Below are 144,179 nucleotides of genomic sequence, written 5' to 3' on the forward strand. Positions count from 1 at the left end.
CTATCAGGATGACAATAACAGGTTAAAATGTAAAACAAAAAAAAAAGATAAAGGATGGGGCAGAGAGGGGGAAGGGGGAGAAGAAAACAAATGCTGGACGGTGTCACTTGTACAAACTTAGGAGAACAGGTAACAAAGCAACCCAGGTGGATACCTAGGCTGTAACGAGCTAAATCCACACTATACCATAGTTATAATAAGACTGCTCATACAGTGACAGTGAACATCCAACACCAGATTCGCCTCAGGTCTTTAAACAATAACTAGTGGATGGAGGGATCAGTCAGGTATCGGCCTCGTAGTGAGAAAGCCAAGGACCCCACACAGCATTAAATTTAACAAGACAATTATTTATAATGCCTGTGATATATTCCCATCTGCTAGTCTGCCATATTCTGTTGATCACTGCCACTAAGGCAGGGGGGTCAGGCTGCTTCCAGGAAGCTGCAATTGCACACTTGGTAGCATTAAGAATGTGGGCCATTAGCACCATTGTACACTTGTCAGTATCTGCAACAGGACGGTGTAAGAAGGAGTAGGACAAGCAGGGTGGAAGCATTAGAGAGGTAATAGTATGCACTAGATCATGAACACGTCGTCAGAAGCTTACAATCTTCGGACAGGGCCACCAAACGTGAAAAAGAGCCATCCTGATTATAGAGTCTCAAACAAGACTTTGAAGAATCGGGGTATATTGTATGGAGGCAGGTAGGAACCAAGTACCATCTATAGAGAAATTTATAAGCATTATCTTTAGTGCACACACAAATGGAGCTCTTAGAAACCTTCAATCTGATTTTGGCCCATTCCTCTACAGCAAGCGTCTCACCTATGTCCTCTTCGCAGTTCAGTTCATAGCAATCTCTATCAGGTTGACGATACCCTATAAACCGGCGCTAAAAGGTGGAAAATAAGACCACCGGGAGGGGACATACTGCTAAAAAAATGACTCAATAGGGGTAAATTGGGGGTGTTATTTAAATTCAGGGATAGAGTGGTAGAGGTGTCGCAATTAGGAACTGGTAGAAATGCTCATAAGGGATATCAAAGCGACATTGAAGTTCCGCAACAGGGAAGAGCCGCATAGGGACAATATCCAACAAAAATTTTATGTTTTGGCCAGACCATATTCTAAAAGAGTTATGGGACATGCCAGGAAGGAAAGCAGGGTTATCCCATAGTGCAGTGGTTTCGCAAACCAATTCCTCAGGACCCTTAACAGTACATTTTCCAGGTGACAAGGGAAATCATACCACCTGTGGACCCTGTGGACAATGTGTCAGTCAGTAATGAATACACCTGTGCTAAAGCAAGGAGATAAGGAAAACATGCACTGTTAGGGGTCCTGAGGACCAGGGTTAAGAAACACTGCCATAGTATAGTAATAATAGAGAGGTTGCTAATTAAACAGTAGGTGCGGGTGCTATCATCCCAAATATCTAGGGAGAATCGTGGAGTGGGAGGCAGCAGCGAGAGGGGTGGGCCATGCTTGTTAGAGATCAAGGGGTAAATGTATCAGGCTGAGAGTTTTCCGGCGGGTTTGAAAATTGGAGATGTTGCCTATAGCAACCAATCAGATTCTAGCTTTCATTTTGTAAAATGTACTAAATAAAAGATAGCTATAATCTAATTGGCTTTTCAAACCCGCCGGAAAACTCTCAGCTTGATACATTTACCCCCAAGAGTACATGAGGTCTAATCGTAGAGAAAGTGAAGGCGGTTAGCTTCAATATTCACTCATAATTTCAAGCCGGGAGGGGAATGGAAAAGGACCACTTGAGTGAGGTGGGTATCAACATAGTAATTTTGAATATTCGGTAATGCACAGGCTCATACTCTAGGGTGTATTAAAAGTAATTTCATCGGTTTCCAATAAGCATTGTCTATGCGATTTTGTGCGGTTCCAAAGCACAAGCAATTATTTAGCAAAAGAAAAAGTTTAGCAGTTCAATAAACAAGTATAATACAGCCGATACAAAACACATATACATACGCTGCGCTCTCTGCTGGATCCAGCTAGACAGTCCTTCAGTCCAGAAGACTGTGGTCAGTGTTTAGCTGGTCCCAGGGAGCTGTATATATACACTCAGTGATACAGAGAAAACAATACAGATGATGTTGCTTGCTTCTATAGGTCCAGGCTTCAGGAGGGTCCAGTGTAATGCAGGTCATAGGCCAGTTCAAACGAAAATATCCAAAAGGTGGGGGTCAGCTCTCCATGGGATGCACTCCGATTTTCCCGCCCAGAATCCACTTTAAACTAGTCTATTTACACTACACAACCAATATCATTTTAATCATTTATTCCCTATCATCGATAACTAGCGAACGCAATGTGCGATCCTTTCGGCGAATGAACCGGACAACTACAGATAAATAGGGGATTAGAATGACACCAAACTTGACATACTTCCCGTGACCTGAACTTAAATTATCACTAAAGTGTACATATAACCTTATAATATATAAATATAAACCAAATAACAGATGCTCATAAACGACTGTGGAATGGAACCATTATAAATATGAAATATATATATAAAATTAATGTGAAAGTGCGAGTGTATGCGTACGTGCTTTATCGTGCGATTGCGCCATGACACGTAACACGTGGCGTACTGATCTCAATCGCACGATAAAACAATATTAATCAATATACTTTCTTTCATCCAATTATACAACTTCGACAGGCATCTACTCAACCAGACAAAGCAAGCATTTGTTTTTGTAAGGTCTGCAAGGCCAGGGATGGGACCATTACTGGTAGAGTTTGAAATAGGTATAAATAATAGGTAACAAGAAATAGGCAAGATCTGTGGTAATAAATGATTTTTTATTACCATAATGTGAACTAGCCAGGAAATATAGAGTTTGTTCCACCCTAGCAGATTAAGTTTGAAGGAGTTCAACAGTCTCCATGTTTCCAGAGTTCAGCCTGAAGAGCGGACAGGGAAGGGAGGGGATCTTTAGGATTGAGGATATATGGATACATTGAGATCTTGTACTCTCCAGGGCAGGGCCACCTTAACTACATTATGGGCCCCCGGGCAATGCAGTGCACCGGGGCCCCTAAAAAATAAATATATATATATATATATATATATATATATATATATATATATATATATATAGTGTGTGTGTGTGTGTGTGTGTGTGTGTAAAATAAAATATATGTATGTAAAAAAAATTATATATATATATATATATATATATATAAATAATCACTTTTTTTTTTACAAATATCTAATATATATAAGCCTGGCGGCGTGTGTTAGAGTGTGTGTGTGTGTGTGTGTGTGTGTGTAAAAAACTATTTTCTCAGAAAGGGCTCATCCAATTGACCTGAAATTTGGTATACTGACATTATTTGACAAAAAAATTATAATAGTGAAGTCAGTTAACTTCCATCACCCCCCCCCGTTCCCCCGTGGAAGGGGTAGTAAAGGCTAAATTTATCAGTTGAGGGCTCAAACTCTTGACCGTGTGGGTATTTATTTACCAGAGCCTGTGTTTGGTCATGGACAATTGTATGTCGCATTTTCACGAGTACGGAGAAGCAGTGATGTGAAAGTGCAGGTTATGAATACTGCTCTTCAAGGAAGACTGATTGAGCACAGCGATAAGGTGTTTAGCAGAAACGTTGTGTATCGAGAGGTTTTAGAACAGTAAGACGATGGAGATTAAGGATGTGGCGATGAAGATGAAGGATGAGGTGATGGAGAAGAATGATGAGGTGGTGACATGTGGACAAAACCACGTTAAAAAAGGGCGCTTACGTCGGGAAGTAACGCTCTTCCCCTGAGGAGGCCTGGCCTAGCCCCAAATGCATGACAAGAACCTTTGTAACACCCTAAGTAGCTTGATTTGACTAGAATGCATGAGTATCATGCACGGGTTAACATATATATATATATATATATATATGGGCCCCCTTAACTTACCTTAAGTCCGATCTCCTCTTCTTTTTTCCACGCTGAGTCTCTCTGTTCTGCGCTCCTCCATGCTGTGCTTGCAGTGAATGTTGCCCAATGGAAGAGATGGCCCTGCTCCAGGGCCTGCATGGTTCCACTTCCCAGCTATATCCGGACTATTGCGGATAAGAGGCTTGACAATTCGGGATAAAGCCCACTTGGTCCAGAGCGGGAATTACACAGATAAGCTTGTTCACTAAAATCTTATCAAAAAGCTTCAAGTCAATGTTAAAAACGAAGATGGGACGACAGCTGTCACAGAGACTGGGATTTCGTCCCTCCAAAGGGAAGACAATAACATCCACTCTAGTTTTTCTCAAACTTCTTACCGCTTACAACAGCATTGACCAGAGGCAGGAGCAGACACATAAGAGCGGAAGCAAATTTGTATAATACACTGCGGTAAGTCCGTCAGGTCTGGAAGCCACTGTATTTCTATGGGTCTTGATATATGTAGACTCTCTTTAGAACTGATATCACTATTCAGAGCGGTCAATTGAGCTGGTGTAAAATGAGTCAATGAACAAGTTCAGACACAGTCGTCAATCTGGTGGTGGAGCAGTTCAGGAGATGAGGATGTCAATTTGAGATTATAGTGAGAGTTATAATAGGATCGAAATCTGTCAGCTATGGCCTGAGGATCGTAAAGAGAACGCTGGGAGGAATCCTTGATTGAAATAATTCAGTTACGGGTGTGTTTAGTTCGTAATCTCCAGGCCAATATATTATCAGCCTTATCACCTTTCTTATAGAAACGCTGACGCTGTTGGAGCCACTGGAGTGTCTTTGCCACCTTAGTGGCAAGAAGTTTTCCAAGCTGACCCCGAAGAGACAGAAGTCTAATGTAGGTTTTACGTTTCAGATATTTCTAATGGAGTAGTAAGAGTTTGGATTTGAGTCTCTAGATCCCGAACAGATTGATGAAAGAGCCGCTTCTCAAGGCTGATCAAATGACCTCTATTTGTGACTTTATGGGCTTCCCATGTGATAGTGGGGGAGCCATCACCCTGAGTATTGTCAGTCCAAAAATCTAAGAAAGCTTGACAAATCAAGGTAATATTGCCTGGTTTCAAAAAACAGGTGACTGTTCTCCATCTGCGATAGTGAGAAAAGTGAGGTAGAATATCTAGTTGTAAAAGTACAGCCGAGTGGTCGGACCAAGGAACAGAGGTAGTATCAGCCAAAATCAGCAAATGGGTTGTAAGAGTATTGGTGAATATCATGTCCAATCTGGAGTATGTGTTATGGGGCATTGAATAATGTGTGTGTAGGTTCTATCGTTAGAATGGAGAGCTCACCAGGAGTCATACAGATTATTCTGGGAGAGGAGAGATTGGAGGTCACAGGTAATCTGGCAAGGTGACTGAATGGGGGAGTGGCAAAGTTTCAAGATGGTGTTAAAGTCCACGCCAACCAAAACTCGTCCCATTGGAGATTGTGAAAGTCTGGCAAAGAAAGCACCTTGTGAAGTGTTAGGGGCATAGATTGTAGCACAAGGGTTATAAGCGCCCGTGTTAGGGAGCCGGTCAAGATAATAAACCATGGCGGTAAACAGTTTTTATTTTACCATATTGTAATATAGTGCAAAGTTCAGTATGTGTGGCCATTTCACATACTGGTATAAACTGTTTAACACACACAAAAAACACTGTGGTTAACTGTAACTTGTGCGATTTCTTTTTTTCTTGATGAGTTTTTAGACTGCTCTCTCATTTTACACTTCCTGGTACTGGTTAAAACAAAACACTTGAAAAAACATTTTGGGGCATAACAAGTTGTTTTCCGTTCAGCCAATTATTTCAAATGCTGGTCTGTGTTCCATCATGTTCCTGCCTTGCCATGCTGTCCATCACTACTACAATAATGGCTGGTTACCCTTTGTATTAAGGTTTTTCTGATGTCTCAGTGTTTATCCCATGCTTACCAAGGGAGCATCGCTTCTGCTTATCGTTTCATTGTAACTTCTAATAACTGCATACATTTCTGACATCTGTGTTAATATAGTAACCAGTGGTGCAATATATATCTATGCATATAGATGTATATAATCTGATCTTATTAAACACTTTATGTATGAATTAATATTGTATCTGTGTGTTTGATTCCATGTATTGTAATACTCTACCATTCAGCCACCAGGGAGATATGGTGAGTGCAAATCCTTAGACAATGGCATACTGAACACAGATTCTACAAAACCATTTAGAAATAAACAGTGTATTATTTTTTTCTAGAATATAAGCAATATATCTTTATAATGTAAGCCTTGGAATGCAACTGCCACCTGCTGTTATATATATTATTAAATATCTTATATTTAAGTAGAGTGCTACTGCCATCTATTGTCTAAAAATAGTATTGGGTTACAAATATCTCATACGTGAGACGCTGTATAAGAGAATGCAGGGTGGGGAATTATTTGGAATCTATCTGGTGGACAAGATGCCGCAATCTCCTTGATGTGAAGATTGTCTTTAAAGTGAAGTGAGTTCCAGACTTATGGAAGTTTTTATTTGGATCAGTTGCACTCAAATAATTCTCAATAATCTACTGTTTATATTACATAAAACATGTTACAATAAATATACCACAACAAGCAGAGTAGTGACAATATATGCACACTTTTAAATATTTATCTTCCTACAATAAATAAAAATAGCAAAAATAGATAAAAAAATAAAAAAAAGCCTTTTCTATTACGCCTTCTAGATCACACTTCCAATGTAGAAGGTAGCTACATAGTCACTCTGAAGTATAAATGTAAATGTTTAAAATCGTCTTTACGGATTGTAGAAAAGAATGTGCAGCGAATTTTAGGTTTAAGCTCCTGTGAGAAACTTAACTTTATAAAGACAGTCTTTATGATGACATAACAAGCAAATGACGAGTACAAGTCATGGTTTATTGAGTACAGTGAAGTATTTGAAGATTTAGGATGTTTGCCTGGTGAGCATAAGATAAACACAAATGAACAGGTTGCTCCTTTTGTAGAAAAGTTCCATTTGCAATGAGAAAAAAAAGAAACTAAACCGCATGGCAGCCCTAGGTGTCGTAGAGAAAATTGACGAGCCTACAGATTGGATGAGCTCATTAGTAATAATGGAAAAGAAAAATGGACAGCTCAGAATATGTCTGAATCCTAGAAACTTAAACAAAACCATTAAAACAGAACATTTCAAACTGCCAACCAGAGTTGAGATCATGTCGCAGTTTGCTGGAGCAAATTTTTCAGCAAATTAGACGCATCATCAGAGTTCTGGCAAATGAAGCTAGATAAAGCCAGTTCAAAGCTGTGTTCATTCAATACACCAGAAGGTCGATATACATTCCTTATATGGAATATAGGTCGATACACATTCCTTATATGGAATATAGGTTGATACACGTTCCTTATATGGAATATAGGTCGATACACATTCCTTATATGGAATATTGTCTGCTCCTGAAGTGTACCACAAAATAATACACATGATTGATAAACATATTCCAGGTGTTGAAACAATCATAGATGACATCATCATTTGGGGTTCTACAAAAGAAGAACATGACTTCAGAGTAAAACAAGTGATGAAACTCACTAGGAAAGTGAATTTAAAGCTAAACAAAGAAAAATGTTAGTTTGCAGTGAAAACACTTACTTTTATGGGCGATGTTGTCTCCGATCAAGGTGTGAAACAATATCAACCATTGTGAATCTAGAGCATCCCAATTACAAAGAGGATATCAGAAGATTCCTAGGGATGATCACTTATTTAGGAAAGTTTATCTCTCAACTCAAAACAGTCAGCTCCACTGAGACGGTTGTTAGACAAAGATAATGAGTGGATATGGTCTCAAACAAGAAGAGAGTTAACAGAAATGAAAACAAGCTATTACAGAACAACATCGACAGGTGCTTCACAGTTTGGACTAGGTTCAGTGTTGTTGCAAGAATTTAATGAGATATGGCAGCTTGTTACAAATAGAGATGCCCAAATAGAGAAAGAGTTTTTTGCAATCACATAGGCTGAGTACACACTACATCATTTCTAACCAATGTGTTATCTACAATGATTGAACCAATGAGTGAAAAAAAACCAAAAGTCACGATCAGCATACCAATTCATGTTTTAAAAGATTTGCCCTCAGAGCTGTGCTGTTAAACTATCATAACAGTCGGCTGAAAAGATCATGACTCTGTAAATTCTATGGAGATCCTGATCGTGAGTACATACACACTGCAGAAATGGAACGAGATTTATAGTTCTGCTGAAAAATCAAATGAAACGACGATTAGTACTTTTCGTTTAAGTATACCCACTAATGCGATATTGGCCCGAATGGTCGTTTATCACTCAATTGACCCAATAGTCACCTGGAAAACCTGTAATGTGTACCCAGCCTTATGCATGTGAAAGACATCAACGATTTGTGTAATGCAGGGTTTCCCAAACCCAGTCCTCAGGGCTCCCCAACAGTGCAGGTTTTCCATATCTCCTTGCTGGAGCACAGGTGTATTCATTACTGACTGACACATTGTAACAGATCCACAGGTGGTCCTAATTATGTCACATGTGATCCTGAAAACCTGCACTGTTAGGGAGCCCTGAGGACTGGGTTTGGGAAACCCTGGTGTAATGTGTATATTACTATAGGAAATATCTCCACTTTTTCAAACTGATAAATTTACCCCATGGTGTTCCTGTAGAAGTGTTCACAGACAATGGTCCTCGGTTTTCCATTGCTGAATTTAAGCAATTTGCTGTAGATTGGGAGTTTGTTCACAATATATCAAGTTACAAATATCCCAGATCAAATGGACTGGCAGAAAGGTGAGTAAAAACTGTAAAGAACCTTATGAAGAAAGCACATGATGGTAAAGAAGATTTCTATAAAAGTTTCTCAATTTATCGGAGTGCACCTTTGCAGAATAGACTTTCTCCAGCACAAATGTTAATGGGAAGAAGGATTAGAGCAAATCTTACAATACATAAAGAACTGCTTAAAACGCATGATTCAACATTAGTTAAACTCAGCAAGGAAAGACCAAAGGTGAAACAGAAGATATTCTATGATAGAAGGGCAAAGAGTCTGTCTGGTCTTAGACCAGGAAACCAAGTCTGTCTCAGAGATTATAAAAACATTTGGATGCAGAAAGGCATAGTGCAGAAGTAGCAACAAGATCATCATACTGTACAGACAGAGCAAGGAACTAAAGTTAGAAGGATTCAGAAAGATTTCAGACCTCCCCCAAGTCATTAATCGACAACGTCTGAATATCCTTCAACTGATATGGATACTAGTCTTAACAGCAAATAAACTGTTTCCCAGGAAAGGTCTGTCTTGTTTTATGAAAGAGAGAGAGACAAACAGTTAAAAATAAAAATAAAAAAATAGTGTTCTAAAATTGATGTATATAGGGTTTATTTTAAAGTAAAGAGGATGTGATGTTATTGCAGAATTCATATATGCATTGTATTTGTTGACATTACCTTACTAGTTAAATAAGCATGAGTTTTTACTGATTGTCCCAGGACCAGGGGGTGGCTGTGAAATAGGGTGTGGTTTTGATAGATGATGTTGTAGTTCTGTAATGGCTAACTAAAGAAGCACATAGTTTTATTTCCCCAATTCCTATTTCTGTTTTCCGCTTCTTCCATTTTCTTTTTCTTTGTTTATGTGCACACTTCATTATGCATTTTTTTTTTCTGTAAATAGATGTCACTGTTTTACTAATCATACTAATCGTTATGTGTCAGGATGAAAGCATAAATCTCATATGATTAAATAGAATATTGAATGTCTGGACCCAAATAAGACATTGTATTGATACATAAATGAACCTGATTTTCAACTCAGATAAATGTTTGACCAAAAGTTTTTAGAAAGAAAACAATTAGCCCAGTAGGAGGTAATTAGGTTGAGAACTGCTTAAGATATGCAGATCACAGACATCCATTGTTTTGATCATGTATTCCACTTCCTAATTGACTTCCTTTCAATAGGTAGTGTAAACACAACTAACCAGTAAATGTAAACGACAGAGCCATATGCCTAGGTGAGATCCTTATAGACAAAGATAGCATTTGAAGACTGCCTATAAAGATATATAGAAATATGAGCTTTAAAGAAAAATGTCTTCATAGTTCATATTTTGGGAAATCTGGGTCCCACTCCATACTGAGGAGCAGAAATCACACCAGGGTTGTGAATGTCAGGTACTGGCGGTATCCGGGAACAGTTATAATCGCAAATCTTAAGTCTATCATGTTTGGTATCAAAAGATGGACAAATTCATAAGGGATTTATTAATAATGAAATTAGGTCTGTGTAACGTTAAACAGAAAAGTAAGGTCACATAGTAGAATTGGGTATTAAATCAGGCAACATGCAAATGGTGATTGAATAAAGTATCACAGACACAAACCCTGGGGGCGGGGACAGGTGTGAAACTGGCTTTAAAAACTGAGACCAGTTACAACAAAATGTCAGACTTTGGGAAATCAATTCACGTTGATAAGCTGTCCATCTTCCAAGCCAATTTCCCTTGGGCAGAATATACCACTTCGATGTAAGTTGTACTCTGAATCTAGTCCTTTTTATTTTAAACTGTTTTGCTTGTGTATGTCAATCTATTAATTGTTTATTATTTTTCTTTATATCTGAATGCCCTGTACTTTTGTATATTAAATCTATAATCTAATATGTGGCGTCCTTAAAACTCTAACGAATCCATTAGCCTGTTAAGAAGAATATAGCTCAACCAAGTTAACCCTTTGAATGCCAGTGTGTGATTTGTTGATACATTTCAGTAACAAGCTCTGTGTGCTTGCATTTACATTTGTGTAACAGTCTGGAGGTGTGAAGAGCTAACCTTTTGCTTGCTGGTGTGGGTCTAGCTAACAGCCTTGTGTGCCAGTGGGGGACAGCATATTGCGCTTATTCAATAGGTGGTGGCAAAGCTGAAGTGTGTGCGGGTGTGAGCGCTGTTTGGGGCGATTCAGTAGGTCTATAACCTGTGTAATAGGTAAAGAGAGACTGCGGGCTGGAATCGTGTGACCTCATATAGCAAACACCTCAAAGTCACGGCAGCTGGGAGTGTGTTCGTGACATTATGGTTATTGTTAATTACCAACACCTTTACACAAACAAGTTTTACAAAGTTTTAATAACCACTTTTAATACTCACTTTTTTTTAATATTCCTTTGTATTCCTTTCAACTTTTGTTGCTCCTTTTTTTCTAATCTGTATCTGGAACTTGCTTCTTCTGTTTCCAGGTTTTTCGCGTAGCATAATAATCAGCTTATGCATGATTAATTCCTTTCTGTAATTAACTTTTCAGTATTTGTTCTTGTGACAGTCGCAGTCATGTTGGTCCAGCAGTCTCACCATCATCTCCATCTACCTTGGACTCATTGGCTTGGCTCTTTTCACCTCTTACAATGGCATCAATTCTCCTTCCCCTCACTTTTATCTTTCCCTTGCTCATTAGCCATGAAGTGACGTACCACTGGTGACAGCCTAGCTCCTCTCTGTTTACATAGATGCTTCTAGTCCATATGTGGCCGTTAAAAGTTGGTATGGACCATTCACAGCGGCTCTAGCTGCACAGTGGAGTATTGTGGGTGAATTTTGTAAAAAAAAATTAAGATGGCATGTGACAAAAATGTAGAGCTCATGAAGGATTTCATTAAGACCTACAGGTCCCATCCCTGCTTCTGGCAAATAAAGTCAAAGGAGTATTCCAACAGGCAGAAAATGAGCTTGACTTTGGAGGACAGGGCTAGAAGGAGCCTTTCCCATGATCCAGGGGCAACTGTAGATTGGGTCAAAGGGAAGACCCAGAACATGAGGACTGTCTTCAAAAAGGAACTGAACAAGTTGGAGGCCTCAAAAAGATCAGGGGCAGTGGCTGAAGATATATATGTGCCCAGGTTGTGAAACTTTGACCTCCGGCGTTTCACATGTGACCAGGAAATAGCCAGAACATCTACTAGCAAAGTCCCACAGATGGACCATAGTATGTCAACTGACCCTCCTGAGACAGAAGACATACCAGCAAGTAGCATAGTAAGTAAACATACAAAATATTTAATGTATATTTATTTACATATAATTGACAATTAGTTCTTCAATAGAACATACATTGTGAATGTACATACATTACATATTGTCATTCTGCCAGAACACAGCACCTTCATCATTAAAATATTCCAAATAAGCCACCCTGTTAACTTTGTCATGTTGCTGGCATTTCTCATCTGGGAAGACTCCTGTGGTATCAACACTACCACCTCCTCAACTTCTAGAGCATTCTCCATAATACTAGGTGTGCTGCGCACACTGGGGCTTTTCCGCCTAAGAAAGTTGTGTAGGACACATCAAGCCATCACTCCCTTGTCTATTTTGTCTAGGCGCAGATTTATGGCGGAATGGAAAATCCTAAATCCGTTACTCAATATACCAAAAACATCCACAACTCGCCTTGCTCTTGACAATCAATAATTAAAGATTCTCCTTTCTGGTGTGAGACTTTTTTTGGGGATAAGATTTTAAAATGCGACTGTGCAGTGCAAAAACTTCATCAGCTACAAAAACAAATTTGAGTCCTAATTGTGTTGCGTTGTGTGGAGGCAAATTAGTGTTTTTAAGTTTATCATGGAAGAAAGTTTGCTCCAATGCTGCACCATCTCACACTTTTTGATTTTTGCTAATGTCCATGAATATAAATTCCTATTTGGCATCCACTATGGCCATCAGGTTAATGCTGAAGAATCCCTTGTAGTTGTAGAACTAGGATCTACTTTTAGAGGGTGGCATCTATGGCCCTGCCACAATTTGGGAAATTCCACAATTTGTCAAATTCTTCGGCAATAAGTTGCCATTTCTCAACCATCACTGGGAACTGCAAGAGAAAGATTGTTTTAATTCTAAATCAATACATGCATCTATCATACTATTTGAAATTCTGTTTTCATTACACAGCCTGGCAAGAGGGGAAAGAAACTGGGACGTGACCAGGAACAAACTGATATGCTGACTTGCAAAATGATCGAATCAGCAATCCGGTTAACGAGATAGAAGCCAGACGAATGTGACTGTTGGATGCAACAGTCTCGCAAAAATTGAAAAAGCTGTCAATTGAAACGAGACTGGAGGTAGACTGTTTGATCAATTATGCGCTTTATTGTCACAATTCCCCCACACACAGAAGCAAGTTAATTTCCAGCATGCCCAATCGCATACATTTCATCCACTCCTTCCCCACAGGCAGCATCCCATCTTGAAAAACAACCAAAATATGCACAGGTGATCAAATAACTACCACTGAAACTGTGAGCTGCCGGAATAAATATATATTGTCAATTTATTACATCTAACATATAAAACCTCATATGATAAAAATCACATAATGAAAGTGGCAAAGAGGCGACGTGTTTGAGAAGACTAGGTGGATATTAGAGATTTGAAGAATGTTTGTTTGGCAATTGAAAGGGCAGTGCTGTAAGTTGAATGATTTTTTTTAGTGGAGGAAACCTGGATAGAATGAGAATTCGTCCAGTGGCTTTTTGCAGTGCGGGAGCACTTTTGCAGGTAATGGGTCTGTTTGGTGTGCCATTGTTGGGGTTTGGATCGTCCGAGGCTGCATGTGGTAGTTGTAGCTGCATTACCTAGGGCTGAAGTGAGTGTTATAGAAAGAGACAGCCCATTTAGGGCAGGACAATGCAGCCAATACTCAATTGCCCCAGGACTTAAGCTCGGGTAGTAGTAGCTGTTAACTTACAATTGCTTGGTGGAGTGGACAGAACATGGTAGGAGGTAGCAAGCAACCTAGATGGGATAGTGCTGTAGAGAGATATATGCAGATCCGTTAACAAGCAGAGGTCAGGAGTAGAAGACAGCAGCCCCTATAAAAAAAAAAAAAGGCAGAGGATCAGGTAAGGAAAAGATATATATTCAGATCCATTAAACAAGCCGAGGTCAGGAGTAGAAGACAGAGTCCTTAGAGCAATCTGGGTCAAACAAAGAGATCAGAAAAAAGTCAGGCTTTCAGGCACACTAGATCAAGCAGGAACTATCACTAGCATTGGTATGATGACAGGAAGATATTTATAAGGCAGCAACACCAAATCAGAAACTGCAGAATGATTAGCTGCATGAGTGCAGCAGTAATTGCACAGCTGACGCTACCAGACTGGGAGCTGAAGAGAAGCGGATTGCTATTTACCTATCAACCAGCTGAATCACTGAGGCGTCAGCTGCATGAGCGGAGAAGACACCAATGTGGTTGTTAGGCAAGAGTTCAGAGCACAGCGACTGACATCCTGCAGGTACACAGAACTTAGAACAAACATTGCCACTTACAAAGGAAATGCCGGTATTTGTTTGGACATGCAGCGGAGACCACTGCCTGCTGGGACATATGAGGGCACACTCCATCACTGGTTGCCAGGGAAGAAGTGCTGGTTACAGATCTGACAGGTGGCGGTGAACATATGGTTCTTGGATACATGGGAGTGTAGACCACTGTCACCTGACAGGTACACATCAGATATGCAGCACATGTTTCTTAACAGCATGTACAGATAATATCTAATTTGCTTTCTGTTTGATATGCGCCTGCTCCTCATCTATCCATCTACCATTCTTACTAAACATACTTTCTTTAGGTACCTCATTACATAATTTGGACTCAATCATCATCTTTTAACTACACTAATTTCCCTGTAAATAAAAAAAGAATATAACTTCAGCAATCCAGTTAAAAAGCTATGATTTTTATTTTATATTGGTATATAAACTATGCCTATCAGGGTCTGTATTTCTTTCCCCGTGGTATCGTTTTATCTACCTGGAAACACTGTAATAATAGATTATATGGTGTTACTGGAGATGGCAACTACTATGATCAACTCTATAACATTTACTATACATTGAAGCAAACCTCCAATTTCAGCATCTGTCTTCACAACTGTCACATAGTGAGCTGATAAGCGGAGGTTCTGTGCCCGCCCACTTCACTATAGCTGCTTTTTAGAATGGGCACCATAAGCGTTTGTGGCTGGTATGTTCTTCCTCCACATAATAGAAATAAAAATTTTGTATTTATTTATATTGATGACGCAGTGCTGCTTGTACATATTGTGCATGCAAAAATGTATAAATATACTGATGTATTTCTTATGTATGATGCCCACAGCAAGTTTGGATGATGTTTTGATGCAGTATATGGCTTTTTCATCGAGTATCTGTTCTGGTAGGAGGATGGCGTTACATTGACCACCATATTCTTTTGATAGACTGCACATTTGGGAGACTTATTGTGTGAGGAAAGGCTAATCAGAGAAATTATTTCAGAGGTAAACCACACCATAGCAGTTATTAAGTAATCAAAATACTATAAACCAGATTTTAGACAGGCCGTTGTTTCTTTCCCAGCGCTAGTGTTATACCCAGATAGAACTCAGTGGAACAGGACTGTCTCACAACATGATACAGGAAAGACTCTAGGACCAAGAAAAAGTCCAGTCTGTAAGACTGCTGGAAAGTTCCAGGGTTTTGTGACAGAGACTGTTGAGAGGAGCCTCAGAGTGAGTAAATACTGTGGAGACATTTTTTGAAAAGAGACATGTTTTTCTGCTATGCTGTTGTGAGGAAAAGTGAGGCAAGTATTGTTGAGAGACAGACTGCCAGCCAGCCAGAATACTGCATGTAAAAAGACTTGAAGACAGGGCGAGTCAGATTGGAGCTGACAACCTATCTACACAACAGGAAACAGGTCTGTGTAATCAAGCTGTGTATTCTCACTCACTATACAGTATATCCTACATTTTAAGAGCTGAGCTAGATTTACAAAAGACACTCAATAAACAAGTGGAGTACCTCACCCATCCTTCCAGTGCATACCTGCAGCATATCACCCCAGTTATAACTAAATTACAGATTTAATCACAAGTCCCCATTCTGATAGTAACCTGGTATCTGTAGCATCCTGTAACCCGTCATAACCTGAATATGCTAGCAAAGAAACAGCTCATCATTCCTGACTTTTCTCTTGCAAGATCAGATTAAAGCACAGTGAGAATAGTCCCAACGCACTGCATTTTGTTAGACAGTAATTGCTGCACTGAAGTTACAGGACTACCATTATAAATGTGTGCCTCAATTATAATAAAAGGGCCACCTGTCTGGTTCTAATGGGTACACGTACATAAAGTCTGGCCAGTGAATATATTTATGCTAATTAGCTCTGCTGAGGATGGACTTCTTTTAAAGGGGATTCATTAACTGTGACATTATTTGCTTGTGTTGTATTGTTTGAAATGAATGTTCTCTTTGATATTAGGGACTAGAACTGTATTATTGTATTCAGATTTTACTTCTTGCAAATCATTCTCTGTTCAGAAACATTTTAGTGACACATTGTTCCTGCATAATAAATCTGACGTCACTTCATTAATTTGGTGTCCTACTTGTATTGGGAACTCGGGGGTGGGGAGTCCCTGTCCCACTGCCGTGTCATGACAGAGAGAAGAGCCTGGTACGATCCGCACTACATCCTATCAACATCTACCTGTGGGAGTGTTAAACTAGATCTTGATGCCAACTAGTATTGGGTTTGCTATGTTGAAATATTTCCTGTTTGCCAGAGGAGCTTTTTATCCTCATAATTAGCCAGGGGAGACACGAACGAGACATGAACATAAACACACTGCCTATTATCATTGTTTGTGTAAGTGGCTTGATACCCATACAACTTTACACAAATAATTGATTGTAATCTCATGCCTATTTATATTCATGTTTATTTTGCATTGCATGCTGGTAATAATTAAAGTCAGTCGTACAGAGCCTAGGCAGTACTGGCCGCCTAGAGCGGCTGTCAGTCATCTTCAAGGTGGTGTAGAGGTGACCTTCTATTCACTCCCCAGTACAAACTGGCACGCTTACCTGTTATCCTGCCAAGGAGCCATTGCTAGTCCAGTCAAATAAGAACAATGTAAAATGCTTCCCTTGAATTTTAACCGAAATCCATGTATCCACTGCTGTTGTGTTAGCATTTTTAACACCACTTTTTATTACTAATGTTTGGTGCTCACTGTAGGCCCACGATAAACACATGTAGATGAAACAAGATGATTTAGGAAAACAAAACAGAACATTACCATAAAGCTAGTAACAGAGACAGTGGGTATGGTGACACTGCAGACAATGGTTTCTGAAAACGCACACACACTTTAAATAAATGGTTGGTTGTGTCATAAACATTTAAAATACTTCAAAAGCTAGCAAAATGCATATAATTAACATCAGTAGGTACAAGGCCTAACTAGCAGGTTCCCCAATGTATTTAAATTTATGTTGATAGAGCAAGCAGCGTTTCAATTTCTGGAAAGCAAAAGGAACGCTACTGCTATGATAGCAGACACTAGTGGTAGTGGGTATGGTGATGCTAGAAACAATGCTTTTTGGCGTCACCCATTTTACATGGGTTTTACATTTAAAAAAAAACAAAAAACAAGTACAACTCATGTAATTAATACAGGCATTTCTTAAATGTATTTTACAAGCTTTAAAAAGCATGTAAAAAAAATCTACAACTAGAAATCACAGGTGTTTTACTAGTGTGTTCTACTTTTCAGAATGCATCTTAATATTTTGCCCAACAAGTAGTATTCTTTAAAATGCTACCAGAACGTAACAAAAAAGTAAATAAAAAAAATGTCTGTAAGTAAAAATATATTACATCAAGTCTATGATTAAATTTCTTATGTTTCGGTAGTACAACCACGTCCCCTTTTTTTGAAGTGCAAGCTGTTTGCTGCATACTTGTTGCTAACAGGTTGCTGCTCTGTAAATATGTGTGATTTGAACTCAGGGCACCTTGTTAGACACACTTTCCATGCGTTCGCATTGCATTATTAATTTTAGCATAATACAGAGAAAGGGCCTGGAAGAACCTGAAATGAACCGTTGCTATGTATATGACACCATTCATGTTAGGCTATTAATATAATTGCGCTATTTTATTATTTTGAACACTGCTTTGTTGTATTTTTGAAAACTGACTTTTCTTCTGCCTCATGTCTGTCTACCAGAGACCTGGCTTACTCCTGCTGTCAAACATTACACTCCTCACACATATGTACTGAACATGTATACAGTTTGGAATCCAGGCTGGGTTATACAAAATGATTATACACAGAGAATAAAATAGGTAGCACTTACACTGAAATAAATTTCAATATGTTTATATTACTTTCACAATTTAACAAATGTGTGGTATGAATGCTAAATGTTAGATTATGTGATGTGACTAGTGTCTCCCAAAGTCTAGACAATACTTCTCCGTTTACATTCCACAACCTTTGTATAGGGTGCATATTCACATAAAAGCAGCCTATGAATTCACTAGGGACCAATGTCATCACTCAGTCACTTAATTCAGTAAATAGAAAGTTTGCCTCCACTAACAGGTAATTGCTGTTCAGTATAATAAGTGTAAGCTAGCATCTTGCTTGCTTTGTGTAAATTAGCATATACTGTCTTGACTGAACCATGGCCAAATGATCACATAAAATGTCAACAATTTCACATTACAAAGAAATAACTATTGAATGACGAAATCGTACAATAGTTTTACATAAATGTACGCTGCTTTCAAAACAAGTAATTTCTTGTGTAACGCTCCTTTCTAATCTCTAATTTGCTTAATACATTAAATACACTGTCGATCACGCACCTGCAAACCAAATCAATCATGACTTCACAAACTGAAAGACAAATAAGCACGCTTTCATATAAAATATTTATTTATTGTTTCTGAAAACATTAAAAAAACAATTTGAGCACTTTCCATAAAAAAACATAACTGAAAATCTACTGCAATTTTAAACTACTGTAGTTTCAGCAGTACAACAGACAACAAAACAAGGGGTCATTTTTTTCGCTTTTTTTTACTTGAGGAATATTAAAAGATGAAAGGTGATTGTTTCCGTCATGTGCTGCAGATAATGCACATTATGTTGTGTCTGTACAGTGACTCAGATGCAACGCATACGATAATCTCCCTTTCATAGTCCAAAGGTCTGAATATTGCAGCCTTTTGCAATATGATCATTTCATGATGCTGTATCATGATACAAAGATCATTTAGTATTTAGTTTTAAAACACTAAAACAGTAAAAAATAAAATAAAATAAAAACACAAAGAAAAACCTCAGAAAACATATTTAACAATAACTAAGCCGAGTTAGTAAACATAAAAAGGAAATAACCTGTGAATAACTATGCTTGCCTGGTCAACACAGAACAAGTATTTAATACAGCAAAAAGTGGTTACAGGAATATACTGAGACTGTACAAGGTAATACACACATGCACATTTTGTGATCATGTATTAACACGGTGAAGCAACTAAAACTTAATTTCTTCCTGCTGTAATATTCTCATGTAAGAGAATAAGAAATAGAAATATCTCACTGAGATTAATGCACATTGCTACATAAGACAATTGTATGTCATTTTTATGACATTCCGCATTTTCTTCTTAACAGAATTAAATTCATAACTATTTTTTTATGCTTTTTTTTTTCTCTTTTTTTTGTCTAACTCTGGGGCAAAATAGTTGCATTTATCCAAAAAGAGGTGCCGTGCCACAGGTTCAACAGAAGTTTAGTGCAATAAGTGAACCTGAGAACTTGTTTGTGATTCTTTGTTTCTGTTCAAGAACTGCCCCTATAAACAGGAAGTATTAACCCCTTTTTAATTATTTTCCAGGCAGTAGAAAGAGGCACTGCTCCAAGAAAATGCCTCCCATCAAATATTGAAGTGTTTGCATTGCCAATTTGACTTTTAACATCTTGACTATTTTTCAATGCTAGCAAAATGAAGATAATCCTTTCACCGCAAGAACAGCCTACATCACACATTCAGTAAATATTTCAAACTAATCTAGCGGTAGATTGATCAAGGAGTCTATAATATTTTCAACTACTATAGGATAAACAGTGAATTACTAGCTATGGTCCAAATACCCTTGACATATTATTTTCACAGGTTGCCTTACAAATGCCTGCTTAGACCAAAATATATCAAATTGTCCTTTGGGTTTCTTTCCTTTAAATACTTTGGTACGCAATAGTGCTCCATCTCAATGTACAATAGTAACAAGTACTAAGAGCAGGTATTAAAAAAATAAAAAATAAATTTAAAATACCAGCAAACACATAGAACAGCCAAGTAAACTCACTATCACAATCAGGTTTACAGAGCTCTGAGTTGGCCATAGCACCTTTTGGTAAGATGATATACAATGTTAATCGTCTGGTTTTGCATTTTTATTTCTTTTTTTCCTTTTTTTTTTTTTGGTAACAACAAAAGCTGGCAGAGATAAAAACACAATCATATTTAATATGCTATACAACTATAAACTTCCATTAGATTATGGACTGGGCCAACACTGCAGTTGGTGGGTGTTCTGTAAGGTTACTCTGCAGAAGTAATTTGTGAAGTGCTGCCAAAGACAGAACAATGGTTTAGGAAGTTTGAGCATATCCAAGCTTGTACACATAGCTAAAATTGTTTAACGTGCATTAAAATAACTTTTAGTGACGGCTTCTTAATTCTGAATGGCATGTTTGGTTGTAAAAGTCATAGAAGTATGCTGTCCTACCCAACAGCCATCTTGGATACGTGAGATAAGAAAGTGACTTATGCAAAAAACAAAATAAAAACAAAATCAAAATAAAAAATAATAATGATCTATTCAAAGGGAACACTTTTTCCTACGTTCTATATTTGTTGTCCCAAAATAATGCATTTACTCCCTAATAATAAAAAGAGGGTAGCCACCGCTCGGCATGCAAGCATCTTAGGTAAAATGAGTAAGAGTGGCATTTGTAGTCCATTTGGAACTTTTCTGGGAAAATAAACACATGCAACAAAGACACACTTTCTAATATGTACAGATATTAGAAATCTCAGAGCTTATCATCAGTTGCTGTTCAGGTGGGCTGGCACCAAGGCAGCAAGCTCTGGAAAAAGACCAGATTGCTTCCACAGATACCTATTGACCCCCTTTGTCAAATCCACTCCATCCTTACCCTCACTGAAGAATAACTCTCTCTTTAGCCAATGTGGACAAATCTATTAAATAATAATAAAAAAAACCTTGTAAAATGTCATATGAGGTCATATGTGTTAAAATAATCATTTAAAAAACGCAAAATATTAGTGCATTTATATAAATTTTTGTCCTTAACAAGATAAATTTTCCTTTTTGTCTTTACTTAAAAATGGTAACATATGCCACAAACGATATGGTAATTCAGATGGGTACCCAAGTCACCATATACTTAACAAAATGAAGAGGGCAGTTGTTCATTGCTTACAACCGAAATGTATATAGGGCATTTAAGCAGTAGCATGTTTTAGATTTACCTAAAATTAATAGAATAAAACAATGTTTCAATTAGTGTAGCAGGATATAAATCTTCTGTCAGCTAAAGTAAAATCATACCAGATGGGACAAAACAAACACAGAAATGGACTTAATACTGGCTCGTCAACTGCCCATGTACTGCAGATTAGATGATTATCATGTTGAGAACAGATGAAATATAGAGAACCTGTGCAGCAAATCTTTTGAAAAGCTCATAATTATAAATGTTTCTGCTGCGGGAGGCACTTCCATTAAGACAAATACAACGTCTGCCTTGTTTTGATACAGTGTGCTACATTATAGTACAAGTTTAACCCAACATTTCAACTGTAGGATGGTCCTTGCTCTCTATCCAATCAAATCCAGATGAGGTCATGGAGTTAATAGATTCATTACAGATCTGCTGGAACAAAGGATCATTGTTCAGCTCCTCCAGTGTAGCTTCATCATCCTGTACATGCTGTCGACCTGGATCAAACAACAGGTTCGGATCTAAAGTGTTCAGATCATTGATGCTGCCTGAGAGTTCAGAAGACAACCGGATGTCGGTGGAGAAATCAGAGGCATTGTTCAAATCTGAAGCCACTTGAACGACAAGTTGCTGGTTAGTTTGGAGGTTTTCTCCATCTAGCAGATCTTTAACAGTGCTACTGAAATCAAGTTGCTGCTCTCCAATTTCAGATTGTGCTTGGTTGTCCCCAGTAGTAAAACCAATTGGATCAGTACTGCTGTTTTTCGTGAGGTAAGCTGGCGTTTGGAATTCATAAGCTGAAGTGCTGGAATTCATCATGTTTTGTTGATTGGCACCAGAAAACATGGGAGATGTTTCCAATATCTGAGTGAGATTCATTCTTGCAGTATAGTTAGAAGGCATATTGTTTATTCCCAACCCTCGCACTGCATCATCACGGTCAGAATCCAGTTTGTTTAATAAAACATGGGTGATATTCTGTGTGTTATTCTGCTTCTGCAGTGACGGGAAAACAGTTTGCATCATTAAGGTTAAAGGGACAGACTGACTTCTTTGCGCTATGCTATTGGCACTGGTGTCTGGTTGGACATTTGTAAGTATATTATGTACTTCTGGAGTTAGCACAGATCCAAAAGCGGTCACATTAGATCGAGCAGAATTATTAGGAGCAGGGCAATTTGTATTTCCACTTAAATTACGTTGGCGAACAGCCGGACTTACACTACGACACCTGAAATTGTTGTTTCCTGATGTACCTGTTCCTTTGTTATCTAAAGGAGCAGGAACAGCAAAACCCTCCTGCTTGCTGGTACTGCTTAACTGATGCTGAACTGGAGACACAGGGGTCAAGCGTCCAAAGTGATTGTCATGATGTCTCGACTGAGACTGATATGACTGACCAGGCACTGCAAAAGCATGTGGCTTTCTGAAACTGTCCTCTACCAGCTCCTTATAGGTTGAAAGAATACCATGACTTGAAACGGAAGAATTGCCAACTGAGCTATATCCATTATTCATCCACTCTAGCTTAGTTTTGTCTGGGTGAGTTGCCATGGGCCTCTGCATTGGTTTAACAGGACTACTCGAAACAATGCTAGCATCATGATAAGAGATGCTGGAGTTTATAGGGGTAAATGCAAAAGGGTTCCTGCATTCAACTGGACTTGGAGGAACACTGCTACTGCAGTTAGAATGTGGAGTCCCAACTGGTGTATGTCGGCTGCTTCCTAAAGCACTATCTACAGGTGTAGTTTGAGCTAGTCGAGAGCATGGGCTCTCTCTTGACATCTGTGAGCCAGAAATCATCTCTGATGTGGGTGTTGGGGTTAAAGTTGGAGTGGGTGTTGGAGTAGGTGTATGAACTGGAGTACCACTGCTATGTACTGAATGGTAGAAGTGGGCACTGTTTGAATGTGATGGTACGGGTGTACCATGGGCAGCTGTTGCTTGGTTTTGGAGCACCATGCTTAAACTACCATAGTTCTGAGAATTGTTGTTCATTGACATTTGCTCCTCCATAAGCACCAGTTCCTCAACAATGCTGTCCTGTGTGAGATCATCATCAAATGAAAAGAAATTGTCATTTGTAGGAGGATCTGTCAGGTCAGAGCGCCGAGGTAACTGGTTAGAAGAATGTGCTTGTAGCTGATTCAAAGATGAATCCTCAAGTTGCTGGCTGTAAGGATTCTGTTGTAGTCCTTCAAAGTCTACTGGTTCCCATACAGTTTTTTGTATGTTATTAGCACCAGAATTTCCTGGAATATCCATAATGCCAATCCGTTGAGGCTGCTCACAGTTTCCAGATGCGAAATCTGAACTTTCAGCAATCTCTTGCCATGTATTTTGATTAAATGTGTTATCTGGCTTTGAATCACTCACAAACTTAAACACACTACCTTCTAGTTTAACCTTAATGTCCTGTGATGTGGCCATGAGTTCTTCAGGAGTATCAGTGGCCTTTTCAATAACACAGTTCAAGGAATAATTTGCTACCATTTCGGTATTATTTCCTTGTTGAGTGGCTATGCTAGGTACTAAAGCAACATTTACTGCATTATCACTTTTTGCTGTCGGTACTTTTTGAACTTTCTTAACACTAATCGCTGCTCCCGGCCTCTGACTTTCTGCAGCGACTATAGACAACTGACCAATAAGTGATTTTTTTGCTGGTGGTATCTGCAAGTCCTGTTGTGTAGCGGTCAAGCGTTTTCTTGGACTTTTATTAGACAATCTAATGTCTTTTCCAGCTGGGTCACCATTAGTGTTTGGACTGGGGCTATTGTTAAACAGACTCTGGGGCGCAACACAGATAGTCACAGTACCTTGACTGCTGCTGGCTGAAAAAATAGGAGCACCTTCAACTGAGCGGCTTTTGCATTTGGTCCTTGTTCCTTCTGCTCTCTGATCAAGGGCTTTGACAGTCTGAGTGTCACGGGCAGCATCTTGAGACAGTTTCTCCTGAATGACTTTGGGTATAAAAGACATAACAGGGGTAGCTTTCCTAGATTTGGAACCATCTAAGTTATCTTGGAACTGTACTTGGTTTTCTCCTGCCGGTATTTCAAGTTCTGTTTTCACCTCTACTAAAGATGCCACAGGTGTGCCTATCCTTGGGACAGGGGACTGCAATGAGACCACAGAGCCATTTTTAATTTGTGGCACAGTCCTATTATCATCTACTGATCCTCCACTGCTATTTAAATGTTGTGTTTGTTTCACTGAAGTGCTAGCATTGCTAGGGGCAAGTGATATTGTTGTCATCTTTACAACGTTCAGAGAGCTGACATGTGGTGCTGGCACAACGGTCTTAATTGGGCTACTGGTGAAAACCACAGTGGTGGGTGAGCGGATCGTCAAAGCATTGGAACTGGCTGGCTTAGGCAAAATTTGAGGGTAGCGATGTCTAGCTGATCGATCACCAACAGGGCTTGCTGGAATATTTTGGGGAGTCTTTGGCGACTGCTTTACAGACTGCATGTGCTGAGTAACTACTTGAACGTTGAGTGGCAGGACCTTCCCCTCAGAGGATCCAATGGGACTAGGCGAGGTTACAAGTGGCCGGGATCTTTGTACCTGTTTGAAAAAAAAAAAAAAATGTTTTTAAGAAAATCAAACAATTCTAGTAATTTGCAGCTCACATCTGCGTCTAAACGGTACAGAGGCTGACAGATAAATTTACCTTTACACGCAGGTATTTTATCGTCACACCCTGCTCCAATATGTTGCACTCCACTCACACTATCTTGATAACGTAATATGTAATAGGTATTGCTGGCCCAAATGTAACATATACATACACAGTGACTTTTTAGAAATTGGATGACTAAGCCAGAAAAGAGCAACATGAAGCATTAGCTGATCTGTCATCTGCTCTTTAAAAAGTCAGCGTGTGTACATAATCTGTTTTCAGGCATGCAAAAAGTAGCAGAAAAAACGATATTGACATCATTTTTCACACTTGAAAAAAAAGTATCCGAGTAGTAGTAGTAGCCTAAGAGAACAGTTGAATTATGAACAGTTTGGTAAAGGTTATTCATTTCATTCTGCTAAAATAAATTGCATGATCCTATAAATTACGCAAAGGAAGACACTGCATAAAGAAAGGAGCTAATAGTTTTACTTTCTTGTTAGCTTGTATTCATAGACAGTCTATTCCAGTGACTTACCGGGATTGGGCTGGGGACAGCCGCCACAACAATTCCAATAGGCTGTGGAGAGAGGATTGCAGGGCTTCCGTTACAGATACTAGCGATTCCATTGGGAGCAGGTCCATCTTGTTTCTTCATTTGCAATTCTCCTGGTAAAGGCGACTGAAGTTTTTGCTCCTGCTGTTTCTTCTGGATTTTCCGTTGTAATTGTTGTTTAGCATCTACAGGGGAAGCTAGTGTCTTCACTTGAGGGTGAAAGGCATTGCTTTCAGACATGGGTACAAATGCAGATGCCTGTGTTATTCCTTTTAATCCTGCAAAAAGACAAAAACAGCTGGTTAGTTGACTCTCATTAAACAGGTGTAAATTCATGTGTAAAACATTTAGGTAACCATGGGCTCTTTGAGTCTGTAGAGGTGGCAAGGATGTAAGTAAAGCAGAGTATAACAAATGTGCTACAAACAATTCACCCCTGCATTCAATTGCTAGACTGCAACGAAGGATACAAATTACATTTATGAAAAACATACAAAGCAAACCAATCCACAACTTTCAAGTTGATTCTGTAAGAAACAAATCAATAGTACGAACATGTTTACAAACAAAGGGCTTTTTTTGAAATATATATCATCTTCAGCAATCTTTAATTTACATGATCATCTGCTATTACTTATGTTAAATACAATCTAGAGCTTAGGTTCTTAACATGTGGTACGTGCACTGTGAGATATAGTACTTCAGTCTGTTAAATACAATTGAAAAGACTATTAAATGTATTAATAAAAATAAAAAAAACACAAAACACAAATGAGAATGGGTCATTTTTTTTTTACAACATTTAAATGCATAAAGTGTGGCTTGGTATACATGGACTCAGGTTAGAGGGCACTTTGAATAACCGGAAACACACTGGGGCATATTCAGTTAGCTTCCGGGATTGCGACCGTGCACATGAAGTGCAATTATGGTACCGCACATCGCAGATTTCCATTCGCAACCTTATGGGATGCAAAGGGAAATCTGCAGTGTAGCGGTACCGGGAAGGAGGTGGGCGCGCGTAGCCGCAAGCCCAGAAGCTAATTGAATTTGCCCCTTTAAGTTGGTATATTTTATACTATCATGATAGAACAACATTTTACAATTTTGTGGTTGGTCTTGATGCAGTTAAACAAACGTTTTAGATATTTGGTGTACCCATGTAAAGATCATAATGATAATGGTGTTTATTTGCATACATACAGGGCTTTCTTTTGGTAGCATAAAGAAACAATTTTTTTTTTACTAAAGTGCCGGAAAAACTGAAATTAATAGGGTTAAGAGCTGTGCAACATGTGTAAAAACAAATGATAAGAGACTTTAATATAGTTGCAGACCCTAGGTTAGATAGGTCCTCCCCTTCCTCATCTTCTCCCCATGCCCTCACTCCCTCTGCTGTAACTGGACCTTCTTTAGCTTTCTATAAATTACTGGCAGAATATAACTTGTACGATGTTTGGAGAACCTCAGAACCACCAAGTGGTAGAGATTATACTTACTTTTCCTCAGTACATAATTTATATTCCCGTATAGACCTTACCCTCACTGATAAGTGGACACTACAAGCCACTAAACAAATTAAAATTTTACCAATGCCATTGTCTAACCATGCACCACTACTGTGGACATGGCAAGGAGAAAGGGCATATGAACCTCCTAGGCCCTGGCGTATGCAGTCTTATCTATTGACACTCCTGGAAGCCAAACTAGATCTTAAGAATGCTCTCCATAAATATTGTCAAAATAATTCTCCAGGAGACACCAATATTTTTAATTTTTGGTGCGCTCTGAAGGCGGTTTTAAGGGGAGTGGCGATTCAGATGGGGTCCCGTTTAAAAAGAGCCAATGCTCATTTTCAAAATGAAATGGAGTTGAAACTTTAAACCTTAGAATATCAAAATAAAAATTGCCCCTGTAATAAATTGAAGAATGGAATCGCATAGGTCAGAGGTCAACTCCAGGAACTTTTGATGTCACACACAACAGGCTCTGACCAATCTTAGGCAAAAATTTTGTCGCAGGGAAACTCCTGGCTAGAAAGTGCAGGGGTCAATGCGCCAAGCACAGAATTAAACATCTGGTGGATGATGTGGGACAAAAAGTCTTGAATCCTAAAATCATTTTTAATATGTTTGCTCAGTACTACGCTAAACAATATAATTTGAAAGGTGATAACCTCCCACATCAACCAAACCCATCAGATATAGATGGTTTTCTGAGTAGCTTACATATCCCCACAATAGACTCAGACTGCGAAAACCCTATCTGCCCCCTGGTCTCAGGCAGAAATCCAAACAGTAATTAAAAACCTTCCAAGGGATAAAGCCCCAGGCCCTGATGGCTATATCCACGGCTTTTATGTTACATGCCAGGAAGATCTCCTCCCAATACTAGAACAACTCTTTAATGCAGGGACAGCACAAGGGTCATTTCCCTCCGAAATGTTGGAATATCAAATCGTTACCACACCCAAGCCGGAAAATGACCCTGCACCATGCCTCAATTATAGGCCAATTGCTCTTCTGAATTCTGATAATAAAATATATGCTAAACTGATCGCAAATAGGCTCAACGGACTCCTCCCGAACCTGGTCCACCCGGATCAGGTGGGATTTGTTCGTGGGCGTCAAGCTTCGGACAATACGCAAGTTCTTAATGTTATAGAATGGCTTTCAGAAGCCCAATCTGAACTCTTAGTTCTCTCTCTCTTGATGCCAAGAAGGCATATGATAGATTACACTGGGGCTACATGGAAGAGGTTCTTCTCCGGATTGGGTTCCAGGGGGAATTTTGAAAGCAATTTTGGCCTTATACTCCAACCAATCAGCTAGAGTGTTTATCAACGGATTTCGGAAAAATTTGGGATCACAAATGGAACTCGACAGGGATGCCCATTGTCCCCACTGATATTTATCCTGGCAATGGAGCCCCTTGCCATATCCATTAGAGCTTCATAGTTGTTTCCTGGTGTCACTATTAAGAATACCTTGCATAAGTTATGTATGTTTGCTGACAATGTTTTTCTCTTTGTATCCGGCCCGGAGACTTCGCTGCAGACTCTACATAGCATCCTTGATACTTATAGCCATGCTTCATATTATAAGTTAAACCCCTCTAAATCAGAGGCACTTCCGATAAACATCCCCCCTATGAAGGTTCAAAGTCTCAAAACAAATGTTCACTATTAATTAATACAATTAATCTAAGACTCTAACCCTTCAACTTTCAACCCTAAGTTAGCATTCCTAAATCCCTGTTAGATAAACTACACTCAGTGATGACCACATATGTTTGGAGGCATAAACCTCCACGTATAGCTAGCTCTCGGATGTGCTTGCCCAAACAACAGGAGGGGTCCCTACCGGACTTGAATAAATATCATGAGGCCTGCCTACTTTCTCAACTTCGGGATTGGTCCCTTCCGATGTATCAAAATCCATGGGTTGATCTGGAGAAAGCTCTTAACCCACATTTCCCTTTAGCAGACTTAATCTGGGTTCCCAAAGCTTGGCGTCCTGTTAATGCTGGGTTACCAAAGACAACTAGAGACTCCCTAGCAGTGTGGGACAAGGTATTGGAGGCTAGCCCTATATCTATAGTTCCAACTAAAAATCTCTCTTTATCCGCAGTCGCTAAACTAATCCCTGACTTAAACCTTAGTCTATGGATATCGAATGGTATAGCCTCACTCACTGACTTATTAGAAGGACAGGGCTTACTCTCTTTTACGCAAATAAGGGAAATATTTCACCTCCCTTCCCAGGAATTCTATAAATACCTACAATTAAGACCCTGGTTTAACTCTCTCCCTATTATTATTATTAATTTTTATTTATAGGGCGCCACAAGGTATCCGTAGCGCCGTACAAGGACAGACAATGGCACAGTACAAGTAACAGTAAGCACTATAACTCTGGGGGCTCAAGGCACAGCTAGAAAGAGAGGGAGGAGAAAATTCAGTACAGGCAGGTAACTTGGGCCCAAGAGGGTGGGCACGGATGACAGGTTAAGATCCACTGAGGGGAGCGGAGAGAAGCGAGAGGAGACAGAGGGCAGAGGGATCGAGAGGAGGTGAGCTGAGTAGCTGGAGAGAGCAGTTAAAAGTGATAGAAACAGGAGGTAGGAGAGCCCTGCTCAAAGGAGCGAACAATCTAAAGGCTGCCTAGGCTGGGTTTAACCATTATTTCACCACCACTCTTGTTGTATATAAAGTTAACAAACGGGGATAATAAAGCCAGCATCTCCTTCTGGTATCGTCATTCCTCCCCCCCCCCCCCCCCTCCTCGTCAGAAAATAAAACTAGAATACAATTGCAGTGGGAATCTGACCTCCATCTTGAACTGGACAGGGAACAATGGGAAAACATTTTCATCAATTCGGTTCGAATGTCAAAATGTATAAACCATACAGAAATGATGATAAAATTAATCAGCAGATTATACCTCACTCCAACTAGACTCCACAAACTGTGGCCCACTCATTCGAAACTCTGTTGGAGGCAATGTAATATCTCAGGCGACTTGAGACATATATTTTGAAATTGTCCCCTCATACAGCCGTTTTGGGTACAAGTCCTCCAATTAGCCAATAAGATGACTGCGCAGACTCTTTCTCCTACCCCAGAGGTTGCGTTGTTACATCATTACCCCCCCCCCCCCCCCATTTCCACAACATGCTAAGTATGTATTTTGCTGGAAGCCTTTACAGCCACCTCCGATACAAAAAGTAGTGGTAAAGGTGCAATACAGATTTGATATGGAGACAGCGGTGATGCCTTATTCCACGGCCCCCTCATCCCCATTAACGAAATGGTTCGATTGACAGGTATGTACGTAATTTACCTCCCGTGCCACTTTCACTTAATGAATCTCCTCAACAGTCTCCTTAGAAGCTTTCTCGTGATCGATAGGGTAACTCTTGCAAAATATGAGGGAACTAACTTTGTATTTCCTCCTCTTGTCTACAATGGAAAATGGATACAATATTGTTTAATGTGTTCCTCCCCCTTTTTATTTTGTCCTTTCCTACCCACCCCCTTTTTTTTTATTTCTGTACCGCATAATTCTTGAAAGTAAAGTAAAAAAAAAAACCAAATGATAAAAGGTGTTGTATTTAAAAATGTATTTTATAATAAAAAGTGTTTAACTTACTCTGGTAGTTCACTGGCAGCGCTGTGGGGCCAGAGGAGGCACCGCATCCATGGTGGTCCTGTGGAGTGGCGGCAGGAATGGAACTGTAGCAAGTGGCGGCATGTAGCCGCCACAATGTACCTCAGCCTGCAGCAGCATAGCAGCGGCGCTGGGGGGTTAGTAATGGCACCTCCTGGATTCAGATGTATCCAGGAGATGCATCACCTACTGGGAATGCTGAATTGCAAGCTCCATTGGGAAGTCTGGGATTTGGCCTTGTTAACTATATTCTTATACTTCTAGGTGTATCATCAGTACCACATAGTGATAATTAGCTTCCTTTTAAAGGCTATGTATGAGCAATAAACCTTACTTTTCCTACAAGATCTCATGTTTGTGTTTAGGAAGAGACCGGAAATTCTCCTCACTAACCCACTAATTCATAGTGTCTAACCATGAATAAAAGCACAGAGAGGATGTAAAATCTGTGGCCCACTGGAAGTAGAGTGCTGCAGACTTACATTCTACATCTATAGCAGTAAGAATGTTAAAATACACCAGTCGACTGCACACTGAGGCAGCACACATAAGTATTAGATTTTTTTTCTATTTCTCTCACGTAAAGCTCTATTTTGCACTACTTAGACATTTCTTTTTGTGCCCAGGTTACATAAACAATTCAAACACCTATAGGACTGAAAATCCTCGTCTAGTAGGCAGCGTTAATAAATCTATCTTACTTTCATTTGAGAAGCACATACTAGATTTCTATGTTCATCTATTTTGAGAAAACCGCTGAATAATTCACTAGGAAACCAACAGTTTTCTTGACTCACAAAGAATTAAACTAACTTAAATATGTGTATTAACCAAATTTGTAAAATTTGCTGTATGGACATATAAATGTATTCTGCAAACACTGAGCACCTGCATTTGTCTTCCACTTGCAAAATTGAGGATAGGGTAGTTGTGCTTCATGCCTTTGCCACCAGAGGGTTTTACTGCAATTTAAACAAGAGCCTCTCCGATCCCTATTTTTTATGATATATGTAGGCTTGTTGTTTTTTTTCTATTAATTATTATTCTAGTCTATAATCTTTTTTTTTTTTTTTTTCAATATATATGTGTTATATGCAAAGAGTCTTTTTGTCAGCAGCGTAACAATGATTGCCTCAGCTAGCGAGGACAAGTGCTGATGTTCTCTAGCGAGACTAGTAGCATTTGCGTGAGGCGACAGGAAAGAGGAAGGGAACCGATGTTTACCAGAACAACAAGCAGGGACAAGAGTTCGTCGGCAGAAGTTAGGGCTTGCAGTGCTTGGTGGGCTGGAAAAACAGAAAACTTCATTTCCAGCAATTACATATTTAAAATGGAAGATTGCTACAAATGTGCTCTAAAAAGTAAAGTAAATTGCAGTTTATTTTATTGGGACAGAAAGTTTGATTTACTTAGACAGTGGGTTTTATTAAGGGGGGGAATTCAAAATAATAGGTCATTTTTCAATCGCTTTCTCTCGTTCTGACTGAGCACGCTTTTATCATCATCATCATTTATTTATATAGCGCCAGCAAATTCTGTGGTGCCTTACAATTTATGGTCTAGTTGTTATGCATTTTCAGGGACAGAGTGTATCAGAAGACAAATACTGTAGAGGCAATGTGACTTGTTTCTGTGGCGATCATTACCGCAATAGTCTAAATACAATTAAGTAAGATAGTATCAAAATGAAATTACTGGCTAGGCCATACTCAAGCAGAAAGTGTTCAACTCTAGAAATTCCACAACAGCAGTTGCTATGACAATAATTCTCATGAAAGAAGCAATATGTCACAATTGAAAATAACAATTATAATACTTCCAGGCTTCCACACAGAGCTTGAATGATGGTTTACTTATCTTTTTGTTTTGTCAAATCTATTAAAAAGCTTCCTGTGGAAATGAAGTTGTGAGTGGTCTTGTTGCAATATATATACTGCGGCTCCTTCATCAATGGCCTCCAGGGCGATGCAAAAATATTACTGCTTTTTCAATACATTTTGTTTTGCATACACTGAAAGTGCACTGCACTCTACAAGTAACGCAAAGCATAGAAATGGAATACACCATACTTTTTTTTTCTCCTGCACCTCTTCCTTATTAAATGGAAAATGCACAATAATTGTCCTAAAAGCACATTTTGTTCAAGCAAGGCTAAATGCTTTGATTAAAAAAAATATATATATATAATACGTTTACTGCTGTAAACGTATTAGCAAAAGATAATTGCTAATTTAATAAATTCACTGAACTTAAAATGGACATGCATGGTAGGTCATTTTAATGATTAACTCGTCCCCACCAACAAAGAAAAGATGTGGGTAGAGCCATTTCAGAATAAGCAGCAGTACCTGTGAAATATGCAAATAATGTAGAAATCATGATTTGTATTTTAAATTCATAAACAAAACATTTCACATGCATTTACTTTTACATACTTCGAAGCTAATTCTTGAAAAAGTAGTGTATTTATAAAAACTCTAAGCACACTTTAAAGTTCAAAGCCATGATTATGAGATTACCTGCTGAATCGCCAGCCATTACAGTTAAAGCTGCCATTGATTTAGTGCCAATGTAGTGACTTTTAACTAGAAAGCGTGCCAAATCCAAAACTGAATCAAATGGCTGACTTAGGACCTTCTGCGCCCACTCACAAACAAGGCGACAGGCTGCAGACACAACCTCTTCATCAGCATTCTGCAGCTGAGCTGATACTTCCATTCCGTCCAGCTAAAAACAAGGACAACCACAGGTCAGCATACTATAAATATGCAGTAATAGGAACATTCAATAAAAAACTAGCATTGGCCATAAATACAGTAACCATAGTGTAGTATTTTTAAACTAACTAAAAAGGGGTACAAGAAAGCAAATCTTTTTAGTATGCTAGAGAATAGAGCAAAACACCAAGCAAAAGGGGATTCTCTGCTTTATTTTTTATTTTATTTAAGTAATTGTACTGTGCTAATGCAAATGACTTAATATTTTCAGTCTGGATAATGCACTGGATCTGATACAGGATGTGTCTCAGATTCATTAACTGGACCTAGAATGAAATGCAGCCACAGCTCAGGCTGTGCTGACAGTGACAGAAAAGAGCTGTCCTAGCTGCTTGAACAAGGGTGTGTGATGTAAATGTACCTCCTCAATGGACTGGCTGTAGATTCCAAGAGGAACAACATTTGCTCTATGCATACTCAGTGGGAGCTTGCGCATTTGCTCCTTGTCTACTCCCAAAGAATCAAGTCTATGGAGACAGCATAGTAAGTCCCTACGACCTTGATTTCGCACAAGGCATGATAATTAATATATATATATATATATATATATATATATATATATATATATATTAATAGTAAGGAGGAAGAAATAGTTCTATAGTGCTATAGTTACATAGTAGCAAATGTTAAATTTCCAGGGAAAAACAGTCTGGAAGTCCTGGAACTGGTGCAATAAGCAAGGCAACTTGTGATTTAGGCATGAGGCCATCTATGAGAAAACATCTGACTGATGAGCACTGTAATAATGGACAAATATACAAGCAGGAGTTAGGCCCTTAAGAGACCATTTTTAATTCAGCTTAAGTGGTTGTTGGAACTGCTTTGGGCAACTAAAGTACAAGAAACATCATGGCCATGGAAGGCACCTGAGAAAACTTGATACCTAAACTGTAAGCCTGGAGAGAAATCTAAACAAGAAGACATAGCTTTAACAGATTTTCTAGGTGGTGAAAATCAGGCAACTCATTTGAGTCAGACATGAATCACTAAAACCATTCCACTTAATGGAGACAAGCATCTTTTATGTGCACAGATGACATGAAATACCAAGATCATGGATCTGATGATCTATCGCAAGGATTCCATCTCAAACAATCTAACTTAAAGAAAACCACCAGTGCATAAAATGAACAGTGACAAAAGTGCAAAATGTGTGATTAAAATCGGCAGCTGCTGCTGCCTCGCCTCGCTATGTTGGGTATATATTAATGGTGAATTAATAATCACAATAGTAAATTGTTATAGCATCCTAAATTGTTAATCTCTCAATATAGAGGATATAATCTCTTTTAGTGTCCTAATTGGTATAATATAACAAAAGCTATTTCAAATTTTACAGAGAAAGAAATATTATATCTGAGAATTAGCTAGGTGCAAGAGAAAAAAAGCCATTGAGAAATAATGATGCACCAGGTTCAGATGGCTCTATACAGGTAACAGCCTCTGTATGGAGATTGAACTGAATCTTCCACATTACTTCACTATTTTATTTATTTCTTCTTCATAATTAGCATTTTTACACCATCTCACTTTCCCTTCAACTGTAAATATATGAATAGAAATTTGTAAGAAGTGAGAAATGGGTTAACACATCCTATATGTTCACCTTATCTTACACTTCTTATTTCACTTATAGGGCATTGCTTTTCAGCTTTCATAATAATTTTCATAGGGTTAGTCATTATTACTCCTACTTTAGCACCATCATTGTTAGATTTTTTTTCTTTTTGATTTTTTTCTTTTTTCGTTTGAATTTGTGTAAAAGATTTTTTATATTTACTTCTATTATTCATTTTTCATTCTTTAATGCCTAAAGTATTTGCCTGGACCAATTCATCAGGAATATTTGATTTACCTGTAGATCCAAGTAATGCATATATGCTAAAGTAACCTGTTTTGTTAAACAGTTATTTTTGGCTAGGTGGGACTTTCACTCTCAACTTCAGGATAGGTCCAAATAGCTGTCAATCCTCAGTGGTATTCTCCGATATTCAGGGGTTGTTTCTTCTCTTTAAAAGCACTGCCATTGGTTCTCATCGGTTAGCCTTAAAAAGCAAGTATGCGAAACGCGCGTCTGTGTTAGCCTCGCTATGCTTTATTTACAATAGATCCTTTCTCTTCTTCTCAGATATAATTTTTTGTCACTGTTCATTAAAGTATTTCTTTTTAAATATTACTCTATCACTCTAAGAGTGCCCCTATATATATTCCATGCTTTCTTTGTCTTTTGCTAATTTCTGTTTAGCTAGCAAGATATAGTCAACTCAGCATGCTTAGAGTCTTGCTAAAGGACCAGAAGGAATGGCTCCCTCTCACATCCTGTGTATTATCTTTGATTTGTGGAACACTTGATTAAAGCCATTTTGATCTATGCCAACTGATCATGAGCAGAAAGCCCAGTAATATCAAATGTGTACAAGCTTGGCACAATATCAACCTTTTTTATTTTGTTCTTATAAGAACTGAGTAATCTACGTTTCATGGGTACAACTGTAAGTATGGGGGAGAGCAAGTAGAGGAGTGGAGAACATTAAAATAGTGAAAACATGCAACTGATCATTACCCCATCTCCAGTCTTGTTGAAGTCCAGGTTAGGCAGTGATGGCATGTGTACAAAAGCCTTCTTCCTCAGCCCGCTGTAGCAATACGTAATTTAGTTAAGGTCACCTCTACAATGGCATCCAAATGATAATTAATAATTTGATATCTAAAAGGATCTTACATCAATGCATTACTACTTTTGAAACAATTGGGGGCATTAATGTAATTTGCTATCAGTTACAGCATCATACTTCTGTTTTCATAATTGTCCTCTAATGTCATATTGTTGAATAAATTATTTTGATATTTTTCAGTGCATAAGTTAGACTTACCATTTAAGCAAACGCATGACATTTTACCTTGTTTATTTTTATTGGTGTGTCTTCTCTTTAAATTTGTATTTACAATATGTTAGTTTTTTAATTGTATGAAAAATAAAGACATGAGACAAATTACAGAGGAATGATCACTGTAAGAGCGATCATTCATTTTACGGTTGCCATGACAGCTATTGTGATATATGGAGTCCAGTTTGTTAAAATGTTATTAACCGGCAGCCATTTCATATAGGTAGTATATAAGGCAGTGATAGGCAACCTGATATACTTGAAGGGCCTCATGTGCGGCCCTCCAACTTTTAAGGACTACATTACCCGTAATTTCAAGACAGATAAGACAACCCCAAGATGACCCTAGCACCCCTCATAAGGGGCATGTCCTTCGGGCCACCTCACATGCCACTCATTCCTCCCCACACACCGGCTAATTTACAGCCTAAAATTGGATTACAGTCAAAGCCGGAGCCTGTAGAATAAGTAGGTAGAGCAGATGGCGCAGAATACACTGCACTCCCTAGTCCGCCATTAGATGTACTTGTACCTTTCCTTTTGTTAAGCAGAGGAGGTCAAGTGATGTGAAAGCGGACTGCTCCTGTTCAGTCTTATTATATGCTTAATAACTTAAAACAGAGAATAAAGTCAGATCAAAAACATAGAGCTGGGGGCCGCAGGTGAAATCTTGATGGGCTGCTGGCTTGCCCGTCATCCGATTAGAGGGCATTCATTCAGCTTCAATTGTCATTGCTCTTAGATACAACACATGGACTGTGGGCTCTGCATTTACTACAACAGTATACATTAAGCAAATCTATGTCCAAGGGTAAGAACTATGAATAATTCTGGCTGGATGATAGAAATAGATTGGTAAAAAATATAAGAGGAAGCCTTAAAGATAAAGCAATTAATTTTCACAGGAGCGATTTCACAAAAACAATAAATCAAAGGCTTCCGAAAGGGCAAAATCTCTCTAAATATAATAATAAAAAAAAGAAAAAGAAAAATTAGTCATTCTCTACAGAAACCCTTACAGTCTGGATTTTTTAATTTATAATTATGACTTCCATATTGCTTGCACTTCAGAGACAAGAAGAAATACCATCAGACTCCAATTGCTATAGTTTGGTTTATTCTGCAGGAGATAGTTGCTAATCGAACAATATATGTCCTTTCTATGAACTATATTGCACACCGTTTTTCATTTGCAGATTTTATTTTCCAGCTAAATTTAGTTGCAAGTTGAATTACAACAACAGATGTTTTGTGAAGGAGCCCATGCAATTTTGGACACACTATAAGTGAAGGATATTTTGATTTGCCTCTTGTGCCCAGGCGACGTGCCTTCATGTTTGGAAATACGTTTTTCATGATCTTTCCAAAGTCAGCAGCACTTAGTGGATGATAGCCAAGATTGTCACAATAGCTCCTGAAAGACAAGAACACATATGAAATAGATACGAGCAATGAAATTAGAGGTTGGCCAGTCAGTTTAAAGTCAGATAATATAATGACATGCACATGAGAAAGACTCTGTGGATTATGGACAGTATCGGCTGACAGTAGTCAAGACCAATTTATTGTACTGAGAAAACAAGCATCACTCTGGGTAATCCTATGTTAGTACAGTAACTAATAAATTATAGGAACACAAAACAATGATGCAGCTAACAAGATCCTATGTGAATGACGAGGATAAAAATAAAAAAAGTTTTCTTCTATCACTTTGGAGGAAAGTTAAATTATTGGACTTGATCTATTTTCTATAATTTGCTAAATGCGGAAATCTGGACGCTCCCTTCTAAGCAGAGATCTTCAGTTAGGACACACCACTGTAGTGTGAATACTCAACAGTATTTGTTTTTTCTGTGCATTGTATGGCACGTTGCTTCTAAATTTAGACGGTGAAGAAGACTACTAGTAAAGTGCCAATAAAGAAACTACTTTTTCCTCCATGTTTAGATTGTGCATTGCAGAATGAAACATTATTGATAAAGATTTATAGTCAGATGTAATTAGTGTTAGAATTCACAAAGTTTGTTCCAATGTTGCAGGGAAGAAGGTAGTGGGGGTTACAGTGCAGTGATTTCCATACATATGCTGGGGAACTTAAAAAACACTATAGGAGAGCCACAGGAAAGGAGGGATCAGTTGCACAGACTGAATGGTGAGGTGGCTCATAATTGAGTTGCCACCATCCAACCACAATATTTCACCTTATGTAACACTCATGCAGAGGTCACCTGTACAAATAACTACTATGATGAGCTGCACTACAGAAACAATGTTCCAGGTAGTGTTGCCTCTCTGATGATCTAATCTGGGGTAAGAGGAGAATGTTATAACAACCTACCCCCAGAGTGGAAAGCTGCTTTAGCACAAGATAAGTGGATTCAAGGATCATATTTTACTCCATATAGTCTCAAAGGTGTTACAATAGTCCATATGGGACATGATAAAAGCATAAACAATTGTAGCTGTCTAACGTGTAGGAAGGTCAAACAGCTGATGTTTTAAAAAATAGATTGAAACATTATCTACAATGAGCATTGAGTCAAGCAGGGATACAATGTGCTTTTAGCCATATTGATCTTTACAACAAGAAGTGACATAGAAATGAGAACGCTGCAAGATAAAGTAAGTAATATCAGGGAAAAAAGATGGAAAATCTAGATAGTTGTTTAATTCTTATCGTTCTTCGGATTTAAAAAAAATGTAAATATAAACAAACAGTTTGTAAGTGTCTGGTTTTAGTTAGCAACATATATAAACAACTTACTTATATTCATCATAGACCTCTTGCTTTGGCAACGAAGTCTCTGGGTGTTCCTCTAAGGTATTCCGAATCCATGAGAATGCATGAGTTTGCTGAGCTCGACTAGATGACAATGAGCTCTGATCACTGTCGAGCAAAAACAAAATGTACAAAATTAAGATTTTTTTTCTCTCTCTGGGAAACACCTAATGAAACTTGAGCCTTTTGTTTATTTGACAAACAGGGAAAATCCTCTTGTAGCACTTGACTACAAGCAATCTTGTAACTAAACAAGATGTATTGAGCCTATTAATGATAACTGATATTATCCAGTTTTGTACACAGGTCAGGTCTGCACAGTTATCTCACTTTAGCGAAATATCCATAAGAAAGTCATTAATGCAAAACACTAAAACAGACGAAAATAAGTCAGCTCCTTCCAGGCTGGCTAGACCCAAAAACGTGCTTATTAAAATGCTGCAAGCTATGCTTTAGCTGCTGCCAAGACACAGTCTTCAATAACTATGTCAGTGGCATTAAAATAATATAAAAAAAGTCTCCGTTGTGTTTCTTACATTTTAATGCAGGCGATTTGAAGGCTTTTTTACATCCACCAATAACAAGCTCTTTGGAAAAGTAGATTTTGGCACATGACCATATGGCTGAGCCAAGAAGATTGGCCGAACATTTAAAAACTATTATAATAAACCTGAAAGTTTCAGAGGAACGCAACACCTGAAAACCACATTTAAAAAATAATAGTACTCTATGTGCTGAACATTTGGCCACTTCAAAATGGCAAACTTGCGGTTTTAGCAATGGCTTGAGAAGCAAGTGCTATCCATACTATACCTTAGTATGGACATTTATGTGGTTGCAGAAGAACAATTTAAAATTGTAATCTCATTTAAATACCTATGTATTTCAGCACTAACCATATTTAAATGTAATGTTATGCAAACTGTGCTTAACTTGACGATAGGTTCTATAAGTTAACGCCAAAATTGGCAAGCATATATCACCTAAAATCCTTCTGCAAACTGGCTAGAATCAGTACATTTTCTGGCTTCATAGTACATGTGCTCATATAGCTTAGTTGGGAAAAATCTGGATGTAAACTACACACACAAAAAAAAAGAAAATCTGCTTTCATTCAAGTAACCTTTTGATGCTCTGCTCAAAAGATTTAAATTCTGTCGCTGAGCATCATGGGAGATCAGCTAGACCAGGCCTGTCCAACCTGCGGCTCTCCAGATGTTGTGAAACTACAAGTCCCAGCATGCTCTTCCAGCTATTAACAGGTTGTCTACTGGCAAAGCATGCTGGGGCTTGTAGTTTCACAACACCTGGAGGGCCGCAGGTTGGACAGGCCTGAGCTAGACTGTTAAAAGGATGAAATCACTGTACATTGGTCGACTGTTTTTTTGTTTTTTTTGCACCAGTTATACTAAGTCTAAGAAGCCTGGCTCTCCAGGTGTTCTGGAACTACAAGCCCCAGCATGCCCTTTCAGGTTGCTATTTTAAACTGTCCAGAATGGAATCACTGAATATAAATATTACTCTCCATATTTGGTATTCTAGTGTGAATAATATTAATATTTGTAACGACTACTAGAATAGTAAATAGGGATACTAAATGAATACCATGGCCAAAATATGGCTGACTATGAGAATATATTGCACAACTGACCTTTGTGCAATGGTGTTTATCAAATTTTATGTAATTATAACTTTATTCTAACAACATAATGTACACTTCAGAAACACCTGAATAAGATGTAATATGTTTTATTTCAGGTATTAATGAAATGTACATTGTGTTTCTAGAATAAAGGTTTTGGGGTTATTTTACTTTTTTTTTATTATTATTTTCTCTGGGATTGCTAATCCTGATTTCAGTGAGCATGGCTAAATCCAACAGGCTCTCATACCCCAACTGCCATCTCAGCCAGTTGGGTATATAGAACACTTATGCACACACTACATAAGGCCCATAAATGTGTAGAACTAATAAAGCATTGAGCGCGGATTCTTAGATTCCAAGTCTAACCCACATTTGCTTTCTACAGTTGATCATATTATGAACATGGCAATAGATGTGACATATTGCTGACAAGGGCATTAACAGAGAAGTGTATTAAAATCTATTAAGGTTATGAATGGTTTGCAAGACAAAACGGTGACTCTTCAAAATAGAAAGCATGACACTGTAGATGGTATTGCTCCTCCATAACAGCAGAGACCAGCAACAGCCAGCTTTCTTTCAATTGGAAGGAGAAAGTCACAATTCTTGACCTACCTTTAAAAGGAGAGGAAGTTACCCAAATATTATAAATATTATAAATATATTATATATATATATATATATATATATATAATATAAATGTCTAGTGGCGTGTGTTAGTCTGTCTGTGTGTGGAAAAAATAAAACCAAGCTGCAGCGCCACCTGCTGGGCGGAGTTATACACTGACCTACTGTCTCTCCCCGGAGTGTGAGTGCCTCCACTCTGGTACGTGGTTCTCCATCTTTCCCGCTCACACCTGTGTGGAACCGCGGCCGTCCGCCATCCTGTCGCATCCAGGTCCCTTTAACAACTACACCTGACCACTAATGTGATTGATGGATCAATCACCCCTCCCTACTTAAGGCACCTGCAGCCTTAGGTAGTTGCCTGATCTTGAAGTCTCACTCCCAGTGAACTTCTACAGGTGTGTGCAGTTTCCAAACTGCTTCCAGCTCTACTCCTGTGTGCAGTTTCCAAACTGCTTCCAGCTCTACTCCTGTGTGCAGTTTCCAAACTGCTTCCAGCTCTACTCCTGTGTGCAGTTTCCAAACTGCTTCCAGCTCTACTCGTGCTTCATCTTCCACGCTGCTCCCTGCTCAACTCAGCGGCGGTTCCCATACCGCTACAACGCTTCACTTCTCAGCTGATTCCGGATCTACACAACTGGGTATGCGCTACTGACTATTGACTATTGCTCGCATACCAGTTGTATCCATTGTTGTTTGCTGCACAGGGTACAAATACCCATATAGACTGTGTTACTGCATTGCTTCATTTAGGACAAGCTTTCACTCAAGCTACGATATCTCCACACGCTACTACTTAGCGTTATTGTGCATATCTGCTGTGACCAGCTTCTACTCCCTGCAAGGCATCTACTCCATACAGACTATTCATTGTGCCTTCCATCTCTGCCTCACAAGACATTGCTCTACTCGCGCTGTTTCCATACAGCCACAGTTTGCCTTTCAACTTCACTCTCCTGCACCTGGACAAGTCCTCATTCCTTCTCACAGCAGTGGTACAACTTGCTGCACGCAGACCACTGACTTCCCTGCTACCTACCCGCACCTGGACAAGTCCTCCTATCACAGCAGTGGTACAACTTGCTATACGCAGACCACTGACTCTCCTATTACCTACCTACACCTGGACCAGACTCCTCACCATAGCGGTAGTACAACTTGCTGCACGCAGACCACTGACTTCCCTGCTACCTACCCGCACCTGGACAAGTCCTCCTATCACAGCGGTGGTACAACTTGCTATACGCAGACCACTGACTCTCCTATTACCTACCTACACCTGGACCAGACTCCTCACCATAGCGGTGGTACAACTTGCTGAACGCAGACCACCGACTACCCTGCTACCTACCTGCACCAGTACTATTCTTCCCATCACTACAGTGGTACAACTTGCTGAACGCAGACCACCGACTACCCTGCTTCCTACCTGCACCAGTACTATTCTTCCCATCACTACAGTGGTACAACTTGCTGTACGCAGACCACTGACTCCTCCTCTACCTACCATCACCTATCCACGTCCACTCCTCGTGTCTACATTATCTTCAGCCTCCAGTTTACTGCTCCAAGTCGCTGACTTTCCCTAACCATAGCTGCAAGTCGCTGACTTCCTCAGACTATCTCTACTCTCCTGCTGTTGTGTCGCTCCAATCATTCACCTGCCTGCTTTGAGGTGCGTGCCATAACCCCGCCTCTCTAGCAGAGTTCCATCTGGTGAAACTCGGGTAAGCAACTTCTAGTGCCCGTGACACCTACTAAATTCTTAGTGTGTGTGGGAAAAAAAATTCAGAAAGGGCTGAAATTTGGTATACTATGATGTTTTTAATTTGTTAATTGTTAAAAGTGTTTATAAAGATTTTAAAAAAATATATATATATTTCTTGAAGGAGAAGTGACAGTTGGGAGTGGTTGGTGGTTGCCGGGGGTGACAGTGGGGAGTGGTTGGTGGTTGAGGCCTGGGCTATGGCCCAAATGCATGACAAGAACCTTTTTAACACCTTAAGTAGCTTGATTTGACTAGAATGCATGAGTATCATGCACGGGTTAACTTGTGTATATATATATATATATATATATATATATATATATATATATATATATATATATATATATATATATATATATATATATATATATGGGCCCCCTTAACTTATCTATATCTACCGGTCTACCTCTGCCTCCCCTCTGTTGAGCTCTACATTGGTTCCCCCTTTGTTATTGAATCCTCTTCAAACTCCTCACCTATAAAGCCCTCTCTAACTCCACTGCTCCTTATCTCTCCAACCTCATCTCCATTCACACTCCTTCTCGCCCTCTACGGTCTTCCAATGATCTCCGCCTCACCTCCCAACTGGTCACCACCTCTCACTTCTGTATTCAAGATTTCTCCCATGCTGACCCCCTTCCCTAGAACGATCTCTCCCATTCTATTAAGCTTACTTCTAGCCTGCCAAACTTCAAACGCTCCCTGTTCAGGTTAGCCCACCATTCCCCTGTCTAACCCCGTCCTCCTCTATCCCTCTTCACTAACCATACTATACCTCACCCTCATTCTTCCTCCGCTCCCTACTTACTGTTGTTCATCTCTGTACCTCAGAGTTCTCATCCAATCATCCTATCTTCCCTCTCTGTGTCTCTTGTCAGTCTCTCCCTTCCCTTTAGACTGTAAGCTCCCTTGAGCAGGGCCCTTTATCCTTGTATCCTCTTCCTTCTGTTTACCTTCAGCTGCCCAGCCTCTTTTCTCCACCTCAAGGCTTACTTGACTCCTAACCCTGTCTTTCCTCTACTCCTTTGTCTTCGGATCTCCATCACTGCCCTGATCCTGTTAGTGGGGCCCACAATACTGGGCACAGGTTCAGCCACCTTTAGTTCACTCTCCACCTCCCTCCCCATGTTATCTTTGCACTGGAGCTCAATTTTACCACTTTGCCCTGTGTACCTGTTCTCAGCTGAGTTTATACTTTTTCCACTTTGTTTTTGTAATGCCCTCTATGCTGTGTACTGATTTGTCCCATGCTCTATATATGGCGCTGCAGACCTTTTGTGGTGCCTTATAGAAAAAAAAAAGCTAATATAAATATAATGTAATTTATGTTGATCACATCATATATGTGGCTTATATGTTTTATTAGGCTATAATTACATTTTTTATATCTCAATTGGTGATTCATTAGAGGTTATTTATAGTACATTTTTTATTTAAATAGCGATGTACCCTGTTATTATGTATAACAGTTACCTTACAGGCGACTCTGGCCCAAGAATTCTCTATTTTCCTATAAAAATAATGTCACTTTGTTAAACAAAACAGTTATCGTGGGCTGGACTCTTTTAGTATGTCTTTGTAATAATTATACACACACACACACACACACAAACCTTTTCTCCACATTGCTAGGACCAGAAGGCAGTTGGAGGTAGAGGTAGAGTTTCTCAAGATCTGTAAACTTCTCCACTTCTTGCTACAATATAAAACAAAACAAACAATAAAATATGAGTTTAATATGAGCATTTTAAACACAAGTGCAGACTTAACAGCACCTCAAGTACAATGGGCACCTCTACATCAGAGAAAGCTTCCCCGTCATTTTATATATCTTGTCAACTTCATACAAACAAGAATTAAAAAAAAGTCTGTAGAATTCAGACTGCAAAAAAACCAAAAACAATTATACAAAAGGAGGAGTATAAATAATTAATGATAATGAGAACCAATGAAATCCAAAAACAGGTATGAAAAACAGATAACAATGTTGTGGAAATTGGGCTCAGAAAATGATTTTATTTTTTATGGAACCCTGGTACAAAACTGAATAGCTAGTGATGCAACATTAATTGCCAGCCATTTTCTACACATGCAAGTAGCAGCTGACAGACTAGCATGGTGACTGCTTGTTGTACAACATGTTTTTATTCGCTTTAGAGCACTGCAATATTTCCCTTTGCTAACAAGCTTTTAACCATCGCAAGCTATCAGCTAACAGATTTATTATAATGCTGGCTGTTCATGTATTTGGCAGGAAGACATAAAAAGTTGTCCAAATCCAATGAATGAGTTATTCAAGTAAAACAAAGCACCACGTCCTACGCAGCCTTAACTTTCCTGATCTGCATATTTATAATATCTTCATATTTGCAGAAAACAACATGTTGGCTCTTCCATAATTTGTTTACATTTCGCAAAGTTTAACAGTATAGTCCTTTAGTTTTTGCATAATGTGGGCAGTCGGGCTCTCAACACACCAATCCTTGTTTCTGGAACAACTTAAACAAAGTGTCAATTAATAGTATTAGCATTTTTATACTGCTCTATTTTCTCCTATCGTTAGGTTTTCCCTCCTACACCAGAGTTAGGAAAGCTGCTCGCAAGCAAGCGGTTATGGAATCATAAACAAAAATATGCGGCAGCCTCATTCTAGCAGGACCATAAATCATAGTTTCACAAACAGTAAAGAGCCACAGGTTGCCCTAGTCTGTCCTAAACGGATAGTACGCTTTTCTAGGCCTCCTGACTTGTTAGGATTTATTAGGAATAAATATTTCACAGATGTATTTAATCCATAGTTGCCTACTTTTCTGGGATATCCAGAAGACTAACGAATTAGACCACCTGGACTCCTAAGAGAACAGGCAATACCCCAGAGAGTGTTTACCACCCTGTGGGCAGGGATATAATGCAAATGTGAAAATGGCCCTGTCCACTTCAGTAAAGACAGCTTGGAAGGGATAAGATGACAATCTGCATTAGCTTGATGATTTAATTGCCCCACCCACTCAATGCCGCAAATTGAGTAATAAAAAATGTAAAAAAAAAAAAAGAAGAAGATATAATCAGGAAGTATAAGCTAACTTAATTTACTCAGATCAGACATTTTTATTAATGTTCTTATTAGAATTACTACACGTTTCCTTCTTCCAATTACTATAACTTTTCTTGTTCCAATTACTATAAAACAATCTGTATAACAGAACTATACAAATAAAACACCAATAAAAAAAAAAAAAAAAAACAGACTAAACCACAATTGGCGATTAAACTGAATGCAGTCTACAATATCTGTAGTGCCCTGCTGAGAATGTGTCTTGGTTGTGGGCCAGGGCTAGTCTTGGATTTCCTCTACCTTCACTGTTTCATGCATGCTTCCTCCCCCAACACGATGCCCAAGGTACTGCACCTCATTGCCTAATTGTCAGACAAACCCACAGAATCATCCCCAACACCAGCCTTAGATGCTCTTCCCAGGTTTTGCTAAAAATGGCAATATTATAAAAGTAATAATGAGCAAAGCTTTCAAACCCTTCCAGTAGGTCATTGACTAAGTAGCTGGCATGTTTTTCAACAGCATGACCTTGAACACTGACCGTTCTTGAGCCTTTGAGTTAGTAATATCTGCTAATATTCCTACTTAAGTCAAGAGCAAATACATACTTTGCTATGTCCAAATCACCTAATAAAGCATCAATACTGTGGTAGGGAATTGAGGTCAAACATGATCACATCTTTCAAACTGTGGTAGTCTAAGGAAAACATATTTGTTTTACCCTTCTTGGGGACCAAGGCAGTGGAGGATTGCCCATGGACTGCGAAATGGCTGGATCATACCTAGCGCCAGTATCTCTGTACCTCCCTCTATATGTTCTTCTCTGCCTCTGGCAAGACTAGGTAGGTAAGCAGGTTGCCTAATCGCCTATGCTTACCAGTGTACCTATGTTGCATCACCAAGGAAGTCTGGCTGGACTTCATACTGAACTAGGAAACGTAGCATTGTTTTCAGCTACTCCCTCTTATAGTCACTCAGTTGCTCGTTCCAGCACACTTCGTCTACACCACCTTGCCCTTCAGTATACACGAGGTCAGATAGCAGTAGTAGTCACTCTCCGGTTCCTCCATCAGTAAGCAGCAAACCACAGTTACAGACTCCATAATCTCACTGCATGTTTACATGGCAAGTACACTGCCGCCTCACATCACTGGAGCTTGTGTTGTTGTGTGGACATCACAATAACCACCTTCTACCCAATATCAAAATCTCCATCTGGCGTGTACACCCTGATCATATCAAGTTTTCTGCGTGGTCTGTGACTCTGTAAGGTTAGCTTGCGCAAGCCTGATGAGGTTCTCTAACTGATTTCTGAGCACATAGTCCACCACACACATATTCTGGATAAACAAATTCTCTTTTTGAGGGGTCCTAGTAACAGTAACTCAAAGTGTGGCTAAACATGTAGATGCCAGCGGCACCTTCCAATAAACAAATAGAAGGTGTGGCGGGTAGAGCTTCCATTCTGCCCCCTCTTAAGTCACAAATGCCTGTAACACATACTTCAGAGTCCCGTTGAACCACTTGTACAGTCTGATAGTCTGGGCATGGTTGGGGGCGATACGGATTTGACTCAGTCCGCACTTTGCCCAGAGACGTTGAACCAGTTCACTAATGAACTCAATCGGTTAGGATCTCACTGGAGAAACCTAGTCTGCCATCACTGCACAAAAGGTAGCTGACAAGTTGCTAGTATTATTTAGCAGACAGCTTGCAAGTTAATCAGCCTGTATGTTCTTCCCCCCCTGTCCATGCTCTTCCAGGATGAGGGGGGCTCAGGCTCCTTTCCACTTTTGTGCAACCAGCCAGGGAAATTTATTCTACTTTGAATCTAGGAGGTGCTATTGTAAGTCCCATCCGGCACCGCAGGTGCAGCTCCTGTGGTCCCTCCTCTGGAACACCAGGCCTGAAGACCCCTGGGACATCACAGCATTCCATTTCCCGCAAATGGTAACTGGAGTAAAAACAGGACTCTTTGAGAGACCAGATACCCTATGGGCCACATGGGCAAGTTATAACATTCATTTTATTTAAATACATATTTTAAAGTATATCTATCCTATCTATACTTAAATTCACTCCACAGCCCTATTGGCACTGCAACGACTGTTAACTTCCAGCACCACAAAATCATACATTAATCGAAAACATTTACTTTTTTACTACTTACATTATAAAATATTTCTACTATTAAATACATTTGCACATTTTTTACACTTTGTGTACAACAGCGGGATGTAACTTTTTCGGCACAGCAGAGTTGGACATTAACACTTTTGATGTCGGTCCTTTGTTTAGGCTTACCCATTGCATGTATCGGTAAGGAGGGGACATGACCTATCAACAAACATACCTAACAGTAAATAAACTCACAGACACCCAAGTGTATCCCAATTTTTTCCAATATGTGGGACTCCACCATCCTGGATGTTTGTCCCGACAGCTGGAAAAGCTGAGAGGTATGGCATCGCTCTACACAGCATAATCCACAAAATCCTGAAGACCGAAAAGGGGGAGGGAAAGATAAAAAAAATCCTGATGCTTAGTGTCATTTTTATACATACAGACATGATCCCCAAACATCTCCAGCTATTGGCAATGAAAGAAGCTATGCTAAACAATAAAATGAGAAGGGAAATTGTGGGTTCAGTATGGGTAAAGGTAGAGTTATTTTAAAATGTAAGTTGGCATAATGCATAATTTGATCAAAGTGCTCAAAGTAAAAACATTTATAAATAATATTAAAAACATGTGCAATGTAAATCTGTGAAAAACCAATTACCTATGACTTGAAAAGAAATGGGGAGATATATTTCTTGATAGACGTTATAATTACAATGAGATTAATTAAGCCAGGGGTGTCCAACCTTTTAGCTTCCCTGGGCCACATTGGCAGACGACGAGTTGGTTTGGGCCGCACATAAGATACACTAACAATAACGATAGCTGATCATCCAAAAAACCATAGAAAACATAGTATAATATATATATATATATATATATATATATATATATATATATATATATATATATATATCACTTTTTTTTCAAATCCCCCTATAGTTACCTTTCAGTCGCCCTGTTCAAAAAATCCTCTCTATAATCACTTTTTGTATTGTTCCGATGCAATATCATTTAAGCCAGGCATTGTATATCAGGGTGCCCTGACCAGGCCTGCGGTACCTGACATATACACCACTGTGACCCCAAATTGTGACCTGTTTTGATAATTACACCATTATGTTAGTTACGGGATAACAACTTATAATGCCCCATTAGTAATACAAGTAGAAGTATGTAGCAGGGAGATAAGGTCCATGATGCTCCAGGACCAGGTGACTTTTATTCACTTGTCAGCGTCACTTGAAATAATAAAAAAAAATCCCCCTTAACTTACCTTTTAATCGGCTTGTTCTCCTGTCCTCTTCTCTTCTCCAATTCTGTGCTGCTGATTGTTCTTCTCGCGCGGGTGTCTCCTCTGTGCTGCGCTCCGCAAAGGATGTTGGGCGTGATGACATCACACCCGACATTCACTGCGAGTGCCGCACGGAGGAGGAGACAAGGGAGGGAGCCGGAGTACCAGCCGACGTGACCGCAAGGTAAGTATTTTCTTTGCAAGATTTTTTTTTTCCATTAAGAGCGCTGCCCCCTTGCCACAACCAAAACTCCTTCTGGGCCACATTTACAGGCGTGCTGGGCCGCATGCGGCCCGCGGGTTGGACAACCCTGAATTAAGCTATCTTCAAATGCTTGCCACTTGATAGAGAAATTTTGTTGAAAACTAAAGATGATGAAATCACAATGGATCAGATGACATTTGTGAACACCTATTCTATGATTTAAAAAAAAGAAAAAATGGAATTTATTTTTCAGACATTGGCATATCTTGGCATTCAGACCAGGTCCTTGGACTACATTCACCTCCAATGTTTTGCTATAAACAGAGGTGTAACTTGAAAGGCTTTGGTCCACAATGACATGGCCACACTAGATTTCAATGTTGGTTAGCCTTTAAACCATGGGCATTCAAATGTAGGGGCTGTGTATATTGTCAATTTATACTGGTTGATGATAAATTTAATAATCGTAATACAAACTATACAACTGACATGCAATTGCAAATATGTGGTGTATATCATTAAATGCCCTTGTAATAAACTAAGTTAGAAAAACTTCACGTATGTTAATAAAAAAGAATGGCGTTACAAAGATCTTAGATTAAAAAAAAAAAAAGCTATGCCACAATTGAATGACAAACCACCACCAGTAGCTCAACAGATAATTGACATTCGTTTTATGCCTATAGAGCAAGTACCGCAGCTTCAATGTGACTGTGATCAGGAGAGGTTATGGTTAGTAAAAGAAACTCTGTGGATACACCGCCTCAATACTTTAGTTTGACATGGTCTGAATGAAGAGTTCAATTTCTCCTGTTTTTTTGTAAACAGTTGGACATATTCACTGGTTTACTTTGGGTTTACTTTGCCGGTTATATGAAGTGATTTATGTATTGGAACTCATACCAATACATGGTGTTGACGCATTAAATTTTTCATACCATTACATTAGTTTATTTCAGATTTGGAGCATGAGTTGGAGCATGAATAGCTGCTTACTAGTTAAGATGAATTAATATACATGTATTTATGGGTCATGCATATAAGTTTCTTTAAGATGATCTTTATATACAACAGGGCTGTGTCGTGAACATAGAGAACTTACAGTTATTTATAAGGGTTAACCCATCACATAATTGTGGGAAATAAGGGATAAATAATAACTGCAGTGTAAATATGTTATATCAAATTAACCCATTGATAAGTTCAACTACTAAAGTGTAAAATGTGAAGACGGAAAGTCTGTTGTATGTGTATTTGCACATCCCAGTGTGAGAATATAACCATGTCACCTGTAGCAGCTCTTGCTGTGAGATATATTCTGACAAGTTAGTTTTTGGACTCCTGAATACACTTTGTGGAGCCGGTCATAGTTGGACATCCTTGCAGCCCAAGGCAGCATTTTGAAGGCCTATACAGGTATATAGAAATATGAGCTTCAAAAGGAAAACACCTTCAAAGTTCATATTTTGGGAAATACGGGTGCCACTCCATACTGACTAGCAGGAATCACACCAGGGTTGAACAGGAATGACAGGTACGGGTGGTATCCGGGAACAGCTAAAATCACATATCTTTGGAAAAGGTATGTCAAAATTTCATCATGTTTGCTATCAAAAGATGGACAAAGTCATAAGGGATTTATTAATAATGAAATTGGGTCTGTGTGACGATCAACAGAAAAGTTAGGTCATATAGTAGAATTGGGTATTAAATCAGGCAACATGCAAATTGTGATTGAAAAATGTATCACAGACACAACCCTGGGGGCGGAGACAGGTGTGGAGGTGTCTAAAAAAAAAACGGAGAAGAGCTAACCCTTTGTTTGCTGCTGTGGGTCTTGCTAGTCTGTGAGCAGCTAGAAGCCCTGTGTGCCAGTGTTAGACAGTATATTGGGGGTTCTATTGCCCGTATTTAATAGGTGGTGGCAAACCTGAAGTGTGTGGGGGTGTGAGTGCTGTTTGGGGGCGATTCAGTAGGTCTATAACCTGTGTGATAGGTGTAGAGAGACTGCAGTCTGGAATGGTGTGTGACCTCATAGAGCAATCACCCCAAATGTCACGGCAGCTGGGAGCATGTTTGTGACAGACTGTTTATATATTACGGTGCTGATAATTATTACTTACATCATTTACTCTTTATACATGTAATCATAAGTTATTTATTATTTGTTATAAGTATGTCATTTAATGTTGATCATTATATCAGTTTATGCATTGCCTACATGCATAAACTGCTATATTATCTGTGCAGTTATCTTCTGGTGCACATTATGTGGGGTATTCAATTACGATTCGTGGTTGCGTGTATAACGCATCGTTCCGGTACCGCAACATAGTGGATTTCAGGGGTGCATACTGAAAGTCAAGATGCTGCGGTACCAGGACCGGCAGCGCGTAATTGTGGCCAAGAATCCTAATTGAATATGTCCCTAAAGGATTTATACGCGCAGCCACGAATCGCAATTGAATACCCCCCTAAGATTTGGTTGCTTAGTTACCTATCATCAACAACATATGAGAAAGTTTTCCTCTATGTATATGATTATTTATTGCCGATCCGATCATGTGACTATAATAGTGGTCAATGAGGGTACATCATGGTTGCTTGCTTAGCGTTAATGTTGTTCAAGTAAGTGATCATAGCTTTCTTTCTTTTACTTGATCATGTGGTTGGAACTACAACCTATGAGTGAAAATTAGCTGTTGATTGCTTAGCCAATGCTATGAATGAGAAGTGTCACAGCACTTTATGCGTAGACTTTGTAACTAGGATTTCGGAATGCCGATTTTGCTCTCTGCATTTAAGTATGTTAAAGCATTAGTTTGTTAAAAATAACTACCGATTTTTTCCTAAAGTGATGCACTCTGGAATGTTATTAGGTTTACTATTTTATGTTGCAATACCTTGTTTCAAAGATGTGTGTGAGTAATAGGGGGTGTGGTGTAGGTTGGTTTGGCGTCAGTATGTTTATTTAAATGTAAATACACATGTGTGTGGCAGCCCTTGACAAAGGTGCTTGGAAGACACAGAAACAGCCACAGGTCATCATGATACACACCACTGTGGGCACTTTAACATACGTCACTGTTTAAAGAAGAGCATGCTTTCTTTTATATAAGCTACCTCTTTAATTAATGTTATAATCTTAATAAATGCTATGAACAAGGAGTCCTGGTTTCCTACTGGATGGAACATACATATGTATCTATATACATGTCTATCTATGTCTATCTCTCTCTCAATACAAAAATGAGCCCTTCTTTTGTGACCTTTCCGCTATTCAATATCTCCCACACCCACGATGCCCAGCACATCATTTATTTAAAATCCTATACATGTGGTGAGCAACGGCTGTCCATCTGGTTAATTTTCTGCTTTGTTAAAAAGCAGAGACCGGCTGCCTTGAGAATTTTAAGGTGAGGACTACATCTTGATATAATATGTAGAGGCATTTTGCACTTGTCACTAAAACATGTAAACTACTACATATATTACATTTAAACTTACAATGCAGTAAACTAATCTATTGTCCTTTATTTATAGTCAGATTCCGGCTCAGAGAGCTTCTTATGTGGTTTCTCTTAAATAGACTCTTTAGTTGTCACCTCTGATATTCGCACTGATAATCAAGCCCTTGGCTTGATTAATTCGCTTATCCCCAGATATCAAGGGCACCTTAGTTGGAGAGGAACAATACAAAGTGTGCCTATACACTGTACTCCTTACATTGACCTTCCCTCACGTCTTTTCAAAATGTATTCCAATTTCTTTAACAGGTTATAAAATTACATTTCACTGAAACAGTCTCTTGCCCTCCATTTTTAAACAGTCCACCCTGGAGCTTTCGAAAAGAAAATGTACATTTCTCCTGGAAACTTCGCAAGATTACAAATCTTGGCATAAATATCAGCTTCCAATACAAATATTTGTACGTAGAGAATTTTCCTTATCAAATCAATGAAGCTGGATATGTTAAGTTGTCAGAAATGAATTATATCAAGGATTCGGTGGTTAGTGGTACTTGCAATGAATCTACTGCCCCGCCTAATCTACCTCTTCCAAACTCTCCAAAACAAGGCACCCAAACTCATTTTGGTGCAACTACATAGATAGTTTGTTCAATTTGAGTTCAAGAATTGACCCCCACGTAAGAGCTTCTTCAACTTACGTATGGCAAACTCCAATGGCAGACCCTATGGTGGCGCCTCTGATCAATGCTGTAGGGGTTATGGAGGAAGAGGATCCTTCAGCCACATCTGGAGGTTTTGCCAAAATTTAGTCTGGTTTTGGAACAATGTTGCTAGACTTACTAATGATATTTTCAAAGTTTCCATTTCTAAATGCCCCGGCTCTTTTCTCTCAACTCCACGTTAGAGCGTTTGGATATCTACTCTATAAGCTCATAATACAAATTCTTAACGCAGCCATATACTTAATTAAAAGTCACTGGATATGCCTGAACGCCCCCTCCTGGCAGCAGCTTCTTATTAAATCTGGTATTTAGCAACCATGGAGAAAATCTCTGCTTACGTAACAAACAAACCCACAAATATACTCAAGCCTGGTGTGCTTGGTTCATTTATAGCAATTCATTCTATAGGGATCTCTCCTTGGACCTACGCTATGGACTCGACATCACTCCCCCTTCTCCTTTTCTTTAACACCTCTTGCATATTTTGTTCCATCCTACTTTATTTATATATTTCCTTGCCAGTCGAATGCACAGACTTTTGAAAAACTTCTTATTTGGTAACACACACAGCATTTTGACAGCCAATTTGGCCCAAACTGGCAGGAGAGCATTGTGAGACGATCCACTGACCATCATAGATGGCCGAGAATAATTAAACATTCATCAGGATTTTAATAGTTCCCAAAAGAAAATGCAGTCAGCCAGTGACTGTTATCGGTGTGTGCGAGATCAGCAGCCAAGTGCACTAGACTCTGACTAGATAATGTCAGAGCTGTCCAATTTGGTCATCCACTTGTGTGGCCAAATTGGATTTAAATCCAGCCATTCGATGATGAGTCCAAACAGTTGAATCTAAATATGTGGGGCCAACTTTAGATATGAAGTCTGATGTACACAGAACATAAATGCTACCCCTGAAATTAGGTACTTATTTCATATAACTGTTTTAGTAATATTATTATTATTTTTATTATTAACACAGCTCAACTGTCATTGCTGTGTCAACATCTGTTCAGCTGCCCACTGAGCTCAGTTGCGATTGCTGTTACCATCTCTGTTGTTACCAGGCTGCTAGATCCTCTGCACCCAACTGTCAGGATCCTCCTGGACCTCGTTGTGTTAGAGCGGCACAAACTGCATACTGCATTAATCCCAGCCAGGTGGTTGTAAGTATCCTTCACCTCTTCCATTTCTCCACACAATTTGGATCAATTGTTCCTTTCTACTCTTTCATTACCTACCCTAACAAATACACATACATTCACATCTCTCCACCATACACTTACTCAATTTACAGTCTCTCCTATTTACTGTCACCATACTTCTCTCCAAACTCTTCTTCTTTCCGCTTCATCCTATTCCTCCGTCCTGGATTATGATTTCCCCTTCACTACTTCCCTCCTCACTAGTCTGTGCACATGAACTGTTTTGTCCTGCACCCACCAGCCTACATAAACAGAAATAAACCTCACACGTCCTCTTATTCACACTGCTCCTTCTCATGGCTGCTGGCGATATCTCGCCTATCTCTGGACCCTGCACAATCCCCATTATCTACTCAAGCTCCTTGTTCCACCCCAAACCTTTCCATCCATCCCATACTTCCAATCCCGCCAACCTTAACCACATATCTCCACTACCCTCTTTTCCCTTCTCCTGTGCTCTATGAACACCAAATCTGTTTGTAAAAAAACTTACATCCATCTGTGATCTATTCATTTCTAAATCCCTCAACCTCCTTGCCATTACAGAAACTTGGCTCACCTCCTCTGACACTACATCCCCTGCACTGCTCTCCTATGAGGGACTCTCCCTTAGCCACACTCCCAGACCCGGAAACAGACAAGGTGGTGGAGTAGGCATTCTACTCTCTCCTAAAGGCATCTTACAAGTCATACCCTCTGTATCCTCCCTCTCATTCTCTTCCTTTGAAATCCACACTATCCATCTATTTTATCCTCTCCACCTTAGTGTTGCTGTCATTTATCACCTCCCAGGTCCAGTTTCTCAATTCCTTGATGACTTTGCAGCCTGGCTCACTTATTTCCTATCCTTTAGACCTGCCTACTCATGCTAGGTGGTTTCAACATTCCCATTGATAATCCCACATTTACTTCTCTTGTTTCAGCTGTGCCCTCTTTCACTTAGAATGTAAGCTCTCTAATGAACAGCGTCCTTCATACCCTCTGTTTTCATGTCTGTATTTGTTTTGTCTGCCTTGTATGTCCCTGTTTTATGTATGTACTATTTTCCTTACTGTACAGCGCTGCGGAGTACTGTGGCACCTTGCAAATCTACGATAATAATAATATTTGTGTGTGTTATTAGTAGCTTTTTTCTTTGGCGTCATTTTTATTCTCTAGTATAGTGGCCCTTTGAATGGTAAAATAGTACCTCATGTGGTTTTGTTTACTTTTATCCCTTGAGGTTTGGGTTTGATAACCTGATAATGTGCAGTCTATCAAATGACTGACCAGGTAACGCCAGTCCGATACTCTGATAAAACTTCGTCCATCTAATGACTTACTAACATTATAAAAGCACATTTAACAGCTAATAAACAACTAACAAACTGCACATACTACAAAAAAACATTTGGATTGAAACACTGAATACTTAAATAGGCTATATTGATCATCTAATAAAAATCCATGAATGCAGCAGATAACTCAACCACAGAGAAATAAACCTGTTCTTTGTTGTAGAAAACTCAGACAAGTGCTGTTCATCTTATCTGGTATGTAGGGAGACATTTTTGGCCTTATGTAGTGAAGGGGTAGATATCCTATCAGGGAGGTTGGTGGAAAAGTAAATAGCATGCTTGGTATGCCTTGTGTCCATAAGTGCCACAACATACAGGCTGCTAAGCCTCATGCCAAGCACAGTCCTATGCACAACATATACTGTTTGTACCTAGTATGCAGTTATATGCCCAGCATAAATGTTGTGGCCACCACATCCTGCCCACCATATACTACTGTGCTTAGCAACTGACATTATTTATAGTTAATGTTAACATATAGACAGGATGCATAAAGTGAATCCTCACCGCTCTTGTAAAAACACAGTGGACTTGTGTACAATGAGATTTCAAATCAACAAGACATAAAAAGCAGTAACATGAAATGGAACTCTGATGACATCACAATCTATCGATAACTTGGAGCAACAGCATAGTGTGTGGAACCCAGATATATCCTCTCCTCTGCCCAATGCTTGTATATGAAAAAAAAAAGCAATAGGTGAGGGGAAGACTGAATTACAGGGAAGACTTGCTGAATTATAAGGGGTAGGAGACCGAAATACATGGGAAGGAGACATAAGTTTACCAAAAGTAAGAAAGATAAAAGAAGACCTAAAAATAAACCTGCCTGGCATAAACTAAGAGGCCAGCCATTATAGCATAATCACTGCATACGTAAGGCAGAGGGACTATACAGCATATCACAATAGCCCAGCCACTATATATGTTAAGGCTCTGATACCACATGAGAGAATGTCAATGGCATTGTGTGATGTGAGGCACATCACACAATCCCTACTGTGGCCCTAGCAGAGCTAAGGAACATGATTGGCAGACAGGGGACTGGCACAAAATATAAAACAATACAAATATGGGATCCAATATCTAAAATGCTAGTGTTTTAACATAATTTGCAACACTATGTCTAAATGACACTTTTACATTTGAAAATTACCCCTGTCTTTTCCCATACTGCTCCACTATTTCCCTTCCTTATTAGAGAAGTTGTCTTTTTCTGGACAATCCCTTCTACGTCTAATCATCCCCTACTTGTGGCAAAGCGGCTCCCCCCTACAGTACACCAACCCGTTATCTGACCCTGTGACGCGCTCAATTGAGTGCAATGCACACCATCAACAGCATATGTACAAGATTTAATTAAGAACGATGTGTTCAAAAGTAAACAAGTTGTTTACATTTTTATCAGTGCTGCTTACAAATAGCGACAGAAAATGCTCAGTGATAGAATTGTAGGGGACAAAATGGAAATTTTGCTGATCCTACAATTTCCCTTTACAAAACATTATAAAATGAACATACCGTTCAACAGTACATCTTTTAGATTCCATATCTAGAAAGCAATTACAATATGTAGTTTGCCCATCCAATTAAGATTTCATCTGCTGAGAATAATCAATTAGACTGCTCAGCACATTACAACTTCTAGGCACCAAGATATTATGAAATAGAAGGTTCATAATCTACTTGGATAATCCTGCATATATGCAGAATAGCTTAATCTCTGTCTAGACTGAGATTATGATGGTTAATGCCAAAGCACAAAAGAGGGAAATTAGAAGTGTATGAAAGACAGATGTGTAATAATAACACTAAGATTAAAAAAATGTATATTTTTATAGCATTTATAAACTCTTGTGATCACATAGGGTCCATCCTTTTTTATCCACGATTTTGTTTCATGTAAAATGCTTAATAGCAATGTTAGGAAGACCCACCATCACAGGCAATATTAGTTCAGTGTTATAAAGTCCTAGCTGTAATGCTGTTTCACTAACACATACCCATAAGATGCAGCTCAGTCACAGTGTCGGAGATGAATAGCTATCATGCGGCCAGCATGCACTGACTAGCAGTCTGACAGTCATTTAACCTCACCTATCCTGAACCCTTTCAGCAAGTGATTAGGATTACAAACTGGGGAAGAGTGTTTATAACAAATATTAACCGCCAACATAAAATGTAGACGTGATTATGTTTTGTATAATTATTTGAATGACAGCCACTATTTAGAGCTATACTGGATGACCAGTTGTTAAAGTTTAAGTCTGAAAACACAGAGACGTCACTCCTAGAAGGTACGCGTAAAAGAGAGTGAAATGCAACCCTATTTTCAGTTGAGAACGGGTCATGTAATAGAATTGCTGTCAGTTACATTACATGTGGAAAAATGAAGTGCGAAGCAACTCTTACCTAATAGAATCTCCCTCAATGGGTTAAATTAAGCAAACATGTTAAATATGCATTAAAAAAAATCACATGAAAAAAACAACTATGAGAAGAGACATTATGGCTTCATTTAATAAAATAATTCACATGACCTTTGTGACACTTCTCTTCTGGTTTACCTCTCCAAACACTCCTTCTCTTTTTCTACCTCCAGCTCATTCTTCTCCCTCTACTTGCTGGGGTTCAACAGGGGTCTGTTCTCAGCCCTCTCTAATCCCTGCTGTACACCTCTTCCCTAAGGAAACTAATCAACTCCTTTGGTCTTCAGTAACACCTCTACTCTGATGACACACCAAACACCTCCATAACTTCTCCCGTGCCACTCATCACCTATGGATTACGTGACCATGCGCAATCTTTCCAAAGATTTAACTTCTCCTTTAAAACCCACCCAGTCTGCCTCTGCCAGCATGCTCTCTGTTTCACTGCATCCTCTTGCCTCAGTCTCAAACCCTCCCTTGAGCAGGACACTCTCCTTATTGTCTATGTTGTCCATTCCCAACTGGTCATCCTTGTATCATCATGCCTCCTGCATGTTCTATACCTTGTCTATTATGTCTTATGCCTCATTTGTTACAGTTATTTGATCTATGCTTCTTGAATTATCTGTATTTTGCCCATTGCTTGTTTCAGTATTTTCCTTGTTGGTCTCCAGCATGTACGTACAAATACCATACTATACTTGGTCTTTGTGCAGTGTTATTAAATAAGCCCCTTAGTGTACCAGTTAGGTCTTTATGCAGTGTTATTAAATAAGCCCCTTAGTGTACCAGTTAAATTTGTTTCAAACTAATGCAGAATACCCTTACCGGATCTAAAATATTTTCAAAATGCTAACGTGAGTACCATTAGTTTCCCCCCTCAGTTATCAGTATTCATTTACGTAGTTGCATAAGTTTTAAGGCAATTTAATGCAATTATATCTGCCTTTACTTCTCAATGAACATGTTAATAGGATAACATATGTTTGTACTCTCATAAAGTACATTTTAAAACATGACATTTCCATATTACTGCTACAGAACAACCTTGTTTTTACCATTTTCATTTCAAGTGGCAGAGATTTCACATATTTTATGGGACAATTTTAATCTGATGCCGTTTGCAAATTATTGGAAGCTAGTCTTCCTATAGCTTGCTTTACATTGGAATATTGCACTCAGAGGACCTGAATGAGGCACATCCATGATTGGAAGTTGAGGATTATGGATAACAAACAGACCCATGTGGGTAAATTCCAGACGAGTAATGTTTTTTAAAGTGTATCTACCAGCAAAGTGTTAAACTCTAACTAAAAATATGAAGGCTTGCTGTGACCATACTGTCCTCTTCAGTTTCTAGCATGTCTAATCCACATCGCTCCTGTGACAAAGTACATGCAGCTTTCCACAGTGACTCACTAGCCTTAACCAGGGTTGAAGATCATCAGGACAAGGGAGAACGACAGCTGTATTTTGAATGTAGCGAGTCATTTTGTCTGCTTTCACGCCCCATAAAATACAGGTATAGCCAATTAAATTTCATAATCGATGAATATATGTTGGCTACACTAAAACATCAAACTTAGCTCTACAGACCAGAGGCCCCAATGAGGAACACTGAAAATAATACTAATAAGTGCTTCACCTTACAGTGCAATAGCCGTGTGTGTGTGTTAGAGATATATATATATATCTATATATATCTATCTATCTATATCTATATCTATCACAGTGGCATAACAAATACTAAGATTGCTGTACTTTAAAGCTGCGGTCACTGTACTTCAAAGCTGCTTGTCACGCCCGACATTCAGTGAGAAGCGGCAGGAGAGAGGAGGATGCTGGGTCCCGGGTGCCGCCGGATTGGTAAGTTATTTTTTTTTTGTTTCTCTTCCTGGCCCCGGGATGCAGAGGGGGGAGGGAGTGTGTGTGGAGATGCAGAGAGGGCACAGAGTGTGCGTGGAGATGCAGAGAGGGCACAGAGTGTGCGTGGAGATGCAGAGAGGGCACAGAGTGTGCGTGGAGATGCAGAGAGGGCACAGAGTGTGTGTGCATGGAGATGCAGAGAGGGCACAGAGTGTGTGTGCATGGAGATGCAGAGAGGGCACAGAGTGTGTGTGCATGGAGATGCAGAGAGGGCACAGAGTGTGTGTGTGGAGATGCAGAGAGGACACAGAGTGAGCTGTAAATTATTCCTGGACAGAAATAGAAATTAAAAAAAATATATAAAAATATCATTTTCCCTTGGATTTATGTGTATTATTTTTGCATACAACTAAATAAGTATTTCTGTCTTGACCTAAATACTCATTACGTTTTTTTTGACCCAACTACTTATATAACGGCACTACTCTGTAATTATTTTGGAAGGGTGCCTTGAAAAAAATATGGAGACTCTAAGAGTGCCGCGAACTGCAGAGGTTTGGGAACCACTGCTTCAAAGGAAAACAATATAAGGAGAATTAAAGCATTTATAGAGAAAAGTAATGTACTATATTATTAGACATGCTCTATATCAACACTAAAAGTATTGTTAGCCAAACTGAAGCAGACCTAGCCATTCCAATGCTTACAATTTATTACGTGTATGTTAAAATGCTTCCCATATATGTAATCAATCTGACAGATCAATTAAACCACATCTGTGTCCAATTTAGCAAAGATTAAACAGATCCGATTGTTTAGCAGTATTACCCAGGGCATCCAGGTTGGCCAATGACCTCCCGCACCTTTGGTCATCAGCAGTACAGATTTTCAGAGCTACTGAAACAAATCTAATAATTTGAGGCCATGCACACAGAAAAGCTTAGCAGATTGTGAGATAAAAGCACTAAATTTTGCCAGTATTGCAGTGTGCGTGCCTGCCAGCCTACTGTAGCTAAATTAAAAATAATATATTTGCCTTGGTTTACACTTAAATTTGCCTTATAAACAATGAGAGATCAGCATTTAAAGCTTATTCCAATGACTTTCCATGAAATATAACATTTCTTATAGAAACATTAAACTTAGATAGCATGGGGTTAATCTGAAAACATTATACACATTTTATGCTAAACTCCGAGCAAGGAGTGTTTGATCATGCACTTGGGTTTCCAGCTAAACTAATGACCTGAAGAACTTTGTGTTTTGCATAACAGCCGAATGCTGCGGTTCTTAACCTTTTTGGCATCAGCACACCTTTGATTCCCAAAATAGGTTTCCTTACACCCCTTCAAAATTATGTTCAAATTTTTATATCAGTAAAACATAAATTTATTGCAAAACACTTTTGCTGTTGATTAGTAATAAAAATATCCGTGAAAGGGGGATCTTTTATTAATTTTTTTTCTAGAAATAACTACACACGTTTTGACCCACATTTAGACAGTTTCTGGTCGTTGCTTTACATGCAGAAGTGATGAAAATCCTATTTCACAAAAGTAGGTGATAGCAAACATCATCATCAGTATTTACAATGCTGGCTTTGCCAGAACTCTGGAAATTATACTAACTGAGCATCCAAGAAATGTTCCAAACCCTTTTTTTTTTTTTATTTTTTTTAAAACTCCCACTTGAATGCATGTATTAAAAATTATTTTCCATTACAAATCAAGCATTATGACTCACACCCCCAGAAATGTGGTCTCGCACTCCTGGTTAAGAATCAATGGTCTAATGGCAAGCAGCTTAGCAGCTTTACCAAATCTGCCCTTGGCAATGAAGATAAAAAGGTTCTTTGTTTTTTTAAAAAATAAAAAGACAGACTGCAAATTTACTATTTATATGAATAATAAAAAAAACTTTCAAAGCTACATGTTTAGAAGAGGCCTATGAACATTGTGCTGGCTATGCATTGCTCTTTACAAGAATAGGCCCTTACGAAAAAGCAAGAAGAACCATTACAAAGAGTCCATCCAACATTTGTGCAAATCACAAATATTCTAAAAGTAACCTATAAATTCAATTCTGTCCCTGTAAGGGGCAGAGCAGTATATTGAAGCTTTCCGAATACTATTTGGAGACCCTCTAATGATATACTGATTGCACAGATGAATAAACTCTCAGTGACAAACATAAAAAGCAAAAAGGAGTTATATAGTGTTAAAGCTAGCTCTTTATGCTGCTTATGTATTTGCTTTTATCTTATTATACAGAGCTGTGTTTTGTTTCAGGGCTCTCTATGGCTCTCTTCATGCTTTATCCTAGTCACATGAACAACTCTACTCTATGGTCTCTCAATCAGACAGCAATCTAGTCACTCATTTACTTTAGTTGCCTTCCTCAAGTTAGTGCAATTTCACTTATAACATGAATGCTGCAATTTTGCAGGCAACTAGGACACTTTACACCTAAAATATTGCTGATCCAGATAAACATATTAATGGGTTTGTTCGGATGCAGACTAGGGCAGATGGAAAAACCTAACTATGCCTTCTGTGATTCAGCCGCTCTGTGCTTGTCCCTAATATGTCAGTATATATTATAATACACTATAATTCTGCCAATATTGACCTATTTCACACTTGCCCACATTCCGGGAGACTCCTGCATTCCTGGTACATCTACCAGGAGAACAGGCAACATCCCCACATTCTGCCCATCGGGAGCCTTAATGACGCAATGTTCAGTGAATCGTGTCATGTTCGCTCCGTCCGAGACAAAATGTTTGTCGTGGGGGTGGGGCCAAAACGGCATCATTCGCTGCATTTCGCCCTCTTCCGTCCTTCCACCACACACCCTCTCCTGGAGGACAATACCACAAAGTTGGCAAGTATGCATTATTTTATCCACACTCGATACAAGATATTTTATTAATTTTTTTAATTTATAGGTCCTGCTGCAGCATTAAATGTTAAACAAATTTCTCATTGATTACACTTTAAAGACTAAGGAGCTGATAAAGAGTGGGACATACTCTTATTTGCTTAGTGTTTCTTGCATGAAATGTGCATGCCCTGAAAGTGAGCACACAAATATGCTCTTTTGCAGACTTGTGTGATTCTGGTACTTAGGCCCAGATATGCCTAGAAAGGCAGAACGGGGGAGGGAAGGGGAGTGCGAATGCAGGGAGAGTACAGTAAAAGCATGTTCACACAAATGTAGTTCATGCAGATTCATGCATGATTTATCATAAACTAGATGCATACGCTGCTGATGAAGGGACGGATGCAGATGGAGATGCATATGGTTCCGAATACTGGCGGAAATATGTCTTACAGGCGTTTGTCACCTTTTTTTAAAAAAAGGGCAATTTAGTTCTGTTTTGCGTCCAATGTCGCATAATCTCTTAACTACTTATTTACAGCAGGGCAACTGCTGACATCAATATTCTGAGACTGGTAACATGCTGGCTTAGTGATTAACACTTCTGCCTCATAGTACTAGGGTCATCATCACTACTTATTTATATAGCGCCATTGATTCCGCAGCGCTGTACAGAGAACTCATTGACATCAGACCCTTACAGTCTAAATTCCCTAACATACACACACACACACACACAGAGAGAGAGAGAGACTAGGGTCAATTTTTGATAGCAGCCAATTAACCTACTATCATGAGTTCAATTCCTGACCAAGGCCTTATCTGTGTGGAGTTTATATGTTCTCCTTGTGTTTGTGTGGGGGTGCTCCAGTTTCCTCCCAACACTCCAAAAAGTGAAATAAGTACAATAATTAGTGGCTGCCGGCAACAGTGAAGCATGGCGTCTGATTGGCTCCAAATGTATTCTACAGCAGGACAACCACCCCAAACATACAGTCAATGTCAATAAGAACTAGAGATGGTCACTGACCCCCGTGTTTTGGTTTTGGATTCGGTTTTGGATCTGGATTACCGCTGTGTTTTGGTTTTGGAAAACCGCCATTGCGTGTTTTGGTTTTGTTTTGCTATTTTGTTGGAAAATCAATGTTTTTGGGCCTAAAGTAACCCAATTTAGTGCTCCAACTGTTTCATAGATAAGTAATCTAATTGTAGAGGTAATAAATCATCCAAAAAACAGTTTAATTCCTGGGAGGTAGGCCTTCATTTATTCTACACACAAAACAGATGGTCTTCCTCTCCATCTATGCATATTGGCAATGCAGCCATCGTCTTTGGATGTATATTACACCCTACACTTATAGTTAAATATGTAAAGAAATGGAAAAAGGCAGTTTGCTTTCTGGCTCTCTAGGCCCCCCTCCACTTGTCGAAAATACAAAAAAATTCAGCCGTTATAGACTGTACAATATTAAGAGAAATGGACAAAGCCAGTTTGGTTTCTGTCTCTATAGGCCCCGTCCACTTGTTTAAAAAACCAAAAAATTCAGCCGTTATACACTGTACAATATTAAGAGAAATGGACAAAGCCAGTTTGGGGTCACTCTGTCTATGACACCCTACCCTTAAGGAGAAATTGCCCAAACAGCAGCCTTTCAAGACGGTACGTGATATGGAAATGCCACAAGTCCCTTTCCTCTTTGGGGGTAGATTGCACCCTACACTTACATAGAATGTTTTAAAAAGATGTTATCATCATCATCTTCAGCTTCATCCTCACCCTCATCAGTGTGTACGTTATCACAAACTATCAATTCATCGCCGCTTGAATCCGCCATTAGAGAACAGTCAGTGCTTGGATGGTGAAGGCCTTCCTCGTGGAAGATGTAGTTCATTTTTATAAACATCATTTTCTCCACATTTTTGGGAAGTAACCTTCTACGGCGATCACTGACTAAGTTCCCTGCTGTGCTGAACACTCGTTCAGAGTACACACTGGAGGGTGGGCAGCTTAAGTATTGCAAAGCAAGTTTGTACATGGGTTTCCAAATGGCCTGGTTTTCTTCCCAGTAAGGAAAGGGACTGTCTGACATTTCCATATCAACTACCTCTTGAAAGTAATCCTCCACCATCCTTTGCATGTTTACTCGTATTGGATGGAGTTATGGGCAAAGTGACATTTTTTTGAAAAATCCTTCAAACCAGCCCATATGTTAAATTGTTCTGGTCTGCTCCCTGCGTCTTCCCTGCTTCTTTTTGGGAAATTTTATTTTTTACGAGCAGCAGCAGCTTGAGAAAGTGAAGGAGGACACGTCGTCAAGCCGAGGCCCAGTTTAGCGGCCAACTTGCTGAGCAATAGCTATTTGCAGAAGTTCACATCTTGCTCATTTACAAGTAAAGACTCAATGTAGGTCTTAAACCTTGGATCAAGCACAGTGGCCAAAACGTACTGATCCGAGTTCAAGATCTTAACTCGAGGATCATTGTGAAGCGAATTAAGTACTTGATCGACAAGGCCAACATACTTTGCTGAATTGCTTGCTTTCAGCTCCTCCTTCATTTTCTCAAGCTGCTTTTCCAATAGTCTAATTAAAGGAATGACTTGGCTCAGACTAGCAGAGTCTGCACTCACCTCACACGTCACAACTTCAAATGGTTTCAGCACCTTGCACAGCACTGAAAGGATTCCCCACTGTGCAAGAGTGAAATACATCCCCCCTTCTTTTCCAATGTCATGGCTTGTGCAATATGCTTGGATGGCTTTGCGCTGTTCCTCCATCCTCTGAAGCATGTACAGGGTTGAATTCCACCTAGTTACCACCTCTTGCTTAAGTTGGTGGCAGGGCAAGTTAAACTGCTCTTGGAGCTGCTGTAATCTCCTACATGCTGTGGCTGAATGCCTGAAATGGCCTGAAATTTTACGGGCCACCGAAAGCATCTCCTGCACCTCACGGTTATTTCGTAAGAAGCTCTGCACCACCAAGTTGATGGTGTGAGCAAAACAGGGAATGCGATGGAAATCACCCAGCTGTAATGCTCGCACTATATTGTTGGCGTTATCAGAAATGACATATCCTGGGGAGAGTCCAAGTGGTATAAGCCATGCATCAATCACATCTCTTAGTTTGCGTAACAAATTGTCAGCTGTATGCCTGTTAGTGAAGCCGGTGATACAAAGAGTGGCCTGCCTGTGACAAATGTTACGTAGTGGTGTACATGCTGCTGCTGTTCCTGCTGGTGAAGGTGAATGACCAACCCAGTGGGCTGTCACAGTCATATAGTCTTTGGTTTGGCCACTGCCACTTGTCCACATATCTGTGGTTAAGTGGACAGTGGGCAGAATGGCATTTTTCAGCGCAATCTCTACATTTTTACACACTTTTTGGTATAGTTGTGGATTTGCTTTACGGGAGAAATGGTGTTGCAATGGAATTCTGTAACGCGGACACAAAACCTCAATTAACTGTGAATAACCAGCTGCGTTTATTGTGGAGACTGGACGCAGATCTAACACTAACATTGCAGCCATGGCATCTGTGATTCGCTTGGCGACTGGGTGACTGCTGTCATATTTGCTTCCCCTCGCAAATGATTGTTTCACAGTTAATTGCTGAAATGTAGGACTGCTCATTTTCTTGACCTGCCTCTGGGATGACGATTCACCAGCAGCAGCAGCAACAGCAGCAGCAGTGGGACTAACGCTTTCTTCAGAGGAATCAATAATAGTGCAGGAGTCATCCAGCCTTAATAAGTGGGATGCCAGGCTAACTCCGAGCGCTACTGAGGATATTGATGAGGATGGTGTGGTGGGTGTATTTTGTAGCTGTTGGTATGTCGTTGAGCGGAGGGTCTTAGCTGATGATGGAGTGCTTGTAATTTTTTGGGAAGAACTTTCAGCTTTTCCCAACACTTTGCCATGAACTCTCGCTAAATGGCGTAACAGATGAGGTTTCAAGATAGTTAAGGTCCCTCCCTCGACTGACTGTGGCTTGACATACACTACAAATGGCTATACAATTGTTGTCTGGATTTGGGTAGAAATAATTCCACATATAAGAAGTGGATTTTTTTGTTTTATGCCCAGGCATGACAATGGCCTTTTTCTTGTCACGTGCCAGAACTGCTGCAGGACTTACACAAACAACCTCATCAACATCCTCTTTAGCGCCCTCGTCGCCTACATAAATCTCCCCCTCATCCTCTTCTAATTCCAAAGTGGCATCCTCAATTTGTGTATCATCGGCTACACTCGGGCTATTAAGGCACACATCAGCAGAATGCTCACGATTAGACATCCCACTGTTGGATGGACTCTCCACAGGGATTGGTGTCATTTCTAATTCAGAGCAAACATTATCCTCTAATGCCTTACTGTTATCTTGCAGCTCGGCTTTGACGCGTAACATTAGTTGTGCACCAATTGTAGGCTCGGTAACTTTTTGGGATCTGCCACTAATCGGCAAAGGTGAAGGCCTCATTCTCTCTTTGCCACTGCGTGTGTAGAATGGCATGTTGGCAATTTTTTTTTTTTATCGGCACTTAACTTTTGCTCAGTAACACTTCGTTTTCGTTTCAACACAGTAAATTTTTTTTGGGTTTTTGTTTTTTGGACCGATTTCGAAACACTGTGTAGTTTGACATCGCCTTGCCTAGACGACGTACTGGGAACACTAACATCAGGACTGGTGACAGAACCTGGTTGCTCATTCTGATCATATGTGGACTGCTTTGAATAAATTCTGAGCGCATAGCACTTGTAGTGCTAAAAATTATTTGGTAGATACTGCTGACAGATATGACTTTTGACAGCCAGAAATATTTATGCACAATTATGGGGGACACCCCAAAAGAACTGGGGGGGGCCAAATATTAAAAAAAATTAAATAAACCTCTATCCTCCTCTCTAGCGATTTTTGTTACAGTAATTGGAATAAGAATATTGTATTCTCTGTCCCTGCTCTAATTAGCCTGGGACTACACCCTGCTCTCTCCCTCTGTCAAATGGCGATGGATTGCTGTGGAGGCGTGTATTTATAATCTTGAAGTATCGCGAGAACCGAGCAACGAGATCAAACGACGTCACGATGACATTCGGCCTCGATTTGGATTCGCAGCGGGCGGGAGAGTAGCGAGCTACTCAGCTCGGTACTCTGATACCCAAAGTTCGGGTGAGTTCGGTTCTCGAGGGAACCGGACCCGCCCATCTCTAATAAGAACTAACTTCAGAGTAAAAAAGAACAAGGAGTCCTGGAAGTGATTATATGGCCCCCACAGAGCCCTGATCTCAACATCGAGTCTGTATGGGATTACATAAAGAGGCAGAAGGATTTGAGCAAGACTACATCCACAGAAGATCTGTTTCTCCAAGATGTATGAAACAACCTCCCTGCAGAATTCCTTCAAAAACTGTGTGCAAGTGTACCTAGAACAATTGATGCATTGATGCTGTTTTGAAGGCAAAAAGGGTGGTCACACCAAATATTGATTTAGATTTCTCTTCTGTTCATTCAATTTGCATTTTGTTAATTGATAAAAATAAACTATTAACACTTCCAATTTTGAAAGCACTCATTTTTCAGCATTTTTCCCACACCTGCCTAAAACTTTTGCACCGTATTGTATATATATCTGATATTTCCCAATTTACCGGATCCATTTATAATCCACAATGCATAAATAGATTTGCTATCCGCATATTCATATCAATTATGAAGAATAAACTGGGAATCAGTGAATGTGTGCATAAAATAGGACAACTTACTAGGCATCAAATAAAATATTCAAACCTTCCTTTAAAATTAAAAATCAGTAACACAAGGATAAAAAATAAATAAAATAAAATATATATATGTGTGTGTGTGTGTGTGTGTGTGTGTGTGTGTGTGTGTGTGTGTGTGTGTGTGTCAAATTCGCAAACATAAAAATACAATCAATTAGATGCACTATAAAATCCATTGGGTACAATATAAATCTGTATCAAATTTATTAACTACACATTGATACTGCTAGCTAAATATATAGCTGAAGTCATATAAATGTGGTCAAATTAGAATATGGTAATATGGTATTGTGTTTCATTCATAACAGTGCACTAGTAGCAGATATACTAGTAGCTGTTCCGCAGAATTAATATATCAGTTGTTCAGAATGCCCCCCGGATTAGTGAACACATCCATTACTGGATGTGTTCATTAGACGAAACCACGTAGTTATATGGAAACAGATGATCCAAGTAGCAATAACGGTAAATGATTAAATAGTGATAGGAAAAGGGATTAGGAACCTATTACATTCTACTTAAATTGTCTTATACCTTGTCTTTTCGTTAATCTCAATCCACTAAAATGATACCAGTAAAATTAATTTATACACACTTCTCTACAACTCTCATTTACTCTTGTGCCTCCCAGCAGCCAACACCACCCATCTACACAACCCTACTCATCTTCCTCCCTTACAACACTACAATGCACCACCACTCCAAACATCGATTTACACAGCATTCCATAGTGATAATAGGCTTTTTCTGGTTCCTATACTGCCAAAATGATGCAAAATAGAGATGCATCACACTCCTAAGTAAAGCTGGGTGCACACTACAGAAAGTGGAACTCCCGATCAGCATGCCGATTCATGTCTACACACTACACACGTTTTTTCAAGATTTTCCTTCAGATCTGTGCTCTTCATCTGTCATAACTATCAGCTAAAAAGATTGTTACTCTGTAAAATCTATGGAGCTCTGCCTACACTGCTGGATGTGAGTGCATACACACTGCAGAACTGGCACAACATCGTTCCATCATTTATAGAGATATTTAGTCCGGTTCTAAAATCAAATGAAACAATATAATGTGCTTTGTTACTTTAAAACATGATTGTAGGAGCGTACACACTCATGTGATATCAGACCTAAGAGTCGTTTATCTTGCGAATGGCACTATAATCAGGTGAAACACCTGTAATGTGTACCCAGTTTAAAAATGTCAGCCAGTGTAGTCGCAGTCATAGATTAATTTGCTTACTGTTACTATGTCTGATCAATTACGCTGGTCAGGGTGATCCGCCTCTACTCACAAGCTATAAGATCCATCTCCTATTTGGCAAATCACGTGAGTGGCCCATTTAGACAGATGCAACTTTTTCAGACCGAGTGGTTGGATCACATGGAGGCCTGTTAGTGTGATCACGCACACAGTCTGACATCAGTCACATTGACAGCATGTCTGAACATCAGATTGGATGATCCTAGGGCAACACTCTCATTTTGGGGCCCTAGACGCAGCTCTGACAACATCGCCAGTGATAAAGCTGAATGTGTGTCCATTACACCAATGGTCAGATAGATCTCCAAATTTACGTGGAAAGTGTTTAAACATATTTCACAACCCAAACTGCATAAAAATTTCACTTAACTTCTTGTGACTTTTCCTTTACAGAAACCAAATTTAATGAAGATGTTAAAATAATTTTCATAACTGTGACATTCAGATTTAGAGTAGTCTCATCAATGATAATTACGGTGTTAAAAAAAAAACCCACAAAAAAAAAACAAAACACATTTTACTCACCAAAATGCAATCCGCTTTTGACTGTATGGATTTACTAAAAAAGAAAAAAAGATAAAGATTAATTAAAACATGAAACTGTCAACGGGGTGTATCTCACCACAAATCATGGAATACAAGAGCCAGTACAATCGAAAAATTTTCTAGCACTGACATGAATGGGAGAAATGTATAAACCCACACTGTAAATTAAACTTATACGGCAGCAAGTCATCCATGGACAGTAAGAACATGTCAAGTCTGACTCTTTAATTTAAACCTAATGTACTTTGGAGGTCTCAGTCAAGCATAGATTTGGTACTGTTGCAACTATATGAACTCACAGGCTTTGATGCCAGCACAAATTAAATTTATTTTAATACAAATACGTTTGTAATGCTACTTGCATACACCAGTTAACACATCAAAACCGCAGACACCATTTTGTGTTGGTGCACTACATGTCCCAGCATGCCCAGGCTGCCATTAACAGTGTGGTTATGCTCTTGCCTGAAATACTACAAGCACCAGGGTGCCCAAACTATTAATAGCAGTCTGGGCAAGCTGGGACCTGTAGTGCGCCACCACTGAACAGGTGTGGGAAGAGCGGGAGGATGGTCCGCCTTTTTTTTTTTTTTTGCAGACTATCTCGGTAGGGAATCCAGCCCCGTGCTGTCCTCTTGTTTATACTTTATAGAAAAGGACTGTTAAAGCTCCAGTTACTCAATCTTTTGGAGCCCTCTTCTCACTGATTTTTAAACTGCCCCTCAACTCATGTAGTAAATGGAAGAGCAGGTAAAAAAGGAAAGAGGGTGACCAAAAGTGTACAACCCAAGGTTGGGATCTGGTGATTGCACCCTTGCAATACTTGCAAAACAGCACAGACGTTCCATATAAGAAGCACAGCAGTTGTTCTCCGTCCTACCAAACTTCAATAAATGTTATTCTCCATATAATATATCCAACATAACAAAGAACACACTGTAGTCACAATAAAAAATAAAATTGAAAAAAAATCTGCCAAATTCGTGTGAAAAGGACAATGGTAGCAGGTAGTTGTTTTTTGTTTCCAAGTATATTAATAATCCAGATATGTCAAAAATCTAAAATGATGGAAAAGAGAGGTAACTGGTTGGCTCTACAACGGAACTACAACGGTGTGAACAATCAGCTCTTATAAATACAACGGTGTGAACTTTCAGCTCTTATAAATACAACAATATTGCTTTAACTTCAATAGTTGTTTTGAACAAATGCTTCACGTTATGAGTAATGGAGGATGGTAACAGTCAGCACTACATCTGTCTCGAAAGAAGTGAATATGCCCAAAACCTTCCTGTGTGAGACACCTCATTAGCATATTATTAAGACATCTAGCAGCATGTCCTCTGGTTACCTCTATTATAATTACAATACATTTCAATCAACAACAGGAGGAGGGAGATAGTGTGTGTGCAGGGGAGGGGGTATTACTAAAGAAAACCTTTAGAGTACACTAAGAAAGAAAAACATTTGGAGATCCTGTGATGCACCTACAGGAAGAAGGAAATCTGGCTCTCCGCATTAGTTTATGCCTTGGGTATATGACTGGTTTCCTTCAGACTTGCTGACCTCCTTTTTCTGCAAAAATAGCCTGGGGATGATTTAAACTGGATGCTGTGGACAATTCAAAGATCTCCAGCTCTACAAGAGCTAATCACATAGCAACCTATTCTCTATTTATTTGTGCTTGTGTATTCTGCTTCAGAAAAAAAGCGCTGTGGTATTAAAATGCATTAAATGTGATGCTAACATTTCTAGGTAAGGTCCAGAAACAAGGAACTATTCGTGCGTTCTCCCCCGCTGGCATATCAGCCCTTGCAGCAACATCTAAAAACAGACACAGACAATGATACATACAGCACAGACAGCTTTGCATAGAAATGTCATGCTCATATCGGGTTATTTACATTTTCATAAAACATTTCTGAAAGTAAAGTAAAGCAAAGGCATGTGTAACTTTTCACCTTGGCAAAACCACGTTGTATTGGAAGGGGGAGGTAAATTTAAAATGTGAAACAGATTTATAATTGGGGTAGAGCATGCCCTAGATCAAATTTTAATGTCAGTGTAAAAATAATGTTATCAAGTATTTGTGTCCCACATGAAAAAAACAGACAGGCATAACTTTATATGCACACAGCATCTTTCTTATAGAACAACTAGTGTCATTATAGAAATATAGGTCATACAGAGCATCATTTGTAATACATGTTGACTAAACACCAGTGTCAAAATATGGAGAGAAAAAGAATAAAAATAAATCAAACATAACAGATTTACAGTAATGTGATAATAGATCAGATATTGAAAGTAAAGGAGAACATATTTCAACAAAGGCTTCGCAATTTGAAAAGGTTGTATCAAAAGGTGCATAGATGGAACACTAGCGATATGTATAAGCACTTGCAAACATAGTATATGACGCTGTACGCTAACCACAGATATATGTAAAGAACATGATGAAGGTGTAGAAGTGACTACACTTTAGAAACTTGGTACATTAGTCAATACAGCAGAAGAGATAAATTATAGTAACTCAGCAGTCTCTGCCATCCCCACATGACCTCTAGACAACCATTGTGGGGGGGGGGGGGTGAACAATACAGTCTGGTAATACCTTAAGTGTGGATTGAGGAGAGCATGCTGCAGTCCTGGAATATGGTGGGAAATTATAGTTATGCAATTCTAAAGAAAGCACACTGTTGTGCTCAAATTCTATGTTCATCAATAATATACTCAAATATCCCATCCCCCCCACCTCCTGCGCTCTCTTTCTCCCACTGTCTGCTCTTACCTCGCACACCTCTTTAACTTATCTCTCTCCTCCGGTGTAGTCCCTTCCTCCTTTATCCCTCCTATCCTTAAAAAACCCAATCTCGACCCCACCTCTCTCGCTAATTATCGCCCTATCTCACTCCTCCCCTATGCCTCCAAATTACTTGAACGGATTGTCTGCAGCCGCCTCGCCAGTCACCTCTCTGACTTTTCCCTCCTTGACCCCTTCCAATCCGGCTACCGTCCTCTCCACTCCACCGAAACTGCCCTGGCCAAGGTTACTAATGACCTTCTATCGGCCAAATCCAAAGGTCACTTCTCCCTTCTTATCCTCCTCGACCTCTCCGCAGCCTTTGACACTGTGGACCACCCCCTCCTGCTGCAAACTCTTCTCTCTCTCAGCCTCTCCGGATCTGTCCATACCTGGTCCACCTCTTACCTCGCTAACCGCTCCTTCTCTGTATCCACATCCAGCTCTTCCTCCCCCCCCCCCACCCTCTCCCTGTTGGTGTCCCTTTTCGCTCTACACTTCCTCCCTTGGTGCTCTCATCTCCTCCTTCGGTCTTCAGTATCACCTGTATGCTGACGACATTCAACTCTACATCTCTTCCCCTGATCTTTCTTCCGCCGTCCTCTCTCGTGTATCTGACTGCCTCACCGCCATCTCCTCCTGGATGTCCGCGCGTTCTCAAAATCAATATCTCTAAAACTGAACTCATTGTCTTTCCTCCGTCCAGACTCCCTTCCCACCACGACCTCTCTATTGTCGTCAACAACACCACCATCTCCTCTGTCACCCAACTCCGCTGCCTGGGAATCACCCTCGACTCCTCTCTCTCTTTCGCCCCCCACATTCATTTACTTGCCAAAGCCTGTCGCTTCCAACTACGCAACATTGCCCGCATCCGTCCCTTTCTCTCTCAGGATGCCACCAAGACCATCATACACGCACTCATCATCTCCCGCCTTGATTACTGCAACCTCCTCCTCACCGGCCTCCCCCACTCCCATCTCTCCCCCTCCGCTCTGTACTCAACACGGCCGCTAGACTCATCTTCCTCTCACGCCGCTCCTCATCTGCCTCCCCTCTCTGTCTCGCATTACACTGGCTTCCCTTCCCCTACAGAATCCTTTTCAAACTCCTCACCACCACTTACAAGGCTCTCTCCCATTCTACTGCCCCCTATATCTCTAACCTCCTCTCCATTCACACTCCTGCTCGCTCCCTGCACTCAGCCATTGATCGCCGCCTCTCCTCCAGTCTTATAACCTCTTCCCACTCCAGAATCCAAGACTTTTCCCATGCAGCCCTCCTTCACTGGAATGACCTACCTTGTTCCATCCGCCTCTCTCCTACTCTGTGCTCCTTCAAACGCGCACTGAAAACCCACCTCTTCCTTAAAGCCTACCAACCATCCGTATAACCCCTTCACCTCCTCCACTCGCTCACTCCCTTGCCTCATCTGGCTCCCCTTGTGTCTGTTCTGTTTTCCCTCCCTTAGGATGTAAGCTCAAATGAGCAGGGCGCTCTTCCCTCCTGTTTCCCTACCTGTTCTTCTGCTCCGTGTTTATTGCTTTAACCTACCTGGAGTTTCTGAAGTACTGGTATTTTTGTTTATTGTTTTGAACTGTTTCACCCTGTATAGTCTACTGTTTGTATGGTGTACGGCGCTGCGGAAATCTTGTGGCGCCTAACAAATAAAGGATAATAATAATAATAATGCTGGTCTGCAAGATTTAAAATAAGCTAAATTTGCTGTTATTAATGAATACAGTATGGCATGGTCATATGGTATGACCTAGTCTCAATAATGACAGACAGGGAACAGTGGAGAGAGAAATTAAAAAGGTTAGCCAAAGATGGGGTAAGAATAGGAGACAGCGATCAACAGATATGCGAGAGAATAGTGTCAAGTTAAAGAAAAAGAGTAGTAAATAGTAAAGAGACTTTATTTTAATTTATGTGATCAAATGAAGAATGAACCAGAGGCTAAAGGAAAGGAATTGAGCAGGTTGTATGTAGCTCAAGAAAGAGGATACCATTCCAAAGTTAATCTTGCCAATCTTGTCTTTGAAGTTGATTAAGGACTGGTGATAGGGTGAGATGAAGACTTGGGAGTGCCAGAACTGAACAGGTGAATGTAGAAGTTATAGAGAGAAAGGTGAAAAGTTGCTGAAAATAATTACGATTGGAGATTTCTGCCAGTATGAAGAAGCTTTGTTGCATTGGAGTGCAAAAAGGTTAAGATCATTGGATAACTTTGAATGTGCAGAGTAGGGAAACAGGAGCCAACCCTACCTCATACTGTAGGTAGGGCATTGTCTCAGTGTGTGAGCCATGTTTCCGTTACTGCCAATATATGAAATTGTTTGAAAGAAAGATGAAGGATAAAGGTTAGTTTGTTACAGACAGTGTGTGTATTTTATAGGACGCATTTAATAGGGTTTTTACATGTTTGAGGTTTACAGGATTTGTACAGTGTGCTGAAAAGAAAGTGTATGAGAGGTGTTTGGGGATCTGGGTTTGGTGATATATCACTGGTTGCTGAAAGCAGTAGGACTAAAAAGTAGAGAAGACTGATGATATGTTTTTTTACATTATTTGATTTTTTTATTTTCTCCACCTGTGGTGCTACTTTAGCTCTATATGTTTTAGGGTCTCTACATCAACGCTCCATTCCCTTTGCACTACTTGATGATCAGAAATATATAGCTTGCCTCCCCCCATCCTATCACGCTTATCTAGTTTTACATTTCAAATACTTATGGAAATATGCCCTTCGATGTATTGGATTAGTTCAGTGGATCCCAAACTTTTTCAGTTCAAGGCACCCTTAGGGTCTCCATAATTTTTTCAAGGCACCCCTAAGCCAAAATAAACACCAAGTAGCCCCCCATCTTGCTTACCACTAGCCCTGGCCGAGGCACCCCTGTAAGATCACCACTGCACCCCTGTAAGATCACCACTGCACCCCAGTGAGCCACGGTAACAGTTTGGGAACCACTGGATTAGTTGATAAAGATCTGACAAAAGATACATGGTCAAAACCAAAGCTAAACATTTTCACTTTCAAATTGTAACTTTTTATTCCTCCGTTTACACCACAACCCATGATCATAAAGCCTCCTCCACTGCACAACATAACCCATAGATGCCAATAACACATTCAACTAGGTGTCAAAAGACGTTTGGTCATGTGCAATTGGGATGAAAAAAAAATAGTTGCAACATTATTATTATTATTATTAGGAATATTATTATCCATCACTGAATGCAAAGAAATATGGACTGCTAAAGAAAAAAAAAAGCCAGAATTTTTGTTGTGATATAACCATGTGCAATTTATAAGCTACACTGAGCAGTCCACATTCATGATGAAGTATGTAAGCAAAGTAAGGCGAGATTGCATTTCACTGCCTAGTTGGATGGTAAACAAAAGTAACTGTGTTTTAGGCTGGGAATGCTTTTCAATATAATTGATGATTATTTATCAACAGAATGTTGGCTTTGTCAAAATGAAGGCACTATGCGCTTCTAACAAAAATAAGCTAAGAAGACAGACAAAAATTATATAAGATTATCCTTTATTTACATAGTGCCAGTAAATTTTGCACAATAGTACAGTCACAGACACAAGCTGAATATATCATGAATAAATGATACAGTATTATACAATGAAACAGAGAGGGCCCTGCTCGCTAGAGAGTACCTGTACAAAACACATGCAGGGCATTCTCTAGAAAGTCCTACAAAACACAATAGAGCTCTATTTAAGAGCCCATGTCATTAGCAGGCTTGAATAAAAGGGCTGTTACAGAAAACATTATAATGGTTGCTGAATTTAAAAGAAAATTAAACCTAAAACTTACATTTCGATATATAAATCTTTTTAGCTAAAATCAAGCTTCACTTCATGTTCACTTTACACTGCATCTTTCCAAAGGCTATGGGATCCCCGCATCTTGCCACTCAGCAAAGGTGGTTGGAAGACAGTCAAGGGGAACTCCCCTGCAGTCCAGATTAATAAATAAGGCTAAATCAAACACTGTTTTGGGAGTGAAAAACTGAACAAATGCATTTAATGACCCGGGTAGTTCTAAAGTAAAATGAAGGCGTTTGGACTTTGGTAGGTTTACACTTCGGCACACTGAACATTTTCTGATTGGCAAGAACACCAATTTTGTCTCTTACTCCAGGCCGACAGTATAAGACGTTGTCCAGAGGATATCTGTACGAAAACGCTTCTCTATTTACTTGACTCGAACTTTCAAAAAAAATAAATGAAAAAAAAAAACTGCATCTTCTAAACCAGGCCTGTCCAACCTGTGGCCCTCCAGGTGTTGTGAAACTACAAGCCCCAGCATGCTTTGCCAGTAGACAACCAGTTGATAGCTGGAAGGACATGCTGGGACTTGTAGTTTCACAACACCTGGAGGGCCGCAGGTTGGACAGGCCTGTTCTAAACACTTATAACCATTATTTTGTTTTAGAAATTACCAGACACATGTATGAAGAATCACATTCCTAGATGGGATAATAGATGTTTTTTCTTTAAACAAAACAAAACCAGTTATGGCTTTTTAAAAAAAAAAAAAAAAAAAAAGTGAAACAATATACATAACCTGACAAGTAACCATAACTGCAGTAATTTACTCCTTCCTGTAACACTGATTTTTACCACTTAGTGTGGCACTGTGAGCATGTACGCTATTACAGTGACATTACATGGAAAAACATATTTTTAAAGGAATAAAATGCATATGTATGACTTCTAAATTATAACAATTGAGCACAGTAAGGACAGTAACAACCAGAAAATTACTTATTATCTATCTTGCAAAACAGACAAATAAAAGTTAGTTGATGTGGTTCAGTGCAAACTGCTCCTAAATATTTTAGTAAATGAGCTCCAATACTAGGTAAATGCTAGTACTAATATAGTACTTCAATGCTCAGTGCTTCTCATAATTTGGCCACTGGGTGGCATTACTTCATTATGGACTATGAATTATAATTAATTTCATTTTGGGAAAGCAAACAATATGGTGGCTTCCAGGTTTATTTAAGGAATATATATTTATTTTTTATTATTAAATATGCACAGGAAGAATAAATTCCACCCACACAGCTTAAAAAATTATACAGAAATAGAAAGTGGATAGAATTGTAAAACAGTATATACAGAGGCATGTGGAAAACACCCTCTATCAAATCTGTTTTTAAATACAAGGACATAATCATCTGATACTTACTCCTTACCAAGTCCTAAAATGTGAAAAATCTGTCATGTGGCTAATCACCCATAACAGGTTTTAGGGTCATATATGAAGAAGTCATGTATGAAGTAGTAACTTGAAGTGAACATTTTCTGTACGAGTTCATCTGTCTCTCACAACATATTTCAGGAGTTTTGGCCAACTCATCCATACAAGTGCTTGTTCATTTCACTGATGATTTAGATTATTCGCTAATGCACAGCACCTCAATGAGGTTTAGGTTCAGATTCTGATCATTCCAAAATCTTGGGGTAAATGTATCAAAGTCCGTTTTTTTTCAACTCGCCGGAAATCGGCAAGTTTACAGCTAAAATTTAAAGCAGCGCTGGCTTGTAAAGGCAAGTTTGCCTTTACAAGCAAGCGCCGCTTTAAATTTTAGCTGCAAAGTCGCTGATTTCCGTCAAGTTTAAAAAAATCGCAGCATAATACATTTACCCCTTTGTCTTTTTTTCAGCCACTTAGTTGTAGATTTGTTGATGTGGATAATTGTTTTGCTGCACAATACAATTTTAGCCAAACTTCAATTGCCAGACAAATGGCCTCACATTTTCCTCTAGAACAAGATGAGCTCATGGTGGACTTAATGATTGTAATGTGTCCAGGTCTTTGGTTGTAAGACAACCCCGAATCACCCCCCCCCCCCCCCCCCTTCACCACCATATTTGGTGACATCTTCCCAGAAGACTGTCAAAAGTCTCCTGTTTCATTAAGATGCAACTTTGCAAACCTAAGCTGTACTGTGGTGGGTTTTTTTTTGGTATTTTAAGAGAAGGGTCTTTCTCTTGGCTACCCTTCAATGAAAGCCGCTCTTGTTCAGTCTTTCTAAAAGAAGAATGAATGAACTTTAACATTTATACTGACAGATGCGTGTAGATCCCAGAATGTAGCTTTTGGGTTCTTTGTGAGCATCACATGGTCTGAACTTGCTGGGTGAATTTGCAGTGGACATCCATTTCTGAGAAGACTGGGAATAGTTTTCATGTTTTCCATTTGTAAATAAACTTTCATTGTAGAATGAGTAGTACGTCAAATTGTTTAGAAATGGCCTTATAACCTTTTCCAAACTGATGAGCAGCAGCAACTGCTTCTCTGAGATCATTGCAGATGTATTTTCCCCTTGGCATGGTGTTAACACAAACCTTAATGCTCCTGATCAAACTGCCAAAATTTCTGCTTTTATATAGAGGTGATAGCACTTCCCGATGATCAAAATATTAAGTACATTTTATTAGCAGAAGTTCACTGAAATTACTGTCATTACTGTTCTAGTTGTAGCCAACAATATTGGAACCCTTGCACTTTTTTCAAACAACAAAGTGAAATTAACAACAGTATTTGGTTTCCACCATTATTTCTCTGTTAATATGCAGAACCTTTATTTTTTGCTTCTGAATTTAATACTGTATATCGTTTAACATCAGAAAATGAAAAGAAAGAAGTGGCCTAGATTAAAGTGTGGACACCCCTAGAATTATTATTTGGTACCACAGCCACTGGTCAATATAACTGCAATCAAATGCTTCCTATGTCCATTACTGAGCTTCCTGCACCTCTTTATAGACAGTCTGGTCCACTCAACTTGTGCAAACTGCTCCAGTTCTCCCAGATTTGAAGGGTACCTTCTCCCTACTGCTAAGTTCAGATCTCTCCTCAAATGTTTTATGGGGTATAGATCTGAAATCCTTGCTGACCACTTCTGTCCAGTGTCTTGTCTTGAACCATTCTTGGGTGCTACTGGAATTGTGCTTGCGGTCATTGTTCTGCTGGAAGACCATAGACCTTCAATGGAGACCCAACTTTCTGAAACTGGGTTGAAACATTGCACTCCACAATGGCGCATTAGACACCCAATGCCTAATGCAGCACAGCAACCCCAAAATATTCTTGACCCTCCTCCATGTTTCACTGTTTGGAAGGTGCTCTTTCAATTTGCTTTCTATAAACATAGGGATGATGTGTTTCTCCAAAGAGCTTCAATATGATCTCATCTATCCACAGGACATTCTCACAGAAGATATTTGGCTTATTCAGTTGTGTTTTAGCAAACTCTAGTCGGGCTTTCTTATGTCTCTCAGCAGTGGGGCCCTCTTGCCATATAACCCACACCCACCCTTCATTGAGTTGGCGACACATGGTGCAAGTGGAAACGGTCGCAGTGTGTCCATGAAGGTCAGCTTGACTATGTTTGGCAGTTGATGGAGTGTGTGCTCCACCAGTCAAACAATCCAGCTATGCAATCTTCTATCAAGTTATCTCTTTCCAGGGTGGTTGGCTACAGTGCCAAGGGCCTTAAACTTTTCGATAACATTACACACGGTGAAAACAAGAATATCGTGGTCTCTGGAGATGATTTCTAGCTTTGAGATTGCATATGCTTGACTACAATCTTCTATATGACATGCTCAGACTGTCTTTCTTTCTTTTCCTCCATGCTCACTGCAATGCACACAATGACATGAAACAGGAGAAGGAGTCCTTTTCTCTATCCAAGCTTAATTAATGATTTTTATATTGCATGCAGCTGCTAAACACCACAGGTGAGTTCAGATCCAAAATGAAGAAGAATCAGCTGCTAGAAATCAAATTATTTCTAACTACTTTTAAAAAAAAGTGGCAATAATTTTGCCTGGCCCGTTTAAGAATTGCTGTGTGGAGTAAGTTAACATTCTGGAAATGGTTCTGCTTTGTGTGTTAATTACACTGTAAACTAAAGACATACATTTGGGGGATTATTACAAAAAACTGTAGGTGCTAATAATTTTGTCCATGATTGTATGGAAGTAGTAAGGGCTGCCTTCGCACTCATGGCTTCTTTAAGTATTTCATGCTTACTTTTTGTTGGATTAATAATGAAAGTAAAATCTGCTATGGGCTGTCTCATTGGGCTAGATCTATCAAATATTTGGCCTTGGCAAGGACTAAATAGCGATTGTTAACTTTTTTTTTCCACATTGGCTGTACCTTCTTCTATGTGCAAATATCTGTAGTGCCAGTGGCCATGATGGCCTGCACATGTGCACTAATGTCAGGGATTGATAAAGCTCTGCACACACTGACATCACAGAGACCAAGGGAGCGAGAAAAAAGTGACAGCTATGTGTGAGAGGAATGACTTTAAAACTCTAAATCAGCTCTGACAGGAGGGAGAGCCCTGTCAGACTTGTCAACCTTGTCCTGTGAGAGAAACAGCTGAAATTTCCTGCGAGGAGAAAACAGAATCTAAATGAATAAGTAACCCCTGTTTATTTATTATTTGATGGGACTGTGTACTGTGAATCTTATTACTGGGTAGATAGGGACTTGGTGGGGAGGATAAGGTGTACACCCCTTTGCAGGAATGTGATAAACTATCAGCGGTAGTAGTAGGGAAAGACAGTCAGGGATCAGAGACTGAGATATATTGTGAAAATCTGCACTAAACAACAGAATTTACCTCAGCCCAGTGACATTCATTACAATGAAGTACATGGGAGAGATGGCTCACTGCAAGACTGGGTCTGTGTAATAGGACGTAATGAGGAAAAAAGTGTGTACACAAATCATATTACTTCAAGTCATATTCCTCCGGGATAAAGACAGAATAGAGATTGTGCTTATTAGAAAAGTGAGGCATACCACATCATCATCTATTTATATAGCGCCACTAATTCCGCAGCACTGTACAGAGAACTCATTCATATCAGTCCCTGCCCCATTGGAGCTTACAGTCTATATTTCCTAACACACACACACACACACACACACACACACACACACACACAGAGAGGGGGACAGACAGAGAGGGAGAGACTAGGGTTAATTTTGATAGCAGCCAATTAACCTACCAGTATGTCTTTGGAGTGTGGGAGGAAAACGGAGCACCCGGAGGAAACCCATGCAAACACAGGGAGAACATACAAACTCCACACAGATAAGACCATGGTCGGGTATCGAACTTATGATCCTAGCGCTGTGAGACAGAAGTGCTAACCACTTAGCCACCATGCTGCCCCAGAGTGTCACCATTAAAAAAATTATGTTTGACAAAGCTAAGGAAAACGGACACTAGCAACTTTATTCTGGAGTCTTTTCTACCATAGTCTACTGTTTCTGGGATAGAGAAGTGGAGAAACATTTGCTGGTCATTAATTTCCTCATAAGACCACTTAGATGCATTTTATTGCTAAATATGCATATGCTGATGTATAACATGCTAAGTTAGTGGGTATGTGTTGAGTTTAGAATGTACCATTGCTAGACATTATTACAGTTGGAGAATAATTACGTAAGCATTTAAGATAGAGGTATCTCTTAGCTAGGGTAAGAAAGTTTAAGGAACTGCATTGTATTTTAGTACATTCATTATATTTCACCTGTTTTAAAGGAATACTTTTAAAATACAGTTTATATAAGAGATATTGTATTTTGGTATATATAAAGTCTAATCAGACATGAAAATCCTTTAAAAGCAGGCACCCAATGACCTCTTAAAGTGAAGTGGGAATCAAATATTGGCACAATTGATGAGGAGTGGTGTCATATTATAAAAAGCATAAAACTCGCCACTTCTTCAGTTCGTTTCCAACAAATTCACTTTTATATTTTACACAGGGTATATCACACTCCAATGTCCTTGGCAACAATGGATAGAACTCGGAACGCTAATTGCCCTAAGTGCAGTCTGCCAGGATGCGATTTCTGGCATTTGCTATGGGATTGTCAGGTGGTCCACACCTTCTGGAAAAGAATATGGAAATGTATTGTTGGGGTTGTACCCGGCATCCCTCCTCTGGAACCTAAGTTATGCCTATTCGGGATATCACTAGAGGATAACCTAAGTTATGCCTATTCGGGATATCACTAGAGGATAACCTAAGTTATGCCTATTCGGGATATCACTAGAGGATAACCTAAGTGTGCCTCTGTATAAATTTGTTTTCATATCAATAACTTAAGCAAAAGTTGTCATAGCGCGTAACTGGATTGCAAACGTAAAACCAGATTACCACAACTGGAAGGCCTTGGTAAATGATAGTATGGACCATGAGAGATACACTTATACGATACACTTATACTTTGAGAAGGGCAGAACACAAATATCATGAAATCTGGTCCTCATGGTACGAATCTAAGCATAACCGGAGAAGGGTGGTTCAGGATTCTAGTTAATACAATGAGTGAGCCCCGCCTGGTTTCTTGCTAAGTAATACTAACTATTAAATCTGCTCTGATAAACTTTGCAACTTCAAGTGGTGCCTTTGATACTGGTACTTGCACAATATTCATGCATTCAATTATGTTTGTATGTATTTGTCTAGTCAAAATCTGGATCTGCCCCTTTCACTTTATATCATTTTATATTATTTATATTTCTTTACATCTACATTTATACTCGCATTGATCTCACTCTAGGGCTCTGATAAACGGCTGACGCATGTTATGCAATGTTACGTTTTGTCGTTTTCTTTATCTAATTTTGTTTGTTTGTTTTTGTACATTCCTCTTTTATATGTACTAAAACTCAATAAAACAATACTTGATTAAAAAAAAAAGCAGGCACCCAATCAATAAAAGTTCCGGCGTGGCTTTCAAAGGTCAATTTGCATATTGCAGTCTCTTTCTGTGTGTGCCTGTGGTTTTGTTAGTAGGGGCGGAGGGTTCCTTGCTCTCACTCTGGTGTTGCTTGTCAAGAACACTACCCAACAGACATTAGATGTTCCTTATTCTATGGCATGATCCTCCCCTTTACTTAAGTGGATGCCGTGGCACGTATTTGTAACAGACGACGAGGGTTCCAAACTTATTTGCCCCCCAGAAATACTCGGTCCACCTACTTCTCATCCAGCTAAACTGTCTAACTCCTAGCTGATCTTTTAGTACTGTGGTTACCTCTAACCCCCCTCCCCCCTTGGAGCATTGTTGATATGTAAATACCTTTATGCTCTGTGGTTAGATATACACTGTTATGTCTGCTCCCTGCTATGTATCCTTCCCTTCTTTCTCTTTTTTTTTCTGTATCCACTTATCCTTTAATAAAAATTATTAATGTTAAGAAAAGAACATAACCCAAGGAAGAGACTATTACACACAGACCAAGGTGGAGGCACTGCGCTAACTGAGAATAGAATTAAAGGAAACATCACAGGTCACAATACACTTTACATAGACACTCAGCTGATCCAGGGGAAAGGGGGTGCTACATATATAACAAAACTACCTGGTGCAAGTCTACTTCACATAATTTAATCAACATGGCCAATTTTCTCTCTAAATCTGACCACATAATAGGGGAGTTTTTTTGGACAATCCAATTGCTGCTCAACTCGGATTGTGCCCAAAATGACCTACAATCATTAAAATGTTGTTTTTAAAATATGCTGGAGAATATAATTTTTGACCAGGATGTTGCTCCTCACTTCAAAATGGATGCATTTTTATTATTATTATTATTATTATTATTATTACTATAAATATTAGTCTATCAAAGTAAATTTTAAATCATTCTTTCTTGCCATCAGACATCACAAATACCTATATTTTTCTGCATGGGTGATTATAACATATGAAGGAGGCTGCAAAGGCAATACTGTTTATAGTAATAAATATACTATGATGGGCTTTGATTAGTCCCAAATTATTAATAATCACTTTACTTTTTTAATGTTCTTGCCACTTTCCTGGCACAATCTCTGTAACACTACAGCTGCCCAATGACTAAGTCAGCACAATGTGCAGTCTGAGGATGGAAGATTTCTCTCCAGCTATTTCTACATGTGTGTTTCAGGAAGTCTGAGGAAACAGTCTCTGCATCCTGCTAGTTATATAAATGAAAAAAGGACGCATCTCAAAGCAATATGAAACACAGAATAAGACAACAGAATATTTTTGAAGTCTTAACAATAACCATGTTTGCACCAAGGGTTATTTTGAATAGTTTTGCTGTATGGGTTCACAACGCAACTGCTGAGAAACTATTCCACAAAACTATCACCCTTCATGTAAAGTTCTTATCTTACATTTCAGATTTCCTACCTTCAGTTTCAAAGTGGGTCCACATTTTCTAGAAATGCTCTTTTTCTTAATATACAACAATGAGGATCTGTAGTTTTCAATCTCTTTCTGCTACAGAACAACTTCAGAGCTGGACTGAAAAATGTAACCCCATGACCACAGAAGATGACCTTGCTCTGTGCGTGGCCATTATTTATCAACTAAATGCCTGGCTAGGAACCCTAATGTAATAATTCCCATCATGTGCATTGGAGTGAAGTAGGAGTGGTACATGGAGGTGTGAATTTTGTTATGGAGGTGTGGGGGGGAGGGGGCAATGGTTGGTATATAATACTTTTTGAGAGGGGCACAGGCTAGAATGCAAATGTTTAGATATAGTGTGCAATAATTTAATGCCAACGCATGTTGCAGTTTAATCTCTTTTAAATGGGCCCATACTAGTGTGTGATATTTGTGTGTGGGGGCTGTTTTGAAATTATTTTTGAGAAGTAACTTTTCATATATTTGTTTTCATGGACAACAGCCAATATATTAAGGACACATATTGGTGTAATACCTACCTATGGGCACTGGTTGTGTTGTACAATGTGCTGGGTACTAGTTGTGTATTACCATGCTGGTCACCTGGGCTGCATAATATATATATATATTTAAGCAATCATTGGTTTGTAATTGTGAGACATGATGCTGATACCTGTCCATGTGCATAGCCCCACTCTTAAAATGTGTGTCACTGACACATTTCTAATAACAATATAGCTGGCCCCAGGTTTTTGGATAAATTTATTCAGGCCTGGTCTGACCTGTCTCATTCCCACTTCAAGCTTCAACCAGCAGTAAAATTAAGACTCTCAATCTAATCAATTGCATAGGACAATAAAGTTAGTGGATACAAATAGTCACATAACATTTTTCAGAACACATTTCCTTAAGATTTTCATTTCTATGATTTCCTAATATTGAGTTTAATTGTGAACTATGAGTAGTTATTCTCTGCCACTATTACAGTGTGCCTTATACACTATCCATATACAGATTATCACTCAAACACTCCCTAGATGGGTCAGAGGACATAAGAGAGAAAAGTAAATGTCAGCATTTGCAATAATTGCCAAATGTTATTAATGCATTTTTGTGTTTGTCATATGAAACAAAAGCCCATTTATGACACTGGCTACAAGTGCTTAGGACCAGCATTACATTATACAAAGGCATTCATTTCACTGGGAAGGAGGGATCAAAAATGAACGGACACTTAAAACTGATTTAAGGTTAATCTGCAATGCCAATGTGTCGAGCCTTTGTCTCAATGTGTCTCTGTATAACTCTTTGTACTGCTTCCTTTTCAGTGGTTTTCAAGAGAGGTGAAAGAACATTGTGCGATAGAAGGAAGCACAGAAAAGATGCACTTGATGGACTTCAGCTCATACTAGATCAGCACAGCATGCTAATGTGTGGACTGGACACAGCTTGCCCCCACACATTCATTTACTATCTCAAATAGACACAAGAGACCCCTGCATTTCATTTTCCAGAAAACAGACATGCCTAGACTTTTATAGAAGACCTGAATTCCTGGATTCTCACTGACAGTCAGTATAAAGCATAACTCCCAACATTTAGAATCTCGAAAGTGAAGCAAAATGAGCCTCGCCCAAACTCCACCCATAAATGAGCAAATTGTGGTAAAACTCCATCCATTTTTCTGCTAAGCCCGTCTCTTTTGCGGCCCGCAAAGCAGGATGTCCCACCAAATTCTGCACAGTTGGGAGGTATGATAAATCAGTTAAGCAGCTATCACCAAAATCAATAATATGAACTGCAAGCAGAGGAGTTGTAGTGCCTTTTAGCTCCCTAATTTTTTTTTTTTCCAAAAAATACTTTAACCCCTCTATCACTAGTGTTTTGGAATTTGTTTCAACAGGATCCCAGGACTTAAAATAATTGGGGATCACTGCTGGCCAGTTTCCGGAAGATCTGACACACCACTTGTCGGCTGCTGTGCTCTTTCAAATAGGATGCATTTCTAGGTGATAAATGGTTCACACCTTCTACCAGCATTCAGATCATTATAGAAACTGGCCAGCAGAAGTCCTCACTAATTATAAGTACTGGGTCCTGCTGAAAAAACAAACTGTCAGGAATTTTAGAGGAGAACTCCCAGTGTATTAACAGGGGGGAAATAGGACAGGGCTTAAAAAAAAAAATAAGAAAGGTGGATATTCCGTTTAAAGCTGCACTAATAGCCAAGCCCTTGTCGGGTTAGGGTGCCCACTCACCCTAGCCTGACAAGGGCACTGATACATGCAGACCTCTTAACCGGGGTTCAGCTAGTTTCGTAATATAGAACTGACAAATCAACTAAGTTGATCAACTTTAAATGGCAATGGTTGAGGTTTCTAAACAGAGCTAAAAGGTTGAGATTTGTCCTCAAGCCTGCACCTCCCGCCACAAATGTTATTTTTTTGTGTGTGTGTGAGGGGGGAGGGGGTGTTGTGGTTGGGCTGGGGCTGTAAGAGGACAGAGGTTCTTCCAGGGGAGGAAGGCCTTAGTAAAAATATTTTACTGCATTTTTAACAATGCAGTTATAATGCTATCACTCTTATGTTAGGTCATCGTTTTAGGCAAAACTCATTGGCTTTATTAACCGCTAATAATAACTACATGCTGTGCCAGGATTGGCTTACTGTGCCTTCCTGTCCTGCAATTGGTTTTAGGGTTCCTTTGCCATCAGTATCTTGCCATTTCCTACACAGTGCTGTCAATCAGCAGGTTGTCTTTGCTGTACATACCAGCTGCTAAACCTTAGTTTGTTAATCCATGAGCAACACACACACTTCAAAGTGGGTTCTGTACTGGAAGTGTACGGATATCCCAGTTGAAATACTACCTTTGTGATAACACCACTTCACACACTTTTTTTTTTTCTTTTCTGTCCTGGCCGCAAACACTGCATGCCCTGGCTGGTCTTAAATCCGAATTAATTAACCGCACCCAGTAATGTGTACTCACAGGGGCATATTCAAATGTTGGCGTAACAGCCTAAAGTAACGCGCCCCGCGCATTATTACCGTCATTACGGTAATAGCGCGTGTAAATACCATTATTACGGTAGTTTTCACGCTGGATTTCAGGGAGCTGTGAGCTAAAATCCGGCTTAGTATTACCGTAATAACGGTAATACTTTTTCTGCAGCGGAAAAAGTATTACCGTAATAACGGTAATACTTTTTCTGCAGCGGAAAAAGTAAACAATTGAATATGCCCCACAGTATTGTAGAATTCTTGGAGGTATATTTACTAAACGGCAGGTTTTAAAAAGTGGAGATGTTGCCTATAGCAACCAATCAGATTCTAGTTATTTAGTACATTCTACAAAATGACAACTAGAATCTGGTTGCTATAGGCAACATCTCCACTTTTTCAAATTTGCAGTTTAGTAAATATACATACCCCTTAGTCTTTTGAGCGACATGACCAAAGTCTCATCTTGTGAGACTAAGCTTAGCACAGCAACAGCCTGTTTTATTTAAAGATAGTCGTCTTTGCTGCTGCTGCCTGGCCGGCCCTGGGAACAACCTCACAGGCAGCACAGGTGGGTAATGTTTCTCTTAGAAATAGCTGGCTCCTAAGTTTTGGCTCCGGCTCCTTGTTGAGCCATAGTTTGCAATTTTATGCATATATAATTTTATGCATATATAAATTTTATAGAATATGTAGTTATTTATCTCGTTTGTATCTATTTTTTTTCCTTAGCCCTATATATATATCTTTTCTGCCTTTCCCTGTTCTGCTTTTTCTGCCATTATCACCTTTATTCTGTTTAAAGTAAGGCCACCAATGCTTACTCTTAGATCAGGGAGGGAAGGCAACAACTTTGTGCTGCGCCAGCGACTTGAAGTGACAGATTAACATGAAATTATTATCAATGGGCTACACAGCACTGTGTGATTCCTGCAGCACCTCAGCAAGTCACCTGCACACACTTTCTAGTTGCCATAGCAACTGACATTTATTCAGCCATGAAATAGGGAAAATATTTAGATTTTTAAAGACAGAAAACAGACATAGATTTTCAATACTTCTGCCAATGGTTACTTTAAAGTACCACTAAACCCCAAAATGTAAACTTTTCATTGAACCATAAAATACATTGTTTAGTGTTAACCTAACATCCCACTACACTTCCATTAAAAAGTAAAGTATTACCTCCCCGCGGTATTACAGACAGGCAATGTCCTCCCCAGATCTTCAGCACAATACCAAGTCATTTCAACATTTGTGATATCCCTGCTTCTGCCCCTGTTTATCCACCGGTCTGAGCATCACATTTTTGTAGCAAACGTCTACATTTGTCAGTCATTGTCTGCTAGTTCGATTAGATAAGCACCTGTCTCCTTACATCAGAACCTCATTCAGGGGTTGAAAGAGTTGGACATATTTAGGCAAGTTTAAACACTTCAGTTATTTAAAGTGTAATATTCAGTTCAGTAATACAATGTAATATTCAGTTCAGTAATACACATTCTTCAATATACATTAATGCCAAATACTTTACTTTCTCTTAATCGAGATCAGTTACTATAGCTACTATGAATTTAGGGACTGAGCATCTTTTTTTATCACTCTTTATATTCTGATCGTCCTGTTTTGAAGTGGCCAGTGATTGAACAATAAAGCAGCCAATAGAAAGAGTGTTCAAAGCAGCAGAATGTTTCCAGCGTGAGTGACCTGTCCACTAATGTGATGGTTATCAAGGATAGTGCTGCACATGAGAAGTGTCATTACGTGGGGAGGGGAATACAGGCAAGCAGCAAGGCACAGACAGACTGGTTAGTGGAGAGGAGTGTACACCATCAGAGCAGTGAAAATAATGAATGCAATAATAAAAAGGTTGTACAATTCAACTTGGTTGTAAACCTGGGGAGACACGAGTCAGATGAGTCTTATAGGAATTATGGGTCTCCCCTACGACCAGCATGAATAGATTCAAGTAACACACCAGCTAATTATAAAGTGGATGCATCACCAGATGGAGGCATGAGGTTTTATTTATTTATTGAACAGATTGCTGCTTTTTAATAGGTGATCTAAAAAGGAAGAGACCCCCATGATAGAGTGCCCAACATACTTAACACATACTTGCCCTCTCTCCCAAATTCCGGGTTGGTCTCCCGAATTCCTGGGAGAGCAGAACATTCCCCGCATCCTGCAAGATTTGGGCCTCGATGACGCAATTTGCGGCGAATTACATCATTTTGGCCCCGCCCCTGCAACAAAATACAGAGATTAAGTCATTGTCGCAGGGGTGGAGCCAAATTATGCAAATCTCACCACCCAATCACTAAGGAGAGAAGACAAACAGGAGGAAGGCCTGCCCTACAGATACTCAGCTCCTTTTGCATACAAGCCGAGCAGGCAGAGCTGTCTCTCTTTAGCACCAGCCTTCCTGCAGTTGATAGGACCACTTTAAATCAGTGGATCTATTAGTACTGATGAACAGGGAAAACTTAATCCTGATCTTCCCACAGTTTACACTCTATGAGCCTCCCTTTATCTAGGGGTATCTGTGCTACAATCACAATTGTGAAATTGGATTTCCCCCATGCAGCTACCACACTGGCAGAATGTAGTGAACATTTAAGAAAACTGATGCACAATAGAGGGTACTGTAATCCATAATCATTTTCATAAAAATCCAAGACAGCAGTTCAGCTTCAACAATTTCTACACTGATATAGAGGTCCTGACCCATGAACAAGAACCTTGTGGTATAGATAAAAGAAATAGAACATTTTCGTTGCCAGGCACGGTAACATGAATTGGCTATGACGTAGAACAGAATGGTGCCCTTACCGCTGCAACAATGGAAGAAAACCTTCTTGAACAGGCTATGATTTTTAATTTAAGCATCTTAGAAATATGAGAAAACCTTCCAGCAACAGAGTACTTTTTTTAAGCTCTAATTTAATTTTTGGGGAAAAAAATCCATTAGACAGAGAAGCAAACAGATAAATCAACAGTTGTACAAAGTTATTAAATGTAGAGACATCATCAAAACATTCACAAAATTTACAATTTAAGTTAATAAAATGTTTACATATAAAGATTATATAAATTCTGTATGTATGACCAAATACAAAACTCATAATATACTGTATTCAGTATAGAAATTAAAGAAGGGGGTATAAGGAAACTTCTCTGTTCCTGCCCTGTTTTCAGCTGGTTCCGTTACACAAACGGCAGAGTCCAGAAAAATAGCTGCACTGAGCAGTCCACGGGCCTCTGGTAAGGGGATTTGGTGGGAAGCGATATTATTTACCCTACCTTAATTTTTAAGCCTAGTTCAACGCATTATGAAATAGTCCCTGATTCTACTTTGTCACATATTCTAGATAGTAAGTAGTGAAATGTATCTTAGACGTGGCCACAGAGGCTTTGAGCAAATATTCAGATGCCATATCTTGAGTTTGGGGCTCACTCCCTTTTCCATTTTATTTTCTTACATCATGGAATCAAAATTGATTTATTACAGAATTCATACCAGTGATCAATACAAAATACTCTAATGTCAAATAAAACAGAAAAAAAAATGGCAAATATAAAACACATAAGTATTCACCTCTTCTGCTTAAACATATCCTGGTGCAATCAGTACATTGACAAGCAAAAGCTTCATCATGGAAATCAAAGAATTTTTCAAGGAAAAAAAAAAAAAAAGTTATTGAAAAGCATTAGACGGAGAAAGCACATAATAGTTTTAATATCCCCCGAAACACTGTCAATTCCACTTTAAAGAAATGGAGATAATATGGCATAACTGTAATTACCCTGTCTAAAATAGCCTAATCTAATAGCTCTGATGGGGAGACCAGGGGGTAAATGTACAAACCCGCGGATTTGTCAAAATCGCCAAATTAGGCGATATAGACAGCCTTACTTAAAATAGCAATTTTATTAACAGGCAAAAACCAGGCAAGTTTTGCCTTTAATAAAACTGCTATTTTAAATATGGCTGTCAATATTGGCTAGATCGGCAATTGAAGAATCTGCAGGTTAATACATTTGCCCCCAAGAGTGACCTTTTAGGCCTCTGTGGCTGGATCACTTATATGTAACTCATTGTATAAATGTATTTAAAGAAAACAGCGCAGGGCGCTTATTTATATCATTGCAACTGTACTTATTTTATTATATCATGTGGCACTTTTGTATAGGAAATGCATTCATTTCTGAGGTATTGATTTGTAACTTCTGACACAGGATGTCATGATTGGATTTGTATAAAGTTCCTGACCTTTTCATCTCAGTGGCCAACACGTCTGTTTGGCCTGTATATACAGCAGGGGGGCTGCATCTCTGTCTGTGTAGCTTGTTATCCTGCATCTCAGATCCTGTCCGAATAATGCACACAGAAAGTTTTGGGATATAGCAGATTAGTGTACATTTTTTTAACTTTGCATTGCATTTAAATACATGTTTTGAGAAACATTGTATTCGGATACTAAAAATAGCTCAGACTTCTTGGGGCCAGCAGAGTTCAGGGGACTGGCTTACCCCCTGCTAGGCTGTGTCCAAAACTGTATAAAACCGCACTGGTTTGTACTGAAATGTATCATTGTTCCATCTAAATTTCTGATCACTGGTACCTTCAAACAGTGTGAACTGTCCTTGTTAGAACTACTTGAGCTAATAAACCATCTTTTGTTTCGACTACTTACCCTGCTGTAAATTTCTGTGACCTACAGATTAGAGCCAAATCTAATCCGTACTCCAGTTGTTTTGAGGTGGACCCAGCATTTCAGTACCAACATCTTTCCAGCTACCTGCAGCTCTAGCCAGTGTGATAGGCCAGGGAGGAACCATCCACAGCAACCCTGATCTGAAGGCGAGAGGTCAGGTATACCAGCCCAGGTGTACCAGCAAAGGGGGTACACTAGCAGAGACAGTTACCCAGAAGGAATGCGATTCTGTATGCCATTAAGGTGCTCAGTGGTGGCAGCATTGTAAGCCCCTCCTACTACGACAAATGCGCAATTGGGATAAAGAAAGGGAACGGTGGCAAAGTAAGCCCAGCCGGTCCCCAACAATAACAGACAGGGTGGCACAAGGGGTCCATCCTGTCACAGCCTCAATACTACGTACTTTGTTTGGCACAGGCACCTGATGGTGCTCAAGCTGAAAAGGACAATAGGTGAAACTTGTAGCATCCAGATGTACAAAGCTGGCAGACTTACCCAGACATACATCTGAAATTTCACATAAAACGGTGCTTCTATCAAGTACGAAAAAAGGGGGTAAATTATTGTACAATTCTATGTTTGCCGCCACCTAATAACCCCAGTACTTTCCCCTCTCCATATCCCATTTTCTTTTCTGTACACCCTATTTTGTGAAAAAATGTTCTAAGGGGTCAAATGTCATATAGCATAATAATCTTTTGGTTTTAATAAAAACAAACAAACAGTTTTTTGTTGACATTATAAAGTATTGTGTGCTTATCAGTGAGAACCACCTCCTCCAACCAAAAAAAATATTTAATTCTATGATTCAAGAAAATAAAATGTGAAAATTACAGCTACTGTATTTAATCAAGCTAAGCTTGAAATATACAGCATATGGTGGGAGAAGAATGGGAAATCTCGCTCATCGGGATGGACTATTCTCCAACAATGGTCACTGCAGTGAGCCTTCCAGACATGAATGAAAGCACTACAGGATGGGATAGAGGGATAAAGAACCTAGTTCTATGCAGAAGTTTATTTAAGTCCCTTACCTAGAATTCAGGCTCCTTCCCTAAAGGAGAATAACCTCATCTAGAAAATATATGATTAGAATTAGGTATATAAACATTTGCAAAAGAAAATACAAAGTTGTGCATAATATGTTTCAGAAATAAAAATGTAAAACAAAAATGATTAGTATCTACAATGATCCCTTTAGTTCCAATTCACTACCTGATGAAATCCAGACTATTTCAGCCATATCCCTGTGAACAGCTCTGTCTAGGGTGTTAGACGCATAATTCTCTATTCGGTCCAGACCAGGTTATAACCCCGCCCCTCCCCCCGATATCCCCCTCCACCTCTTCCCTTTCCCAAGTCCTCACTATTGCATACAACACCACACTCCCCAAATCTCTTTCAGGTTCTTAATTTTTAGATTGTTGTGAAATTCTTCTACCTGTTTATGTTTTGTAACCGCCCCAAGTGGACTTGTTCTTTTTGCCGATATCCAATTTACAATGTAACTTGGTGCTGCCCTCTTGGGCTACAGTTGTTTAATTTTATATTTGTTTCACACAGTAGACAGGTAAACGGCCAGGGCCAGTGGTAAGTAAGGCGGGGGACTACTTGGCAATTATTTTGGCTTAGGGGTGCCTTTAAAAAAAATTTGAGACCCTAAGGGTGCCTTGAACTGAAAAAGTTTGGAATCCACTGGCTTATGGGGGAGTCCATTCAGCGAGTCCTGAACGGTAGTAACAAAAGGCTCCATTTAAAGCTAGGAGTAAGTCCAGGTAGGAGGTGCAAGTTTGCACTTTGACAAAACCATGTTGACCATCAGTATTTTCCCTGCATGCAAAAAAATTGCATTTGCACATGGACAAACTGTGTGTGTGACTTGCCCCATGAAGGTCTATGGTAGACAGTCAAATGCAGCTGCATATGATACATTGGGCCTTTCCCCCTGCAACCCCCGAGGCCTATGGGCTCTATTTGCGCGATCAAGTACTCACAGGTCACACAAACTCCATACTGAAGACTCCCTATATTGTGACTTGTACATGATCATATCTCATAGCCTCTACGTGTCCGCAGATCTGAATATTGTTCCTTTGTCTACGGTTCTCCTGGTCCATCCAACCAGTTCAGGATGAAGAATTGTTAGAGCATAATCACTTTTATGCAGTTCTGTGATGACTTCATGATACCTTATCCCAGTGGTTCCCAAACTTTTGCAGTTCGCGGCACCCTTAGAGTCTCCATAATTTTTTCAAGGCACCCTCCAAAATAATTACTGAGCAGTCCTGTTTTAGAAGTAGTTGGGTCAAAAAAATGTAATAAGTATTTAGGTCAGGACAGAAATACTTATTTAGTTGTATGCAAAAATAACCCCTCTGCATCCAGACACACTGCCTCCTCTCACGCTGTCCCCCTCCGCCATGCTGCCCCCTCTCACGCTGTCCCCCCTCACGCTGTCCCCCTCCTCTGCCCCCTCTCACGCTGTCCCCCTCCTCTGCCCCCTCTCACGCTGTCCCCCTCCCACTCTGCCCCCTCTGCCGCAGCGGCGCCCACTTTGGGAACCGCTACCTTATCCCCTTCTCAATGTCACTTTCCTGTCCATCTCCTGGGAAAAGTCAGACAGTAGCAACACCAGTTTTCTGCTTTACAAGCATACTCCACTTTTTGTATTAATGGTTGCAAGGCAAGTTTTGAGGGTAAATAGATGTTTTCTTGTAATCTTTCAGCAAGCAGATATCAAAGGCAGATGTGAGAGATCTCCTTTCTCATGAATTTAGTGCTGATTGAACTGTGCCATATGATCAGTATCAGCATGCTCTAACCTTGGAACAAACTTTTTCCCCTAAACCAGGTGCCTCACATTTTGCTGCAGTTGACGGTGCAAAAACGCCACGGACTGTCCACTGGTTGTTCACACAATCTGCATTTGAAAAAGTGATATATGTTGCCTGGGTGAAAACTAGAGGCCTCTGCCACTCATCTTCTACCTCTTCATATAGGAAAATAAGTCAATCTTGGCTCTGATAATCTCATCCTGGCTCTTTGGCCACTCGCCACTATGAGCAAACCATACAAATGGCAATTTTACAGAGGAGCAATATGAACAGCAGCGCTGTTAGTTTAAATAAGGCCTGCCCTGGGATGACAGAGGATTGCAGTAACGTTATACCAGACGTAAGTGAATATTCATATTTAATTAAAGTCCACCCAAACCAAATGTGACCAGGTGTTCAACCATGACAGAAATAACACTAAAAAACTTAATAACAACTACAGGATTAATTTTCTTCAATAAGCAGATACAAACATGGTAACCCCAACGGATTGGGAGACACATTGCCAGCACTTTCAGCCTCCTTTTTCTCAGAGCCTTAAGTTTTAATGTACGCTGCTCTAGATGGAACTGATTGGATAAGCCACATCAACAACTTCTGTCTGCAGCAGTCACATTGAAACTCCAAAATGCTGATTCTGGAGCATAAAGGAACTGCAGGAGTGAGCCTGAAGCACATGGATATTATACATGGAACGATGGCTTTGCAAGTGCAAAACTAAAAAAAACATTGCAAAGTGATCAAGGAGATCACTTTGCAATTAAATTGCAGGATTTTGAAGGATAAAATCCTGCAATTTAATGGATCAAGTCATTTATAGTCTTAACTGACACACTGGAGAAGGAGTGGTGGAGAAAAAGAATCAGTTTAGAATGTATCCCATTCCACTCTAAGGATAAGCCGATTAATAATTTTTCATTCCTTTAATCACACCATGTACTGTGAAATTCGCAAAATGATCAATTATATATTTGCCTGTTACAGCAGGAAAATATAATTCTTGGGGAAATACCCAAAACATAAAATGCATTGCATGGGCTGTTTCGTAAACATATATGCTGAGGTTAAGGCACTCACTCACACATGTTATTTTGAGCAGTATTTCCAGGGACAGAGTTATAAACACGCCAGTAACAGGATTATTTTTTAAGAGCCTTCTGTAATGAAACAAGTACTTGTCACTAAAGAGTTTTGGTTATCTTTAGAACCACCCTGTCCTTATCATGTGTTCAATTAATGATTGCAAGGTGAAGCAAGGGGGCTCAGGCTGTGAGCCACACAATACCAGATACTGTCATCTGAGAGAAATAACAAGTGACAGGGCATCAATCCTCCCAAAATCTAAATCTAGATTATGAAAGCTATGCTGCCTTTTCTTAAAGGGCCAATAATCCTAAACACTTTACCTTATATAAGAGCCATTAGTAACATGGATGTGTAAATATAAATATATATATATATATATATATATATATATATATATATATATATATATATATATATATATATATATATATATATTACAGAACTTGAGATAGTTGAAATTACAATTACATTTGCTATGTATTTAATTGCAGGATACTGTCCTTGTCTGAAATTAAGTGGGGCATGTGAATAATTTAATATTCTCTGGAAAGCACTGCGTAATATGTATGCACTACATAAATAGCTTAATAAATGAGTGCCTCCAGTGACCTTCAATCAAACTACTATCAGGAAGTTTGTGGTGTACATGATCAAAACTGTATCTCAAATACAAGGAGTTCTGATAAAGTTCTGAAACTTTTACATACATATATTTGCAAATTAACAATAGCTCTTTTACATAAGCACACATAAACTGTATACAGGCCCTTTAAATTAATACTCATCCTATTTTTTATTTGTATTTATTTTATTAATTTGACTTCTTAAAAAGGTGATAGAAAATCTGCAGGCAAAGTCTAGCATTTAAAAAAATATAGCACCATAGGTTTTGTTTTATCTCCTTCCAAAAGCCTCCTCTAATAATCGTATTTATGTGCAATAATACTTACTATTTGGAGGTGCGGCCATGGGTATGATATCACTGGGGGCATTGCAAAAGCGTGTCAATTACACAGCAAGCAAAGAGGAGCTATACATAATTCCTTAAATGTGCTCATAGTCTGTAAAGTAAGTCCAGAATTGGCATTCCTTAACCATGTACAATTAAGCAACATTTTAGGTTTATGAGCGTTTTATGTGTCTGTATCTCCATTCAATCTTTTGCTGTTTCAGTTAAATTCTATCATTAAAAAAAAAAAAATGTGCATTAAAGGCTACACAACTAATTTAGAGAAAATCCCCCAGCACACTGCTATAACTATCAAAGGAGCTGATATTTCTACTTGTACCTAAAAAAGCAGAAGTCTTAGTTGCACACATTTGCAAATGTATGGAAAGCCAGCCACCACTCCATGGCGCTTCTGCTAATACGGTGGTCCTAACTTTAAACAAAAAAAAGTCCCTATATTGGGCCATACATATATGCGTTTTTAAATTGAGAACTAATTTCCCAAGAGGTACATTTGTTATTTGTACCTATTGGTAAATTAGGACCACCCTATTAACAGAAGCGCCATGGAGTAGCAGGTGGCTTTCCATACATTTGCAGATGTGTGCAACTAATTGAATTAATAAGCAATAGTACTGTTGCTGTAACATTTTACTTAGTTTCTACAAAAGTTAAACTCTGAAGTAGAGTACCGTTGTTTTTGTCTCTCTCACATTATTATTCAGGTATTATTATATTTTTAAAGTGTGTGGAATATCTGCCTGCCACCTCCAAATAGGATGCTAATTACTTTAATCTGAATGACAAACACTTCTCCTACCTTTCAGGAATGTCCACACAAAGCAAAACAAAAATCGCAACAGTCCTCCTAAATGAGGACTGCTGCTGCTCTTCCTTCACCCGGAAATTAATACCCCCATGGATATCAGAAGTCATGCTGCTGTTTGGCGTCACCAACTGAATGTGAACACAGCACTCTGGTGAGGTCATCACCTGGAGAAGCTGCAGGTTATGTAATACAGAGGGAATCCCAACCTCTCTGCCTTGCGCTTGTGTTGAGTTCAAGACTAAACGGAAACTTATCAACAAAAATGGCCTAAAATAGGTATGTCCCACTAGTTATCTTGGTCACTGATTTGTAAGACGTCACAGAGCTCTACAGTGCTCAACAGTGGGTAAACCTAAAACAGGGACATAGTAGGTAGACAAAATAAATGCAGACACAGAAAAAATGGATTGGGAGGACCTTCTTTATGAGAGCGCTTAAAATCTAGTGGGAAAACCGCATAGCTGAGACAAGAGAAGATAGTGAGGCTCAGAGGGGAGACTAGAACAGTTGTGAGGGTGCATTAATGTGATTAGTATAAGTGGGGGTAGTGTAAGCTCTAATAAAAGAGGTGGGTTTTCAAAGTGCATTTAAAAATTTTAAGGTTAGGTGGAGAAGAGTCTGATCAGGTGTGATAGGAATTTTCATCTGTGGGTGGCGGCACAGGAGAAGTTTTATAGGTGGGAGTGAAAGGTGGTTAATCAGAGACCATGCGAGGTGCAAGACAGTGGTAGACCTTAGAGGCATGGGCGAGAGTATTTAAACATTGAGATGAGGTTTGAAATGTATGAAGAGGTGGTTTGTTGAGGGCTTTTTAGAGGAAAGCAAGTAATATGAACTGGATTATAAGGATTTCCAGAGCAGTACAGGGGATGTGGAGTAGCAAGAGAAGATGATCAAATCATGTGGTGTGAATGAAGGATTGGATAGGTAGGAAGTGAACCAGGAATGAACGGTGTCAAAAAGGCTAATGAAGGGTTGGGTGAGCAGCGAAGAGGATGATCAACAGTGCTGAAAGCAGCAGAAAGGTCTCCGAGGTTGAGTATGGAGAAGTGACTCTTATACTTTGCTGTAAGTAGATAATTGATCACTTTTATCAGGGTAGTCTGAGTGGAATGTTGGGGGAAGTAGCCCAATTGCAGAGAACCAAGAGGGCATTGAGAGGAGAGAAAGAAAGATAGGTGGTTGTACACAAGTCTTGAGTATTTTGGAGGGAAACAGAAGGAGTGAAATGAGGTGAGTGAGAGGCTGGGTCACTAGTCTATTTCATTAGAAATGGAGAGATGAGCAAGTTTTTAAAGGAATATGGGAATGTGCCTAGAGAGTTAGTCTGAAGAGGCAAACATGCAGCAGAAGAGAGGAGTGGAGAGTTAGTAGAGAATAAAGTAGAGTAAGCAGGTTATAGGGCGAGATGAAGAGACTTTGTACTCGACTTCTGGGAAGAATGAACCGAGGGTGAAGTGTGCAGGGTCTGGTATCCAGAGAGTTGTAGTTAAGGCTTAATGCTGGCCACATGCTTTCAATATTTGACAGCCAACAGTGTTTAGTAAACTGGACTTGCCATTGCATAGTGTGTGGGTCTCATTCTAAATGATTGAAAAGCAACTGATTTGAACCATACTGTATTTGACTTGGTTTGGGAGGCCAATGAATCTACAAGCCTGTGTGGGAGGTATCTGGCTTATGTGTAAGTGCTATGGAAGCTTGTGCAGGCAATTTGCAATTGAATCTATAAAATCTGGGTGTCCACCTGTCCAAATTGCTTTATGCAATGAGATTGCAAGGATACTATTACAACTTATGTAGTTTGCATGGGGCTTAGCAGCTGCCTGGCTCTTGTGATTACCACTGCAAAATGATAAATAAAAGGAGGACAATCTACAAAACAATATTCTGCATATGTAGCTTATAAAATATATGTAAATAGTTCCAAAAAGCAGAATTGTTTTGAAAGGCAATAAGTAAATTCTCAATATGCTAAAAGATTCTGATAAACAAGAATCACCCAGATTTAACCTTTGGCAAGTCTGAACTTTACTTTGGTTCATGATTACAAAACTCCAAAGTGTTATAGTTTGGCTACAGAAGAGAAATAGTCCCTTGAATGGCGCCATCCAACATAGATTACTCTAAAGGTTGAGCAGAGTAGATATTTTCCATGGCCAACATCAACCAGGAGACATGGAAACATTTGAATGAAGTGTTAATATCCAGCCAGTAAGAGGGCACTTTATGAACGTATCCAAAGTGACACTAATCAAGAAAGCCTTAGCTGCATAGAGATGTGTTCTTCCAAGTCTAGACTGTTAATCCATCCATGGGTAAAGATGTCTGAGGCTATTCCTGTATTTCTATTTATTTATTTTTTTTACATCAAAGCTGGAGATCGCATCCAAGTGTTGAGCAAAATATATTTGGACCAGCCAAATAAACAAGGTTTATTTTAAACATTGGCTGTTATTAAAGTTTACTCAAGTAAAAGGGACACACAAAAAAATTGAGAATTATACTCACCGTTAATTTACTTTCCTTGAAATACTCCATGGCAGCCCTTACAATGGGTTAATCCCTGATCAGCTAGTGTAGACAGGAAGAAATTTGTCCCACCTGGCCCCTTTACAAGGCAGCTCCTCCTCTTCCTCAGTGTCTTTCGTAACTTCCCAAGTCGTCCTATACATAACTACAGAACAAGGGTGGGAAAATATAGGGCTGTGGCCATAAGGTCTATTTCTGGTGTTCCAAATCTGCATTGTACCAGCTGAAAGACTTCTTCGTGCAGCTCCCCCTCCCCTGGGCTGCCTGCTATGTGAAGGGCTGAGAGAGATCTCAGATTTGCCTCTGCCCACGCCATCAGAGCGGTTATTTCTGCCAACATTGTTCTGCTGTTGGTACCACCTTGCTTGTTTATGAAGGCAACCCAACCTTGTGCACTGGCGTCTGTGGTAAGGATATACCAGTCTGGTACCGAAAAGGTTACACTTTGTTTTCTCAGGCCCAGGAACTGCCTCCAGTGTAAGGACTGCCTGGCTGACCTTGAGAGATTGATTTTGGAGTCTAGGGACCCCACTGCGCAAAGAGGTTTGCTTGAAGAACTCTCATATGCCACCTCGCCCATGGGAGTATTCCTATTGTTGAGGAAAACATTCCTAGGAGGCGCAGACATGTTCTCGCTGACACACGAGGTTGGATTTGAATCAGGTGTGCTAACGACTGGATCTTGCCGGCCCTTTCTTGAGAGAGGTAGACTTTGTCCATACGTGTATTTATTTGCACTCCTAGAAATACAAGCTGTTGTGATGGTATCAACTGGCTTTTATCTATATTGACTAACCAAACGTGTTGTTGCAGAAACTGGATCACTTGAGATGTAGTTTTCCCAGGCTGTTTCTTCTGATTTTGCTGAAACTAGAATATCTTCCAGATATGGCCACAAGGTCACTCCTCTTTCCCTGAGCGCCACCATTAGCACTACAAGGACCTTGGTGAATGTTCTTGGAGACCTGGAAAGGCCAAACGGAAGACAAGTGAACTGGAAGTGATGCCCTAGAATGCAAAACCTTAGGAACTGTTGGTGATGGGATGTGACGGAATATGAAAACATGCATCTTTTAAGTCTATTGCCGTTAGAAAATCTCCTGTTTCTAGTGCTTTGAATTGTGTTGACAGATTCCATCCTGAAATGCTTTGCTCACACATAGCAGTTGAGAGCCCTTAAATCTAGCACCGTCCTGAAGGCACCTGATGGTTTCTGGACACGGAGCAGTCTGGAGTAGAACCCTTTTCTTTTTCTGTTTCGACGGTACTGATACAATAGCTCTTGTTCTCACCAGGCCTCTGAGACTTTCCTCCAATGCCTGCCGTTCTAGGGAAGACGAGGGACTTATTGATTGAATGCATTTGTTGTCTACAGGGTATGTATGGAATTCTATAGGCTATCCCTTGGTGACTATCTCCTAGACCCATTTGTCCTGCCACCCACTGGAGTTAGTGGGGACTGGATTCGTAGATAGTCATTGGGGTCTTTGCTGTCCTTGCTTTCCCCTTCTTGGTCTGAAGGCCCGAAAGGACTGTCTTACCATACTATCCTGTTGTCTAGAATATCGTCTCCCCAGCCTGTAAGTACGGGCTTCCTTAAATTGCTGTTTTGGAGGATAAGAAAAGAAACGTCTCACCTTTCTGTCCTGTGGTAACCCATTAGCTTTGCCACTTGCTAACCTCTGCATAAGGTTATCCAGTTTTTTGCTAAGCAGAAAACTGCCTTCATATGGAAGCGTTGTCAGACGGCTTTTAGATTGGTGATCTGCCACCCACGGACGTAGCCAGAGTGCCCTTCTCACTACTACTGCTGAAGTCATGCTCCTGGAAGCAAACACAATCGTATCCAACGCAGCTTCACACAAGAAATCAATACTTTTTTGCATAATCTCTAGGGATACGAGAAGATATAGTCTATTTATCTTATCCTCAATATCCGTATATAGGAGTATTGGCCCATAGTCTCAGGGCTCTAGCTAGCAAAGCCATGGCTACCCCAGATTTTAGGGTTTATGCATGAGGAGATAATTTCCTGAAGGAAGTCTCCATTTTCCTATCCATAACATCTTTCAGTGGACCCCCATCATCCCATGGGAGAGTGGTCCTTGAGGATACGCCAGCTATAGCTGAATCCACTTTAGGCACTGAACACCATTTCAGCATCTTCATCCTGAAAAGGGTACATGCGATTTAGCCTCCCCATGTTAGGATTACTTTAGTCTAGAGCCTGACATTCTAGTAATCAAATCTTTAACTACTTTATGCATATGGAACACTCTAGACTTGCCTCGGTGCTCTGCAAACAATGCATCCTGCAGTTTGATTGGTACTGCTGGCTCTTTAAAATGCTTCAGTATAATATTTACAGTATCCAAATTAAACATTCTGGGCTCCTCTTTCACCTCAATCTCACTATCGGAGTCCGAATTCCATTCCTGAGTAGATCTGAATGTTTTGGGGGACGGCCCTGGCCTTATTTCCTCCATATCTTCCATTGTAGGGACCCTGGCCATTGTAGCTCTCTGTTCTGGGGCCTGAAACTCCTGCATTGCTTTAGCCATCCATGAAAAAAACTGCCTGAATTGTTCAGGGGGGGCAGGCTCCTCTAGTTTCCGGGGTGCATGATACAGACAATGGGTCAGTACAATCCTTTGGCAACCTGCCATCACAGGCTGCACACACCCGTTTGTTTACTTTACATTTCCTTTTTCCCTGCACAAGCTCCACCGAGGTACTGTAAACACATAGAAAAGAAACTAAGTAACCTATCCTTTGGAATAAAAAGGACCCCTTACTAAGGGCTTACCTTGGGGTGTTCTTCGACTTTTTTGGGGCGAGTTCTTGTTCCATAGTGCACTAATAGCTGCCAAGTCCTGCAGCTTCCAACACCAAGCAAATACTGAACCTCATTGATAATCGGCTACAGCGGCTAATATGGTGCCTGCTCTCGTCATCATAGTGAGTCTTAGCATACTTATCGCCTGATTCTTTCCACAGGTGAGTCTGCCAGAGAATCAGCGCTGCTGACAAAGTATAGCACGTGCGCGCACACCGTCCTCCATGCTCCTTGTCCTCCGGGCACTCCTGTGTGCACAACCCCGGGAGTCTCATAAGATTCAATCAAAGAGAACACCTGTGCCCAGCTGAAACTGCCCTGCAGCCAGCCCAGAGGAAAAAGACATAACCTCAGGTAAGTCCTCTCGAATAACATAACAAACAGAAATAAGAAACACTCACTACACTATCCTGTCCTAACACTGCCGAGACAGGAAGAAAAGACACTGAGGAAGAGGAGGAGCTGCCTTATATAGGGGCCAGGTGGGACAAATTTCTTCCTGTCTACATTAGCTGATCAGGGATTAACCCATTGTAAGGGCTGCCATGGAGTAGGGAAAGGAAAAAGGAGTTCATAAATGGAGAAAGCAGACACTCACATATTCATATCTAATCAAATACAAATAAGTAATAGGTTGATATAGAAAATGCAAACGTTAGAAGTACGAATTCCCAAACTGAAATCCTGGTTACCACTGTAAATGAGGTACTAACAAATATATCTTGCAAATCCAATTTCTTTTGCAGAAAGATTTGAAGAAGTGTTTAGGGAATCCCAACCTATCTTCTATCAAGGATCATTTCATGGATCATCGCAGGTCGGAATATTTAAGCCTGCAGAGTGGACACTCCATTCATAATACACACTTCATTATGCAAAGACACAAATGCCTCCATTTTACTCTCCATAAGATCAGCACAATCTCTACAATTTCCCCTCTTAATTATCTTACAGGAGTTCACTACTGTTTACAAATCTGATAGAATCTGTTGCCTGGCCATAACGGTAAACGGCCATCTGGATCAAGCATAACAAAAGATTGCTTAGATGAGGTCATATTTTGTGGCGGAGTTGTTCAATTGCTGAAGTTTCTAGAGCAGTTTTGGCTTTAAGAAATGCACCACTTGTGCCGAATTGTTGGGCTTATTTTATTTGTACCCATTATTTACGACGAAGGTCTAGGGTCTTTTACACCAAATATTCTAAAAACGTACCAAGTTACTGACGCATTCAGATGATAGATATCTAAATCAACATTAGATCATGGGTGGTGGGTAGTTGATCTTGATTAATCAGTATGTATCCACTGCCGAAACGAGCCCAGTCCTCTTCTGAGCTGGACCGAATAGCAGAGACCTTATCTCTTTCATGTTCAAACATTAGTTAACAAAAAAAAGGAAGATGAAAAATATTTACCACCTTATAACAGGAGCTCCCCTCCCTCCAACTCCATATAAATTTCTCGGGGAACATCCATTTTATCAAACCATAGTAAAATAAATATGTAATTTTAAGTATATTATAAAGGTAAAATATGCAAAATGATTTGAAAGAAAAAAAAAATATAAAAAAGGTACCAAATAAATGTAGTTTACAATATTTTGGGTTTGAAAGATTGGTAGGGCTTTCAATGCAAGTTAAGGTTTTTTGCTTTAGTTTTAATTTTTCTGGACTAAAATTCAGTCTAAATTTCTTAATTAATTTCTCTAATATCTATTAAATCCTCTTTTTGATCAAGTGGAATGACTGTAGAGCAAAAAATAAATAAAAAAATATGTATATAGCTCAAGTACACTTTTTTATTAATATAACTGTTCAAATGAGTTGCAGTTACAAATGGAAGGGAAAAAATTAGTAAATAGGGCGGAGGGTGCAATGAGGCAGCATTCAAGCACCTATTGCTCTTCTGTAGCCAGACTATAACACTTTGGAGTCTTGTAATCATGAGCCAGTTTGCGGGCAGCATAAAGAGGATCTGTCAGAGTACTATTTACATAGTGCCCTGTGCACTGTGTGTGCCCTGGACAGAACAAAGTCCCTCATTGCACCCTATGCACAGGAAAGAGCATGAAATGTCTCCAAAATTAATGCCAAATGTTGGCTGTGGAGGTGGACTCGGGCGGACTCCCAGACAGCTTCCTCCTACAGTTCTTCTACACTGGCAAGGCAGGAGAACTGTAACGCAGTGAGAGACTTTGCTATTATTAGGGCATACATAGTGCACAATGTAAAAATGACTATCTCAGAAATGACAGGTCCTCTTTAAAGTTTCATAAACAGCAGCAACAACCTGCTGAGCCTGACTCCAGCCAGTTATAAAACAGACTAACCCAAAATAGTAATGAGGAACAACAAAGCAACATGATACATGTAATAAAAGTGATGTATTTCCTTTACAGAAATAAATTGTAAAGTTCAATTACAATTCATTTTACACATTTAAAACTGTATCTTGATGACAGTTTAGTAAGTTCAAGTGAGCAGTAGCCATGCTACCTTCTGTTCCAAGATGTTTTTGTATGGTTATCATGTACATTTAATGTCCTCCTAATTACTACTACCCTTGATGGCTTACCTTTACTGGTAAATGTAGATCAGAGTATACAGATTAATATGCGACTGCACGGGCAGTATTCAGTGTAGTGACTTAAAATAAGAAATGGAGAAAGCTGCATGTTTGAGGTTAGTTCTGTGATTACTAAAACTACAGTCACCATAGTGATATCACTATTCTGAGGTTGGTTCATGCTACCTTCACTTTCCAGTGAATGCATCACAAGGTAAGGCACTATTCAATCAAAAAAAAATTAAAAACCATAGACTGTAAGCTTGCGAGCAGGGCCTTCTCACCTCTATGTCTGTATAGTCTATTACTACATTTGTCCCCAATTGTAAAGCGCCACGGAATTTGCCAATGCCATATAAATAAATGTTGTTGATGGTGATGAAAAATTAAAATCAGCACTAGTTAACTTCTTCGGTATGGAGGGTAATTTTGTGCTGTGAAACCATACTGGAAAAAGATTGTTATCAGTTATAGTAACACTTAACGGAACCAACAAAAGTACAACCATCTCACTTTGTGACAACAGAAGCATCTTTTCTAATGGTGTAAAGTGGAAGCCACTATATATATATATATATATATATATATATATATATATATATATATATATATATATATATATATATACACACACACACACATTGCATTTCCATAACTCCAGTCAAATGATAGGTGAATATACGTATTGGCATGTTGATATACCAGTAATCTGTAATTTTATCATTTCTATTTTGTGCATGCTATTGTGCATGTTTAAACTTAAAAAAAAAAAAAAAGTATTTTAAAAGAACTATCCCCAATTTAGTTTTGATTTTTTTGTTCATTTGTTTCTGCTATAGTGAACTAAAATATGTTTATCACTCTCTACTAGTTGTATGTGAATGCTGTTCATATTTTTCTGTCTTGATTTACCCCTGGTTAATACGTATGCTTCTAGAATCACTCAGTGAAAAGAAAACACTACAGGGTACGAGCTTAAGTACATTTTAATGCATAATAACCATTTGCTGGATTTAGAAAATATAAAAAACAGTGAATGTGGCATGTGGAAAAGTTTGGGCACCCCTTCAATTGATTCATTAATATTTTTCTTCAAGGCCTGAAAACTTTATTTGCTTGTAGGTGTTCAGAAATGGGAGTTAAGGGGAACTGTTAAAATTGAGGTAAGATCTGAAAGACCATGTTAAAACAGTTTGTAAACTGATCAGATATGAAATGCAGAACCCAAGTATTACTGCAAAGTATCTGCTGAAGGGTTTAGCCGACATCGAAGTCATTCCTTCGTGTTGAGGCAGAGAGTGTCGCATGAAATAGTGTATGTGTGGAAGAAAGAATGGATTCAACTAAAGATCAACAAATGCTAGAACCTAATGTCCCAGTAAAGAGTCAGTAAAAAAAAAAAAAAACTAACGCTAGAAAGAGATTGGGTAATTCAGCAAGACAATGATCCAAGGCATACCTCAAAAACAACCAGGAAATAATTAAGCCACTTATAGAAAAGATTTTACCAATGTGCCCTCCCTCTATCTTGAGCCCTGGTGGCTCCTCCTTTCCTTTTGTACCCTGTTCATTTTTACACTTGTATCCTGCAGAGGCTATGTTAACTAATTTTTAGTTGGCGCTTCAATGAAGCATGCATTTTGACCAGGGGTGCCAAAACTGTTGCATTCAAATATATATGCAGATTATACACACCAACTCCTGAAAACACATTGGGCCCGAGTCATTAAGGAAAGGCATACAAAAGTTCTCCGGAAGAAACCACGTTACAATACAAGGGGTGCAAATTAGTTTATTATTTTTTACATAAGTTAAATACTGGCTGTTTATTTCATGTAGCACACAAATACTTGCTAGATTTAATTTTACATTGAAATTTAAAGTCGATCTAGGGCATGTCCTACTCCAACTATAAATCTGGCCCCACATTTTAAATTTACCTCCCCCTCCAATGCAACATGGTTTTGCCCAGGTTTACAGGTGCTCCTTTTTCATGCTTTGCTCTCCTTAATGACTTAGGCCCATTGAACGTAATAATTACTCTAGCAACCCTACTTCCTTTCCTAGTGACAGCACTTCTTTAGTAACTTAACTGGGGTGGAATAATAGGACTCTGGGAGAAAGCAGACCACCAAGGCGTTAGTCCAGCTCACAGGGTATGTCAGTATTGTACATACTTGAAAAAGTTAGGAGCCACAAACAAAAGTTTAGAGATAGCAATAATATAATGTTAAAAGTGATAGGATGTATATTTATAGAAAAATGTATGGATTGGGTCCCATGTATATCTGCAGGTATGACCATGTCAAAATGAGCACGGTTATAGAGGAGATAGCATCACTGGATATTTGCAGAAAACTAAGCAGAGGCAACATTTACATTTCTGGAGATTATCTAATGCTTCAGGTGTGTGGAATACGTTGTCATTTGGATAAGAGAGCAGAGTACATAAGAGATGGCATTGCTCCTGTCACAAGCACATATTTAGGCCATGGTATATAAGTATATCCATTTTGTACATATTATTGCTTACTGATAGTGATAACCATATTATACACATATAATATGTAATTATTCACATCAGTCCCTGTCCCATTGGACCTTACAGTCTTAGTTCCCCACCACACACACCGATCAGTATGTTTGTATTTCTATGCAACTAAAAAAACAGCTTGATCCAAGCACTACATTTGTCCCCATTTAGTATTCAGCTTTCATCTAAATCAAATTATGTCCATTTCTTCAAGCAATCCAATATTTCCTAAATGCTGCTGAATTTTATCACTACTCTTCATATATAGTAGAGTACAAGATCTATTATCCAGAAAAGTTCTGAAAAACAAAGGCAAAAAAGGCAAATAATTGCTGCTTCTCATTGACATATGTAATAATATAAACACTACTGTAAAATTACAGGGATAGCAAAAGTCACCTAGGAGGACCATGACCACATAAAGACACAAGGCTGCAAGCGGAGTGCTTTTATATAGGTCATGGAAACCCAAGGTGAATTCTAATATCTATAGTTATTTATAGCATTGTATAAATCAACAAGCATTGCACAGAGACAAATTTACAATTGACACAAACTGTAGCCTAACAAAGGGCCAAAGATATCATTGTGAGAATTAAAATTATGTGGAACTTAGAGCAGGGCTGAAAACAGATATTGGAGCTCTATGTTAAGTATTATAACTCCACCTCACATTATCATGGACCACAGCTGAGAGCAGTCAAATAAGTTGAATATGGATGAAGTCAGAGACAGGGCTGTATTTTGGCCGGACGGACAACCTAGATACAGTCTTATTTTCAAACTCCTGTGTCTGTTAATAACCAGACACAAGTTATATGTGCCATACCGTACGACTTTCCAAGTTCTGTATGTACATTTCACTATCATTTATTATACAGTTTGCTGTGAGAGCTAAATGTTGCTGGAGGTACTAAAAACCTTAATAGATTACATATATGTATTATGATCATATCCAGTAGTTAGGTCATGTTGAGATAAATTAATTTAATGTATTCCAAACTATAACACTTTATAAAACACGTGTGGGGAGAGCATTGTCTACAAACTGGTACAAGGGATGAAGGTGATGTTACCAAGACCAACCATTTATATTCTGTTATTTTTCTTGTACATTTTAGAAAATGAAAGCACTTATTTGTGTTGTTGATATTGGCAACACTACCTTTATCCATTGCACCAGTTTTAATAAATATCCCCCAAACAATGCTAGGTAAAACCATTATATGATAATTTTTGTATAAAAAAGTAACACTGTGTATGGCCATATAGAATATAAAAATATTGTTAAATGTTTTCTGTGTAATACCCAACATATTTTCCTGTAATGTTAAAGAGAAATTATAGTCAAAAACATCAGTAAATGCATGTATTTCCCTTTACAATATAGTTTAAACATTATTTACTTCAATCTACAGACTGCTATTATTTAGTTCAACCATAGCAAAAAAAAGAAGATTCCTATACTAAATAAGAAAACATATTTAGGAGGAAAAAGTTGTCATTATTACAGTGCCATAAAGCAAAGTATGTGTGTATTATATTGAGTGCTAATAACCTATTACTACCAACGAATTTATTATATACCTAGTACAGGGGTTAGTAACCCTCGACACGCAGAGCCGTTTTCACTGGCACACCGGCCCCCAGGCCACGTCCAGACATCAAGGGGGAACACTGTTTTCGGGAGCTCTGAGTTTCCGCCGCCGTTCTCCCTGGGGGAACAGGTACTTTTTGTTTGGACTGTAGCGCTTGTGCTGGCATTTATCCCTGCCTCTACCTCTTCTTCCCCTCTTCAGACTCATTATTGGTCGTGCCTGATTGAAAGTGAGTGCCACTTTTGCGATGCACAGTAAAAGAGGCACCTGATCCAAGAAAGTTAGCTCTCCCGTCTACATTCCAACTCTGCCTTCTCTTGTCTCTATTTTTCCTTTTTCATGTGTGCCTCTGCCCCCCCTACCCATGTGTATCCAAACTATTTGTGTGTATCTGTCTTACATTATTACTGCCTGTCCCTTTCTCTCTCCCTCTTTGTGTGCATGTCTCCCTTGCCCCCCCATCCCATTTGTTCCCCCTTCTTTTTTCCTATGTGCCCCCCCCCCAAAACCCACAGTCCTAATGCAACACACCTTCTACCCCACAGTCTTCCACTTCTCCTCTTTTCACACCTTTCCTTCTCCACTCCCAAATGTGGTAGGCAGCGTTGTTCGCTGCCAATTAGAAAGGATGTAAACGAGCAAATGCAAAACCGCATCCAATGCCGAATAACTGAACCCGAGACTGGCTTGAGGCTGGCGAGTAAGCACAATTTTCCTTTAATAAATCTTATGGGCTTTTTCATCAGACCAGGGGGTTACCTCTGGGTATAATACTGCTATAGTTGGGGGTAACCCCTACAGGAGGTAAGAATGCAGTTGCACAGGGAAGCCTATTTAACATAAGATAGCTGTTGTTTTTTTGCCACCCCTGGATGATGATAACGAATTAAATATATATACATATATATATAAATTTATGCTCTATTCTTTGAATATTTTTTTTTTAAAATAAAATGTGATTATATATATCACACCTGGGCCTGACAAGATTTTAGCACACTGACAGAAAAAGGTTGCCGACCCCTGACCTAGTACATAATCTATCTATAGAGAGATGGTCTATGTATGAACACATACTTGTGGATAGGATATGAAAATAAATGTAATTCTTCAAAAACTTATTAAGCGCTTAACCATGTTATATTTTATCATTTGGCTTAATGTACACAGGAAACATAAAAAAAAAAATCACCATTAAATTGGAGATATAGCTCTGATATCATTTTGTCTGCACTATGGAAAAAGTGCAGACTTGTAGGTCCTGTATTTCAGTGCATGATATATTGTGCTCCTGTAATGACAATGTACCTTTGATTAAAATAACTGGTAGCATAGCTTGGCTGAGATAAAAACTTGAAAAAAATTAGGTGGATCGAGAGATCATTCCACCTATACGTGACTTGCACAGATGAAATTGGACTAAATGTAGATATTTTGGTGCAATGTAATCCATGTATAGAAGAACAAAAATGTCCAAACTTGACAACTGCATATAGAGCTGTCAATGAGTGTGATCAATGCAAATATTTATATTTGCCTGAAAAAAGCATATACAAGATTATTTCTGCAGCAATTTCTATTTAAACTGAAACTACAGTATTTGCGCATACAGGAACAGTGTTATTAAATAAGATCAATGGTAACTAATAGGGTTAGAAAACTGCATCTAATTTAATTTAATTGACATCCAATAGCAGCACGGTGGCATAGTGGTAGCACTTCTGCCTCACAGCACTGGGGTCATGAGTTCAATTCCCGACCATGGCCTTATCTGTGTGGAGTTTGTATGTTCTCCCTGTGTTTGCATGGGTTTCCTCCGGGTGCTCCGGTTTCCTCCCACACTCCAAAAAACATACTAGTAGGTTAATTGGCTACTATCAAAATTGACCCTAGTCTCTACCTGTCTGTCTGTCTCCCTCTCTGTCTGTGTGTGTGTGAGAGTGTGTGTGTCTATATTAGGGAATTTAGACTGTGAGCTCCAATGGGGCAGGGATAGATGTGATCGAGTTCTCTGTACAGCGCTGTGGAATCAGTGGCGCTATATAAATAAATGTTGATGATGATGATCTAATACACTTTATAAACAATGTGCACTTCTTATGTAGAATCTGTGAGAAATGATTCTGTAACACCATTTATTACCATGTGTTAGCGTAAGTGACTAGTCAGCTATTCGCATATCTTCCAGGGAAATCTCCCATATGAGTGATCCCTAAGATATAGACAACTTAAAGTAGAGATGGACTAGATCACACCTATAATGCTCTCCCAGCCACTCGTGACATGTAAAACAGACAAAAAGAAAGCCTGCAAATATAATCAATTGCAATTGTCAGCACAGAGCCAAATCCAAGGACTACAATCTGTTTTTCATGAGAGAAAGTTTTAGCACTTTACCGATTGGCTATCCTGCTAGTCTAAAAAAAAAAAATCATCCAACTTACTACAGCTTTGAAAATGAATATGCATACATTTCTTCCAATATGCAACCCCCACACAAATATATTAAAGAAACAATAGGCCCTCACCAAACATTAGGCTTTTACAAATAACAGTTCATCATACACAACAGTCACAACTAGTGCATGAAAACTCAGCTGAATACAACTATTTTAGGAAAACATGTGTTCTTCATTTAATGCACCTTATTTGACCTTGACATTGCTAGAATCAGTCACAGTTCCCTTGAAAGTAGCTACCAGAACAAACGGTACCGTAGTTTAGGTGTATGTAACCCCCATAAAAAACACTATGCTATATGCAAATGTGTATGTCAATCTGCATTATACCAAGATAGAGCAGATTTCCACATTACATCACAAAGAGTACTCAGTCAAAGCAGATTATGTTTATTAATTATTAAATGGGTGTGTATGTGTGATCTGGTGTTAAGAGCATTGAACTTGTATCTACAAGGTCACGGGATCACATCCTCCCATCAACACTAATCTTGTAACCATCATTTTAACCAGCTGAGTCCCAATAAGTACAGTACAGTACAGTTATGGTAAGAATCTTAAAAATAATGCAATGGGTTTGAAATGGATTTCCTCAGTTTATTATTTTTGCTTCTGTAGCTTTTACACAAAGTACAGGCAAATTATTCTACATATAGAAAAATACCTGCATAATACAAAGCTGGTTCTAGGCTGAACACTTCTGCAGTAAATGCACTATAACTACACACTTGTCACCACAAACAATGCATATTCTAATGTGCCTACTTATGCAAGAAATCTAGAAGCTGGCCACTAACAAATAGAACAACCACTACTCAAAGCAAAAATAAAACAAAGAAATAAATTGGCAACCAATGCGAACGTGATAAAGCATAATATTGTGACAATTACAGCGGATTTTTAAAGGTAAGGCAAAATAGCATGTCATAAATGAGGTTAACTGTGCAATCCATTTATATTAAATTATGCAATAGAGAATGTCATGTGTATGTAAAATAAGCTTTACACTCAGTAGCCATTTTGTCAGGAATTTTTACATGATACCAAGTGCGAGGGAATGTAAACAGCCTCTGCCGACGATTTTTTTCCCAGCCCAGTGCAGAGAATAAAAAAAAAAAAATCCTATCAGTAGAAATGGTGCAAGAAAAAAAAAAACCTGGTACATCTCCTAGCTATAAGCTTAAGCAATCCCATTAATCATGAATGTAACCTATTAAATGGACATGATCTGCATAGTATGTGTGCAGATAGTGACAATAAAACATCAAAACAGGTGTGATTTTTATCCATCAGCATTAGACACTCCCACAATGCATCAGTCTAGTGACCTGATGCAAGAAAAAAATATCAGCCAGCCATTCAGCAAATGAGACCGCATCTGACCACCTTTGTTATTCTTGTAAAAATATCTCACGCCAGTGGATAAAAATGACCAAATACATTCCAGTGATTTACATGTTGTTTCTGATCTCAGGAGACAAGTAGGGATGTGATCAAACCATAATCATTATATGACAAAATGACAGCTTTATAAAAATACACTGCCCTGGCATCTGCAAATGCACATTTAAAATCTATATAACAGAATATAAAATTAAAATAAATATTAATATAACCAGCAGTCATCCTTCATTGTAACTGAAAAATAAACATCTCACCAGCCCCTCCTCCACAAAAAAACACATCTAGAGCTGCCACTACCAACTTCTATTTTTACACTGCATTTTCCTCCACTTTGTGAGATGCACCAAGCTGCAAATGAACAATGAGTGTGATCAGGTGTGAAGAGATCATGTTCTTGCAGCATAGGATATATATATATATATATATATACATATGTAGATGAATGAATGACAGGGGCAAAGGGTGACATGGTGCTTACCAGATGGAGTTCTTGATCTTCTGTTGCAGTGCATTGGCCTCTGTCCCTTGCAGTCCTGTCACCAAAGCTGGCAGTGCCCCTGATGCAGAGGAGGGCAGCTGGGGCTGGTCGGGCCGCTGTTTTTTCGGTGCTTGTTGTTGCTCCTCTGCCATGATGATTGCTGATGCTGGGCTCGGTGTGTGTATGTGTGTGAGGGAGGTGGGGAGGGGTGGAAGCAGGAGGACGGAAGGAGATCTGCAGAGTAGGCCTTTACCCCGACCTCGAGTATATCGCCTGCCTCTGCTGGGGGGACATGACGGGGGCAGCTCAACCAGGGGAGGGGTGAAGAGAGGACAGCTACAGCCGTAGAGTCGCGTGGAACGGGGTGAGGTGCATGGTAGGGTGAGAGGACGGGGAAGACGGGTTAGATGCTATTAAGAGGATGGGGGCTGTTGGGGAAGGTGGCATTAAGGTAGAAAGGACAGATCTGCCCCCTCACAGCAGCGCTCCGGCTAAATCCAACACCTGGTCCCACTGCAGCCGCCAGCAGCCCGCACGGCGCTCACTGGAGAGGAGCGGAGGCTGCACCCGTAGTGCGCAGGCGCAGTCTTCCTGACAACAACTACTACACACATCATACAGACACTGACAACAACAACTAGTATACTCAGAGCCCCTCTAAAGAGACTGGAGTTTTATTATTATTTCACCGGCTTCTAGTCCTCTGCTTGCTATCTTCTGATATTCGTGTTCGTGCTGTAGCTTATTAGTCTTTTTATTTTTTTCATTATTAAGTCAAGTTAGATCACTGATTTCACACAGGATAGCCACAAACACTTCTTACTAACCTGACTCAACAAGATTTATAGGTAGTAAAGTGATCACTCAAGCTGTTTTACTCGTTTGAATAAGCTGTGATTTCTCAAGGGTTTAACCATTTCTGCCAGTAATTTGACTGGAGGGAATGTCACTTACATAAAACTCACTTTCATTTTGCCTGAGATAACCATCATCATCATTTATTTATATAGCGCCACTGATTCCGCAGCGCTGTACAGAAAACTCATTCACATCGGTCTCTGCCCCATTGGAACTTACAGTCTAAATTCCCTAACATACACAGAGAGAGAGAGAGAGAGAGAGACTAGGGTCAATTTTGATAGCAGCCAATTAACCTACCAGTATGTTTTTGGAGTGTGGGAGGAAACCGGAGCACCTGGAAGAAACCCACGCAAACACGGGGAGAATATACAAACTCCACACAGATAAGGCCATGGCTGGGAATTGAACTCATGACCCCAGCGCTGTGAGGAAGAAGTGGTAACCACTTAGCCACCGTGCTGCCCATATAACCATGTTTTTTTTAAGCTTCAAATCTGTTAACAAAGTGGACTCAAAACAATGTTTACCAATTTAAATAAGGTTTTCAAGAGTTAAACCATTTTGAGCTAGCAAGAGTGGGTAGAGTCCCTTACCTAAAACACCACTTTGTTTTTAGCCTAACAACAAAGGGTTGGACATCAAACTAGGTGGTAAAGCGGGCATATGGACATCAAACTAGGTGGTAAAGCGGGCATATGCACATCATTTGTTTATCAATTTGAATAAGTAACTGTAATTTTTCAAGAATTAAGCCATTTTGGGCCACTAATGGATCCAATCTGTGGATCTCCACTGTCAAATTGCTGGCCCAAACTGTTTTAATCCATGGAAAATGGCTTCTGTGTTGTAAGAGGCATGCACTGCACTTACGGCTCAAATTCCTGGGATGGCTCCCTCAAATCAGGACTGTCACGCTTAAATGGGAACAGTTTGGAGGAATACAACTTGATTTATTCTTTAAAAAAAATGGCTTTTTAATAAGAAGCTAAAGCAGGAATAAAAAGTATGTTAGCTTTTGCCTTGTACTTGTCTATTACTATCCACCACTCAACCTGGGAAGTTTTGAAACAAGCTGACTCAGATATGGTTTAGATTATGAAGCGTTTCACAACAATAATTGATCAGATCAATATTGTTTTTCTCCAGGGTCTGATTAAGAGTTCAGACCACCCTAGGCTAATACAGTTGTAGCGCCCCCTTGCTTTTCACACCAGGCTAAAGCACAGTAGGTAAAAACAAACTCACCCTTAAATTAAAATCCAGCTTCCTTCACCCCACAAATATTTATGTTCCATGTTTTTTTGAAACTCATCTCCACTTGGCTTCTTAAAAGTGTCACAGCAATCTTTGTCACTCATTTTTTGTTTCATTAAGTCAGAACTGTATAGCAGAATGAAAACATGAACGAGTGCTACTCATATGTATGAAAGAGGAGGGGGTGATTGTTGTCACCCCTACACGTCACCATCCTTGTCTCTCTTACTCGCTTTTCCTCAAGCATCCGTCCAAGGATGACTCATTATCTTCAGCCTGTACCTTTGGAGTACATCAAGATTAAAACCATACTCCATTTTATTTTCGTGTTTTCCTTTTACTTTATTGAACAACTATTCTCCTATATTTTAAAATTAATTTCAATGTATACCTCTCCCTGTCACAATTTGCCATACTTGAAAACGTGCACACCCCCCCCCCCCAAGCCTAGTACCCTCTTTGCCATATGCTCCAGTCTAGTCAGCCAATCGCATAATCAGGCCTTATTTTTATCTGAATTTGATAAAAGAAATTTCCCACTGATTTCCCACCTGAATTAATCTTGGTTGAATTTCATAAAGTTTTTTTTTATTTTTGTTTTTTTACATTGACATTTTAAGGTCATGAATAATAATTCAGCATGTTGCCACACTAAGGGCTAGATTTACTCAGCTGCGGGTTTGAAAAAGTGGGGATGTTGCCTATAGCAACCAATCAGATTCTAGCTTTCATTTATTTAGTGCTTTCTACAAAATGAAAGCTAGAATCTGATTGGTTGCTATAGGCAACATCCCCACTTTTTCAAACCCGCAGCTTAGTAAATCTAGCCCTAAGTTGTTAACTTAGTGCGGTAAGTGAGTTGGCTGAAAAAAATGTTACTTTAGCACAACGTGCCATTAGCAACAAAATCTATATGAGCAAAACAATATGGGCCTGATTCATTAAGGGCGCAGGCAAAAGAAACGTGGAGCACACTTATATTTTAAAGCTCACGTAATTTGGGCATACACACATCCGTATTCAACTACAAGTAGATCTTAAGAAATGACTTGTTTAATATGGGTCTAGGTATGCTCTGTCCTGACAGACACAATACACTGCAGGATATGTCCAATACATATGTGGAATATAAAGTCCCAGCAGAATATAAATATATATTCAATTAACCTAACCTGTTGATACTTAACCTATGTGATAAAGTATGGCATTCACTGGAGTCTCACACAGCTTGGCTGAACCATTTCACTGTTTATTGGCAGTTGTCAGGACGGCTTAAACAGTTTCAGTGGTGGTTACAGCAGATATGTCCCATAAACAATCACAATTCTGCCACAATTCTGGCTAAACAGAAGTTCTCTCACTATCAGCCAGCCACTAACTGGCATCAGTGTCCCCGCCCACAAATACAAACAGTGTTCTTATCATCCACCCCAGCACTACAAACCAACCACAGCAAACAACAAATTAATTACACCCATATGGAACACCTGGGTGTGTGTGCTGAAAGAAGAGCCCAGGGGAAATTTAACTGTCTGCAGTCTGCTCCTGCAGACTAGCTGGGTTTTTACCTACTACCCTATAGAAGTGTGACAAATAAGCCTCTTTGCCACACCTACTAGTATATTTTTTGGAGCGTGGGTGGAAACCGGAGCACTCAGAGGAACCCACACAAACACAGGGAGAACATACACATTCCATATAATAAATGGTAATACTTGTATCTATTGTGCAGAAAACAAAGCCTTTTATCATGCAGTTGATCGGTATTGAAAAATAGGAATATTTCCATGGACAAACATATCCAGGAAAAATCTTTAAATCTGGTATTGCCTCTGGAAATTACCCGGTGGAAGCTATGGCCATTTATGCTGTACATGACAGTCTATAGCCAATATGCCTCATGTAGCCCCATATGCCACCAGGCAGCAATTATAACCTAATATAGTCATTTTTCCCATATAGTTTCTTATACACACTTATAATATAATCCTCTAGATTGTAAACTCTTGTCAGCAGGGCTCATTCTACCCTCTGTCTCAAGTCTGCATCTTCTACACCAACCTCATATGTACTTGTTCTGGTTTTATTTATTATTTATGTTTATTTTTTATTTGTTATATTCACTGTCCAGCATTATGGAGTTTAGTGGTACCTTAGTAATACATTCTGGTGATAATAATGATGATCATATGAGACTATAGGGTATAGCCTTATGCCACCATGTTGCTTCTCTTCCTCTTCCCTTCATGGCACAGAATACTCACTCCCACTGTTCAGGTTGGCTGTCACTCACCAGACTGTGAGTGCTTCTTCCCGTGTGTTTAGGAACCGTGGCCGTCCACCATCCTGAGGGTCTGCGCATGCGCAGCCCTTTCAAAACCTTCAGTACCTGTTCCTTTAACTTAATTGGCTGATCAGGCAACACTCCCTATTTAAAGCACCTGCTGTGCATACCTCGTTGCCTGATCTTGGAGTCTGATTCCCCATGAGCCTCTGAAGGTGTTCCTGTGTTTCCTCGTGTATTCAGTGCTGCTGATTCCTGTGGTTTCCAGACCACTTCTACTCCTGTGGTTTCCAGACCACTTCAACTCTCCTGTGTTTCATCGTGACTGTTAGCTGATTCCTATCCGCTGCCTCCGTGCACTACAGTCTTCAGACCACTTCAACTCTCCTGTGTTTCATCGTGACTGTTAGCTGATTCCTATCCGCTGCCTCCGTGCACTACAGTCTTCAGACCACTTCAACTCTGCTGTGTTTCATCTTGACTGTTAGCTGATTCCTATCCGCTGCCTCCGTGCACTACAGTCCTCAGACCACTTCAACTCTCCTGTGTTTCATCGTGACTGTTTGGCTGATTCCTATCTGCTGCCTTCGTGCGCTACAGTCTTCAGCTCATCTCAACTCTCCCGTGTTTCCTCGAGACTGCTACAACTGATTCCTATCCGCTGCTCTCCGTGCTCAACTGTTCCAGCTCAGCTCTACTCTCCCGTGTTTCATCGTGGCTGCACCTGCTGGTTGCTATCCGCTACCTCCGTGTACCTGCAGAGTCCTGCTGGCTGCTACTCCTCAGTTCTACTCGTGTCTGCAGCAGCTGATCCGCTCTCCGTGCTTCTCAGTGTTCCTGCTGGTCTCTACTCGCCAGTCTGCATTGGATCTGCGCCTCACTGTTTTCATCTCGTCTAGACCATCGCTACTCTTCAGGGTCCTCCAGGAGTCCAGTTCTACATACTACTGCTTCCTGAGTATTTGTTCCCCTGCTGGTCTACCTACCTGTGCGCTGCACCTACTTGATTACCGCTTCACCCTCCAGGGACTTCGCATCCTGCCGGCCTCCAGCCGTTCAGGTATCTCTGCACTCCTGTCTGACAGCCTGCTCCTGAACCACGGTATGCATACTTCTCATTGACTGTGCTGGTGTATTGCATATCTTGCTGGACTGAGTTGTTCTCCTCTGGAGCTTACTATCCGCTGAGACTTTTGCCATCATTGACTGTGTTATCTTTTGCCCGGATAGTTTCTATGACTTTGTATTATTGCAGTGCTGTTCAGTCATTACTATATTGTGCATGTCATTGTGGATCAAGTTCAAGGTGCCCGTGTATCCCCTGTATTGCAGTCTCTCCCCGTGCTCCTCCTCACATATATATTCAGTGGTACAACTTGCTAGAGGCAGACCACTGATTCCTGTTTCCAGTGTCACCTGTTCCAGTGTCCTCTCACATAGCCGTGGTACAACTTGCTAACGCAGACCACTGACTTCCCGGATACCTTCACCTGGATCCCATTCCTTCACCCAGATAGCGGTACAACTTGCTAAACGCAGACCGCTGACTCTCATCACCTCCTCGTTTCTGTTGGACATTCCTCCTCACTATAGCAGTGGTACAACTTGCTACCGCAGACCACTGACTACCCTCACGTGTCCTTTGTCCATTCAGTTCCTCGTGTATTACTACATATATATTACCAGTGCTGCTAGTCATAGACTTTCCTGAGCATCTCTATCATCAGCTGTCTCCTGTTCCGTGATCACCCCGCTACCAGAGTACCATATTACCACCTATACTGCTCTGGTAAGCTTATCACCTGGTGATCCCTGGGTAAAGACTCCTAGTGCCCGTGACATTGGCCTTTGGAGGAGCTTCTCCTATCCAAGTCTCTCTGCCCCCTCAACCCAACTTCTGCTTATTAGTAAGGGGTGGGATGACAGCAGCATACCGGAGGTTCAGCTCACTGAATAAGACAGCCATTCTATATGTATATATGTACATTAGTGTCAAGAGTCTCCATTGACCACCAAGGAGATAACAGTTGCAAAAGAAGGTAAAGAGAATGTTTATTATGTATTATGAGGTGGCACCCTCCTTAACGCACTGACTTGCGAGTATATACACATAAACCTAAATTTAAAGAATGAAAAATAACCCCAATAACCTCAGCACACCCATATCACTCATCCCAATATGCCGCTACATGTCCCTCACTTGTTCCAAAATTAGACGACATGCCACTCAGACCTCCTCACGTGCCCCTCACAACCTCCCACATGCAACTCACATGTCACTCAGTTCTCCCCTACATGCCAGTCTCCACGCCCACACAACTTTGACAGATGGTATTGTTTCTTTGTAGTTTTTAGTGGTCAGCAAGTCTTTGTCTCCAAACTGAAAATTGGATGTAGCTCTGCGGTTTCTGTCTGCAGCTTGTTTATAATGTTCCTTTGCTTATTTGAAAGTCTCAATTAGCCTTTGTTGTTTAAGATGTAAAAAAGTGATTCTATCATTTATAGTTGAATAGAAAATGCAGAATAAATGTTGGATGGAATCCTAAATTGGCAAAGAAAGGACTTCAGCTTCTGCCGAATCACCTAAACATTCAAAGAAATTGGAGGTCAGTGGACAGCAACAGGCAGCCAATCATGAGGCTGAGTATTGCTGAATGGCCTGAGGCTGTCTGGGCGCTCAGACAGGAAGTGTTCACTTCACTTACTGTCTGTCTGATCTGAGGAGCGATGCAGCAGAACGGCCACTACAACTAAAGGTAAGTGAGGGGGCTGCAAAGAAAAAACTATAGGGATGGGGGGCTGCATAGAGAAAACTATAGGGAGAAGGGGCTGCACAGAGAAAATTATAGGGAGAGGGGGCTGCACAGAGAAAATTATAGGGAGAGGGGGCTGCATAGAGAAGACCATAGGGAGGGGGGCTGCACATACAAAACTATAGGGAGGGGGAGGCTGCACATAGAATCCTATAGGTAGGGGGGAAGGTCGCTATAATGTGTGAAGCAAAGGATGTGTGGCTACTATAACGTGTAAATGAAAGGAGGGGATGTGGGCTGCTATAATGTGTGATGGGTGTATGCTGCTATAATGCGTGAGGAATGGGGGGTATGCTGCTAAAATGTGTGAGGAAATGGGGGTATGCTGCTATAATGTGTGAGGAAATTGGGGTATGCTGCTATAATGTGTGAGGAGAGGGCGGGGGGTGTATGCTGCTGTAATGTGTGAGGAAAGGGGGGGGGTGTATGCTGCTATAATGTGTGAGGAAAGCGGGGTATGCTGCTATAATGTGTGAGGAGAGGGCGGGGGGTGTATGCTGCTGTAATGTGTGAGGAAAGGGGGGGGGTGTATGCTGCTATAATGTGTGAGGAAAGCGGGGTATGCTGCTATAATGTGTGAGGAAAGCGGGGTATGCTGCTATAATGTGTGAGGAGAGGGCGGGGGGTGTATGCTGCTATAATGCGTGAGGAATGGGGGGTATGCTGCTAAAATGTGTGAGGAAAGCGGGGTATGCTGCTATAATGTGTGAGGAGAGGGCGGGGGGTGTATGCTGCTGTAATGTGTGAGGAAAGGGGGGGTATGCTGCTATAATGTGTGAGGAAAGCGGGGTATGCTGCTATAATGTGTGAGGAGAGGGCGGGGGGTGTATGCTGCTGTAATGTGTGAGGAAAGGGGGCTATTTGCTGCTATATTGTGTGAGGAAAGGGAGGTGTATGCGCTATAATGTGGGAGGAAAGGGGGGTGTATGGTGCTATAATGTGTGAGGAGAGGGGGGTGTATGCTGCTATATTGTGTGAGGAAAGGGAGGTGTATGCGCTATAATGTGTGATGGAATGGAGGGGTCTTAATATATTGTGTGATATGAGGGAAGGGAGGGGTCTGTCTTAATAGTACATGGGTGAGAGATAGGCTATTAATTTAATGGTGGAGTTTAGTTAGGGCCTAATTATTTAATGGGTGCTGTTTTATTTGTAGGGTGATGGTGGGGCACTTTAATTTATTGGTGGGAATATTTAATTTAATACAGGGGCCTATTAAAATAAGATGGGGTGATGAGACTTTTAATTTAATGTTGGTGTGGTTTAGGGTTATTAATTGAATGTGGGGCTGAGTTTGGGGAGGAGGGGTATTTATTAAAAGTGAATATTAATGCCAGGGATGGTTGTGAGAAATGGTTATATTAAATGTAAATGCTATTTATTTATTGCTGGGGCTGTATGGAGGGAGGGAAACAGGTTTATTTATTACATTTGTATACTATTAATTTAATGTTGGGGTTGGTTGGAGGGAAATAGATCTATTTATCAAATGTGAGTACTATTATTTTAATGTTGGGAATGGAGGGAGGCCTAATTATTAAATGTTCGTGCCATTGATTTAATGCAGGGGATGGATGGAGTTTTCTAAATGTTATATATCCATTTTTTTTCCAAATAGGGCCTTCCAGCATTCCAGGACCCAGACAAGCAGCAACTGATCTAAAGAAACCAGCAGCCACAGGTGGTGAAAGTGACTAGAACAGGCAGGATAGAACAGGACAGTCTGCTTACTGTCCTGAATCTGGTGGGGCAGTCCCGAATTTGGATGACAGGATTTGGTCTGGCTGTAAGGACAGTTGGGGGCACTGGCAGAACTACCATTGGTGCGGCAGGTGCAGTGCATTGGGGCCCATGAAGATAATGGGGCCCTGGTTCTCTCCTCCTTGTCTCCCTGCATCGGGGCACACAGCTTGCTAGTTCCTCCTCTGGTTGGGAGGTATGTCCTGCTTTACACTGAATTGCTGGTGAAGGCAGAGCTACGTGCACCTAACAGTGGTGCACACAGTTTTGCCTGTGCATATGTCTAAAATGATAACACCCCTGTTTTAAGTGCACCAGGCTCCCCAGAGCTGTATTCCAGTTCTGGTGATACTTTAGTGGTTCTTGCATTGGTTCCATTGTATGTCTTCCACCTTGCACAGGTCCAATTCTGAAATCAATTTGTAGAACATATAAACCCATAACCCCCCCCCCCCCCCCCCATTGCACTGACAATGGGCCTGATTCATTAAGGAACTTAGGCAAGAATTTGAGTAAGATTTCTTACATAAGTTTTCTGGACAAAACCATGTTGCAATGCAAAGGCTGTGTATGAGTTTATTATTTTGCACATATGTTAAACACTGGCTATTTATTCATGTAGCACACAAATATCAACTTTAAATTTCAGTGTACAAATAAGCTATCAAGTATTTGTGTGCTACATGAAAAAACAGACAGTATTTAACTTATGTGCAAAATAATGAACTAATTTGCACCACTTGCATTGCAACATGGTTTTGTCCAGAAAACTTAAGTAAGAAAACTTATTCAATTTCTTGCCTAAGTTCCTTAATGAATCAGGCCCAATATCCTTAATCCTGCCTCCTTTGCACTTAGTATATATATCAAACCCTTGAAATAGCTTTCTCCTTCACTTATGCCATTGTCTGCCAACCCTCCCTGCACTGTTATTATTTCAAACCACCACCAATCACTGGGCACATTTAGGACTCATACACAGTTGTTACAAAAGTAGTGTTTTCTTGTAGATGCTTGAAGTTTTTCACCTTTGTTGTGATCACACTGGATAGCCATTTAGTATAAGGATTATTTTTAATGCATTTTTTGGAGCACACAGTACACATATTCATATATTATATACAAGTTAACCCGTGCATGATACTCATGCATTCTAGTCAAATCAAGCTACTTAAGGTGTTAAAAAGGTTCTTGTCATGCATCTGGGCCATAGCCCAGGCCTCAACCACCAACCACTCCCCACTGTCACCCCCGGCAACCACCAACCACTCCCAACTGTCACTTCTCCTTCAAGAAATATATATATATATTTTTTTAAAATCTTTATAAACACTTTTAACAATTAACAAATTAAATTAACAAATTAAAAACATCTTAGTATACTAAATTTCAGCCCTTTCTGAATTTTTTTTCCCACACACACTAAGAATTTAGTAGGTCAGTGTATAACTCCGCCCAGCAGGTGGCGCTGCAGCTTGGTTTTATTTTTTACACACACACACACACACACACACACAGACAGACTAACACACGCCACTAGACATTTATATTATAGATAAAGAGATTTGACTGGTAGTTTGCATCTGATGACATCAGGGGAAGATGCAACAGTGCGGTGAGGTGCCCTAATGCTGCTCTGGCAGACTGATCAAATACGAATGTGCCAACATGTTTCATAATAGTTTAAACTTATTAAACAAATTCAGATATGTTTCTATGAAGGAAATTTTGTAAGGATGTGCTAGTAGGTAACTAAACAAGATGGAGCACAGAGGCATAAACCAGTTGCAGATCATGTAAAAGGATTCATGTATTTTTATAACAGGGCTGGCAGCCTTTTCCCTGCATTGCTTAGAAATGACCCACTGTGTATTAAGTCGTCACATCTAAGTTTTCCTAAATGTTACTGCAACCAAATTTCAGTAGTTCTAAATCCCACCTACTTTTGTGTTGGCCACACCTATAGTTGATTGGTCCTGTCCACATGACGCCACTTCAAGAATTTTTCCAGGGCCAATCCGCCCCTGGTCTTATATACTTCTACATGTCCAGCAGGTTTGGAATCATGGACTAATTTTAATACTTCTATTCATGCTGGAGATGAAGGATATGAAGGAGATGAATTTAAGTCCAATAGCCACTGCAGAAAATTAAATTAACCTCCACAGAAGGATGTTTGAGAAACAAATCACTATCATACCTATCTTTTAGAAGAGTGAGCAAAATAGTGACCATAAAAACAGTGGCCACTAAAAGTTATGTTCTGGAAAAATCTTATTTACAAAGTTTCAGTCCAGATGGTGCTAAGAAAAGATTATAGAAAGGGCATCAGCTTTACCATTTCTGGGTCTAGATCGGTATGTATGATTAAACAAGATAAAAATAAACTCAATCGTGCCAGACTAGGGGGCACTTGTTTAGCAGTGCATATGAATTCCAGATTTCTGTGATCAGTAAGAACTGTCACTGTATGGACAGATCTCTCAAAATGGTGTCTTAATTCTGAAAAAGCACATTTGATGGCCAGTAATTCCTTATTGCCAGTGTTGTAATTCTTCTCAGCAGAGGGGATTTGGCGAGAAAAATAGGCAGAAAGATGCATCACCTATACACTGAGAGAGGACTGCTGCAACAGCAGAATCAGAGGCATCTACTTCAGCAACAAAATGCAGTTTGGGATCTGGATGTACCAACACTGGTGCTAAAGTAAAAAGAATCTTAAGTCAAATAAGAGCTTCTCGTGACTTAGGCGACCATTCTAAAGAAACTCCCTTTTTGGTGATTTGCGTAATAGGAGTAATTATTCCAGAAAAGTTTCTTATGAGTTTCAGATATAAGTTTGCAAAGCCAATATTTTTTCATTCTTCTGGACAAGCCATTAACAATGGAATCAATTTGGCTGGGATCCATGCTCAGACCAACCCGGCGAAATAATATACCCTAAGAATTGGAATCTATGAACCTCAATAGTTCCTGTTCATATTCACATTTCTATAATTTAATGTACAGTCAGTTCTTCCAAAGTTTTTCAAATAAAGTACAGACATGTTGGCTATGTTCTACTAGGTTATCAGAAAAAATAAGAAAATCTTCCAGACATCATCGACAACTACAATTTAATCTATTCCATTTGATACTGAGCAGGTGAAACTTAGCAAGATTTATTCGGTACTTTAGTTAACAAAGAGGTGAGCTACAAGAAAATGTCCGCTGCCTTTGTAGCACACAGGTGTAGGGCTTGATTCATTAAGGAACTTAGACAAGAAATTGAGAATGTTTTCTTACTTAAGTTTTATGGACAAAACCATGTTGCAATGCAAGGAGTGCAAATTATTTTTTTATTTTGCACATAAGGAAAATACTGGCTGTTTTTTTATGTAGCACACAAATACTTGATTGCTTATTTGTACACTGACATTTAAAGTTGATCTAGTAAAAAAAAGCCAATATATAACTTATGTGCAAAATAATAAACTTATTTGCACCCCTTGCATTGCAACATGGTTTTGTCCAGAAAACTTAAGTAAGAAAACGTACTCAATTTCTTGCCTAAGTTCCTTAATGAATCAGGCCCGTAGTCATTATTTATTCTTCTCCCCAGTGTTTCTTCTCTTCCAGTAGATTGAAAGATTCTGTTGGGAGTCTGGGAGAAGATCTACTCTTCTGGGAGAGTCATAAAGTTTGTTGTAAAGCCTAGAATAAGGGGAAAGCAACTCTACAAAGTAATCATGATATATTGAATAGAATTCCTGCTGCTCTCAGTCTTAAAAAATACTTAAATCCCTTTGTCCTTTCCTTCAAAAAGTGCCACACTTTTTTTAATTTGATTTAGAAATATTTATAGATAAAATCCTCTTATAGCTCCTAAAACTGTCTGTTGGTGAAGTGTGGGACAATTTTTTTTGTCACCCACAGTAAAGTTTGGAAAATGCACCATAACCCATGTGTCCCACAGATGAACCCCATTTGTCATTCTTACAAATCCTATTAACACATTATACCCAGTGGAGCTTTTTATGTTTAATGCAACAGTGACCAGTACATTATAACAGTAATTAACACCATACCTATTGCAAGCACAGGATCCCTATACATAGACCAGTCCGTGTTGCCCTGGTGTATAATACAAAGCCCAGCAGTCCCAAGTGGTATACAATATAGAGAAAAGTAACTGGTAGCTCTGTGTAGTCACATACCCATTCTTCTCCAACCAGGTTTACAAGCTCAGCCCTTAATATTGTTTGCTATTAACAGCTCCATTTCCTCTTTTCTGATTAACTCTGGCAGCCAGTCGCAGGTCATAAGAAGACAGGAAACTGAGCACTATCAGCCAACAGTAGAACTGGCTAATAGATTGCAGATTTCTGTCCTGTGCTAAAATTCATTACTGGAGTTCAGTAAAGGAGAAGAAATGGATCTGCAATAAGCCTATGATATCAACAGTTTAGAGCAGGTCTGAAGCCTGTGAGAGGGCTCAAGCAGTCTTTATCGATCTTTAGATCATTGCATAAATTGTACGAGAAGAGATAGTCGGCCATGGAGGTGGGTCTGATATGCACTGAGATGTATCTCTGTACTTAAATGAGGCAGCTGTACCCTTGACTGCTGTCTCTCCTGGCTCTGCCTAGGCCTGGCCCTGGTCTTTGATTCCATTGAACTGATGGGTGGAAAATTTAGGAGTAATGCTAGAAATAAGTTGCAGATGTAATTGTACAAACATGTATAAATATGTATGTTTGCTGATCGTAAATGTAAGCAAGTAATCAGACATGACAGTCCAACTGCTCTTCATTGCCTCAACATTCTATATTTATACTCAATTAATAATAGAGGTGAGCAGTTTGGGATTTAGAGAAATCTGAAATATAAAAATGTTGGGGTACCGAGTTGAAACCAAGTCATCTTTTGTGTTTTTCTATATATAAGCCTCCTTCCTGTCCTTAGGTGACACTTTAGAATTCTGCCTCACAGCGCTGAGGTCATGAGTTCAATTCCCAACCATGGCCTTATCTGTGAGGAGTTTGTATGTTCTCCCCGTGTTTGCGTGGGTTTCCTCCGGGTGGTGCGGTTTCCTCCCACACTCCAAAAACATACTGGTAGGTTAACTGGCTGCAATAAAAAAAAAAAAAATTGACCCTAGTCTCTCCCTCTCTGTCTGTCTGCCTGTGTGAGTGTGTGTCTATAGTAGGGAATTTAGACTGTAAGCTCCAATGGGGCAGGGACTGATGTAAATGAGTTCTCTGTACAGCGCTGCGGAATTAGTGGCGCTATATAAATAAATGATGATGATGATGATGATGATGGGGGGCGGAGTTTGCACAGCGGTCCTCTGGCAGCAGGGTGAATAGTGGAACGTATATAACAGCAGATGGAGAGAGGATGACAATGGAATTGATGATAGTCAGTGACTTGCAGCTATACTGGTAGATGAGTCAGCGACTTGCAGCTATACTGGTAGATGAGTCAGCGACTTGCAGCCATAGTGGAAGGCAGGTTTCAACCACGGAGAGCAGGGTGGACGTGAGCAGGTGAAGGAAGGTAATGGGAGAGTCAGTGGTCTGCGGATAGCAAGTTGTACCACTGCTGTGATGGGAAGACTTGTCCAAGTGCAGGTAGGTAGTGGGGAAGTCAGTGGTCTGCGTTCAGCAAGTTGTACCACCGCTGTGTAGGGAAGACTTGTCCAGGTGCAGGTAGGTAGCGGGAAGTCAGTGGTCTGCGTATAGCAAGTTGTACCACTGTTGTGATGAGAAGACTTGTCCAGGCGCAGGTAGATAGAGGAGGCGTCAGTGGCCTGCGGATAGCAAGTTGTACCACTGCGAGTAGCTGAGGACTTGTCCAGGTGCGGATAAGTGGAGGAATGAAAAGAGTCAATAACTGTATGAAGACAATGAAAGCACAGAGGAACTGTTCCAAACAGATATGCAGCATTATAGCTAATAGTCTATGGTGGTATGTATACCGCTGCTGAGTAGAGAGGCTTGTACAAGAGCGGATATGCAGCGTATCAGCTAATAGTCTATAGCGGGTATGGATACCGCTGCTGAGTAGAGAAGCTTGTCCTAAGCGGATATGCAATGTAGCAGTTGATAGTCAATAACAAGTAAGCATACCGCTGATGAGTAGAGAAGCTTGTCCACGAGGATATGCAGGCACAGCAGGAGTGCAGAACGGCTGAAGCGGGTATGGGAACCGCAGGTGAGCAGAGCAGGTAATCCAACAGACAGCTGAGGACATGAGCAGGATACAAGAGTCAGTAGCGGGTATGAGAACCGCTGATGAGCGGAGCAGGTAATCCAGCAGACAACTGAGGACACGAGCAGGATACAGAAGTCAGTAGTGGGTATGGAATCCACCGATGAGTAGAGCAGATAATCAGCAGGAAGCTGAAGACACGAGCAGGACACAGGAGTCAGTAGCGGGTATGGGAACCACCGATGAGTAGCGCAGGTAATCAGCAGGAAACTGAAGACACGAGCAGGACACAGGAGACACCTTCAGAGACTCACAGGGAATGAGACTCAAGATCAGGCAACGATGTAATGAGCACAGGTGCCTTAAATAGGGAGAGGTGCCTGATCCACCAATTAGATTAAAAGCAAAGGTCATAAGAGTTCTTGGATGCTGCACATGCGCAGTCCATCAAGATGGCGGACGGCCGCGGCTCAGGACAGGCGCCGACAGGAAGGCTAGAGAACCACGCACCAGCGCAGAGGCACTCACGGTCCGGTGAGTGACAGTACCCCCCCTTTTAAAGGTGGGCACAGAACACTTGGAGCCGGGTTTACCCGGATACTTGGAATAAAATCTTTTTAGAAGAGCTGGAGCGTTGAGATCATCTGCGCGGATCCAAGAACGCTCCTCTGGACCAAAGCCCTTCCAATGCACAAGAAAGCGAAGAACTCCTCGCATCTTTTAGCATCTAAAATATGAGTAATTTAAAACTCTTCCTCTTGATGAACTTGTACTGGCCGAGGTGTTGAAGGAGGAACAGAGAAACGGTTGATGATAAGAGGCTTGAGTAATGACACATGGAAGGCGTTGGAGATACGAAGGTTCTTAGGTAATAGTAGTTTGAAGCACACCGGATTTATCACCTGAGTGATCTTGTATGGACCAATGAAACAGGGAGCGAACTTCATGGACGGAACCTTCAGGTGAATATTTTTTGTAGAAAGCCATACGCGGTCTCCAATTTTAAGTGGTGGAATAGCTCGCCTCTTTTTATCAGCAAAACACTTGTATCTGGCAGATGTCTTCTTCAGGCAGGAATTAACTTGAGACCAGATATTTTTGAAACTCTGACATACACTCTCCACTGCAAGAACTTGGGTGGCAGGGAGGGCAGGAAATTCTGGGAAAGACGGATGGTGACCGTATACCACAAAGAATGGACTTTTTGAAGATGACTTGTGATACATATTGTTATGGGCAAATTCAGCCCTTGGAAGTAAATCTACCCAGTTGTCTTGGTTGGCTGAGGAGAACATCCTTATGAAAGTCTCAAGATCTTGGTTGACTTTCTCGGTCTGTCCATTTGATTGAGGATGGTAGGAGGATGATAGTGACAATTGGATACCCAAGGTCTTGCAAAGGGCTCGCCAGAATCTGGAGACAAACTGTGCTCCTCTATCCGAAACAATCTCAGATGGACATCCATGGATTCGGAAGATCTCCTTGATAAAATGGTCAGCCAGAGTAGACGAGGAAGGTAAACCGGTCAAAGGAACAAAATGTGCCATTTTCGAAAATCTATCCACCACTACCCAGATGGTATTGCACTTTTTACTAGGAGGAAGATCGGTGACAAAGTCCATACTAATATGGGTCCAAGGCTTGGAAGGAATGGGTAGTGGTTGAAGTAATCCCTCCGGTGTTCTGCGGGGGGTTTTAAACTGGGAACACACCTCACACGCGGCCACAAATTCTTTGACATCTCTCCTCATAGAGGGCCACCAGTAGCTTCGAGAAAGGACTTCTAACGTCTTGCGTTCACCCGAATGTCCAGAAAAGCGTGAAGAATGATACCACGATAATATTTTTTTACGTAGAGATGGAGGCACGAGGGTTCTCCCAAATGGTAGCACCTTGGTGGAGGAAGTGGCCAGAGTCCCACATTTGGGATCCAATATGGGATGATTAGGACAATCTTCAGCGTCAGAGGACGCCACAAACGCCCGAGATAAGGCGTCTGCTTTACGATTCTTGGAAGCTGGTTTGAAGGTTATGATAAGCTCAAAACGGGAAAAGAAAAGTGACCATCTTGCTTGACGAGGATTCAAACATTGGGCTGACTGCAAATATAACAGGTTTTTGTGATCCGTAAAAATAGTAACAGGATGACGAGCGCCCTCCAGCAGATATCTCCACTCCTCTAATGCTGCTTTTATGGCCAACAACTCCTTGTCCCCGATAGTGTAATTTCTCTCCGCAGGTAGAAGACCTCGAGAGTAGAAGGCACAAGGATGGAGTTTTTGTTGCTCCGATCTTTGAGATAGTATGGCCCCTAGGCCAACATTAGATGCGTCTACTTCCAAAAAGAAAGGAAGGGTCACGTCAGGCTGTCGAAGAACAGGAGCGGAAGAGAAAGACTTCTTGAGGAACTGGGAAGCTTGAAGGGCCTCGGAGGACCATTGTTTAGTGTTAGCTCCCTTACGGGTCAGAGCCACTATTGGAGAAGCGATGGAGGAAAAACCTTGAATAAAACATCTGTAGTAGTTTGCAAAACCTAAAAAACGTTGGATTGCTCGGAGAGTAGTTGGCTGGGGCCAACGTAGTACAGCGTTCACCTTTTCAGGATCCATCTTTAAACCAACTCCGAACACAAAATATCCCAAGAATGGAATCTGGGATAGCTCAAAGGAACATTTTTCTAACTTGCAGAATAAAGAGTTTCTCCGGAGTCTGGAAAGGACCTCTGCCACATGTTGATGATGAGTGGGCAGATCCTGAGAAAAGATTAATATGTCGTCCAGGTAGACGACGACACAGACATACAAGTCCCGGAAGATCTCATTCACGAAACCCTGGAAGACAGTAGGGACGTTACACAACCCAAAGGGCATAACTAGATATTCATAGTGACCATCCGTGGTGTTAAAAGCTGTCTTCCATTAGTCTCCAGACTTGATCCGGATTAAATTATAGGCGCCTCGAAGATCAAGTTTGGTGAATATCCGGGCTCCCTTAATGCGATCTAAGAGCTCGGTAATTAGTGAAATAGGGTACCGATTTTTGATAGTAATGGCATTGAGACCACCATAATCTATACAGGGTCGTAATGATCCATCCTTCTTCTTCACAAAAAAGAACCCCGCTCCAACGGGAGAAGTGGAAGGTCGGATAAATCCTCGCTGGAGGTTCTCCTTGATATACTCAGAAGTTGCTTGGGTTTCTAGTAGCGAGAGTGGATACACACAACCCCTAGGAGGGTTCTTGCCAGGTTGTAAGTCAATAGGACAATCCCACGCCCGATGAGGAGGAAGGCGTTCAGACTGGATCTTATCGAACACATCCGCAAAGGAAGCATACTGTGGAGGAAGACCCGGTGGGCAGGGTGTAATGGAAGACTGATTTATTTTGAGTAAAACGACTTGAGACAAACATCTATGATGACAATCCGGACCCCAGGAAGTGACTTGAGGAGTGTTCCAGTCAATCTGAGGAGAATGAAGTTGAAGCCATGGAAGGCCAAGTACGATGGGACTGGTGGTAACAGGAAGGACCAACAAGGAAATTTTCTCTTGGTGTAAGACTCCGATTTGAAGGGTCAATGGGGCCGTACATTGAGTGATGAGTCCATTAATTATGCGTGAACCATCGATAGCGGTGACCGCTACAGGTGCTTTTAAAGGAATCACTGGTAGGGACCATTGATTCACTAGAGAACTAGATATAAAGTTTCCAGCAGCTCCAGAATCCATAAGTGCTTGAGACAAAAACGATTTGGTGGCAAAGGAAACGGTAACATCAAAAGCACAGATTTTAGCATCCATAGAATTTGGAGAGGACTCCAGGGACCCTAACCTTACCTCTCCAGAACTGGTTAGGGCCTGGCATTTCCCGACCTTCTAGGGCATGAGTTCAGCATGTGAGTAGAGTCAGCGCAATAGATACAGAGTCTATTCTTCACTCGTCGCTCCCTCTCTTCAGATGTTAGTTTAGAGCGTCCTACCTCCATGGGTTCTACTGGAGGTGGAAGATGACGAACTTGGGATACTGAGCGAACAGGCGCTTTGGAAGAAATTACTCTTTCGGAATCTCTCTCACAAAACCTCATGTCTACACGATGGCATAGAGAAATCAAATCGTCCAAGGAGGAAGGTAACTCTTGTGAGGTCAGTGCGTCTTTGATCTTGTCGGCAAGCCCCTGCCAGAAGGCAGCTATCAGCGCCTCAGTGTTCCATTGGAGCTCGGAGGCAAGAATCCGAAATTGGATGACGTACTGAGCTACAGACCGAGATCCTTGGCGTTGCCGGAGAATACTGGAAGCCGCAGAGATAACACGACCAGGTTCGTCAAAAATTCTTCGAAACGTAGAAATAAACATGGCACTATCCTCCAATAAGGGGTCATTTCTTTCCCACAGAGGGGAGGCCCATGCGAGAGCCTGTCCGGAAAACAAAGAGATGAGATAGGCCACTTTGGAACGATGAGTAGAAAAGTTATGTGGTTGGAGTTCAAAATGAATGGAACATTGGTTAAGAAAACTCCTACAGGTTTTGGGGTCTCCATCATACTTAGAAGGAGTAGGCAGGTGTAGCGTGGAAGCGGTAAACACCTGGGATGGCACTGGGGGAGAAGAAGGAGGTACTGGAGGGTCAACAGTAGCTGCTACATTTTGCTCAGGGATTCCTCGGGAGGCTAAAGCCTGACAACATTGAAACAACTGTTGCTGTCGAACATCTTGTTGTTCAATCCGAGTAACCAGGTACTGCAGCATCTCTGTAGCTGTTGGTTCCGATCCTGGGTCTGTCATGGCCTGATCTTACTGTCACGGGCACTAGGAGTTCTGCCCAGGATTCACCAGTTGACCATGCTTACCAGAGGGGCGGAGTTTGCACAGCAGTCCTCTGGCAGCAGGGTGAATAGTGGAACGTATATAACAGCAGATGGAGAGAGGATGCCAATGGAATTGATGATAGTCAGTGAATTGCAGCTATACTGGTAGATGAGTCAGCGACTTGCCGCTATAGTGGAAGGCAGGTTTCAACTACGGAGAGCAGGGTGGACGTGAGCAGGTGAAGGAAAGCAATGGGAGAGTCAGTGGTCTGCGGATAGCAAGTTGTACCACTGCGAGTAGGTGAGGAATTGTCCAGGTGCGGATAAGTGGAGGAATGAAAAGAGTCAATAACTGTTTGAAGACAATGAAAGCACAGAAGAACTGTTCCAAACAGATATGCAGCGTTATAGCTAATAGTCTATGGCGGTATGTATACCGCTGCTGAGTAGAGAGGCTTGTACAAAGCGGATATGCAGCGTATCAGCTAATAGTCTATAGCGGGTATGGATACCGCTGCTGAGTAGAGAAGCTTGTCCTAAGCGGATATGCAAGGTAATAGTTGATAGTCAATAACAAGTAAGCATACCGCTAATGAGTAGAGAAGCTTGTCCACGAGGATATGCAGGCACAGCAGGAGTGCATTACGGCTGAAGCGGGTATGGGAACCGCAGGTGAGCAGAGTAGGTAATCCAGCAGACAGCTGAGGACATGAGCAGGATACAGAAGTCAGTAGCGGGTATGGAATCCACCGATGAGTAGAGCAGATAATCAGCAGGAAGCTGAAGACACGAGCAGGACACAGGAGACACCTTCAGAGACTCACAGGGAATGAGACTCAAGATCAGGCAACAATGTAATGAGCACAAGTGCCTTAAATAGGGAGAGGTGCCTGATCCACCAATTAGATTAAAAGCAAAGGTCATAAGAGTTCTTGGATGCTGCGCATGCGCAGTCCATCAAGATGGCGGACGGCCGCGGCTCAGGACAGGCGCCGGCAGGAAGGCTAGAGAACCACGCACCAGCGAAGAGGCACTCACGGTCCGGTGAGTGACAGAGTGTTAATGATGATGATTTAGAAATAGAATTTGAGGATACTACTTCATAAGTTGCTAATATGCAACAGCATAAGGGAGATAATTGTGAATCTGACAATGATGAATGTGTTGTACTTGAACAAGATGATGAGGATGATGAAGTTGGTAGAGTCCAAGTACAGAAGCCACCAGTTGTACCACCTCATGCCCATGATAAGCTAATTGTCATTCCTGTGCAAAAGATAAAAATCCACCTATTGCATGTGGAAATATTTCTGGCCTTTGTGACACCACAATAAGTAGACGTAAGGACATTGCTCATCAAGGCATTTGCTCTCTATTATATCATTTGCATTGAGTTCATTCAAGTAGTTTATAAAAAGCATGAAAATCATTTATAGTAACAAGCAGTCCAGCATCGGCTACCACCAGAATGGATAGGCACCTCTTGCAATCTTCAGAGTCAACACCTTCATTATCAATCTCATCTTTATTAGTAAGTAGTCCAGCATCCAATTTGCAAATGCAAACTGACCCCTAATGCAATCCATGATTTCCAAGAGAAACCCTTGTGCGGTAGGCATGTTGCTGTTGTTGGGGGTGAAACTTCTCTACAGAGGGGGACCAAGAAGAATAAGCATAGTCTTAAACAACAATTGTCTGTGAAACAATTGTTTGCAAGATGATCCAAATATGATAGCCAGTATACTGTTGCTTAGCAGTTCACTAATACCATGACAGCTATGTTAGCATTTGATGTATGCCAATCTTTCATCATCATTGCATCAGGTTTTAGAAGATTATTTGAGCTCATGCATCCACACTATCACAGCAATTCCTAAGCTATACAGGGAGGTTAAACAAAAAATAATTCAGTCCTTAGAAAATGCCATTGTACCGACTATACACTTAAATACGGATATTTGGATAAGCGGTATTGGTTAAACAAAAGACTACATGACATCACAACCCACTAGGAAGGTGTATCGCCATCAGCAGCAGCAGTGCCGCTAGCTTCATTATCCACCTCCTCATCCTTTCAGCATAGTAGTCCTACCACAATGCCAGATCATTCAAATGCAAGCTACTCTTTGTATCACTGTCTTCACTAAGAAACATACCAGTGTCAATCTGTTGGAAAAACTCAGAAATGCCATAGCAAAATGGCTCACCCCACTTAGACTCTCCTCAGTTTTCCTCGTTGTCGATCACAGACAGAACATTGTGGGCCTGATTCATGAAGGCACACATACTGAGCTCAATTAAGTGTCCTATGCATTCAAAGATAAATTGATCGTGTTATGATTCCTAGTGCATTCACGAAGCAGCAATGGATGTATAAAGCAAAATGTCTTTATTCAGGCAAATACATAAACAAGGATAACTCAAATCCCCGGAAAAGAACAGGTTCCAAAAAGTGACTGTACAGTTAAATGGCAGGAACAGATAATATACGTTACCCCAGTCCAGGAAGCACAAGTACAGGTTCCAAATAGTGACTGTACAGTTAAATGGCAGGAACAGGTAATATAAGTTACCCCAGTCCAGGAGGCACGAGGCTGTCCAGGGAAGCAGACAGAGTCCAGGGATCAAGCAGAGATCAGGTTAACAGAATCCAAATAGCCAGGCAGTGATCAGGGTCACAAGCGAATAAGCAAAGTCCAAAAGTCAAGCCGAAGGTCAGGGCAACAGGCAAACGAGCAGGGTCCAGGAATCAAGCCGAGGGTCACAACAGAAGATCAAGCAGCAATGGAGCAAACACAGGAAAAGGGGGAAAACAGCAGCAGCCAGGAATAAACGGATGAATGGCACAGAGCACAGCTTGAGGCAGGTATTTGAAGCAGTGCGACAGGTGCAGTTCTAATTAGGCATCAGGCAAGGAGATTAACTCCTTCAGGCATGTTGAAGAGTTCAGGAACAGAACAGCAGCACCTCTGGTGGTATGAGGTACTGCTGCTAGATACAAAGAATAGGCAGATTCGTAACAGATCGTGGCTGCATTCTGGGCATATGCAGAGTGATTTTGCAGATGATGTGCACAATATTGCTGTTTACATCCCTTGATAAATCAGGCCCTGTGTATACATTACAACTGGGTGATTTATATCCTTAATCATACTACTGGAGAAGCAGCTAGAGAACCTAAAGCAGGAGAGAAAAAAAAATACCTTTTCTTAGGATCACACTGATGATGAGTCAACACAGTGCACCAATGTAAAAAATTATTATGACATCTGTTTGTTTTAAAACAATATACACAAATATATTGACACCTCTACCATGTCTCAATCTGATACACCTTGTATTAGTAGAACAGTGGAGGATTACTTTAATGATAATGTGCAAATTAGCACCTTAGACATTCCCTTTGAATTATGGGAGGAAAAAAATGCAATTTGGACTCCTTTGTAAAGTTAGTAACTGTGTCCACCCTCCAGGCTGTACTCTGAAAGAGTGTTTAGCACAGCCGGGAACATTGTGAGCGAGCGTCGTAGGAGGCTACTTCCCAGAGATGTTGAAAAACTGTTTTTCATCAAAATGAAATACATGTCAGGCACTGTCCGTTAGGTGCCAGGGATGGCCTCCTTCCCTTGCTGCACAGTCGGGTCCCATTGCCTAGCAATGGGACACTTCTCCTCTTCTTGCCGGCGTCTGGGGGCGCATGCGCAGAACACTCACATGCCCGTTGCTAGGCAACTTGACGCTATTATCTCCTCTTAACCGCCGATTCCACTGCCACCAATCAGAAGCCTCATATACTATATAAGGGAGGCTCTGGCATCATTAGGTTTCCAGAGTATCAAGGTCCTCTTATGCTACAGCACTCCCGTCTGAGTACCTGCTTTCTGGCTGACCTCCTGGCTCTTGACCCGGCTTTACCTGACCCTGCACCTGGATTCACCTTTCGCTTGTTTAGATCTCCTGGTTTGACCTCTGGCTTCCTGACTATGCTTTTGTCTGATCCTTTGGTATTTCGTTTACCCATACGACCTGACCTCAGATTGCATGATTGCAACTTTCCACCTTCTACTTCACTGGTGGCTAACTTGGCAGGCCACGACCTGTGTGTCCTTTGCAAGGGTACCTGGCGAAGACCAGAGGCTCATTAGGCTCTGCGTCTCCTAGTTTAGCAACGTCAATACCAGCCAATAGACTTCAGTTGAAGCAAACCCCTGACACTACAAATTGTATAAGAAATTCCGTTGTTGCCGCAATTATAAACAGAATCTGTAACACTGCATTCCAGCGGGGATGAACTAATATTGTGTGATGATGATGATATTGACATCAGTGATGAGGTTGATGAAGAAGGTGATGACATTGTAAACATTGAGAAAAATTACCACTGTCAGTCAAAAGCCCATTAATATATTATTAAAATCGCTATCTATTTTTGTTATGAACCACACGAACAGCAATTGATAACCCCTATAGAGAACCTATGGTACGGGATCTTTTTCACCATTAGCAGCCACCTTTCCTGGAACCACACTGTTCACTGGTACTCGGATGCCGCCTGGACTTCATCTCAGTAATGTATAGTTGTTATCAGTTGTGAGTGAGGTAGAGTCAGGGAGACTCACATCTATGGAGCAACATGCAGACAAAACAATCCAAACAGGACACAAAAGAGAATTGCCGATTTGCAAGCCGGGTCAGAATACATGAGACGTTCACAAAAGTCAAGAACCTGACCAGGTTTTTTAAAGGCAGACAGAGATCCAACAGCAAGGTCCACTAAACAAAATCAAGTTCAAATACAGTAATCCAGTAGCAGAAGATAATCAAATCTCAGGATAAAGATGCAAGAACTATCCTAGGTAAAACTCACACCAGCAAGGCAATAATGTCAATGAGTGTATTTATGTAGGTCCTCGCCAATCAGCTGCGGGGTAGAAATTATGTGAGCAGCAAGTGTGACTGATCAGCTGCTGGGTATAAAGCGTGTGAGCAGAGAATGATGACAGTTCAGCTGTTAAGTAATGAGCAGTAATGAGTCTAGCAAGAACTGATAATCAGCTGCAATGTGGAATCCTCAGGAAGCAGAGTGAGTAAGGTTGGTCAGAATTGGACACAAAACAACTTGGGCAGCATGCTGGCTTAGTGGCTAGCACTTCTGTCTCAAAGCACTGGGTCATGAGTTCGATTCCCGACCATGGCCTTATCTGTGTGGAGTTTGTATGGTCTCCCCATGTTTGTGTGGGTTTCCTCCGGGTGCTCCGGTTTCCTCCCACACTCCAAAAACTTACTGGTAGGTTAATTGGCTGCTATTAAATTACCCTTAGTCTCTCTCAGTCTGTGTGTGTATGTTAGGGGATTTATATTGTGAGCTCCAATGGGGCAGGGACTGATGTGAATGAGTTCTCTGTACAGCGCTGCGGAATTAGTGGCGCTATATAAATAAATAGATGATGATGATGATGATGATGAACTCATATATTCAGCAAAATCTGGAATGGATTTCTAAGACAGAGCAGAAAACACAACACAAAGCAGCAAAAATATAACAATTTTACAGTTCAACAAGCAACAAACAAAATGTTTTCTTTTGTGGGGACCCAAACAAATCAAGCAATTAAGCCACAAAAATGGCATACCCCGTCGCTGATATACTTGGTACTTGGTCTGTCAAAGTATGCATGTCCTTTTAAATATACAACATAAGGATGGGTGGGAGGACTCAAGGACAATTTCATTTTGCACTATTTTACATTTTGAGCTTTGTCCACCTTGGTCAATCTTTTAGTCTAAAATGCGGCTATCTGCCTAATGAGCTTTTATTACTGCCTTTCTACAATGTGTGACACATGCTGTCTGACGTTGAAAATAGCAAAGAAGTCTGTGGTCTTTCCCATACCATTTCACTTCCGTGTGCAGCCACCTAGGTCTATCATCTTAACTAAAATGTCTATTGATGTCACTGCTATCTAACTGAACTTTTATTGCTGACTGTGATCTACCTCTCCACAGTGTGTCACATATGCTGTCTAACATTGAGAATAACAAATAAGTCTATTATCTTTATGTAACCATTTCATGGCAGTCATTTTGTCGAAAAGGAAATTGTCGACAGTCAGACTGTCTACATGGTCATTCTGTTGACATGGTGAAAATGTCAACATTGTAAATGTTGACAAGTTCTGATGTTGACAGTCACTATGTCAACATTCAAAGAACAATGCTGACAATACAGCCGACAGACCCGCCAGCACAAAACAGTAAATATATAAAGGAAGTAAAACAAACACAGTTGCTCTGTCACTATTTTAGCCAGCTAGCTTGCTGCAAACTTTGGCCAATATGTGAAAATATTGACAGTTGTGAGGTGGTCATTATAAAATTGACTATAAATAACTGTAAATGAATGTTAATTATAAATACTGTTAATATACGAACAAAAACAGCTCAAACTTACATGTGTTTCATCATTTTATGAATTGCAGATCCAAAACCAAAGCACATGAGGTTTATTGGCCAAAGCCAAAACACAGGGGTCTGTGTATATCTCCATTTAATAGCAACTGCCTTGTTTTACTGATCTCAGCTGTGTCTGTGGTACATGTGGACACCTGTGAACGTAAGGAAAGGTGTTTCTTTTAAAATAAATCATTATTGTCCCTCTTTAGCCATTTAAAATACTGGTAGGTATGTTTTGGGGGACATGTCATCATTCTGTAAGAGGTTATTGAATTAAAGGGTTTTTCCACTTTCAAAACACCCTGCACTAAATTCCTGCCCTTTCTAGTAATAGCACTTTGCCTCATTTGTTCTATTTAGCATGGTCTCAGCACATCATATAGAGCCAGGACATTTGCCAATCATCTTCAGAGCTGCTCAGTAATCTGACACAGTGGCTATAATTGAAAGCCTTATAAGAGCTCCACTGCAATTTAGAGTTGAGCAAGAATTCTAAATCTGTCATGACATTTTAAATTTTCCACCCCTGCATTGCAAACATGGTTTTGCCAAGGTGCAAATTTGCTCCTTTTTTATGCAAATGAGGCTTTGAGTACACAACTTGCTTACAAGTCTCCCAAGCAAACAAATGGAGGGCTCCAATTAGAATATTACATTTCCATGAATAGTGACAAGTCCTTTCTAAAGAACACGCAAGGCAAATATTTGGCAACAGGTCACTATTTCAACAATGTCGCAAATTATCAGCTAAACATAGTGGGACTGATTCAAGTCCGGACATAGGCCTGTTTGCGTAGTGTATCGTCCATAATTTCACACTGCACATGCCCATATACCTGCACGCAGTTATATAGAATTCATATACACATGCATCTGACACATACAACCCCTTATGGCTTGAGAGATGAGACAGGAGAGGGAAGGGGCAGATAACATAAGCCATGTACAGTAAGGGTATATTCACGCAGATGCGGCTAATTCCTGTGTTTAAAGGAAGTATGCTTGTTTTCAGACAGATTTTTTGCATCTGCTAAAGAGCAGGTAAAAATGCCAGATGATAGTGATGACTAACACAGAATTGTCTTTGATTACTACCTGTCACGCATGTGTCTCAGTAGTTAGCACAGATCAACTCTACGAATTGAAGATTTATTTTCAATACTTATTGTATGCATTGAAGAGTCATTTATGTAGTTAGTTATTTTAAAATAATAGCTACAATTAAAAAACCCTCAAACATATGAGTTGTTTTGAAAAAATAAAGTTACATGTGTTCTTGTTTTTTTACTTAGTTTGCTATTCCATTGTTATTAGTTGTTATTTTAATTTATGATCATATAAAATGTATATATGGTTTGATGTGAATTCATTGTAAAAATAGTGTGAATGCTCCTAAAGTATACTTCAGCCTGTATGTGAGTCTATGCTTAGAGAAACCATGTACTGTTTATATGTTTATATGCAAATCATAACATATCTTAAGAAAATTTGCATTTGAATATGCTAAAGTTGCATACT

General features: G+C 40.0%; 1 protein-coding gene across 1 annotated transcript; it reads right to left on the reverse strand.

Moving 5' to 3' along the window:
* Positions 1–18,746: 18,746 nt before the first annotated feature.
* On the reverse strand, positions 18,747–116,825 carry RFX7 (regulatory factor X7). The gene is made up of 9 exons (XM_075208041.1): positions 116,259–116,825; positions 71,354–71,387; positions 44,815–44,897; positions 39,147–39,269; positions 37,680–37,796; positions 36,058–36,142; positions 33,237–33,444; positions 25,532–25,827; positions 18,747–24,938 (listed from the first exon to the last, which is right to left on the reverse strand). Exons 1-9 carry the CDS (start codon positions 116,408–116,410, stop codon positions 21,705–21,707), a joined length of 4,332 nt encoding a protein of 1,443 aa, XP_075064142.1. The 5' UTR covers positions 116,411–116,825; the 3' UTR covers positions 18,747–21,704.
* Between the last annotated feature and the right edge of the window lie 27,354 nt (positions 116,826–144,179).

Source organism: Mixophyes fleayi, chromosome 4 (genome assembly GCF_038048845.1).
Source record: "Mixophyes fleayi isolate aMixFle1 chromosome 4, aMixFle1.hap1, whole genome shotgun sequence".
NCBI lineage: Eukaryota > Metazoa > Chordata > Amphibia > Anura > Limnodynastidae > Mixophyes > Mixophyes fleayi.

Coding starts and splice junctions, on each gene's coding strand:
- RFX7 (XM_075208041.1), bottom strand. CDS start 116,410: ATGGCAGAGGAGCAACAACAAGCACCGAAAAAACAGCGGCCCGACCAG. Junction 33,445..36,057: donor TCAACAAGACTGGAGATGGG/GTAATGATCAGT, acceptor CCTTGTTTTTAG/CTGGACGGAATGGAAGTATC. Junction 25,828..33,236: donor AATGGCTGGCGATTCAGCAG/GTAATCTCATAA, acceptor GTCTTTTTGCAG/GATTAAAAGGAATAACACAG.